Source organism: Cheilinus undulatus, linkage group 4, assembly GCF_018320785.1.
Source record: "Cheilinus undulatus linkage group 4, ASM1832078v1, whole genome shotgun sequence".
Lineage (NCBI taxonomy): Eukaryota > Metazoa > Chordata > Actinopteri > Labriformes > Labridae > Cheilinus > Cheilinus undulatus.
The window spans coordinates 53938303-54055657 of record NC_054868.1 but is presented as its reverse complement, the minus strand read 5'-3'; the positions used below and the strand labels follow the sequence as shown (position 1 = coordinate 54055657).

The following is a 117355-nucleotide window of genomic DNA, read 5'->3' as shown; positions in this document are numbered from 1 at the left end:
CAAAATTACCAAAAAAGTCCCCGTGAAGGACCCCTGGTCACAACATCAATGTCCAAGACCCTCTAAACCCCCCAAAATCTTCATAACAGTCTGATTATCATAGATCCCTAAAGACAGACTGGACAAAGGATTAGGGGTTATAGGGTTCTATTTGACGAGCCCTGGTCTAATCTGGTCTAGTCTGGTCTAATCTGTCCTAGCATGGTCTCTTATGATGTAATCTGGTCTCGTGTGGCCTGGTCTGGTCTAGTTTGTACATTTTAGAGATTTTAATAATAATAATAATAATCAGCTGAGACTGTCCTGAAGTGGTTGATGGTTTTAGATCAGTCTAGATGTTAGTATCTTATTGATGGTGAACTCTAAACAGAAACAGAAATGTTCAGGCTGGTATACAGGCTGAATATTAGAGGAGAAATTCCAGCTGTGATTGTTAGAGTCTGTGTGTTTGGGGGGGGGGTTAATTTAGTGACTAATTAAGGTAGAGGGCGAGCGGCAGGGTGAAACATCACTGCCCCCTCCTCTCTCTCCTTTGTGGTCTTTAAAGTGGCCGTAGAAGTGTTAGTAATTTGACCCCCCCCCCCAAACATCTCTAAGTGATGGGGAGGGGGCTGTCGTTTGAAGCTTGACCCCCCCTCTTGTTTTTACCCCTCCTCTTCTTCTTCTCTTGTCTTCTTCTTCTTCTTCTTCTATCCTCTTTCATGCTCTGCAGCCTCAGCTCCTCCTTTTCAATCTGCTCGCCTCAGCGCCCGCTCTCACACGGCGAGCCGACTGGAACTGTTGCTGCTCCTTTTGATGTGTGTGTGGGTGTGTGTGTGTGGGGGGGTGGGTGGGGGTGTGTGTGTGTGTGTGGGGGGGGGGGGGGGGGTCCTACTTGATTCCTTTTACTTTGCTCCGTTTTTGCATGTTTTTATTGTCCTCCTCCTCTATCATCATCCCATCATCTGTGTGGAGTAGACGTCACGATCACGTCACCACCAGAGGAACTCAGATATGAAACCAGACCCTGGTATAACAGAAGACATGATTATAACTACACAAGTATAAAGTAATGGGAGGAGCTGTTTTTGAAATGTTGAAGGACTGTTAACTCTTTAACAGCAGAGATTTGAAGACCATCTGAACCCAAACAACGGTGATGACCGTGCTCTGCACCAATGTCCAAAACTAACAGTTCCATTTCCTATCAAGACCAAACATAAAAACATTATTGCTTTATTGCTGCTAAAAATCACCTTTTCAGAGAACAGAGCAGGTGTCTCTTATTTCCATCTTCATCCTTTCTTGCCTCCTTTCCTTCCTCCTCAGAGATCTCCGAGTCTTCAGGCACTGCAGCAGTCATCGCCGTCGCTCCCTTGCTGCCAAAACTGGAATTAAATGTGTACTTGGACTCTGTTCCTCTGCTGTTATCCCTCTGGACCAGATCCTTTCCCCCCTCTGTGGGGGGAGGGCCACGGAGGGATGAGATCTCTGCTGCCAGGTCTCACCACCTCTGAGGATCCACATCAGGCCTCACCTGTCTGCAGGTGTCAGGGCTCTGAGTCTGGGACCGGCGTTTACCACGTCATGTAGGATTATTTCTCCCTGCAGGACGGTCGCTCTGCTCCCCGATATCAACACATGCTTTACACTTCCATCACACGTCTCCTAGCAACCACAGCTGGCACCATCATGGATGAGCTCCCTGTGTGGAAATAATAATAAAGCTGTGTGCAGTGCATCCTGGGTAAAAAACATCAAAGATATCTGTAAATACTGTTAGGACAGAGGGAAATGTTAAAGCACACTGTCCCAACTTTTATGTGAATAATGGTTGTTATGTCTGTGGGGCTAAGGTTCACCCACAGTCAGTATTTAACCTTATTTAGTCAAAAATACTGGACCAAGCCTGAATGAAGTCAGCCGACCGGTTAACCGCTTTTGACTTCTGTCTTTGAAGATGTCAACCTCTAAAAGCTTATACAACATTCCATTCTTGCCTTTGAAGATGATGTCATCCTCTAATGCCTATAAAACATTCCATTCTACCCTTTAAAGATGATGTCATCCTCTAAAGCCTGTAAAACATTCCATTCTTCCCTTTGAAGATGTCATTCTCTAAAGCCTGCAAACATTCCATTCTTCCCTTAAAAGATGTCATCTTTTAAAAGCCTATAAAACATTCCATTCTTGCCTTTGAAGATGATGTCATCCTTTAAAGTTTATAAAACATTCCATTCTTGCTTTTGAAGATGATATCATCTTCCAACGCCTATTAAACCATCCATTTTTCTCTTTAAAGATGATGTCATCTTTTCAAAGTCTGTTAAACATTCCATTCTTGCCTTTAAAGATGATGATATCCTCTTGAAGCTTATAAAACATTCTGTTCTTGCCTATGAAGATGATGACATTCTCTTGAGGATTAAAAAACATTCCATCCTTGCATTTGAAGATGATGACATCCTTTAAAGCCTATAAAACATTCCATTCTTGCATTTGAAGAAGATGACATCCTCTTGAAGATTAATAAAACATTCCATTCTTGCCTTTGAAGATGATGTCATCCTCCCAAAGCCTAAAATACACCCAATCCCAAGAGGGTCTGGCTGCTGTCCTCGAGCAAACCTCTAGGCTGGGGCGTTTGGCTGGAGACCTCTATGGTGGGGCGAAACCTCGTTGCTGGGGCGTGACGTACATTGCCCAAGCCTATGCTGGGGTGTGCAGCGTGTTAGCTGTTGTTAGTATGACCTGGCTGTTGTTAGCATGACTACATCGCTCTGCTTATGACACATTAGCATAGCCCGCTATAGCCCCGTCTATATTTGGGCGTGCCAAACCAAAAAAAGGTTCCATCCTGTGCCTGTAAGGATGATGTTGTCTTTTAAGCAGATAAACATTCCATCCTTGCCTTTAATGACAATGCCATCCTGTCAAAGCTTATAAAGCATTCCATTCTCTGCCGTTGAAGATGATGTCATCCTTTTAAGATTATCAGACATTCCATCCTTGCCTTTTGCATGCAGGCCAGTGGGGCACCTTTTTGTCACATTACTGCTACCAGCTGGTCTGGAGTACAGGTTAGGAGCTATAAATGACCAACTTTATAAATACAAAAATCTAAAGAACAAACCAGCCATGCCCTTTGCCACTATGTCTACATCTGTTCTGTTATTAAAAAAAGAGAAGGATTTCTCTGGCTTTAGAAGTTCTGAGGTCATGTAAGGAGTGGACTCAAACATGAAGCATGTATGTTTAGCCATGTTGTCATTAATTTAGCTGTTTAGTGCTAAAATGAGGTAAATTATTGTACCTTTGAGACAGCTGGATGGCTCCTTCATCAGGCTCTGTGAAATAGACCATCTGACCTCAGAAAACATCTCCTCCACTTTTTCATTAGAATTATTTTTCCATTCTCCTCTGAATGATTTGGAATTTAAAGTCCTCTATAATTGGGCCTATATTTTCCCGGCCTGCCGCGGCGCTGCTTATCAGCGAGGGGTAAGAATTAAGACCACATAGGGAACCAAATAACATTTTTTAAAAGCTGGAGACTTAAGTAGAAAATTGGCTTAGCATGCAGATAGCAGAGTCAACAATGGGAACATATATCCCTGCTCGGAGTGATTGAAGTGGCTGTCTCTCTGAATAACTAAGTGTTTGATTTCCACCACGGCTCTTACATAAACTGCTAACTTGATTTCACACCCTGGATCTGAGGGTGACAACAAACACTTTAATTAGAGGGAGATGATGCCACAGAGGGGAGGGGGGAAAGGTGATAGACAGTAACAAATCCCCTGCACACTCCAGACGGCCTAAATATACAGCCAGCAAAGCAGAATATAATCATTTCTGCTCCTACTTTTCATATCTTATTATTTTTCTATTGCAGTTGTGAATATTTTTGCATAGCTTAAAGCGTCGCTGCTATCTCACCCAAACCTCCGTGCCTCATTTGCATGGTGGAGAGTTTGAACAGAAGGTTACGGCAGGCAAGGACTGAACGCTGGGAGCACCAGGACATTTCCCTGTGGCCTGAGGGTCTTTATGGTGTGCTGAGAGCAGTCAGCGAGTACGTTTACATGAGGGTAAAGTTTTCCTCTGTACCAACAATCTTGCCCTCAGTTTCACTGTCTGAGGTGGCAACTTTGGGAAAAGTTGGGGAACTGGCAAGGAGTACATTTCCCAAGCTTCATCAACATTCCAGCCTTGCCTTAAAGACAACGCCATCTATTAAAGCCTATAAAACATTCCAGTCTTGCCTTTGAAGATGGTGCCGTCCTTCAAAGCCTAAGAAGCATTACAGCCTTGCCTTTAAAGATGCCATTTATTAAAGCTTATAAAACAATCCTGCCTTGCCTTTAAGACGTCATTCAATAAAGCCTATACAACATTCCAATCTTGTCTTTGTAAAAAGAATGTGATCCTTCAAGCCTATCACATTTCCACCCTTGCTTTTGAAGATGTCAGCATTCATTAAAGCCTATAAAACATTCCAATCTTACTTTTGAAGAAGTCATTCATTAAAGCTAATAAATAAAAAATACTCCAGTCTTGCTTTTGAAAGATTATTCACCTCCAAAAGATTACAAAACATTCCATCTCTGCCTTTAAAGACAATGCCATTCATTAAAGCCTCAAAAATATTCCAGTCTTGCCTTTGAACATGGTGTCGTCCTTCAAAGCTTTAGAAACATTCCATCCTTTCCTTAAAAGATGCCATTTATTTAAGCCTTTAAAACATTCCATCCTTGTCTTAAAAGATAATGTCATTCATGTAAGCTTATAAAACATTCCATCCTTGCCTTGAAAGATGTAATTCATTGAAGCTATGAACATTTCATCCTTTCCTTTAGATATGTTATTCATCTAAGCTTATAAAACATCCAATTCTTGTCTTAAAAGATGTCATTCATTTAAGCTTATAAAACATTCCATCCTTGCCTTTAAAAATAATGTCATTATTTTAAGCTTATCAAACATTCCATCTTTGCCTTTAAAAAAATGAGGTGATACTTCAAAGCCTATGAAACATTTCAGCCTTGCCTTAGAAGATGTTATCATTCATTACCTAATGCTTATAAAACATTCCACTCTTGCCTTTGAAGATAATGTCATCATTTAAAGCTTTTAAATCATTCTGTCTTTGCCTGTGAAAAATGATGTCATCTTTCAAAGTTTATAAAACATACCAACCTTGCCTTTGAAGGGGATGTCATCCTCTCAAAGCTTTTTAAACATGCCATCTGTTGCCTTTGAAGATAACTTTTCCAAACGTTGCCTACTGTTCCCTGTATTTGGCAAAAGTGGAGGAAAGAAATCCTCCATCACCTCCAGCTCATCAAAAGCTTATAAAACATTCCCTCCATACCTTTGAGGATCTTTAGATGTTATTTTGGGTTCTTCTGGGACCTCCTGGATGAGTCAGCCATGTTCTCTTGGAGTCATGTTGGTAGGCCAGCCACTCCTGGGAAGGTTCACCACTGTTCACAGTTTTCCCTATTTGTGGCTAATGGCTCTCAGCATGGTTGGCTGTTGTCCCAAAGCCTTGGAAATGTTTCTGTAACCCTTTCAGACTGATGTCAGAGACTTTGTTTCTCATATGTACTCCTTTAGATGGAGCCATGAAGTGTTGCTCTTTGACATCTTTAAGTCGACCTCACTTTATCAGACCTTTGATGATAGTCGGCGATAAATCTGGCTAAATTTGCGTTGTCTGACCCCACCTTAAATCTGTCTCTGACCACATTATCTAGGCGTGTTAGTCACACTTTGAAAGATTTGATTAAGTCTGATTTATGTTTTTTAAATTCCGGATTTATTCAGACAATATTCAGACGTAATTCAAATTGCTACCAGAAAGCTGCCTAAATTCCAAAAAAGTTGGGGTGGTGTGTATAACGTAAATGAGAATAGAAGTCAGTGGGGTTGTACTGCGTCATGTTTAGGCCTCAGATGGAGACTAACTACGACCTGGATTATTGTCCCAGTCCTCTTCTGGTCATGGCGTCTGCAGGGGGGCACTTCTATGACATTATGAGGTCTCTGTGGTTCAGATCCAGACTGGACCAGGTACCTGTGGTCCCGGCTTGTCGCTGCAGCCTGAGTGGCACCTTGTTGCCCTTTGACCCACGCCTCTCCACACGGTGAGATTAGCTCCTTTCACGTGCCTCCGGCCTCTAAGTAGTTGTTTTTATGCTGATAAAAGAAAGAAAGAGAGGGAATGAAACAGAGACGAACAAAAACCCTCACACTTGATCCTCCGGACGTTATTAAGCTAGCGGACTGATCACAAACTGATAAACGGCGTCCAATAAATGTGCCAATCAAGGCCTCCACTATTCCTAACAAAACCGAACACCACCTCGGCGCTCACTTTGGGCTTTTTTGGTCAGCTAATAATCAAAGTGCTTTCTCTCCTCAGAGGGGATTAGGACGGCCAAGCTTAGCCCGCTGGACCAGACACTAGCGGCGAGGCCAGGGGGTCTCCTTATCAGGGCTGGGCTGCTGGATGTTGGATTGCTTTCACCGTCGCCCGTCTGCAGAGAGGAACAAAGACGCTCCGCCGCCACCATAATGCCCCCGCTCTGGTGGGACAGCGAGGGTCTGAGATACGCCTTCATGTATTCATTAGGATGAGCAGGGAGATCATTCACTCCCCCTCCTCCCTCCTTTCTTCTTCTCTGCTTTAATTTCATCCATCTGGCCTCCATTAAAGGGGGTTAATTTCTTCTGGTAACCTGCAGAACCAAATGTTACAGAGACACGGTCTGGTGTATGATAGTGTTAAAGTTAATGATCTAACTTCCTGTCTGCATGGCGTACAGACTCATTCTTTGTCCCAGATAGAACTCTAAAGATGAGGTTCAGTCAAAACACTGTCCACAGACACCACATCCTTTTTATACTCCACCCAAAAAATTACGGGACTGTAGGGGACCAATGTTGGGAAATTATATTTGCCTTTACTGACGGAGGGAAAAACAAAACACAACGATAAAGACAAAACATAACTCATAAATTTAACCTCCAGCCAGGAACGGAGGGGGCCGGCCAAACTGGGGGCCATGGAGGTCAGCAAAATCATGGGAGGTCAGCAAAATCATGGCCTATTTTAAAGAGAATCTGTCAACAATTTTATTTTTAACCTGAATAACAGCCACTCTTGTCAAAGCAACAAATACATTTTTGAACACATTAATGCAGGGATATTAGCCTTCTCAAAACGTAAACCCCTTTAAAACACGAGAGCACCATTTGTTGGTGACGTTTCATATCTAAGTCCGTGTGAACAAACATCAGGATATCAAAGAAAGATGTAGAAGTAACTGAGACTATTTAATAACTGTGACCAAAAAACCAGAATGATGGATCAGAGGACAAACTGGGTTAAAGTGGCAAAATTTGGCATGAAAGTGCTGACAAGGGGTTAACAGTGGCAAAAATTGGTTAAAAGTTACAAAACCAGGCAGAAACAGAGGAGAATCCGGATGAAAAACCCCAGAGAACGGGCCGTCCTCAGGTGTGACTCATCAGTGATAAATGCAGGTGTGGTGGATCATTAACATTGGTGCTAGCATCCTGGCTAACAGTCCCCTCCCCTCAGTTTTGTTACACACCAATTAAAACAATGTTATATTAAAACTTTTTTTTTTTTACATTTTGTGCCACTTTAATCCTATTTTGTCACTTTGAGCACAATCTGACCACTTCTTTCTGTCTCTTAAACTTTTTTTTTTTTTTTTTTTTACCAAATTTTACCCAAATTTGCCCTTTTATGTAATTTTAAACCCACCTCTGCTACTTTTTGCCCATTTTGCCATTGTAATTTGCAACTTTAAACCTTTTTACCCATTTTGGCCATCTCTAACCCATTTTTGCTGCTTTTTTTCCATATGTTTTGACACATTAAAATATATTTTTTCCCCCCAGTTTGCCAGTTTTGGCCACTAATTTGCCCCTGATGAGCCTATTCCACCACTTTTAACCCATGTTTGCCACTTTTTTGCCCATTGTTGTCCCTCCTTTGCCTAAAATGACACATTTTTCCACCTTTTTCCTATTTTGTTGCGACTTTCTCACATTTGACCATGTTTTGACCCATTTTGCCACGTTATAGTAATTTCTCCACCTTAAGCCTATCACACCTACTCCTTTTTACCCTATTTTGCCATTTTTTGCAGATTTTTCCCCATTCCTACCACATTTGTACACATCATGGCTTAGCTCTGAGGTCTAACATTACTTTCCCAGTGCTTAAATTATGTGTCCATCCACATCGTTAGCATTGCCATTACAAAGATAATTCTGCTTTAAGAAAAGGGTCTGACATTCATATAAAGGCTAAATCATCTCCTCTGTAAATACAAACTCCATCTAAAGTTAAAGAAAACCAAACTGCCAGATCTGTATGGCAAATCCACCTAAATGCACCCTAATCCAGGTGGATCTACGTGAACGTCCCCTAATCCAGGCGGATCTACCTGCCTGTGTTCGTCTCTTGTTGCATACACCCTCCGTTATGTAACACACGCCGGTGCATAAAGCGCTGACATCAAATTTCTTTTTAAACAGCTGGACAATACATGTTCTCACTGGCGAACACGCCGTCTCTCTCCTGACATCTAACCCCAATTTGCATCACAATTATTCCAAGTTTTAAGTTACTCCTCTTCTTCTTCTGCGTTTCTGCCTGATCCTACCCCCCCCCCCCCCCGGCTTTAACCCCTCCAGGCTTCAGCTCGTTCCTGTGCAGAGAATAAAAGCCACAGAGAGAAGCCCGAGGAGCTGACGTGGCATTTAGCGGCGGACTGAGCGGCGCCAGGCCTCACCATCGACACACAGTCAAACAGACTTCCTGGGTTTCTCTGAGAGTCACTGAGTCATGTGACCTATCGAGTCAGAGTAACCGCAGTTTGACCCCACAGACGTGTCATGGCCGACATCGATATGGTTCCTGCTGATCCAGAGAGTTTCAATCTGACAGCGTGACGCCAGTGAGTGTCGATTCTGTGTCAGTATGTAGAAAACCAGCTCTGCAGGGATGGACTTAGTCTGGGGCTGGTCTACATCAGAGAGCTTCAGCCCATAGTCTGGTTCATCTAATCAGTGTGAAGACAAGTAGACTGTACTCAGACCCTGATTCTGTTTAAAGAGGTCTGAGGTTCCATGTACAGGTGCATCCCAGTAAACTAGTGTATAACCAAAAAGTTGATTTATTTCAGAAATTCATTTCAGAAAGTGAACATCTTAAATTCTATCGTTACATAAGGACTGATATATTTCAGTTTTTGTTTATTTTGATCTTGATGATTATGGCTTACAGCTGATAAAAACCCAAAATTCAGGATCTCAGAAAATTTGAGTACTACTTAAACCAATAACAAAAGTATTTTTAACACAGAAATGTTGGAGTACTATAAAGAATGAACCCATGCAGCACTCAGCACTTGGTCAGGGCTCCTTTTGCATGAATGATTGCATCAATGCGGCGTGGCATGGAGGCGATCAGTCTGTGGCACTGCTGAGGTGTTTTGAAGCCCAGGTTGATCTGATAGTGGCCTTCAGCTCTTCTGCATTGTTGGGTCTCTCATCTTCGTCTCCAGAGTGACCCAGAGATCCTCTTTGGGGTTTAGGTCAGACCAGTTTACAGGGATACAGGGTCCTAAGACCAGGTTTTGGTACTTTTGGCAGGGTGGTCAGGTGCCAAGTCCTGCTGGAAAATGAAACCAGCTGGTCAGAAGAGGGAAACATGAAGTCTCTTAAACTACCTGGTAGATGTCTGCGCTGACCTTTGACCTGATTAAACACAGTGGACCAACACCAGCAGATGCCATGGCTCCACAAACCACCACTGACACTTTGGACCACCGAACAACAGTCCAGTCCCTGTTAACGAGTTTTTAGTTTTCAGTGTTTTGATGTCCCTTTTTTTATTTTCTGTTTCTTTGTTTTGGTTCTAAGAAAAAAAGGAAAATGGTTTGTTTTTCACCTAATCATTTTAAAATTTAAATCAAAAAGGAAGAACTGAGAATGGAACAGTGGTGATGTAAGATTCTTTTCTCATTTGTATGAGCTGGTGCTAGATTTGTAAAAAAAGAATGTTACATCACCACAGTTCCACTCCATCTTCCTTTACTGATCTGAAAGTAAAAACAATAAACAGAAAAAAGTGTTATTTTTTCCAGTAATGCAAGTACAGAAAGAAGAACTCTAAATGAAAAATGAGAAACAACAGTCAGAAACATCCATCCATTTTCTATACTGGTTATCCCTTTGGGGGTTGCAGGGGTGGGGGGTGTTAGCCTATCCCAGGTGCAGGCAAGAGGCAGGGGTACATCCTGGACTGGTCACCAGTCAATCGCAGGGCTGACATATAGAAACAGACAACCAGACACACTCACACCTAGGACCAATCTAGAGTCACCAGTTAACTTAACGAGCATGTTTTTGGTGGTGGGAGGAAGCCAGAATACCCCGAGAGAACCCACGCACGCACAGGGAGAACATACAAACTCCGCACAGAAAGGTCCTGAACAGGAAGCGAACCAGGTACCTTCTGGCTGTGAGGCAACAGCGCTAACCCCTGTGCCATCATGCAGTCCCCAAATTAAAAACAAAAAACAAAATACAAAATAAAGAGGGAAAACAAAAAAAAAAACATAAATTTTAAAAACTGAAAAAAAGTAAAAAGTAAAAACCAGACAGGAAAAAGTCCTATTGACTTGGTCCAGGTGTTGTGAAATAAAAGAATGTTACATCACCAGCGTTCCACTCTTTGACCTTATAATTATTGATCAGAAATTAAAACATATTTATTTATAAAACACAAACAAAAAAAAGGAAAATTCAATCGCATTATTCTTGCTTCTTGATTCTGTTTTCTATAAACGTGCCCATCTCTCAGCAGTAAACATTCCAAATTAAACTCAGTTGGCCGTAAACTAATCACCCATCGCTTGTTTTATGGCGTTTTGTTGACGTTGTCGGCTGCTTGTGTCAGGAATGTGAACTTTCAATCAACAGCAGAACTCTCCTGAAGTCCTCATCCTCTCGTCTGCAGACTCGTCACTGACAGAACCAGAGAACACCTGTCCGTCACCTCGTCATGCCGACTCTCTCCTCATGCCTGGAAATATCCAACATGGCCGCAGGACTCGCAGCCGGGCAAGAGGTGACATGAAGGCGTGGGCGTGTGGGCGCAGACAGACTTAAAAAAAGAGGCAAGGTGAAGCCCTGGAGGACTCGGCCTCGGGTCCCGGAGGACCAGGGCGGAGTTGAAGGGTTGAAAAGTTCATGAACGGGGAGAAGAAAGGTGGGCAAGGCAGTCATGCAAAAATCTGACATGAAGACAGGACGAGGGGCGGGGGAGGATTAGTCCGGGCTAAGGTGACAGGGGACCAATAATAGGAGGTACAAAGTGAGTCTAACCATGTAAGCCGAGAAGGCTGCAGGTTAGAGTGCTTCAGACCGTCAGCATTCTCAAAGAACCACAGAGATATCTGAGGGTCCTTGTTAAATTATACAACCACTCTTTCCTGCTGTATTCTGTGTTTTTATCCACAAAAGTAGTGTCATTTTCTACACAATGTTATCTAATGTGTCATTTTATTTTAGATTTACTTTTTCAGTGAACAGGAAGCCTCATGTACACCTCCAGGTATCCTGGTCCTGTCTGGTTCAAAGAACTTCATAAATGCTCTACAGAATGAATGGACACACATTCCCACAGAAACACTCCAGATTGTTGAGGAAAGCCTTCAGAGAAGAGTGGAGGCTGTTAGAGCTGCAGAGGAGGACCACCTCCATGTTAAAGTATGGATCTGATTACTACAGTCCCTGTTGGCGGAATGGTCAGGCGGCCAAATACTTTTGTCTACTTAGTGAACATGCTCCGAGTGATGGGGGAAGGGTCGCCTGCTTTGAGCATCAAGACAGGAATGTAAAGAGTGAGAGGATATTTAGAAATCTCAAAGACGATGACTCTAACATCCTGATGACGCAGAGATAAAGGCGGGATTAGAGTAAAGGTGCTCGCTGGCGGCGCTCTGACCCAGACTGACACCCTGAGTTGATCCAAGGTGACAGACGGAGAATTCCTCGCATTGTTGTCTTCATGTGAGGCCAAAACCAGCAGACAGAAAGACAGTGGAGGACTCCACCTCCTCTCCTCGCCTTCATCATTACCCGTTAATCAGCGTTCTACAGCCGTCTCTGGCCCTGCACCAGCTCTTCAGGGCGTTTTCTATCAGCGGCGTTCCAGGCAGATGGTGCAGTGTGCGACTGGCAGCAGAGGTGGAGGAGACAGCGATACTGTTGCCAGGGAGCAAGGGGAGGGCGGGGTACGGGGGTACGGACTGGGGCGTGACCAGGTCTTAATTATCCCTAAGGGGTGCCAAGTGTTGGCGCTCTGACAAGTTTCAGGGCTGAGTGATGGATTGAAGAAACAATGAGCTGAAGGGTGGGTTTGATTTATGGGGAGGGTTCTGGACTTTACAGTCTACAGTCTCTAGAGACTGTAGAAGTCCTCATACTCATAGAGACTGTAGATGTCCTCGTAGAGACTGTAGATGTCCTCTTAGAGACTGTAGATTTCCTTGTCTAAGACTGTAGATGTCTTCACAGAGATGTCCTCATAGAGACTGTAGATGTCCTCTTAGAGACTGTAGATTTCCTTGTAGAGACTGTAGATGTCCTCATAGAGATGTCCTCTTAGAGACTGTAGATGTCCTCGTAGAGACTGTAGATGTCCTCTTAGAGACTGTAGATGTCCTCATAGAGACTGTAGATGTCCTCATACAGACTGTAGATGTCCTCCTAGAGACTGTAGATGTCCTCTTAGAGACTGTAGATGTCCTCATAGAGACTGTAGATGTCCTCATAGAGACTGTAGATTTCCTCGTAGAGACTGTAGATGTCCTCTTAGAGACTGTAGATTTCCTCGTAGAGACTGTAGATGTCCTCTTAGAGACTGTAGATTTCCTCGTAGAGACTGTAGATGTACTCATAGAGATGTCCTCTTAGAGACTGTAGATGTCCTCATAGAGACTGTAGATGTCATCGGTCTTACCTTGCCGACTGAGGAGGCTGAAGCGTTGGGAATGCATGTCAACAAAGATTTAGATATTTGGGGACGCTGCTACTGAATCTGAATGTGAGAGCATGGATGGTGTAGACCAGTTTACGTAGCTTGACAGAGTAATTCATTGATCCTCTGACTGTGAGGCTGAGAGAAACTGCAGACTTGGACTAGAATATTGGGCGATGGGTTTGTGGGATATCTGAGCATGCAGACTAAAGTAAGAGTCTTTGGGTCCTAGGTCCTCCTGGTCTTACAATAATCTGGCGAGGCCAGGAGGTTGACTAGTGGCCAGAGGCGCTGTCTGGACTCCGTTGTGACAATTTCTCTTTGCCGCTTTTTTTCGGGATTGTTGGCAAGACTCCATGTCTAATGCTGCTCAGAGGAGTGGGGATGGGAAAGGCAGCAGAGCTTTTATCGGCCTGATCCAGCTCACCGCATACTGGGTGACCAGGAACTGGAAAATCTTAGTTCTGAGATTAAAGTCACAATTCTGAGATTAAAGTTGGAATTTTGAGATTAAAGTCAGGATTGGCACTTTAATAAAGCCTTTTTATAGTTTTGATATCCTCTTCTAGATCATCCTTTCTGCTCTCATTTCCAGAGACTTTTAAATAAAAAGGCATCGCTGAGATGAGGAGGGGAAGAAGAAGCGGCCGGGTCTTGTTATTCTGCTGCTGTCACAACTGAAGCTAAATTTTCCTCTCCATGTATTTTGTCCTGCTGACTTCTTCCTCGTCTTCTTTGGTTGTTTAACTGCTGTTGTCAGCGTTACTGCCACCTAGATTGGTGGGTTTATATTGTCACTCTGTTAAGACGTATATGTTGTGTGACTACCTGCACCAAACCTTGACGGGACAAATATGATCACCGTTACACCCCGAGTATCCCGTGTTCTGCTATGATTGAAACAGTCATGTTGTTGGAGGACTGAATGAAGTAACCAGCGTGTTGCTATCGGAGGATCTGATCCGACTGGGTGGTTATAAAACGCAGTAAAGATGAGTACGGCGTGTTTCTATCAGGGATCTATGAGATTCTGAGTTTAATCCTGAGTTAGATGACTTTCTACGATCCACTCCATAAATCCTCGCTGGAATGTGACGCCGCTCATGTCTCCTTGCTAAGATACGGATCGACTGATGCTGCCTGCAGCGCTTCCTCCAGGAGAAGAACAAAGCCGACCGCCTCCAGGTTCAGATACTGCTGGCAGGGGAGGAGCCAAAATGGCAGCTGAGTGTTTGTTTCATAGGGGCGAAGATGACGGCAACGATGACATCGAGACGCCAGGCAGACATCTTTCCTCTGATATTTGAGTAATGCTCAGACATCGACCATCGTAGGTGAGATCACCATCGACTGGTTCAACCCGAGGTCAGGAGATGCTCCCACAATGCACCTTGTTTTCACCAACATCGACCACGCCACCAAGTAAAACGCTGTTTCGATGCAATCGCGCTCCCTCTCCGCTGTCTGTGTTGTTGTTGTGGCTCTTCGAGGTAAAATGTTCATAATCCCCTCATTGTTGGTCTGCCAGCCATAACAAATGGGTGAGGAGGATCGGCGCCGACGCCAGCCAAGCTCAGGATGGTCACAGTGGCTTCAGATGAGCGAGTGGACGTGTTTGTCCTCGCGGGTTCAGCGGAGGTGCGATGACAGCTGTAGCTCAACGGTCAGAGAGTAACATTCCTCGCATTCCCCCTCTGTCCTGACGGTGTGATGCGCTGACAGACAGCCACACTGAGCACCGCTGGTACTGCACTCTAACAGGAAATATCAGCATCAATAACCTGTGATTATTTTAGTCAAATATGGACGCTGATGTCTGAAAGAGACGAACGATGTCACAAGGTCCAGTCAGAAAGGACACACTAAAACTTCCAGGACCTCTGACTGGTTTCACTTTGACAGTGTGATGACCAGTTTTAAAAGATAAGGTTAGACCAGGACCACATTTAGAGACCCACAGGTCCTGGACAAGGATCGAAACGAGGTCCATCTAAAATATTCCATCCTCTGCCTTTAAAGCTGATGTCACCAAAGCTTAGAAAACATTCCAACCTCTACCTTTGAAGATATCACCAGAGTTTATTAAATATTCCATCCTCTGCCTTTGAAAATGATATCACCAAAGCTTACAAAACATTCCATCCTCTTCCTTCAAAGATATCACCAGAGCTTATCAAACATTCCATCCTCTTCCTTCAAAGATATCACCAGAGCTTATAAAACATTCTATCCTCTTCCTTCGAAGATATCACCAAAGCTTATAAAAAATTCCATCCTCTGCCTTTAAAGATGATATCACCAAAGCAAATAACACATTCCAACCTCTGCCTTTAAAGCTATCACTATACCGAAGATGTCACCAAAGCCTACAAAACATTCCAACCTCTGCCTTCAAAGATAATATCACCAAAGCTTATAAACATTCTATCCTCTGCCTTTAAAAATGATATCACCAAAGCCTACAAAACATTCCATCCTCTGCCTTTGAAGATATCACCAAAGCTTATTAAACATTCCACCCTCTTCCTTCAAAGATATCACCAAAGCTTATAAAAAATTCCATCCTCTGCCTTTAAAGATATCACCATACTGAAAATGTCACCAAAGCCTACAAAACATTCCATCCTCTGCCTTTGAAGATATCACCAAAGCTTATTAAACATTCCATCCTCTGCCTTCAAAGATGATATAACCAAAGCTTATATAACATTCCAACCTTTGCCTTTCAAAATTATTTCATCAAATGTTATATAACATTCCATCCAACATTTTGAAATCCATTGGCTATGATCCATACACACAAAGTGTGAAAAAAGTGAATCAAGGAGTTAGACTGGGATGAAAACTGGGGGCCTAAACTGGCCTGTACCCAAAAGACAGAGGATGAAATGTTCTATAAACTTTGCTGCCATTATTTTTAAAGTCAAGGATGGAATGTTTTATAAACTTCGAATGGTGATATAATCTGCACAGGCAAAGATGGAATGTTTCATAAACTTTAAAGGACATCATCTTCACAGGCAATGGTGGAATGTTTAATATGCTTTAAAGGATGACATAGTTAATGGCAAGGATGGAAAATTTTACAAACTTCAAATGACATCATCTTCACAGGCAAGTATTGAATGTTTTAAAAGCTTTAAATAAAGACCTAACTTTTAAAGGCAAAGGCAAAATATTTTCATAAACTTCAAAGAAAGATACTCTTTAAATGCAAGGATGGAATGTTTCATAAATTTTGCTGCCATTATTTTCAAAGTCAAGGATGGAATATTTTATAAACTTTGCTGGCATAATGTTTAAAGTCAAGGATGGAATGTTTAATAAGCTTCAAAGGATGGCATCATCTTTCCGGAGTCTATTAAAGACTTTAAGGGCTGACATCATCAAAGGCAGGGGATGGAATGTTTGTGAACTGGGGCCTTTTTCCCTCCATTTTTGACAAACTGCAGACCATAGCTGGCATCTTTTGGAGAAATGGGTGGAACTTGAGAGGAGCGAGAGTTCTCCAGAAATGTTAAGATGTTGTTAACACAACCCCAACTGAAGCCACCATTAGTAACAGTGACCAAGGAGGGCGGGGCTTCATGGCGGGTTGTTTGAAAGATCAGGAAGCAGAATGTTACGTTTCATATTTTCCTTTAAACTGTTTCTTATCCTTTCCCAGCTGTATTAGAGCAGGCCTGTCTGAGGAGGAGGTCCTGTCAGACTGTGCTCTCGCTCTCTCTCTGTTTTACATGTATGTGTCAGGTGTGGACAGGTGAGCGCCGCAGCCATCCCTGTCCTGGGGCGTCTGTCAGTGACTGACAGCTAAAGCGGAGGGCAGGGAGGACAGACAAAGCAGAGTAATGAGAGACGTGGTAAACAGGCTCAGCTATGTCTCCATCGTCTCCGCGGTGGCTAACGTGACATGCCAGCTCCACGCCGCAGCGCTTTGTTTACGCGTCAGCTGTCAAACATGGAACAACTGTTGATTTTACTCCGAACTTTGAATTTCTCTCATACGTTTGTTTGGCATCTCGCAGTTTTTCTTAAGTGTGAATTTAAGTTTGACTAAAACACCTTTAAAAGTCTAATACGAAGAATTTTCAGATGTTTCTAACAGTTGTCAAAGCCAGAGTAATGAGTTATAATGGGACGTGTCTTGTCAAGGCAGCCATATTGACCCTAACAGGATATGACATCACAGATAAGAGAGCACTAAGTGCTACAGGAAGCCGCTGCTCTGTTGCTGTATCTCATGCTGCTTACTGTGGCGGACCAGAATGATTCTCTGACATCAGCCCCCACCGTTCAGCTCCTGTCCCACTGTGGTCCCACTAGACATTTCCAGGTGTGGCCACATATTGTTCTCCTGATTTCTTGTTTTTATTGCTGCTGATACACACGCCAGGACATCCAGCCGCCAACACCAGTCATCCTACATGTTGTTCTGAAGTCACATTTGATCCTGAGTTTCTGTGAGATCTGTGGAACCGTCACTACAGACAGCAGCTGCATGGTCTCAATACTTCAGAGCATTTTAAGTTAAAATGAAACTTTTCTGGCGACTGCGGTCTCCCATGTTTTAAAACTCTCTACAGTCGGAGTCGTCAGCTGCTCTCAGCCTCTCAGACACGTTGACCTCAGACACTCTGACAGAAACATGCAGAACCGGTTCCTGGTTTTTAACCTGTTAGAGCGATAATAACGCCGTGTGAGGGGAGCGTGTTCAGAGAGCGTTCACTAATCGACAGGCTGGCTGAGTGGCTGTTATTTGGCGGGTTAGGACCTGCTGTGGGAATCTCTCCAGGCTGATCAGGGACGGCTGAGTGAAGGAATGTCAAAGTTCAGCTCTCAGTCAGAGTCAGGGTAGAGGATCCAAACGGGGACAGGCTCCATGTTACCTAGTCTGTACGGTGGCCCTGAAGGTCAGCCACAAAAACACATTTAAAACACAAGAACCATCTCACTGAAAGCTTGAAACTTCATGTAAAAATATTCAGGACAGAATCATTAAATCTGTTTATGGGTTTACAGCCAGTGTTTCTGCACAACTTAAAAATGTTTCTGTGATTAAAAGATCACAATTTACCCAGAAGAATCTATGAAATATTTTATCTAATCCATGAAAAGTATTTAGTGTTCAATTAAATGATTTGGATTTCATTTTGGTATTGCTTGGTTCTTGAAATGCTTCCCTGTTCTGGGAATAGCGATTTTTGCATTTCATAAAATAAATAAATAAATAAATAATAATTAAAAAAAAAATTGAAAATGTTATGATACTTGAACTTTTGTTCCAGATCCATGAAATGTTTTCAAATTTTATACATTATTTGTGACACAGTTGATGATTTTTAGCATTTTTAAAAAATAATTTGTGTGATCTATAAACTGCTTTTTTCATTGTATTTAATGTTGGAATCATTAAATTTTTACTGTAAGATGTCATTTTTTCTTTTAAAATTCTTCAAATATCTTTTGCATTTCATTATTTTTTTCTTGTGATTCCTGAAACTTAATTTTTGTAATATTTTACATGGTTTTTGTGTTTTAATAAAAGATTTTTTTTGGTATTTATGTCATTTTTTAAATTTCTTGTTGCATTTCATGAAATTATTTTTTGCAATTCATAGAATATTGTATTCAAATGTTTTTGAACAATATTAAAAATAATGAGAATTATTAAAGCACTGGTTCCCAGTTTGAGGTCTGGGACCCCCTAAAGGGGACACCTAAGGTGTCAGGGAGGCGTGAGACTTCATCTGGTCTGAGGTTTTCAAAATCAAATTGGTAAATGTTCACTAGGGTTACGGAAAAATTCAATTTAAATAAAACAAATGTTTGGAATATAAACACGTTTTTATATATTTAATTTCTCTGGGTTTGGTCAATAAAAGCATAAAATCTATCAGGGATTTACTCGTCTGGGTCTTGGGGGGGCTTGGTTTTTTCTTAGATAAAAGTGTGTGTGTGTGTGTGTGTGTGTGGGGGTGTGTGGGTGTGTGTGTGTTTGTGTGTGGATGACTGTGTTCTGTAGATCTATAACCAGCTCTGCTATCGTTCAGAAAAAGGAGCCTTACAACAGCAGCAGGAGATCCTCCGTCTATTCCTCATACTGGTGGCGCCCTCTGCTGGCTATGGAGAGAAATGATGAGGATGATCAGCAGATATGGAGGTGAACTGGCAGAAAAAACACAAGCCTTCATTCAAACTTACAGTCTATATGAAATAAGAGATATGATGTCCCCTATAAAAAATAGGAAACCAGGAACTCCACAGGAACCAGGATCAGGATTACCAGATGGCCAGAAGCTTTAATCTTTCAGTGTCAGTGATTCTGAACTGAAGGAACTGAACATGTCAGACCTCTGGTCAGAGGAGACAGAATCCACAGAAACATTCAGCAACATTGGCGCATGTTTAACAGTATTCAGGGATTTGTGTAATATTTTATCTAGATTATTCTGGATCAGTTGTGTCTTCTACAAAATAGCCTGTTCACTACAGAGTGATTTAGGACATGGCTGTTGTCTGTTAGCCCTGGTGAAGAACAGCATGGTCCATACACGCTGTGTTTACATGATTCAGCTGTTATAATAAAGGCTTTTATGTGATTTAGCTGTTATAATAAAGGCTTCTATGTGATTTAGCTGTTATAATAAAAGCTTTTATGTGATTTAGCTGTTATAATAAAGGCTTTTATGTGATTTAGCTGTTATAATAAAGGCTTTTATGTGATTAAGCTGTTATAATAAAGGCTTTTATGTGATTTAGCTGTTATAATAAAAGCTTTTATGTGATTTAGCTGTTATAATAAAAGCTTTTATGTGATTTAGCTGTTATAAAAAAAAGCTTTTATGTGATTTAGCTGTTATAATAAAGGCTTTTATGTGATTTAGCTGTTATAATAAAGGCTTTTATGTTATTTAGTTGTTATAATAAAGGCTTTTATGTGTTTTAGCTGTTATAATAAAGGCTTTTATTAACAACAAAAGCAACAAAAGTAAGAGGTACTAATGAAAATAGCTGGAGGTGCATTTAGACATTAATCAGGTTATTTATCATCAGGTCAGTCACATGATTGGGTGTAAAAGGAGGATTTTAGAGAGGTAGAGTCTCTCAGAGGTAAAGATGGGTAGAGGTTCACCAATCTGTGAAAAACAGAGTCTAAAAATTGTGGAACAATTTCAGAAAAATGTTCCTCAATGTAAAATAGTGAAGACTTTGAAAACTTCCTCCATAATATCATCAACAGATTCAGAGAATCTGGAGAAATCTCTGTGAGCAAGGGACAAGGCTGAGGGGGCCCTGAGTGGCCACTGCATTAAAAACAGGCATGATTCTGTACTGAAATCACTGCATGGGCTCAGGAACAGTCCAGAAATCATTGTCTGTCAACACAGTTGGCCGTGCCATACACCAATGGATCCAGAAACAGCGCCGTCTTCTCTGGACCAAAGCTCATTTAACATGGACTGAGGAACCATGGAAAACTGTTCTGCGGTCAGAGGAAACCACAGATGCCGTGTCCTGTGGATTAAAGAGGAGAGGGAGCATCCAGCTTGTTCTCCTGGCTCAGTTCTAAAGCCTGCATCTCTGATGGTATGGGGTTGCATTAGTGTCTATGGCGTGGGCAGGAACTATCAATGCTGAAATGTAGTGAGAGGTTTTAGAGCAACATATGCTCCCATCCAGACAACGTCTCTGTCAGGGAAGACCTTTACTATTTCAGCAAGACGATGCTAAACAACAGACCACATCCATCACAACAGCATTTACAACCATCGACTTTTCTTTATGTTTACATTTTACACTTCGTCGCCACATCTCAGAGTAAAAGTGATATGAAGTTAATAAACAAACTAACTCTGAGTATAAACAAGTCCTGGATGAGGTTGAACCAATAACCTGACTTGAACTCTCTCGTCCTTCGTACCAGAGTGACCCTGAAACCTGCATGGACTCCTCATATCAGACATTTGGCACCATGACTCGTTCATCCATGTAGACTTCATAAACTGGCTCTAAAAGGACCGGGTCCCCTCATCCAGCAACCTGCCTGTGTTTTTACATGGTCAAGGACTGAATGGAAATGATGCTGGTTAGTAATGACAAAATAAACAAGGGAGCCAGCAATATGAGGACCCTTCATATCCACATTTACAGTTCAGTTCAGGAGACATCCTGACCCAGAGAATGACCCCTGATAAACCCAGAGAATGACCCCTGATAAACCCAGAGAATGGACTCTGATAAACCCAGAGAATGACCCCTGATAGACCCAGAGAATAGACCCTGATAAACCCAGAGAATGGACCCCGATAAACCCAGAGAATGGACCCCGATAAACCCAGAGAATGGACCCCGATAAACCCAGAGAATGGACCCTGATAAACCCAGAGAATGACCCCTGATAAACCCAGAGAATGGACCCTGATAAACCCAGAGAATGGACCCTGATAAACCCAGAGAATGACCCCTGATAAACCCAGAGAATGGACCCTGATAAACCCAGAGAATGGACCCTGATAAACCCAGAGAATGGACCCTGATAAACCCAGAGAATGGACCCTGATAGACCCAGAGAATGGACCCTGATAAACCCAGAGAATGGACCCTGATAAACCCAGAGAATGGACCCCGATAAACCCAGAGAATGGACCCCGATAAACCCAGAGAATGGACCCCGATAAACCCAGAGAATGGACCCCGATAAACCCAGAGAATGGACCCTGATAAACCCAGAGAATGGACCCCGATAAACCCAGAGAATGGACCCCGATAAACCCAGAGAATGGACCCCGATAAACCCAGAGAATGACCCCTGATAAACCCAGAGAATGGACCCTGATAAACCCAGAGAATGGACCCTGATAAACCCAGAGAATGGACCCTGATAAACCCAGAGAATGACCCCTGATAAACCCAGAGAATGGACCCTGATAAACCCAGAGAATGGACCCTGATAAACCCAGAGAATGACCCCTGATAAACCCAGAGAATGGACCCTGATAAACCCAGAGAATGGACCCTGATAAACCCAGAGAATGGACCCTGATAAACCCAGAGAATGGACCCTGATAAACCCAGAGACTGGACCCTGATAAACCCAGAGACTGGACCCTGATAAACCCAGAGACTGCACCCTGATAAACCCAGAGAATGGACCCTGATAAACCCAGAGAATGGACCCTGATAAACCCAGAGAATGGACCCTGATAAACCCAGAGAATGGACCCCGATAAACCCAGAGAATGGACCCCGATAAACCCAGAGAATGGACCCTGATAAACCCAGAGAATGGACCCTGATAAACCCAGAGAATGGACCCTGATAAACCCAGAGAATGGACCCTGATAAACCCAGAGAATGGACCCTGATAAACCCAGAGAATGACCCCTGATAAACCCAGAGAATGGACCCTGATAAACCCAGAGAATGGACCCTGATAAACCCAGAGAATGGACCCTGATAAACCCAGAGAATGGACCCTGATAAACCCAGAGAATGGACCCTGATAAACCCAGAGAATGGACCCTGATAAACCCAGAGAATGGACCCTGATAGACCCAGAGAATGGACCCTGATAAACCCAGAGAATGGACCCTAATAAACCCAGAGAATGGACCCTGATAAACCCAGAGAATGGACCCTGATAAACCCAGAGAATGACCCCTGATAAACCCAGAGAATGGACCCTGATAAACCCAGAGAATGGACCCTGATAAACCCAGAGAATGGACCCTGATAAACCCAGAGAATGGACCCTGATAAACCCAGAGAATGGACCCTGATAGACCCAGAGAATGGACCCTGATAAACCCAGAGAATGGACCCTAATAAACCCAGAGAATGGACCCTGATAAACCCAGAGAATGGACCCTGATAAACCCAGAGAATGGACCCTGATAAACCCAGAGAATGGACCCTGATAAACCCAGATAATGGACCCTGATAAACCCAGAGAATGGACCCTGATAAACCCAGAGAATGGACCCTAATAAACCCAGAGAATGGACCCTGATAAACCCAGATAATGGACCCTGATAAACCCAGAGAATGGACCCTGATAAACCCAGTTTTACTGCCTCTTTTTTCATGATTTGAAGCTTGGTTTTATAAACTTAGAGATGTTTTATCTGACTGAAATGTGAGCATTTTCTTTGTTTTTTTTCGTTGTATTCTCTTAAGGATAACTAGCAGGCTAACCAGCTAGTGCCGTGAGACGACTGCTACAAATGAACAGAAATATTTACTGAAGTTATCATTTATCTTAAATAATCTATGACAGCATAGTTTATAATATATAAAGTGTAACACACTCACAGATAGAATTATCTGATTTTTAATAATCAATTAATTAAAACTTTTTTATCACATAAAATTCAAGTGTCAATCTATTCCACTTATATTGTTGTTAAGCCTTCAGTTATCATGATTTTTGTCAGATACTCATTGTTCCATTAAGCACTTCTTAGTATTGTTTTAGTGGTTGGTTGCAAACTATGTTTTTCAGTGCTATTTTCCTCGTACCCCCAGGTTTCATAGGACGTGTAGGCGACGCCCAATGTTGAGCAACGCCCACATTGGGCTCCGCCTCTATTGCACACTGCAGTGAGGGGCTTCTCGCATTTTTTGGCTACTTAAAAAAATCTGGTATCCTGACGACTCTGCCACACATTCCCCAATAACTCATTACGGCTAAAAAGACTTGTAAATATCCCATGACTTGGACAAATGTGAGTCCTATCTGACATCAGAGACTAGAGCAATACTGACTGGGACATGTAACTCACTCTTAATGCTCAGGACATTACCTCTGGTGACTTGTATTTAACCTGAGTGACTCGGACTTGACAACAGCGTGACCTAAGTTAATCATGTTAAACCTCAGCGACTCGTCCGTAACTTCTGGGATCTGGAAATTTCCCTTATGACGTACTTAGACGGCAACACTTACCATGTTTACATTTTGCATCAGTCCATACATTATTTATTAATAAAGACACATTTTAGTGACGTCTTTCCAGGGTTTTACATGGGAAGCTGAGTTCAGTCTGACTATCTGTGAGAACAATCTTGATTAGTGAATGGTTTTGAATATTTTCTAACGGACGGGGACGATCCGTGGTTCGTGCTTAGGGCAAAGTCCCTTATACCTGAGTAGCGACAGGACGACCTAACAGGCACTGTCACGATTACTTGGCCTATGTCTCCGTGAAATGGGACTCATGTTGAGCGTGGCAAAGAATGGGGATTCACAGGACATCTGTGGGCTGAGGAGGGGGAGAACCTGTGTCATTTTCACTGATCAAAGATAATGGACGTTTTGTTCTCTAGAAGCTGCTCTCTACACAAAACATTCTAATTTGGCTGTTTGTGAAAAAAGACAGCATTATCAGTGCTGTCTTGTTTCAAAGGGGGATATGCAGATTGTAAATTATATGCAGATCGTAAATGTTTTTACATAATTGAAGTGGGCCATCCTGTTTGTACAATCCCAGACATGACTTCTACTGTGACGTGACGACAGAGTAACACAGGAATAGTGGGAGCCAGTTTTGCAGTAGTGAAGGATATCACAACCAGATTCAACACAAACAGGTGACCTAAAAAACCAATATCTATACAGATTTGGTTAAAATTGTTCAGTAATGTTATTAGTTATGTTTAAAAGTGAGGTGTGGGGCCTAAACAGTGGGAAACATCCTGGGACTTAACTAAAAAAGAAAACTTCATGTCCAGTTTTGTAGAGACCTCAAAGATCCACAGAAACTGTCCAAATTCTGAAAATTATTTGGTGCTTACCAAGATTTAAAAACTCAGATTCAGAGGTTTTAGATGATTCTCATTAAATAAATCTTCTTTTAAGACTCACATATTTTTTGGATGATGATTGCCATTTGCGTTGTGGTGCAAAGGTTACGTTAAAATGTCTTTGTTTGAGCCATAAAAGGTTTTTAAATGTAAACAAAAAATTAGAATTATTGAAAAAGAAAACAAATCTAAATACATTGAATATTGGCAAAATGAAATAAAATCCTAGAATAAATTAGAATACAATTGTCTACTGAGAAGAGAGTATTTTTTAGCTTATGCATATGAGAAACACAAAACGAACTGGGACTGGGACTGAGACTGGGAGACCATCAACTAGAAACTGAAACAGGCCACAGGAAAAAAACTGCTGTTATTGTGCTGTTGTACTTGTTGTGTGAATGAGGAAAACTGAAGATGAAATACATTTTCTTTAAATTGTCTAATGTATGAAGCTGTAAGAAAGAAATTTTTGAGCCAAATTATAGCAGAATTATAGCAATCACGTAGAAGAATTTCAAGAAATACACCTAACTGCACAGTTTGTTTTTTGAATGCCATGACACTAGAGATAACTTTGTGTTTTTAGTATTTTATTATTATCAGTATTATTAATGTGACTGCATTAGTAGTATTTGTTTTTAAAGTATTCTAATTTGGCAACAAATTTGGCAACAACATTAGCCAACTGGAGCCTGAAAACACAAATTATAGCCAGAAACTTAGAATTCTTGAAACTGAAATGCTGAGATTTTTATTTGCATTGAAATTCAAAAGAGCCTAATTGCCATAAAATATAACTTTTGGTAATTCTATCATTAATAAGATTATATACAGGAGTTTTTTAGTAATTTATTGATCATGTTGATAAGATGGAGGTGTCATAAAAGAAAGTATGTATGAAAAATGATTTAACAGACTTTAGGGGTTGAAGCATATTTTATTTTCAAATTGACATTAGAGCCACGTTATATTAGTTACATGAGACGATGGGCAGTGTGATCTAAGGGGGACTATATTCTGTTTGGGGAATAATACAGAGCTCAAAACTTTTTTGACTAGGCCTGGCCCTTAAGAGCCTGAATTATATTGATGTAATTGGTGTACCTAGGGGTGTGTCAGACCACTTTAAATTATCTTATCTTAAATTATTTGGATCGCTGGAAACAAAAAAATTAAAGAGGTTAAATTACATTCTGACCAGAGATGCCATTTCTGGCCTATCAGAACAACTAGCTGCTACATCCCTAATGAGTCTGCAAATTAGAATGGCATTAGATGTGTTATGGGGTAAAAAGGGGGTGTGCTATGTTTAGAGATTAATATCTAAATTGTTAACTGTACAGCCGCAGATGAATCAATCACCAAAGCCTAATATGATCTAAAATCTCTCTTAAACAAAATGGCTGAAGACTCAGGCATGGATAACGTATTTAATGATTGGCTGAACTCCTAATTTGGACAGTGGAAAGGTTTGATCACCTCGATATTCATTTCCCTAATCACTGTAATTGCCTTTTTATGCAGGTGTTGTTGTATCCTGTGTGCTCACACACTTGCTGAGGTGATCACCACTGCCCTGCCTAAGGCTTACCAGATGGCCACAATGGCCGCTGAGACCATTTCACTAACATTTACTTTCATAGAATCATCTTTAAACAATGAAGAAGAAGAAGACTGCGAAGAAGATGATGAAGACTGTTTAGTCATCACCCTGTAGATACATGTTAATCTATGCTAAGGCTAAAATGCTTACATGTAGTTTATGCATTAATGTAAAAGGTGTGATATTTGTATTACTCATTGCGGACATGTTTACCAGTAGAGTAATTGATGGTTTAAAGCTCCTAGGGACAACAGATTTCTAGTACAAATGAATGTACTCCCGGTAGTTAAAGGATAGCTTATGCTTTTATTCAATCATGTATTAAATGTGAATGTTATTATTTCCACTGCTCTGTGCAACGAAGAACTGCTTGCTGCTCTTAATGCAACGAAGAAACTGCTTACACATATTGCATACATATAGATTATTGTAAATATGATAAAATCATATTTAAAGGGGGAATTGTGAGATATTACAAAATGTCATGTTGTACTTTTAGATATAGTTAATCTTTTCCTCTGCTAAGATTAGAGTGAGTGGCTCCTTTTTGTATACAGTGATAATGACAGCTAAGGTTAACGTTAGTGAGACCACTCTTTGTTACAGGGAAGTGTCATAATTCACAGGACTCCTCCTCACTAGGAAGGGTAGGAGAATCCTCCCCTGAAGATAAAAAGATGCACTTATCGAGGCTCAGGAGCTCTCTGCTCTGAGAGCTCACTGGGACACACAGATGGGTGATACTTGTGACATTTTGTAAACTTCATATGTAATCCTTAATAAACTTTGGGTCAATGACCATTTAAGCCGAACTAATGCTCTCTTTGTCCTTCTGCCAATCAAAGAACAGCGCAAAATTCTAACAATCCACACCCAGACCTGATCACTCCCAGACTTGTTGGATCCAGAAATCCCTGAAATAGAGCCTGACTGACAAAGTGAAGTAGGCTCAAAGATCTCCAACACATCATGGAACCATCTAAAGAAATTTACTAAGAAACTGACATCTATCAGTCTGAAAGGGTTACAAAGACATTTCTAAGGCTTTGGGACTCCAGCCAACCATGCTGAGAGCCATTATCTACAAACGGGGAAAACTGTTTACGGTGATGAACCTTCCCAGCAGAGGTGGGACTACCAACATAACTCCAAGAGAACATGGACGACTCATCCAGGAGGTCCCAGAAGAACCCAGAACAACATCTAAAGACCTGCAGGCCTCACTGACTCAGTTAAGGTCAGAGTTCATGATTCAACAATCAGAAAGAGACTGGGCAACAATGGCATCATGGGAGAGTTCCAAGGCCAAAACCACTGCTGACCAACAAGAACACAAAGGCTAGTCTCACATTTGACCAAAAACATCCTGATGATCCCCAAGACTTCTGGAGAAATATTCTGAGGACTGAGCAGACAGAAGAGGAGCTTTCTGGGAGTCAAACTAACTATTTCATCAGAAGAACATCAGAGCAACAGTCAAACATGCTGGTGGTAGTGTGATGGTCTGGACCACTTGCTGTAATTGATGAAACCATGAATTCTCACAATAGCGGAATCAGCCATGCTTCTGACAATGAATCTATATCCCTGCAGTGCTAACACAAGACCTGTCCAGCTAAACTGCCTAAGGGAGCTATAGGTTAATTTAAGTCCAGATGACACAGAAAGAGTCAGGTACTGGTCAGGAAGTGAAGAACATCAGTTAGAAATTAATGGTAATACAGTTAAGTTAGTGTTAAAGCTCTAGGTAGTGCTGCATTTATTGGCTATGATGCCTACCCTTTATAAAGCAATGATTTTACCACAGGTTAACTGGTTTACCTGGAGAGGAGCTGATCCAGATCACTAATGATTTAGTCCTGCAGACCTCCTGCTACTACTGCTGATGAAGGCCGGCCATAAGGGGGGAGAAAGGGGAGAGCTTTAGGGGGCCAATTCAAACTGGGGGCCCCTTGAGGTCAGCAAAATCATGGTCCATAGTAAAGTTCAGCTGTGATAACCAAATTTGTTTATTTTTTTACCTAAAATAAATTTCTTGGAACAGAATTAAAATGGGTTAAAAGTGTCGGGACCGGACAGAAAAGGCAACAGAGGCATAAAATAGGTAGATGTGGCACAAATCGGTTTACAACGGAAATAAAACTGGCAGAAAAAGTGGGAAAAAAATTGATTCAAAGTGGCAAAAATGGGTTAAAAAATGGCTGGTTGCAGTTAAAACTGTAAAAAAAATAAATAAATTGGCATTAACTCTTTGGGCACCTGAGTTTTTTCAAGAAAATACTCAATTTTGATATCAAGATTTCAAAAGGCTGTAGCTTGAAAGTGGTTAGAGATAAAGGCATACTGTAAATGAGAAAAATCTTCAGTATGACCCAAAGTTTGTGATGGGAGTAAATTCACTCACCTAATTTGCATATTCTGACATCACCAGGCGGCTTCCACTGCCATTGGCTGTGCATTTTCTCCCATGGCTTCTAACATGGCTGCCCCTACCTCCGCGGTGTTTTTCATTCCCTACCTCCGTCACTATTCGCTGTGTTTTGACCAAGCGGCAACCTCCGGTCCTAAAAAATGAAGCCAATGCGGAAGTGCAAAAAATTGCTATACCACGAGTGTCCACTTGAGGCTGGCTGCAGGAAAACCGGAAGTTCCGTCTGCACACATGTTAAACAGCCGGTTTTGACACACAAAATAAACTGGTTTACAGCCTGGTTCAAAACACCAAACGTGTCTCATTAGCTAGTGTCTTATTGTGCTCCCACTGTATGGGGGGTGAATTTTTTAGTACCACGATCGTTTGGATTATATTTAGGATAAACCTCACTTCACGGTGATTGGCGCGTCTCATTTGATTGACGGATAGCTCGGCAGGTACAGGCTCCGTTTCTGTCAACTGGAATGCTAGCTAGCAGGCTGACAGGAAGTCGCACTTAGTGGGCGGGCCATTAGGTTGATCTAAAGTTCGGTTGAGACCGCGATTTCAATATGGAAGCATCCACGAATGGGCTTCAAAAGCCGTTTGAGTCCGCCTATTGTAAACAGACAACTGACGTCACATGGGGTTTGTCCAATTCTTTCTACAGTCTATGGTTTTGACCCCTAATACCCCAACCACATTGCATTCGCCGATTAGTCCCTCCCCAACCATGGTGAGGTGAAGCATCGGCCTCAGTATGTGCTGCTTGTGGATTATCATGGCACGTGGACTCCCTGTCGCTGCTCACAGACGCATCGTCAGTCTCACCCATGGTTTCACCAGACAACTGAACGTCATGTCAGAGGGTGAATATTCCTCTATTCCTCCCAGCATTGTGAGTATTCTTGCTACAATTCGCTCTTTCTCTCCATCACGCTCCGACTACAACCACCGCTTCCTCGTCTCCTCGACCGGAGGTGCGGTTTTCAAAACTCTCTCTCTCCAAAAGGGTTAACAGGTGATAAAAAGGGGTTAATACAGGCAACAAAAGGCTGAATGTGTAAAGTGGCACCAAAACTAGCTCCAACACACATCCACTATACCATCAATAAATCACAAAAAAAAAAAAAAAAAAAAAAAAAAAAAAAAAACAGGTCTGCAGGTCTGCAGACAGATGAAGGAATCTAGAGGACCAGAATCTAGGAGAGTCTGACTGAGCTACGAGGCTAGCTGAGCCTCTTTAACAGCTTTTCTCCCTTGTTTTGTCATGTCATGCTGTTGATGGAAATGCTTTTAGGAAAACATACCTGTGGGTACTGCTTGGACTGGAATGACAATGGGAGGTATAGACTGGCCTGCATGCAAAAGGAAAGGATGGAATTTTAATAGGCTTTGATGACATCATCTTCAAAGGTAGAAGACATCTAATGACATCATCTTTAATGGCAAGGATGGTGTGTTTAATAAGCTTTAAATGATTACATAATCTTTAAGCAAGGATGGAGCGTTTTATAAGCGTAAAAGGATTAATTAATCTTTAGAAGCAAGGGTGGAATGTTTTCGGATTAATGACATCATGTGTAGAAAGGCAAGAATGGAATGTTTTATAAGCTTTCAAGGATTATACATTCTTTAAAAGCAAGGATGGAATATTTTATAAACTTGAAATAATAATTAATCTAATAAGCAGAAATGGAATGTTTTATATGCCTCAAAGGATTATATAATCTTTAAAAGCAAGGGTGGAACATTTTAGGATTAATGACATCATGTATAAAAAGGCAAGGATAGAATGTTTTATAAGCTTTAATGGATTGTATAATCTTTAATAGAACGGATGGAATGTTTATAGGCTTTGATCACATCATCTTCAAAGGTAGAAGACATAAGATGACATCTTTAATGGCAAGGATGGAATGTTGTATAAGCTTTAAATGATTATATAATCTAAAGAAGCAAGGATGGAATGTTTTACAAGCATTAATGACATGTGTAGAATGGATGTTGAAAGGTTTTAATGATTATTAACATCATGTACAAAAAGCAAGAACGGAATGTTTTATTGGTTTTAACTGATTATAGAATCTTTAAAAGGCAGGATGGAGTGTTTTATAAGCTTTTAATAATTATATAATCTTAAAAGAAAGGATGGGATGTCTTTTAAGCTCCAATGACATCATGTGTAGAAAGGATGGGATGTTTTTCAAGCTTTGAATGATTATATTATCTTTAGAAGCAAGGATAGAATGTCTTATAAGCATAACAACATCATGTGTAGAAAGGATGGAATGTTTCATAAGTTTAAAAGGATTATATATTCTTTAAAAACAAGGATGGAAAGTTTTAGGATTAATGACATCATGTGTAAAAAGCAAGAATGGAAGGTTTTATAAGCTTTAAAAGATTATAGGTCTTTAAAAGGCAGGATGGAGTGTTTTATAAGCTTTTAATAATTATATAATCTTAATAGCAAGGATGGAATGTATAAACTTTAAATGATTATATTATCTTTAGAAGCAAGGATGCAATGTCTTGAAAGCATAAATAATATGATGGAATGTTTTATAAGCTTTCAACGATCATATAATCTTTAGAAGCAAGGATGGAATGTCTAATAAGCATGAACAACATCATGTGTAGAAAGGATGGGATGTTTATAAACTTTAAATGGTTATATAATCTTTAAAGACAAGAATGCAATGTTTTACAAGCTTTAAAGGATTATATCAACTTAAATGCAAGGATGAAATGTTTTATAATCTTTAAAGGATTATAGAATCTTTAGAAGCAATGATGGAATATTTTATAATCTTTAAAGGATTATAGAATCTTTAGAAGCAAGGATGGAATGTTTTATAAGCTTTCAGGGATGACATCTTCTAGAAAGGGGAGGAAAGAGTCCCTCCTCCAGGCTGGACTGAACCTAACTAATTCAAATTCAAAAAAACTTTATTTGTCCCCGGGGGGCAATTAAAGGCAATTAACTGGTGGAAATGGGCCATGTGTGAGCATTTATGACCTTTGTGACTTTTGGTTGACCTTGGAGACTTAGATATGACTTCAGTGACTGGCTCTGGCTGTCTGTCATGTTCTCAGTAACAATATTTCAGCTGTTTGTGGTGAGTGTTATCGCAGTGATTTGTATTTGACGTCAGTGCCTTCACCATCACCTCAGTGAAAAGGACATCATCCTGAAACAACCTGACTTGTTTGTCTTACATTAACAGGATTATAAGGAGACATTACCCTGGGCTGCTTTATTGTGTAAGAAGAGATGAAGACACTATCAGGTGTATGTTTTAAAATGATAAAAGAGAGCAATTTCATGAAATACAACTCAAATTCCAAAAAAGTTAGGACACTGTATAAAATGTAAATAACAGCGGTCAAGGATTGCCAAATCTCATAAACCCATATTTGATTCACATTTGATATCAGATGATGAAACTGAGACATTCTACCATTTAAGGAAAATTAGCTTATTTCGAATTTGATGCAGTAACACACCTCAAAAAAGTAGGGACAGGGCAACAAATGGCTGGAAAAGTAAGTGATACTAATGAAAAACAGCTGGAGGAGAATTTAGCAGCTTAAAAGGTTACCCGGCAACATGACTGGGTATAAAAGGAGCATTTCAGAGAGGCAGAGTCTCTCAGAAGTAAATATGGGCCGATGTTCACCAATCTGTGAAAACCTGAGTCTAAAATTGTGGAACGATTTCAGAAAATGTAAAACAGTGAAGACTCTGATTATCCCACCAGCTAAAGTTATATCATAAAAAACAAACAAACAAACAAACAAAAAAAACAAGCAACCCAACATTTTTGGAATTGGGGTTGTATGTACACATCAAAATAAGATGTTGAAAACAATACCGACTCAAATTTAATCTTAATGCCTGGCAATAACCCCACCAAATCCTCTCAATATTTAAAAATAACTAACCATTCTTTTTCTGTCCTCATCCATCCGACCAATCATAATCATGCAGCATTAAAATTGTTAAAGTTTGATTGGCTGGCAGGTGTCCAATGTTAAACAGATGCCTGCTGTCAGACATTAGTGTTGTAGGCCGGCTGTAGGACGCTTTGACTGGGGCTGGTCACTTCCTGTCAGACTAACTGAGGCCGTCTAAGGGCCTGATCTATAGGATCCAAAATAAGGATGATTATATTGTGTGTGAAGTCCAACATGCTAGCGCTGTATCTGCTCTGACAATGGCCAACGGCCACAAGGGATTATGGGTACAAGCAGAGGTGAGATCTTTTAATCAAAGCAGGAAGGGCGGAGGGGAGGACTTCCTCTCTTCGATAGCAGCAGTCATCTGTGTGTAACACTGAGCACCTGGATTAGAACCTGGAAGTTAATCCAGCCGCCCTGCCAACCAATCAAACTCAGAGTATTTGATCATGGCATGTGTTTAATAAGTCTGACTGATAAAGACACGATGAAACACTCTTCAGTTCTTCACTTCATCCCTCTATAATAAAAACAACACATACACACCAACAATCTCTCCCTTATGTCGCCCGTCCTTTGATGGCAGCTTTTCCAAAAATTTCCAAATATGGCCTCCTATTTGGCAAAATTGGAAGGTAAAACCCTCAACATCCCCAGCTTCACCAACATTCCATCCTCTGCCTTTGAAGATAGGGTTGTTTGAGGTTTGTAAAAAAAAAATTCCCTTGTGTCCTAAAGATAATGTAATTTGTCAAAGCTTATAAAAACATCCTATCCTTGCCTTTAAAATGATGTCTTTTAAGGTTTATAAAACATTCCATCCCTACCTTTAAAGATGAAGTCAACTTTGAATCTTAAAAAAGACATTCCATTCTTGCCTTTAAAGAATGTCATTGATAAAAGCATATAAAGTATTCCATTCTCAAATGTAAAGATGAAACCTTTTGAAGTTTATAAACATCCACCCTTGCCTTTAAAGAGAATGCCATTATTTAAAACGTATAAAGCATTCCATCCTTGCCTTCAAACAATGTCATTGTTTACAGCATATAACACATTCCACCCACAAATGTAAAGATGAAATCCTCTGAAGTTTATAAATCATCCCCCCTTGCCCTTAAAGATAATGCACTTTTTTTAAATGTAGAAAGCATTCCATCCTTGCCTCTAAAGTTGATGTCATTCTTTGAACCTTATAAAATGTTACATCCTTGCCTTATGAGATAGTATCACTCTTTAGAGCTTGTATGACATTCCATCCTTGAATGTAGAGATGACATCCTTTGAAGTTTATAGAACATTCCCTCCTTGCCTTTGAAGATGTCATCCTTTTAAGGTCATAAAACCTTTCATTCTTGGCTTAAAGATGATGTCATTCTTTGAAGGTTAAACAACAATGTTTCTTTCAAAGAGGACATGATCCTTTAAGTTCTATAAAACAATCCATCCTTGAATTTAAAGATGCTGCATCCTTAGAAGCTAATAAAACATTCCATCCTTGCCTTTATGAAACTGATTAAAGTTTATATTAAGCATATTCTGTGTAAAAAAAAAAAAAGAATTCTGAAAAAGTAGGATTTTCTTAGAATGAAGGCAAACTTCTGATATTAAATTCAGCAATCTCAGATCAAAGTCAGAATTCTGAGATCAAAGGCAGGATTCTGAGATTAAAGTCAGAATTTTGAGATCAAAGTCAGAATTCTGAGATCAAAGTCTGAATTCTGAGATCAAAGTCTGAGTTCTTAGATCAAAGTCTAAATTCTGAGATAAAGGCAGGATTCTGAGATCAAAGACAGGATTCTGAGATTAAACCCAGAATTCTGAGATCAAAGACAGGATTCTGAGATTAAACCCAGAATTCTGAGATTAAAGTTAGTATTCTGAGATTCAAGTCAGGATTCTAAGATCATAGACAGAATTCTGAGATTAAAGTCAGGATTCTGAGATTAAACCCAGAATTCTGAGATCAAAGTCAGAAATTTTAGATCAAAGTCTGAATTCTGAGATCAACGGCAGGATTGAGAAACTTAAGTTGAGATATTTTTAACTAATTAAAATAAAAGTAGAATTCTAACTTTAATATCAGATTCTTATCCCCCTCCCAGAATTCAAAAAGTTACTAATCCTCTTTCATAGCTTCCACATTCAGCAGAAATGAGCAGGGTGCTTCAGTCTGACAACACAGAACTGGAATTAGGGTCAGATGTCCTTGGATGTGGTCCTGGCTCTCCAGTGTGAAACCGTTTCCCCCTCTTTCGTTTTTTAGTTTTGAGACATTTCCTTGCACCAATTCTGCACATTATTTTACTACTAAAATGATATCATCCTTCATTTATTAGGCCACATTCATGTGTTTCTAATTTTGAGGTAAATGTGAAAAGTCTTAGACCTGTCCCTGGTCTCCCCTACCTTACCGGTTCTGTCTGCTGCAGGACCCGGCTGTCCTCATGTGACCCCAAAAACACACATTTAGTGTTGAAGCGGCCATTCCCCTGCAGTGACGTCAGATACTCCTCCATACACCCCAACAATCCCAAACTCCCCCTGATTTCCTCCGGATTTCAGCTTCCATCTTTCTATTAAACCACACCTGTGATCGTCGCACCTGGAAGGCTTTAGCAGCCCAGTCAGCGGCTATTTTCGTCCTTAAAATCTTATTAAGGGACTAGACTGGCTGTGTGTTTGTGTGTTACCGGTCGTGCATCGGGACAGAGGCACAGTTTAAGCCGTGAGAGTCGGACTGGTACCGCGGCTGTTCTCTCTCCGTGAGTGGGTGTCTATCTGTCTCCCGCCATCTGTCTTCCTCTCGGTACCGTTTCGGGTCCAGCCGCCATTTCTGCCTCCGAGGACGACACCGACACACCGAAAAGACCGGTGGGACCATGCTGACTCTGCTGACTACCATGTACCTGGTGGTGCGGGCGGTTTCCTCACGGGTGAGTGAACGCAGTAGAGCCGGTAGAGAGCCGGGGAACCGCGGCAGCAGAACCGTTGCAGAACCGTTACAGAACACCGGACCCCTTTTCCCTCCAAAACTTGTTTGGCTAAAAAATGTCTGCGTTAGCTCTGAATGTCATGTATTCTGGATTTATACCGCAGTGGAGAGCAGGAGGATAACTTAGCCTGAAACCCCCTCCCTTTTATTTCTGTTTTCCCCGGGCCTTTCTTCTCCGTTTGACCTCAGGTAAAAGATGGCCGCCGTAAACTTTTCACCATGTCGTGTAGGTGAGGTATCGGCATTTGCGCCCTGTGCTGACCCCGTCATCATTAATTCAGTAAGAGTCGTTCCTACTTGGCAAAGTGTTCAGAGCCACGGTGAAGCTACATGGGCTAAACAAGGCTACATCCGGTCAGAACCTTCACAATAAAAGCCCCGAATTAAAACACCTAACACGGTTTACTGCGTTAGGTTGGCCCACTTCCAGGGCTAGAGAGAGTTATATACTGAAGTCAAAGTACAGTTAGTATGATAAAAATTTACCTGAATCAAAAAGATGATTTAAATCTTCTCTGGTAAAGTAAAAGATGATATAATAATACTACTAATAATACTACTTCTATATTCTTCTTAATTTAATTGTGCAGTTTGAAATTTCCAGATGCCAAAATTGCAGATTTAGACATTGCAATATTGGCAACTCTCGCTCCTTTCTAGTTCCACCAACTTTCCTAAATGTTGGCAACATATCTGGGCAGTTTCAAATGCTCCGCATCATCAGCACCTGTCCTGGCCATTTCTACAAACTTTTGCAAATGTTGCCAATGTTCTTGTGCAATTTCAAAGGTCAATGTGGGCAACATTGCTCTTCACTAATTCCCCCAACTTTTCCATATATTGCCAATGTATTTGTGCAACTTAGAAAAGGCCAGTGTTGGCATCCTTTGCTTTTGGCCACTTCCATCCAATGTTTCCTTGTGTTTGTGCAATTTCAACTGTCCTACTGTTTTCAACCCATCTGTGTACAAGTTCTCCCAACATTTTCAAATGTTGCCATCTTGGTTGTGCAACTTACTTATTGCTTTCTCTCTTTTGGTGAAGAATCTGGCTGAAGATCATGGGATTTTGGTACATTTTGATCCTATGATCATTTAAAATAATGGAGATTTGATCATTCAAACAAATGGTATTTAAAAGACAGTTTGACGTAATAAGATTAAGCCCATATTTTTGTACAGTTTACACAGTAAGTAGGAGTTTGTCTGCATTTTTTGATAATGAAGACCAAAAATTGCCCAGTTTTGGGCATCTATAGCAGTGGTTCTCAACCTTGGGGTCAGGACCCCCTTGGGGATTGCGAGACTGTCAGAGGGGGTCTCCAGATGCCCTAAAAAAACTAAAAATATTTTTGAAATTATACTGTCGCTACTTTACACCAATTCTGAACCCCTTTTAATATTTCTTCCCACCAATTTTAACACATTTTGCCATTTAACACTTATTTTTGTCAACTTTGAACACTTTCCACCAATTTTTTTCTGACTGTTTTTGCCACTTCAAAACTAATTCTTGCAATTTTAGCCTAATGTTGCCCCTGTTGATCCATTATTGCTACCATTAACCACTTTTTCCACTCAATGTTTCCCATTTGTACCTAATTTCACTGTCTGATATGCCCATTTTTGCTATTTTAACCCCTTTCTGCCATTATCTGCCTATTTTTTCTTTCTCAAGTAACCCTTTTTTGCCAGTTTATATCAATTTTTCATCTAATTTCACCAAATTTCCACCCATTTTTGCCAATTTAAAGCCATTTCAGCCACTTTATAACTCCTTTTTACCACTAGTTATGCTCATTTTTGCCACTTTAACCCATTTTTGCTTTGTTTTCTATTATTTTTTTGCCACTTAGAACAAATTTTTGCCACTTCTAACCCTTTTTTGCTACTTTAAAAATCAATTTCACCACCATTCCACCATTTTTTTGCCATTATCAACCCGTTTTGGCAACATTTAACTTATTTGAAGTACAAACAAAAGGGATTTACATTTTTAAGGACCCCTCCTCTACTGGCTGTGTTCATCCACCTTCAAGTACAGTGGGGATCCCCGGTCTCTGGCCCCTTTATTTTGGGGGTTACGGGAAAGGTTAAGACCCCCTGGTCTATAGGACTTCTGTTTTTGTTGTTGCAGAGTCAAACAGGTGTCAGTATGGTTTGATTCCTCTAGAATCCTATCATAATTAATAATTCCAGTATTGTGATAACCATTTGTGACTTCTCCAGATATCCAGATGTGACTTTTGGTCCATGTCGGCCAGCCTTATCTAAGATGAAACAGAGGAAACAGAGTTTTATCCAAAGCTTTCTGTGCTTTTATTCTGAAGGCTGAATCAGAGAGGCCTCCAGGCTCTGCTTCCTGCTTTGTCTCTGCCTTGATGCAGCCGTCCCAGGTTCTTGGGTGCATGTTATCAGCACCACGGTCAGCTCCTGCCAGCAGCGCAGAACTGCAGCCAGTTTTAGCTCCACAGAATCTGAACCCAGGAAACAGATCCAACATGGCGGCTGGCGTCCTTGATAAGGATGAATGAAGGCCTCACTGAGTGGAAACTGATCGTCTCTCTGTTATCCCCCTTATTATGGCAGCTTCACTCTCAGGAAGAAGTCAGTGGACTAAAAGAGGAGGTAGAGGCGGGCATTAATTAAGTTTCAACTATGATTTTGTCTTCCTGTGATCATGAAACAGGATAATGGAGATTAAACGATTACTGAGCTGCATGCTGCAGAGCTCTGGTTTTCTCCAGAGGTCTGTAAAGTTTTTAGGGATAGTTCTATTACAAATAATTATAAAACACTAACCTCAGAAACACAGTTCATGCTTACTTTGTTAGATACATTATAATTATATATTCACAGTGTTTTCCCTTATTTTCATTTATTGCTTGTTTTCCAAAGTGTTCAGAATGTCAAAGAGTTAGAGGTGTTTCAGCTTGATAAAGTCATGTGATGCAGAAGCTGTAACATCAACGAGTATTCATGTTTAATAACTGATCTGGTATCAATCTAAATATTCATGATGGTGATTTTAGAATAATTGAGAAGCTCTAGTGTGAGAATATTCTGATATTACTGTCATTTATGGATCCAAAAAACAGAAGTCCAGAGTTGTTAATAATGGTGTTAGAAATAGGGAGACTTTAGGGACACTAATGCCAGAACTGAGGCTGCTTTTATCGTTCCAGTTCTCTATCGGTGAATCAACACCTACCTACTTTAACTGCACTGCTGAGATAGAGATGTATTTATCTGACTGACTGGGATAACACACTGCAAGACTCCATTACTGCTGCATTACTGATTTATAGAGTAACAAAAGTCAGAGTTTGATTTATAGAGTAACTAAAGCCAGAGTTTGATTAATAGAGTAACTAAAGCCAGAGTTTGATTTATAGAGTAACTAAAGCCAGAGTTTGATTTCTAGAGTAACTAAAGCCAGAGTTTGATTTATAGGGTAACTAAAGCCAGAGTTTGATTTATAGAGTAACTAAAGCCAGAGTTTGATTTATAGAGTAACTAAAGCCAGAGTTTGATTTATAGGGTAACTAAAGCCAGAGTTTGATTTATAGAGTAACTAATGCCAGAGTTTGATTTATAGAGTAACTAAAGCAAGAGTTTGATTAATAGAGTAACTAAAGCCAGAGTTTGATTTATAGGGTAACTAAAGCCAGAGTTTGATTTATAGAGTAACTAAAGCCAGAGTTTGATTTATAGGGTAACTAAAGCCAGAGTTTGATTTTGCAGAGTAACTAAAGCCAGAGTTTGATTTATAGAGTAACAAAAGCCAGAGTTTGATCTATAGAGTTACTAAAACCAGAGTTTGATTTTGCAGAGTAACTAAAGCCAGAGTTAGATATAAAGAGTAACTAAAGCCAGAGTTTTATTTGCAGAGTAACTAAAGCCAGAGTTTGATTAGTAGAGTAACTAAAGCCAGAGTTTGATATAAAGAGTAACTAAAGCCAGAGTTTTATTTGCAGAGTAACTAAAGCCAGAGTTTGATTTATAGAGAAACTAAAGCCAGAGTTTGATTAATAGAGAAACACAAACCAGAGTTTGATTAGTAGAGTAACTAAAGTCAGAGTTTGATTAATAGAGTAACTAAAACCAGAGTTTGATTTATAGAGTAACTAAAGCCAATGTTTGATTTGCAGAGTAACTAACCAGAGTTTGATTAATAGAGTAACTAAAACCAGTGTTTGATTAATAGAGTAACTAAAGCCAGAGTTTGATTAGTAGAGTAACTAAAGCCAGAGTTTGATTTGCAGAGTAACTAAAACCAGAGTTTGATTAGTAGAGTAACTAAAGCCAGAGTTTGATTAATAGAGTAACTACAGCCAGAGTTTGATATAAAGAGTAACTAAAGCCAGAGTTTTATTTGCAGAGTAACTAACCAGAGTTTGATTAATAGAGTAACTAAAACCAGAGTTTGATTTACAGAGTGACTAAAGCCAGAGTTTGATTTATAGAGTAACTAAAGCCAGAGTTTGATTAATAGAGTAACTAAAGCCAGAGTTTGATTTATAGAGTAACTAAAGCCAGAGTTTGATTTCTAGAGTAACTAAAGCCAGAGTTTGATTTATAGGGTAACTAAAGCCAGAGTTTGATTTATAGAGTAACTAAAGCCAGAGTTTGATTTATAGAGTAACTAAACCCAGAGTTTGATTTTTAGAGGAACTAAAGCCAGAGTTTGATTTATAGAGTAACTAAAGCCAGAGTTTGATTTATAGAGTAACTAAAGCCAGAGTTTGATTAATAGAGTAACTAAAGCCAGAGTTTGATAAATAGAGTAACCAAAGCCAGAGTTTGATTTATAGAGTAACTAAATCCAGAGTTTGATTTATAGAGTAACTAAAGTCAGAGTTTGATTGATACAGTAACTAAAACCAGAGTTTGATTTATAGAGTAACTAAAGCCAGAGTTTGATTTATAGAGTAACTAAAGCCAGAGTTTGATTTATAGAGTAACTAAAGCCAGAGTTTGATAAATAGAGTAACCAAAGCCAGAGTTTGATTTATAGAGTAACTAAAGCCAGAGTTTGATTTATAGAGTAACTAAAGCCAGAGTTTGATTTATAGAGTAACTAAAGTCAGAGTTTGATTTATAGAGTAACTAAAGCCAGAGTTTGATTTATAGAGTAACTAAAGCCAGAGTTTGATTTATAGAGTAACCCAATTTATAGAGTAACAGAGTTTGATTAATAGAGTAACTAAAGCCAGAGTTTGATTTATAGAGTAACTAAAGCCAGAGTTTGATTTAAAGAGTAACAACAACCAGAGTTTGATTTATAGAGTAACTAAAACCAGAGTTTGATTATAGAGTAACTAAAGTCAGAGTTTGATTATAGAGTAATTAAAGCCAGAGTTTGATTTATAGAGTAACTAAAGCCAGAGTTTGATTTATCAGTAACTAAAGTCAGAGTTTGATTAATAGAGTAACTAAAGCCAGAGTTTGATTTATAGAGTAACTAAAGCCAGAGTTTGATTTATAGAGTAACTAAAGCCAGAGTTTGATTTATAGAGTAACTAAAGCCAGAGTTTGATTTATAGAGTAACTAAACCCAGAGTTTGATTTATAGAGTAACTAAAACCAGAGTTTGATTTATAGAGTAACTAAAGCCAGAGTTTGATTTATAGAGTAACTAAAGCCAGAGTTTGATTTATAGAGTAACTAAAGCCAGGGTTTGATTTATAGAGTAACTAAAGCCAGAGTTTGATTTATCAAGTAACTAAAGCCAGAGTTTGATTTATCGAGTAAATAAAACCAGAGTTTGATTTATAGAGTCACTAAAGCCAGAGTTTGATTTATCGAGTAAATAAAACCAGAGTTTGATTTATAGAGTAACTAAAGCCAGAGTTTGATTTATCGAGTAAATAAAACCAGAGTTTGATTTATAGAGTAACTAAAGCCAGAGTTTGATTTATCGAGTAACTAAAGCCAGAGTTTGATTTATAGAGTAACTAAAGCCAGAGTTTGATTTATAGAGTAACTAAAGCCAGAGTTTGATTTATAGAGTAACTAAAACCAGAGTTTGATTTATAGAGTAACTAAAGCCAGAGTTTGATTTATAGAGTAACTAAAGCCAGAGTTTGATTTATAGAGTAACTAAAGCCAGAGTTTGATTTATAGAGTAACTAAAGCCAGAGTTTGATTTATAGAGTAACTAAAGCCAGAGTTTGATTTATAGAGTAACTAAATCCAGAGTTTGATTAATAGAGTAACTAAAGCCAGAGTTTGATTTATAGAGTAACTAAATCCAGAGTTTGATTTATAGAGTAACTAAAGTCAGAGTTTGATTTATAGAGTAACTAAATCCAGAGTTTGATTTATAGAGTAACTAAAGCCAGAGTTTGATTTATAGAGTAACTAAAGCCAGAGTTTGATTTATAGAGTAACTAAAGCCAGAGTTTGATTTATAGAGTAACTAAAGCCAGAGTTTGATTTATAGAGTAACTAAAGCCAGAGTTTGATTTATAGAGTAACTAAAGTCAGAGTTTGATTTATAGAGTAACTAAATCCAGAGTTTGATTTATAGAGTAACTAAAGCCAGAGTTTGATTTATAGAGTAACTAAAGCCAGAGTTTGATTTATAGAGTAACTAAAGCCAGAGTTTGATTTATAGAGTAACTAAAGCCAGAGTTTGATTAATAGAGTAACTAAAGCCAGAGTTTGATTAATAGAGTAACTAAAGCCAGAGTTTGATTAATAGAGTAACTAAAGCCAGAGTTTGATTAATAGAGTAACTAAAGCCAGAGTTTGATTTATAGAGTAACTAAAGCCAGAGTTTGATTAATAGAGTAACTAAAGCCAGAGTTTGATTAATAGAGTAACTAAAGCCAGAGTTTGATTTATAGAGTAACTAAAGCCAGAGTTTTATTTGCAGAGTAACTAAAGCCAGAGTTTGATTTATAGAGAAACTAAAGCCAGAGTTTGATTAATAGAGAAACACAAACCAGAGTTTGATTAGTAGAGTAACTAAAGTCAGAGTTTGATTAATAGAGTAACTAAAACCAGAGTTTGATTTATAGAGTAACTAAAGCCAATGTTTGATTTGCAGAGTAACTAACCAGAGTTTGATTAATAGAGTAACTAAAACCAGTGTTTGATTAATAGAGTAACTAAAGCCAGAGTTTGATTAGTAGAGTAACTAAAGCCAGAGTTTGATTTGCAGAGTAACTAAAACCAGAGTTTGATTAGTAGAGTAACTAAAGCCAGAGTTTGATTAATAGAGTAACTACAGCCAGAGTTTGATATAAAGAGTAACTAAAGCCAGAGTTTTATTTGCAGAGTAACTAACCAGAGTTTGATTAATAGAGTAACTAAAACCAGAGTTTGATTTACAGAGTGACTAAAGCCAGAGTTTGATTTATAGAGTAACTAAAACCAGAGTTTGATTAATAGAGTAACTAAAGCCAGAGTTTGATTAATAGAGTAACTAAAACCAGAGTTTGATTAATAGAGTAACTAAAGCCAGAGTTTGATTTATAGAGAAACTAAAGCCAGAGTTTGATTTATAGAGTAACTAAAACCAGAGTTTGATTTATAGAGTAACTAAAACCAGAGTTTGATTTACAGAGTGACTAAAGCCAGAGTTTGATTAATAGAGTAACTAAAACCAGAGTTTGATTAATAGAGTAACTAAAGCCAGAGTTTGATTTATAGAGTAACTAAAGCCAGAGTTTGATTAATAGAGTAACTAAAGCCAGAGTTTGATTTAAAGAGTAACTAAAGCCAGAGTTTGATTAATAGAGTAACTAAAGCCAGAGTTTGATTTATAGAGTAACTAAAGCCAGAGTTTGATTAATAGAGTAACTAAAACCAGAGTTTGATTTACAGAGTGACTAAAGCCAGAGTTTGATTTATAGAGTAACTAAAGTCAGAGTTTGATTAATAGAGTAACTAAAACCAGAGTTTGATTAATACAGTAACTAAAGCCAGAGTTTGATTAATAGAGTAACTAAAACCAGAGTTTGATTAATAGAGTAACTAAAGCCAGAGTTTGATTAATAGAGTAACTAAAGCCAGAGTTTGATTTATAGAGTAACTAAAGCCAGAGTTTGATATAAAGAGTAACTAAAGCCAGAGTTTGATTTATAGAGTAACTAAAGCCAGAGTTTGATTAATAGAGTAACTAAAACCAGAGTTTGATTTACAGAGTGACTAAAGCCAGAGTTTGATTAATAGAGTAACTAAAACCAGAGTTTGATTAATAGAGTAACTAAAGCCAGAGTTTGATTAATAGAGTAACTAAAGCCAGAGTTTGATTAATAGAGTAACTAAAGCCAGAGTTTGATTTATAGAGAAACTAAAGCCAGAGTTTGATTAATAGAGTAACTAAAACTAGAGTTTGATTAGTAGAGTAACTAAAACCAGAGTTTGATTTACAGAGTGACTAAAGCCAGAGTTTGATTAATAGAGTAACTAAAACCAGAGTTTGATTAATAGAGTAACTTAAACCAGAGTTTGATTAATAGAGTAACTAAAGCCAGAGTTTGATTAATAGAGTAACTAAAGCCAGAGTTTGATTAATAGAGTAACTAAAGCCAGAGTTTGATTAATAGAGTAACTAAAGCCAGAGTTTGATTAATAGAGTAACTAAAGCCAGAGTTTGATTTATAGAGTAACTAAAGCCAGAGTTTGATTTATAGAGTAACTAAAGCCAGAGTTTGATTAATAGAGTAACTAAAGCCAGAGTTTGATTAATAGAGTAACTAAAGCCAGAGTTTGATTTATAGAGTAACAAAAGCCAGAGTTTGATTAGTAGAGTAACTAAAGCCAGAGTTTGTTTTAACACATACTCCCTCATCTCGTGGATTAAACAGTTCCAGTCTTCCATCAAGAGTTCCTCCAGCTCTCTGTAGAAGCACCGCTGGCTTAGCTGTGGCTAATGGCATTAGCTCCATTTAAATTGTGTTTCCTGTAGAGTTCATGAGGTTATATCAGGACTTAATCAGGAACGAGTTGGTCAGGGTCTCTCCTTTTCAGAGTTGGCTTGGCATGGAAGTTTAGGACTGGGTGATATGAACCAGTACTTGGGATCTTTTTTTAGCTTGGTCACTGAAATTCTGTACACTGACAAATGTAATATTCATTAGAAATGTCCTGAAAATTAACTAATGAAACTCAGACATTGCTTTTGAATGGTTCAATAGAATCATTGAAATAAACAAACTAATGAAGCTGGCCTGAACCCTTAACTTTATGGTTTGTTAACAACTTTTGAGACAATCACTGCAACTGTAACTCTCAGTGAGACTTCTGCACCTGTCCCAGGTCTCAGGACTGAGACCAAGCTTTCTGACACTGGGCAGCACATTTGGCTCCAGAATGCCTCGATTGAGATTTCACTGGACCCTGCACAGGCTCCAGACTCCCTGTGCCAGATGCAAAGCAGCCCAGAACATCAGCGAGCCCTCCATGCTCCAGGACAGTTTACTTGGTTTGTTTTTAAATTCTGTTGAACCACGATTCAAAAGCAATGTCTGATTTTCATTAGTTAATTAGTGAAATACTTTTTTAGTTATGCTACGAGGTTATCTTATTGTCATGTCAGCCTCTTGTTTAGCCTTATAGGCCACCGTACACTAATGGTGGTTTTACATGGATTTCAGTTGTTTCAGTAAAAACATAAATTGTTCGTCTGTGCATGTTCCTTTCAGTTACTTGTTCTAAAATCATACAAACATTTACAACACAAACCAGGTCGGGGTGGGATAATGGTTCATCAGTAGTGATCGAGGTTAAGTTGAATTGATCATGATTGTGATTTCTGCCATCATCGCCCAGCCCTAATGCTGATCTCTGAACTTTCTGCCATTCAGCTCTAGAATCCTCCTCAGATCAGACAGCTCGACTCTGATCAGATTTACCTGAAGAGAAGCAGGTAACAGGCTGAACCTCAACTTAACGAGCTGCCACTAAAGCCACGGCCTCCCTGTGTGTCTGCACGGTGAACTTCACCTCAGGTGGTTTTTCACCTTGGACTACAACATTACAGCAGGGACCAGGGATAATCCACAGACCTCTCTGTTGTTTGGATGACAGCTAGATTTCAAAATAAAGCTTTAATCATACAGCTGTAGTCATAGGGATGTACAATGTCAACAGTGCTGATAGTAGTACTGGCATTTATTGGATTAAAAGGTGAAGTGTCAGCACATATGGTCATTTCTTCTACAGAGCTCAGCAGTGGGGCTAGAGAATAAAATTCACATTCATATTCTCCATAGTGAGTTTGATTATCAACCATATTGGTTGCAGATGACATCATGCAGCAGTGGACTACTGTCCTTTGGGTGCATGAAGGATTTCTACATAGAGAAAACAAACAGTCACGTTTGAGCTGTTTATGACTTTAATAAGATTTCAGAGTGAAAAAAAACGTTCTTAATTCTCAAGCCACTCCTGTATGGTTCATTTCCACAAAGCAGTCTGGTTTGGTTCAGCTAGCCTCTTAGCTTATACTATAAAGGAGGAGGCTGGGGTGGAGGAGGGAAAGCTTTATGCTATAAAGGAGGAGGCTGGGGTGGAGGAGGTGAAGCTTTATGCTATAAAGGAGGAGGCTGGGGTGGAGGAGAGGAAGCTTTATGCTATAAAGGAGGAGGCTGGGGTGGAGGAGGGGAAGCTTTATGCTATAAAGGAGGAGGCTGGGGTGGAGGAGGGGAAGCTTTATGCTATAAAGGAGGAGGCTGGGGTGGAGGAGAGGAAGCTTTATGCTATAAAGGAGGAGGCTGGGGTTGAGGAGGGGAAGCTCTATGCTATAAAGGAGGAGGCTGGGGTGGAGGAGGGGAAGCTTTATGCTATAAAGGAGGAGGCTGGGGTGGAGGAGGGGAAGCTTTATGCTATAAAGGAGGAGGCTGGGGTGGAGGAGAGGAAGCTTTATGCTATAAAGGAGGAGGCTGGGGTGGAGGAGAGGAAGCTTTATGCTATAAAGGAGGAGGCTGGGGTGGAGGAGTTGAAGCTTTATGCTATAAAGGAGGAGGCTGGGGTGGAGGAGGGGAAGCTTTATGCTATAAAGGAGGAGGCTGGGGTGGAGGAGAGGAAGCTTTATGCTATAAAGGAGGAGGCTGGGGTGGAGGAGAGGAAGCTTTATGCTATAAAGGAGGAGGCTGGGGTGGAGGAGAGGAAGCTTTATGCTATAATGGAGGAGGCTGGGGTGGAGGAGGGGAAGCTTTGCTAGCAGCAGCAGTGTGGTGCATCAGCATCAATGAAACAGAGATTAGTGAGAAGTACGTCATATTTAAATACACAGCTGTGTTGAGAGAAAGAGCTGGGATTAGCTGTGGGAGCTGGGATGCAACAATTGGGATCAGCTGATCACATCTGGCTCAACAAATAGAATCAGAGTGTACAGCATCTCTGTGAGCCTAAAGTTTTTTCTTCTGAAAACGGAGTTTTTCTGTTAAATATTAAAATAACAATAATACAGGGGGCTGCATCACAGGCTCTCTCTTTCTCCTTTATGCTCTATTCAGGCAGCATCACGTGATTATGGAACAGACTGCTTTTGGCTGACAGACCTTCACGACGGGTAAACAATATGGTGGTTAGCATTCAAGCTAGCAGTAATAAATGATCGTAATTGTATTAAAATGGATACAAAAGACGTTCAGTATCGGGTTTACTGGTGTGGATTTAATCATTAAAGTCCCCAAAGGTCACATGAGTTCCAGGCTGGCTGAAAATGCTGCTGTAAGGGATTCAGAGGCATCAATAGCATCAATGAGAAAGTCCAAGAGCTAGCTTCAAGAGGAACAACAAGTAAGAGGCAACAATTTCTGGTTTTAAAGTTATTTAACTTTTGATAAACTGTGTCACTTCTTGGCGTGTATGACAGCGCCGGTCTGGAAGGTATTTTAACGATCACATTCAGAGAAAAACTGTCACACATCCTCCAGTCTTTACTGCTGCAGTGGCTCTTCTGGTTCTTCTTCTCCGCTCTAAAAATGGTAGCTTGTGCATGCAGTGTTTCCCAGCAGCGAAGAAGAATTGGTTTCTGGTTTACAGCACTAACATTTAGCATGGCTAAACAAAGCTAAATATAAAGTTAAACCAAACCGTATCAGATCGGTGCATAAACTTGTACTCGCTAATACCAGTACCTGCATTTAAGCAGTGTCAGACGGATTTCTGATACTGGTATCAGAATCAAAACAACTCTAATGGGAAACAAAGCAGCTGTAAACACTATAGCTCTGTACACTCCCTACTACTACAGCCCCCCTTTTATGTTTGAATGCTTTTATTATGAAAGAGCCAAACAGGTAGCTGCCCAACACGACTCAGCAGGAGAGAAATAAAACTTACGACCACAGAGTTAAAAGCTAATGTACAGAGGACTGAACACAGAGGCAGACTAAAACATCTTGTTTAATGCTGCACTGTTATACCATTACAAGAGAAAATAAGATGTGGTGGTGTCCACATTAGGTTATGTTGCCCAGCCTTCCAAGGCCCCATTCAGAGGTTCTATCTAGGGCGGGGCAATTAATCGAAATGTAGATTAAATCGCAATGTGACCTACTGCAATTTTCAAATCACAGAGGGAGCAATATTTGTTTGACCTGAATGTGTTTCGAAATCCCAGTTTAATACATTTTTTTTAGGCAGAGGTGTTTTTCTCTACACATCATGCAAACATTTAAGTTCCAACATTTTCTAGAATAATTGACACAAGTTCCTACTTTCCTTGTTTTTGTATATTTTTGTCTTCTTCAAAACAAGAAATCGATAAAATCATCACTCTCTTCATTACAATTCATATCAATTTGCAATATAGGACAAAATAATTGCGATAAGACATTTTTGTTAGATTGGTTTGAATTTTGGCAGAATTTTTGCTTAGAAATGTTTAGATATTTTTGCAGAAATTTGAGAAATTTATTTTGATATTTTTAGGAATTTGATTTGAATTTTGGGAGGAAATTTGCTTTGAAAATTTAAAGTATCTTCTTGAAAATGTGATAAATTTATTTGTAAAATTTTACGTGGGAATTTGATTTGAGTTTTTTGGGTGGTGGGGTAGGTTTTCAATTTTTAGTTATATTCTTTGAATTTTTGAACATTTATTTGTAGATTTTAGGAAATATGATTCAAATTTCTGGGGGAATTAGCTTTGAAACCTTTAGGTAAATTCATAAAAATCTTAGAAATTTATTTGTATATTTTTAAGAAGTTGAGTTGATTTTTCCGGAGGGGGGGTGCTTTGAATTTTTTTAGTATTTTTATGAAAATTTGAGGAATTTATTTAGAATTTTTTGGGAATTTGATTCGATTTTTTTGGGGTGGCGGGGCAGGTTTTTAATTTGTAGTTATTTTCTTAGAATATTTGAACATTTATTTGTAGATTTTAGGAGATTCTATATACATTTCTTGAGGAAATAACTTTGTGTGTTGTAATATAGAATGGTTAATAAGATGAGGAACCTGAAGAATTATCACATGTCAAATTGCAGTCGCAATGTTGGGTGAAAAAAAATCGCAATTAGTTTATTTTCCCAAATCATTCAGTCCTAGTTCTATCATGATTTTGTATGTAAGAGAGTTTTAAAGGAAGGGTGGCTGAAGATCTCTGCAGATCTTAAAGGTTCCTCGGTTTGTTGGAGAGTGGTTCTGGAGTGTGTTTTAGAGGAGTTTAATTATTTTTCAGGGTTTCAGTATCTCTTAATGGGATTTTATCAATCCAATAACCGTCCTTATTGGATAACCAGGTCTCGAGATGAAGGGGTAACAAAGGAGCACCAGTGTTTGGAGTTGTAGAAGCTCTGCTTCCTGGCACGTTCCCTGGATGTTCAATCGGTTTAGGCTGTTGGGTTCACAGGGTTCTAGGTGGGTCTTAAGGCCAGGAACAAGGTTCTGGAAGACTTCCAGGAGCACTCGAAGGGATTCCATGAACACGGGGAGAGTTTCAGGTTTGTGACAGTGAATCTAATCTCAATCCAGTTCTGATGTCAGGCTGTGCAATTACATAATCCCATAAAAGACTGTAATTATTTAATATTCACTACTGTAAAGGTTTACTAAAATACCTGTAGAAAGGCCTGTAAGTTCACAATAGTACTGCTGTTACACTTTAAGTGCCTTTATTTTGAAAAAATGTTTAAAAGTTTTTGAAAGCATGTCTGTGAAATCTTCTGGGGAAAAAAAAAAAAAAATATATATATATATATATTTTTTTTTTTTATTATTATTTTTTTTTTACTCCATCTATAAGTTAGCCCTGCCCCTGAGGATCAGTTGCTATTTGAAATGAGGCTGATTTGCATACGAGTGGAGCAATTTTGCACCAGTTTTTCTAATATTATCTCATTATCATACAGTGCCACTGCATAAATATTCCTTCTTCTAGTCAGTATTTAGTAGAGCCTCTGCAGCCACAGCTCTGAGTCTGTGTAGATAGGTCTCAGTCAGGCTCAAACATCTGGACTCAAATCCTCTCTTGGATTGAGGTCTGGGCTTTGACTCCGTCACTCCAGAACATCCTCCTTGTTGTCTTTAAACCATTTCTGTGTAGTTTTCTCTGGATGCTTCAGCTCATTGTCTGACTGGTAAATAAATCTTCTCTAAGCCGTAGTTCTCTGTTGGACTGAAGATGATTGTCCTCCAGGATTCATTTTACCCTCTGCCTTTACAAGCCTTCCAGGGCCAGCTGCTGGGAAGCATCCCCACAGCCTGATGTTGCTGAGAAGCATCCCCATGGCATGATGCTGCTGAGACGCATACCCACAGCATGATGCTGCCACCAGCGTGCTCCACAGTGGGGATGGTGTGTTTGTGGTGATGGCAGTGTTTGGCGTCTTGTCTGATGGTCAAAAAGCTCCATTCTGGTCTCATCAGACCAAAGAACTTTCTTCCTCTTGACCATGGAGTCTCCCACAGTCCTTCTGGTGAACTCTAGTCCAGATTGAATCTGAGTTTTCTTCAACAGTGTCTTTCTCTTTGCCACTCTCCCATAAAGCTCTGACTGGTGAAGAACCCGGCCAACAGTTGTTGTCTGCAGAGTCTCTCCATCTCAGCTGCTGAAGCTTGGAGCTCCTTCAGAGTAGTCATAGGTGTCTTGATGGCCTCTCTCACTAGTCTCCTTCTTGCACGCCCACTCAGTTTGTGAGGACGGTCTGATCTAGGCAGATTTACACATGTGACATGTTCCTTCATTTCTTCATGATGGATTTAACTGAACTCTGGGGGATGTTCAGAGACTTGGAAATGTTTCTGTCTCCATCCCCTGACTTAGACTTTGCAGTAACCTGTGTTACTGAGTGTTCTTTTGTATCCATGGTGTAATGGTAGGCAGGAATACTGATGAACCAGTGACTGGACCTTCCAGACACAGGTGTCTTTATACTACCATCTCTGACACACATTCACTGACCTCAGCTGATCCCCATTTCACTGACTGTGAGACTGCTAGCACCAGTTGGATTGAGTTTTAATTTATTTGACATTTCTCCATAGAAAACTGTCTTCCCTTTAACATTAAAGAGGATGTTTGTCCTTTTCGTGTCAAAAAAAGCCAAAATAAACTGGCCATGCTTGATTTATAAACTCAATAAAAGAGTAACACATCCAAGGGGGGGTCAATACTTTTTGACGATTAATGCCCCCAAGACATAAACCCCGCCCCCATGTCAGCTGTTTGGGATCAGATCTGGTTTATGTTCTCGGGACATCTTTGTAAATAAAGGGTCTGGTTGAGTACCAGTAAATTATAAACATGGAAAAATATGACAGAAGCTGTGGTTAAAACATCAAAATATTTCTCTTTTAATCTTTTTTGCTGGTGTTTGGTTTTTACAAAAATGTGTAAATATAATTAGCCTTAGTTATTTCAGTTGCACATAAAAGAAAAATCATATTGCTCTAGATCAGTGGTTCTCCCCCAAAATTAAGGTGCCAGAGACGGGGGCTGTACCTGAAGATGGTTGAACACAGCCATGCACAATCCAGAGTAGTCATGTGGTGACAAGGACGTTCATAAGGGGGGTAAAGGGGAGAGCTTTCTAGGGTCCAGCTAAACTGGGGGACCATGGAGGTCAACAAAAATCATGGTCTGTTGTAAAGTCAAGCTGTTAAATCCTTATTTTATATTTAACCAGAAAAAAATAACCACTCTAATATATGAAACAAATCTCTTTTTAAATCATTTGTGTAGTATATAGCCTTCTTAAAAATGTAAGCTTATATCTATTTTGTAAAAAAACAAAACAAAAAAAGAATTAAAATGGGTTAAAATTGGAAAAAATGGTGGAAAAGATGGTGAAATTGGATCTTAAAAGTAGAAGAAATGGATTAGAAGGGGCAAAAATTCTGTTGGAATGGCAAAAAATAGCAAAAAAGGCAAAAATCAACCTTGCAAAGCAGATGGATACGCCCATTTCCTTCTTTTTCACAGGTGAATCCATCTTTCAAAGCTCCCATCTGAACCGTTTGGGCCCGGTTAGAAAGTGACAGGACCAATCAGTGATGAGGGGCAGTACTTTCAGGCACAGCAGAGTCATGATGTAAACAAGCAGCAGCAAGAGCTGGTGCAGGTATGGAGGAAGAGATTAGCGTGGATGCTGCTAAAGCGCCAGTTTTATCAGAACGTGACGACATTTCTTCATTAAAAGAAGAACGAAGAAGAGCAGTGAGTTGTTTTCTTTTCAAAAACAACAAAAGTCGAATACGTACATGTCTGTAGTCGCCATGTTTCGCGTTATTCCTTGGTAGCTGCGCACGCACACCTTGATAGCGGCTTCTTCATGTGTTTTGTTGCTCTGATTGGCCCGTAGAGATGTGACAGACAGAATGTTCATCCAATCACACTCCAAGGTTTTTTCAAAGCCTCTGCCTTTTCTCAAACGTTCCTATTAAGGTGTGTGAAACAAATCCATCTGGTGTGTCAGGTTAGGCAAAAATGGGTTACAGTGGCAAAAATAGCCATAAATAGTGGTAAAGGCGGATTAAAAAGTGGCTGAAAAGGCTTTAAATTGTCAAAATTGGGTGGAAATCTGGTGAGATGGGAAGAAAAATTGATATAAACTGGCAAAACAGTGCTGAGAAAGAAAAAATGGGCAGTTATTGGCAGAAATTGGTCAAAGTGGCAAAATAGGCATATCAGATAGTGAAATGTGGTTAAAATGGGAAAAAATGGGCATAAAAAGTGGTGAAATGGGTTTAATAGTAGGGCTGAATAATTTTCAAAAATAATCTAATTGCAATTTTTTCCTGCAATGTTGCAATTGCAATTTGAAATGCGATTCTTTAGGTTCTTCAGTTTTTTCTGTTCAACAAACATCGGCAAGAAATCATTCTATATTATAACAAGTACAACATTAGAGAAGTTAAACTAGGGCTAAATTTAGAATAAAAATATCTTACTGCCATTTTGGCTCATATAGCAAATTTGATATCAATTGTTTTATTGAAGGGGATGATCATTTCTCATATCCTTCTCATTTTGATAAAGAAAAATAAATGTATGAGCAAGAAAAGTAAGATTTTTGTAAAAAATAAAATAAAATAAAAAACATTCTTGAAGGTTTGAATAACATAAAGCAGTGAAACTCAACGATGATGTCTTCATTTTAAATATTATTCCCCCAGAAAAACCTTCAAAAAAGTCACTTTTTTGCACTTTTTCACCCATTTTTTTCACTTTTCACCCGTTAGAGCTACCTTTTGCCATTGAATACCACTTTTTCCCTACTTTTTTGCCCTTTTTGTCACTTTTATCCCATTTTTGCCCCTTTTCAACCTTTTTCTCTGCATTTTCACCCATTTGAGCTACTTATTGTCATTAAATACTATTTTTTTCTAGCTTTTGTCAATTTTAGTCACTTTCCACTCATTTTATGCCAACTGTAACTCATTTTTTGTCATTTCTCACCCATTTTTGCTATTTTTTGACCCTTTTTCCACTTTTTCTCCCCATTTTCACTTATTTTGGCTGCTTTTTGATCATTTTTGCTGTTTTTGCCACTTTTCACCACTTAGATTGTGGCTCTTGCAAAGGTATTTTTCATCTATTTGGCTCTTTGGTTGAGTATCACTGGTATAAAGCATAAACAAAGATTTTATCAAACTGGTATTGCACTGTCTGCGATTTGAAAATTACAGCATGCCATATTGCGATGTAATCTAATTTGCGATTAATTTCCCAGCCCTAGTTAATAGTGGCAATAATGGGTCAGCAGAGGCAATATTAGGCTTATGTGGCAAGAATTGGTTTAGAAGTGGCAAAAACAGGCAGAAAAAAGTGGTGGAAAGAGTTTAAAATGGCAAAAATAGGTGTTAAATGATAAAAATGTGTAAAAATTTTTGGGAAAAAAATTGATGAAAACTGGTTAAAATTTGGCAAAATTGGTGTAAAGTGGCAACAGTGGAATTCTAAAAAGTTTTTTCAGGGAATCTGAAGACCCCCTCCTAGTGTCTCGTGACCCCCAAAGGGGTCCCGACCCCAAGGTTGAGAACCACTGCTCTAGATAACCCAGTACTTTGAGTAAACTTAAGATTATTTTCTCTTTACTTTTATTCCAGTACAGCAGTCTTACTCCCATCCCTAAACAGAAATCTGGTAAAATCTTACAGTGCATCCCTGTGTGGTTCCTTTAAAACAGCTGTTTTCAAAGTGTGAGGCGGGCCTCCCCTGGGGGGCGCCACAGAGCTTCAGGGAAGGCGCGGAACCATAAACCAGAAAAAAAGGTGATTTTTATTCGCAAACCTCTGCTGTGCATGGAGCAAAATGGATAGACTTATAGTTACTATAGGGACTATGCTATAGAGCAGTGTTACTCAACCAAAGAGCCACATTTTTGAAAAATACCTTTGCAAGAGCCACAATCTAAGAGATGAAAAGTGGCAAAAATGAGTTGAAGTAGCAATAAAAATAGGTTAACGTGGCAAAAATGGTCGAAAAGCAGCTGAAAATGGGTGAAAGGGGCGAAAATGGGGAGAAAAAGCGGAAAAATGGTCAGAAAGTAGCAGAAATGGGTGAGAAGTGACAAAAAGTGAGTGGAAAGTGACTAAAATGGGCAAAAAGCAGTCAAGAGTGGCAAAAATGGTCAAAAAAAGAGGAAACAAGTGGTATATAATGGCAAGGGGTAGTTTAAATGGGCAAAACATGGTAAAAAAAAGGGGCAAAAAATGGGGTAAAAGTGGCAAAAATTGTGAAAAAGTGGCAAATAATTGTGAAAATTGCCAAAAATTGTGAAAAAAGGAAACAAGTGGTATTACATGGCAATGGGCAGATTGAATGGATGAAAAGTGGAGGAAAAAAAAATTAAAAAACAGGGCAAAAAATGAGGCAAAAATTGAGAAAAAGTGGCAAATAATTGTGAAAAAGGAAACAAGTGGTATTACATGGCAATGGGCAGATTGAATGGATGAAAAGTGGAGGAAAAAAAAATTAAAAAACAGGGCAAAAAATGAGGCAAAAATTGAGAAAAAGTGGCAAAAAGACATAGCAAAATGAGCAAAAAAATTGGACAAAAAGGGGATATTTAATGATTAAAGGTAGCCTAAATGGGCAAAAATGGGTTAAAAGGGGAAAAGTTGGGAAAAAGAGGCAAAAAGAAGTTGTAAAATGGCCAAAAATAATATGAAAAAGGGGTATTTAATGGAATTATAACTGAATAAGAGGGAAAAGCAGATTGTTAAGAACATTGGCAAACCAAAATATCCAAAAATAACATGATTATGTTAAAAATGTTTAAAGATTGGACATAAATGTTTGAAATGTTTTTTTTTTTTTTTATTTGAATCCTTTTTGTGGGTGGGGGTCCACTGAATGAATAATTTCTTCGTAGGGGAGGCTCACTCTTCCACACTTTGAAAACCACTGCTTTAAAACCAGAGTCACGCACAGATGTATTTTTAGAACAATAGTTGCAGTTCTGCTCCCGGCCACCAGATGTCGACAAAGAGCACCCTCCTGGAATTCATTGAAAAATCGACCCATTTCAGAAAATCCTCTGCCGTACAGATCACGAAGGGGGCGCGTCGTCCTCGCAGCGTTGCATCGTGGGAGATTGTGTTCCTATTGTCTCGGGGGCTGGGTGGAAGAGCTTGAGTTGGAGTCCTACAATGACTACAAGTCCCGTAGAGAGAGGAAGGAGGCGTTTCACCGCCTGGCTTTACAATACAAGCATAGAGGTGACCCTTCCGTCTAGTCCTTCTGAGATCACCGGGAGAACGGCACCGAGACAGCTCCAGCATCCTAGCTAACATGGTAAGATGGAGCAGAGCTAGCGATGACACAGGTGGACAGGCTGTATGTAGGCTCATTTTAGTACTGTTTAATGTAGATGGACGGTAGGTTATACATTAGTATGTGACATTGAAACAGGCTGGAGGAGTCCTTGTTAGTTAAACATGAAGAAAGCCTGATTTTAGTTGATTTAATGTCGGTTTTCTGTATCCGGGTTCTTATTTACTCTAGGACATCAAGGTTAAAGCGGTCTGGCGCTGTTTGTGACGCAGTTTCAAACCGCTAACTCTGCTCTAAACCCGCAGAAGAAGCCTCTGTGCTCAAGCTTCCGTTGTTTGAGGACTTTCTGTACAGTTTATTCATGTGATTTGCCTCCATTTTAATGCTGTGGCGTGGCATCGGCGTCAGGTTACATCACAGACTGATTCTCTGATCCAGCCACCGCCGACCAATCAGGAGGCGGCATTCACCGGAACGAATAACCGTTGACGAGAGGTTAAACTAGTTAAACGACTTTTAAAGACGGTTTTATCATCTCCCAGAAACCAGCTTTAATTCGGCTTTAATGGTTATCCTCACACTTTTTAAATCCCGCTCTTTTGCTGCCTCTTTGTCTGTTTCTCATTCATTTTCTCCTCCATGTTTAGTTCCCTGTAAAGTCCCATAAACAGCCATAAAACCTCATGTTTTAAGGTAAATCAGCTCTTTGGCTGTGTGCATTATAAACCGAATTAAAGAGAGAAATGTGCTCCTAAAAATAAACCCTAAAGTTCACCTGGATATCTTCCTACCCTTCATAATCCACAAGGTCATGATCCAGCCCGCTGTTTCTGACCGGGGTTTGGTGCAGAGTCCTGGCTGTGCAGAGGGCAGAGTACCACAGGAGGAGGGGCCCCCAATGCTGGATTATTCCAGAGATTAAGTCCCAGTTTTAAACTTTAAAACAACGGACCCTTTGTCAAACCCCTCTGCAGCAGGAAGAGACACTTTGACAGGGAACTGGGTCATTATTGATCAGGCTCTGTTGTTGCTGGGTGCCTTCCCATTAAAAACAATGAAAAATACCCAATGATCTGACTGTTATTGATCTTTGATTGATCAGATTCTTTGATAAAGTTGTCCTCAGTGAAAGCATAAAGACAGAGAGACAGTAGGGTGGATGGGGAGAGCTCCAAAACTATTAAAATGAGTTCATGTTAAAATGATGAACACATTTTAACTTAAATGAACATTACTTCTCTGCTGATTTGAAAATTCCAGTTAGGAATGCATATCAACTTTTCTCTGATTTCTGATATGCAGATTTTTTTTCAGCTTCATTCCAGTCTATATTGATGTGGAAACCAATTTTAAAAAAACACATTTTAGAATTTAAACTGCAGTTCTTAAAACAGAATTTAAAGTTTAAGGAATGAGGTTGAACAAAGAGAAAACTTAAGCTGAAGTAGGTCTGGCTGATGTACATTATTTATTCTTTCATTTGTTGATTTCCCTTCTATCACAGTCTCATTTTATTTCAAATGTCTCTCTTTTAATCATCCACCTTTTACTATTTGTTGAATTAATTTTAGTGTGCATTAGACTCTAAATCCTTTTACCATTTGACTTTTTCTCAATCACCTTTGCACGCTCCAGCAAGTGAATTGAACTGCAATTGAATTTGTGTTAAAGATGCTAAATAAATAAAGTCTTAGAAATAGATCCATGTATATAGCCCAATGTAGGCCGACATTTACAGCTGAGCAGCTATAAGATGAAAATCTACAGTTGTTACAGAATGGCTTATATTTTATTATTCAGCCGTTTGTTGGTTGTGAATAGGGGTGTGTGTCAGCAAGAATCTGGCAATACGATGTGTATCACAATACAGGGGTGCTTACACTGATATATTGCGATATTTTTTGTAATTTTTATGCTAGTATGTGTATGTGTGTATATACATATATAAACAGTAGGGGTGGGCAGAAAAAAATCGATCCAGCGTTGTATTGCGATATTTTGTCTGGTGATATTTCGTAATGTCTCGTCTACTAAACATAGATATTTTGAAATTAATTGCTAACATAAAGTCAAGTCTATGATGATGGAAAAATAAAATAATTTGATGAAAATTGTTTGTCCAGTACAGTCGGCGGAGGTGACGGTCATACAGCTCCAGGGGAAGGACATTAGGAATGCAAGAAGTGCTACATGAAAATAAAAAACTGCAGAGATAGGACAAACATGAGGACAAGACTAATGCTAACTCAGTTAAACATCTGAAAAAAATGGTCTAGATCACAATATATGGTATCGCAATCCTCAGTGTATTGCAAAATGTTAAAAAATAGCAATAATTTCGAATCGTGACCCAAATATCGTGATAATATTGTATCGCGGGGCGACTTGTGATTCCCACCCCTAATAAACAGTATGTATATGTGTATATATATCTACTATGTAATTTTAAGTTCATTTGGAATATAACAAAACAGAATTAAACTATTGCAAAATGTATAGTCCTGCATCATCTCCCATTTTAACTATCTTTGTGCAATCTAAAGATGAGTATTTTCCCCATTTGCTGTAATAAAATAAAATCCTTTCAGACACCCCTACTGTCATCTGCAGCTTATTTTAACACCCCTAGTTGTGAATATTGACAAAAAAATGTATTTTATGCTGCTAAAAATATTTAAATTCTAAAGCTTATATCTCAGGGTAATAATGTTCCTCCCTAACCGCAGTGGCCATTTTGCAATTTCACTCATTTTCTGACCAATTGTTCAGCCTTACCTGTCAGCATTAAACATTTCTCTCTCCCCCTCTCAGTACTCGTAGTGATGGTTGATGGGTTGACTGGTCAGTGTGGTCAGCCAGTGTCAAATCCAGAAATGTAGGCATACACTATATTGGATTTGACAGTATCCAAAGCGCTGATATGTAAACATTGATTTAAGCTGATATCAAGATATAAATGTAGTTCAGGTCTTAAACTTCAGTTTTTCAAGCACTGTTTACAGTTTAGGATGGTTGTGGACAAAGAAGAAGACGTCCACTGACGTAGGTCTGTTGGTCTTGACTTAAACTAAAGTTGTCGTATCTGTCTATAATCTGTAAATACTGTACATCTTTATTTAGGCGTTTTCTTAATCAGCCTTCGGCTTAGGAAGCAGGATGAGAAATACTCCTGGAATATGAAGGTGATGTGCTGAGTCACTCCTGCAGACGCCTCAGGCACACCTTTAACCATGCTGAAGCTATAGCTGTTATAACGGGGCACTCTGATTGGTCGGTCAGCGGACCAATCAGAGAGCCAAAAAAGGATCAGTTAACAGCTTCCCATTAAAGCAAACATTGCTGTTATTTTTATTTCTGCTGCACATCTTCACTGAAGGTCAAATGAACCTAACATGCTTTTCTGTCCCTCCAGGCTGAACCAATCCGTGTTGTGGTGACCGGCGCTGCAGGCCAGATCGCCTACTCCCTTCTTTACAGCATCGCCAAGGGAGATGTATTTGGGAAGGACCAGGTAAGAAGGAGCCCTCTGATTGCATAAGAGCCCCCTTCCCTCACGGCTGCACACACAGCTGGGCCCGGCCTCGTTGGGTCTGTTACATAATGTTCTGGTCATGAATTATACATGCTTTACAGTGGAGATGATGCAGCTTGATTCTAGTCCTCATCACCGCTGGATTAAGGAAGTCTTGTAAAGGAGATTATCTCAAACAGAAGGAAGAAAAGCATCAAATTTTGGAGCTCTGTTGCTCTCAGGTCAACATACATTTGAGTTTAAGAGAGTCACTGATATCCAGACACCTCACCAGTCATGTCTCTCGCCTTGTTTCCTTAAGTCCCACCCCCTGAAGCTTCTAACTTTCAAAATAAAAGCTGGTCTGTTGTCTCATTCATATTTTTGCATTTTTGAGCTGCAGGGTAACAGAAAAACCATCATCTCAATCTGCTGTTGAACAGCATTTTCAAGCTCACCTTTGACTCTTATTTTGAAAAACATGTAGAATTTTTGACTCTTTGTACTTCCTGTTGTGAATTACTCGGCATGTGCCGAGGGCTTTGATTCAAGAGGGCGTGAGATGAGAGGTTTCTGGGTTGCAGCAGCACCCATCTTAATATTTTAGTCTTTGCATCGATATTTATCACAATCATTTGTACCATTTTTAAACTAAAAATTAGGGCTGGACAATAAATCAAAATTTAGATTAAATCACAACATGGCCTACTGCAATTTTAAAATCGCAGAGGGTGCACTCTTCTTTGACCTGAAATGTGTTTGGAAATACCAGTTTAATACATTTTTGAGGCAGAGATGTTCTGCTCTACACATCATGCAAAAATTCATGTGTAGTTTTTTCTAGAATAATTCACAAGTTCCTACTTTCCTTGTTTTTGTATATTTTTGTCTTCTTCCAAATAAGAAATCCATTAAATCATCCCTCCTTAAATACAATGCTTATCGAATTTGCGATATAGAAGAAAATAGTAACAATAATATATTTTTTTTAGATCGATTTGAATTTCGGGGGATATTTGCTGAGAAAGTTTAAGATTTCTTTGCTGAAATTTGAGATATTTATTTTGACATTTTAAAGAATTTGATTTGGATTTTGGGGAGGAAATTTGCTTTGAAAATTTAAAGTATCTTCTTGAAAATGTGATAAATTTATTTTAAAATTTTTGGGAATTTAATTTGAATTTTGTTGGGACTTTTCAGGTATTTTCACAAAAATTTGAGGAATGAATTTGTACATTTTTTAAGAAGTTGATTTGACTTATTTTAAGTGGGGGTTGCCTTGAATTTCTTTTTAGTATTTTCATTAAAATTTGAGGAATTTCTTTGTAAATTTGATTTTTCTTGGTGGGGGGCGGTTTAATTTCAGTTATTTTCATTTAAAAAACGAGAAATGTATTTGTCAATATTTAAGAAGGCTATTTGACTTTTTTTGGAGGGGGGTTGCCCATGAACTTTTTTTTAGTATTTTCTTTAAAAAAAATTTGGAGGGGGGGACAGGTTTAATTTTTTAGCTATTTTCATATAAATTTTTAACAGTTATTTGTAGATTTTGGGAGATTTTATTTTAATTTGTAGGGGAATCAGCTTTGTGTGTTATAATAGAGACTGGTTTATAAGATGAGGAACTTGAAGAATAATGACATGTTAAACTGCAGTCCCAGTGTTGGGGGGGAAAATTGCAATTAAATTGTTTTACCCTAATAAATAATAAGCCCTAATAAAACAGCGGTTTTTGCAGATTTGGGAAACCTGTGTTTAACAAACTGATGACTGGCTCAGATTTTCTTAGTATTACAGGCTGTCATTCAGGAGAAATGCCGTGAACAATTAAGTTTAAGATATTTTTCTGTCTTGGCTTTAATCATAACCAGTGATAATGTCGGTTAATTTACATAGATTAACAAAAACTAACATTGCAGTTCTGAAAATGTGCTCTGATTTCTGATAGAAATAAACATTTCTAGGTGGATTCAAAACAAAAAATGTGGTGAAAAATGAGTGGAATGTGGATTTTATTAATTTGTTTGAGTAAGTTTGTGTGTGGCTTTAAGGACTTGTTAAATGTGTAAACATGGCCTCTGTGTGTGTCTGAAGGTCAGTCCTTGAAAGTTATTGAAACGATTTGAAGCACCATGCTCCCGTGCTCCTCTCCTCTCTGTTTAGTGGAAATGCCACCTGTATTTTTATGGCTTCTCACTCAGCTTGTTGCTTGTGTTTGGGTTTCAGCCAATCGTGTTGATGCTGTTGGACATCCCTCCCATGCTGCCGGTGCTGGAGGGAGTGGTCATGGAGCTGCAGGACTGTGCCCTCCCACTGCTGAGAGGTGAGCCAACGGAGTGTTTGAACCAAAACATCACCTGACCTTTAACCACTGAGCAGAATAAAATAAGCTTTAGATGTTTTAAGGTCATTAGACCGATCTCAATACCAAAAACAGACGTTTCTTCACAGCTCTTCCAGTAAGGCTGAAGCATGAAGCAAGTATGGGATCTAAATAACGTGTGTTTGAAATCCCTGCATTATAGTGCTGTCAGGGTGCATGTATTTTTATCAGGCCATTTCAGTTCAAGGCTTTAGTACAGAACAGACGTGCACTGATAAAAATACTCCAGGATAGTGAGGCAAAATACAGATTTTCTAAATATATCTGTTCAGCCAAATGTTAAGATTCTTTTCAGTTGATAGTAATATATAAATGTTGAGTCATGATCACATCAACTTCTTTGAATATATTCTGGTTTATGTTGACATATGTTACTCTCTATCTCCTTTGTAAATCTACTGATGTGTCTTTGAGTCTCGTCATATTTCCTGGTCTTAGTTTGGTGCCATCCTCTAAATGGATCCAGTGGTTGTTGTTTCTGCTGTTCTCTCCCTGTGAGAACAGAATGTCCTTGTTGGGTTAAAAATAAAGACCCGTGTCTAAATAAACGCTACACTCAGCCTGCTGTGCTGTCGACTGTCATCAGCAGCTTATTTTATCATTTTAACAAAGCAAGCCGTGTCTGTTTGTGGCCGTGAGTGTGTCTTTGACCTCTGTAACCTCTGCTGCTGGTGCAAGGAGGAGGAGGAAGGAGTGTCTGAAAGGAGGCCTCTGATTGGCTGATGGTTAAGCCTCCACAGCAGCCCATCAGAGCGGTGGAGGAAGAACAATGAACCGAGGAGGAGTGAACTCTGACTGAAGTCCAGGCTGATAACGGCGCCGTTTCCTCTGATAATCAGGCGGTTGTTATCGTGATGATCAGAGGAGGCAGCAGGACGCTATCAGAGAGTGAGAGTCCTAATTTTAAGGACATTTGAGTTTTATAAACCAGCAGAAATATGATCTTAGATGAACAAAAGAGGGGAGGAGAGATGGTTTTGGTGATCAGTTCTGATCCATCTCCTCCTCCTTATCAATACGGCGGTGTGGCTGAGCTGTGAGTCTGAAACTGATAAGACTGATCAGTTCAAGGGTTTCAGTGAGAGATGGTTGTGTTTGCAGCTCTATGGTTAGCGTCAGTGTTAAAATAACGTCCCGTATAAAGACATCAGATTAGATTAGGAGTCATTAGAGAGTAACGAAGGCTCAGTGTTCAGCTGAGGTTCATGAAATACCCTTTCACTTTTTCAGGAAGTTCATTTTGAATCAGGAATAAAAAATGGGAAAAAAAACTTTTGTTAGTGTTCAGAATAAAAAGTAAAATATGAACACTGAGCTTTCATCTCATTGTTTTTGTGTTCTCATTTAAAAAGAAAAGATTAAAAACAGAACACTAGAGATCTAACATTCTTTGCCCCCTGAATGTGTAACCTGCAGCAGGTGAAAAAGAATTTTACATTAGAGAATTTTACATCACCAGCATTCTGTTGAGCTTCCTCTTTTGATCAAACACAAAAAGCGTAGTTTGTTTGCAGTCGTGATCGGGGTGGAGTCAGACAGCTCACTAACATTTAAAGCCACAGACACAGAAACAGCTCATTCTGAGCAGAGCTGAAACAGAGGGGTTTTTAGACATGCAAAAATCCAATACTGGAGAGTTTTTCAGCAACAGACTTGCCAGGAATGTTTAGGGGACCTCTGAGACCGATATAAACTTGTCTTAAAGGGGTCGAATATGTTAACTTTAACCCTCTGAGACTGGGGTTGTTGTATATGATAAGAAGGGACACGTGCTATTCAATAACTTTTGAGCCATAAGTCGTAGCCACTGTCTTGTTTTTTCTACCTTTGTGCCATTTTAATGATCTATCCACGCCTTTGTCGCTCATACAGAACATTTTCTGGCGATCCTGGAACTTTGCTGAGTTTCTGGGGTCTTTAAAGATGAAACCACACCAGTAACTCCAATGCTGGGTGTCTTTTTATCCGTTTGTAATACATTTAGATAATTTCTTCTTCTAACTTGGCGTTAGCCACCATGGAGCATTCCTAAAACAGATGTCACATGGGCTGTGACAACCAATGGCAGGCTGTTCCGTCATCACGTCATGGTTGCAGAACAGCACACTTAGAAACTGGAGGAGAGTCTGAATGTCTCTGCAGACAGGAAGTGCTTTAAATGATGACTCATGATCAGCAAAGATTTAAAAGCACAGGGACTTTTTTGTAAACGTGAATATTTTGAAGACTTTGTAACTTTTTGGTCCCAAATAGATCTGAGAACACGTTTGTGCAAAAATAACCTTACCACAGCAAAACAATGAAACACTGGAGTCCTCTCTTTGTCAGTCAGATTTAACTTCTCTAATTGATAAACAATAACCAAATAATCTCACCTCCTCTCTCTGACTGTGTAAAATAAGGGAACAGTTCATTTGCTATCATTAAATCTGTCTCCTTCCCTCTATCTGCAGAGGTGATCCCCACAGACAAGGTGGAGGTGGCCTTTAAGGATGTAGATGCCGCCATCTTGGTTGGCTCCATGCCAAGAAAGGAGGGGATGGAGAGGAAGGACCTGCTGAAGGCCAATGTAGCCATCTTCAAGACTCAGGGGGCTGCTCTGGAACAGCACGCCAAGAAGACCGTCAAGGTGAGGCTTCAGCCTGAGTGTTTAGGATGTTTTCATGGAGTTTAACCCTCGGGGTTGTTCTGGCTCAGAGAGGAGCGTTCGGTTTGTTTGGACAGACGTGGAAAGGACAGTCAAACTCCGAGAACGTGAGCACCGAGCCTCGATCAGTCTGGAGAGGAGGTGGTTATTTTCAATCCAAGCCTGGAGCATTTTGTCCGCAGTGAGAGCCGTGGATACTTGAAAAGTCTTATAGGACTGTTGAAATGAAGGCCATAAGAAGTCTTAAAGTCTGATTTTACTTGTCAGAGTGTGAGATTTTAGACATGGTTAGGACATGTCTTTGCCCAGTCTTGTTTACAGGGTTTGAATCTTTCTTTTCTGCTTAAATGTTTCTATTGGTGTCAACTCCAGATAAATATGAAGAATGTGACCTCCTCTCTGCTCTGACTCAACCCATGACCCGTTTTACCGGCAGGTCAAGGAGCTAACTAACGAAAAGTCCAACCAGCAGGCCAATGAGCCGAGAGAAAAATCCACAGAATCATTTGAACATGAATCAGAGCGAAGCAGCCGTCAGCGTAGAAACAGCCTATTTTTGGATGAATTAGCAGAGTTAAGCATCTTAGACTTCAGGGGCCTTCTCCTGGGGGCTGCTTTTTATGTTTTGGAGTTTTTTAGGCGATCAGTGGAGGAAATGAAAGTGCTTCTTCAGCGTCTCATACCTCTAAAATAACCCAACAGCCAGCTGAGTGTCTGTCAGCTGTGTTTAGCTTCTGCAGACCTCCAATCAGGAGAGAGACCGTATCTCTAGAGCCGAGCGCCCACTGCCCATCTTTGTTTTTAACCACGCGTTGCTCAGTCTGTAATGTCTGTGAAGACTTCAGCGTAACACGTGAACCAGCAGGAGGCCCCTAACCACCCAGAGTCCTCCATGAAGCTGGTGGAGCTTCCACAGTGGTCAAAGGTCAAAACTTCTCATGTAGGCAAATCTGTGGAGAACAGAAACAGGCTGACGTTTAACCACATGAGGGTTTGAAATTCCTTTCTGCCCTTTTTTGCCTCTTTTCTCCCAGTGTTTCCTGCCTTTTGCCCATTTTTGCCACCTTTAACTTATTTTAGTTGCCACTTTTCACCACTTAGATTGTGGCTCTTGCAAATGTATTTTCCAACAGTTTGGCTCTGGTTGAGCAGGGTTGAGTCACACTGGTCCAACACATTTGTTAGGCTGATGTACGGTGAGCGTATCGCATCACTTCCTGTTTGGACAAAAACAGAATCTACATTTGTCTGCATTTAGATGTTGGTTTGTCTCTTTGTTCAGTCATGTTCTCGTTACGTATGTTTGATCCTGTTCTTCTAAATTTGGGTCCTGATTTGTGGTTGAGGAGGATCTGGAGCCTGAGGATGGACTCAGACGGATGAGTTATAAAGAAGAAGACCAAACGTGTTAAGAATGATGGTGGATGGAAGTGTAAAGAGTCATTATGTGAACAGGATTGATGAGATTTAGGACCAAAAACAGACTCATTATGTAAAGGCCAGGAGCTGTATGCAGGACGCCATTTCTGGTCTGATTAAAGCGTTTCTCCTAAATCTGCCTCAGGTTTCAGGGCGATGTGGTTAAAACGGTTCCTGTCTGTGTTATGGATCTGAATCTCTCTTTCAGGTTCTGGTTGTTGGAAACCCAGCAAACACCAACTGTCTGATTGCCTCCAAATCTGCTCCGTCCATCCCCAAAGAGAACTTCTCCTGCCTGACCCGTCTGGACCACAACAGAGCATGCTCTCAGGTACGCATCTACGGACCGTATGAGCTCATGTGAACATAAACCTGATCACAGACCGTTGACCTCAGTGAAGGTTCACCCTGCTGCTGTTCTCTCTCTTGTAGGTAGCGATGCGTTGCGGCGTTTCCTCCGACAACGTGAAGAACGTCATCATCTGGGGTAACCACTCCTCCACTCAGTACCCCGACGTCCACCACGCCAAGGTCAACGTGAACGGCGCTGAGATGAGCGCCTACGACGCCGTGAAGGACGAGGCGTGGCTCAGAGGAGACTTCATCTCTGTGAGTGCTGGTTTTTATTTCTTCTAGCAAAGATCCCGGAGAACGTTTGTTTTAGCTTTATCTCCTTTCCTCCTGCAGACGGTGCAGCAGCGCGGTGCTGCCGTCATCAAGGCCAGGAAGCTGTCCAGCGCCATGTCTGCCGCCAAGGCCATCTGTGACCACATGAGGGACATCTGGTTTGGCACCAAGGAGGTCAGTGAGAGGATGAGAGTTTAATTCTGACATACAGGGGGATGGGAAAATGAAAACGCAACATTTGTCGTGTTTCAGTGAAACATGCTGGGACACGGGAGGGTTCAAGGATGTGGGGAGCTGATAAAGACATGTTTTTGTGTCTGTTCCTGATTAAATGACATTTCTACTGAAACAACCTAAAAAGAAACCTCTCACTGATGAGGATATAAGAACACTGTTTGCTCTGATGCCTTGGCAGAGATTTATCAAATAATTCACATTAAAAATGACGTTTTTAGTGACTGAACTGTTAAAAAAGGAAGACTAGTCAACTCTGCAGATCAGACCACATGAGGCCTTAAATGCCCCGTTTTTTGTTTTTTTTTTGTTTGTTTTTTTTTATTTTTGGCCTTTTTGCCTTTATTTTGATAGGACAGTGGATAGAGTCGGAAACAGGGGAGAGAGAGCGGGGAGAGACATGCAGGAAATAGTGCCACGGGCCGGATTCGAACCCGGGTCGCCTGCGTACATGGCATGCGCCTTAACCACTCGACTACCGGCGTGCCAAATGCCCCGTTTTTAACCTCAGACTGTGATGGTTTACAAAGGAATGGGCTGTTCCATGAATTTACACTTCCTGATCATTTCATACTATAAATTCCACAAATGTGCTTCAAATTAGACAATTACATGGTGCAGAGCTAGAACATCTGCTTATCATCAAGCCTGTTGCCAACAACACAAAAAAAAAAGAAAGAAACACTTCATATCCAGAAGCCCCAAGGAGAACCAGTTTGCTGTTAACAGGAGAGAAGGGGTTCATGATTTAATGAGAAAGTTGCATAGTGTTAAATTGCACAAAGAAGAAGATATAAAGCATGTCCAGTCTGGACTCTCTTTGTAGCTGCTTTTACTGTTTCTATGGTCTCAACAGGTTTAATGTTTAATGTGTAGGGATACACAACACTGGAGCTTCGCCAGTATTCAATATTTAATTGAGTAATTACTACAGACCTAACATTTCTGTCCATTAGACACAATTTAAAGTTTAAGGAGTGAAAAACCTTTTTGGGAAGATAAAAATTCCCAGTTTTCTTCATGTTTTTGTTTCCTCCTCCAGGGCGAGTTCATCTCCATGGGTGTGTACGCTGCAGGAAACTCCTATGGCATCCCAGAGGATCTCATCTACTCCTTCCCCGTTCAGATCAAGGTGAGTCCATCCGATCAACCGCCTAAGAGCAGAACGCGACTGCTGATGTCACAGCGTACATAATAAACCTCACCAGCCCCACACAAAGACTTCCAAAAGATGCCAACTAGAGTTTACTGCTTGGCAAGGAAGAAGCCCCAAACATCCCCAGCTTCACCAACATTCCATACTCTACCTTTGAAGATGTAATTTAAAATCTAAAACATTCCATCCCTGCCTGCAAAGTTGATATCATTTGGAGTTTACCAAAAATTCAATCCCTGCCATTGAAGATGTAATTTTTGGAATCTTGAAACATCCCATCCTTGCCTTTAAAGATGTCCTCTTCAAAGCTTGTAAAACATTTCCATCCCTGCCTGTAAAGATTGACATCTTCAAAGCTTGTAAAACATTCCATCCCTGCCATTGAAGATGCCATCCATAGAGCCATTAAAACATTCTATCCCTGTCTTTAAAAATTGTCATCTTCAAAGCTTGTAAAACATTCCATCCCTGCCATTGAAGATGCCATCCATAGAGCCATTAAAACATTCTATCCCTGTCTTTAAAAATTGTCATCTTCAAAGCTTGTAAAACATTCTATCCTTGGCTTTGAGGATGTCATCTTCAAAGCTTGTAAAACATTCCATCCCTGCCTTTGAAGATGTCATCCTTAGAGCCAATAAAACATTCCATTTTTGGCTTTGAAGATTGTGTCATCCTTTGAGTCCTTTTGAATAATGAAACATTCCATCCTTGGCTTTGAAGATGTAATTCTTGAAGCTTGTAAACATTCCATCCTTAGCTTTGAAGATGTAATTCTTAAAGCTTGTAAAACATTCCATCCCTGCCTTTGAAGATGCCATCCTTAGAGCCTGTAAAACATTCCATCCTGCCTTTAAAGATCGACATCTTCAATGTTCGTAAAACACTTCATTCTTGCCTTTGAGGATGTCATCTTCAAAGCTTGTACAACATTCCATCCCTGCCTTTGAAGATGCCATCCTTAGAGCCATTAAAACATTCTATCCCTGACTTTAAAAATTGTCATCTTCAAAGCTTGTAAAACATTCCATCCCTCCCTTTAAAGATTTCCTTTTTAAAGCTTGTAAATCATTCCATCCCTGCCCTTGAAGATGTCATCCTTTGATGCTTCAAACATTCCATCCTTGGCTCTGAAGATTTTGTTGTCCTTTGAGTCTCATAAAACATTCCATCCCTGCCTTTGCATGTGTCATCCTTAGAGCCATTAAAACATTCCATTTTTTTGCTTTGAAGATTGTGTCATCCTTTGAGTCCTTTTAGGATTATGAAACATTCCATCCATCGCTTTGAAGATGTAATTCTTAAAGCTTGTAAACATTCCATCCTTGGCTTTGAAGATGTAATTTTTAAACCTTGTAAAACATTCTATCCCTGCCTTTGATGATGTTAATTTAATAGGCTTTAGAAAGATGTCATCATTTAAAGCTTTAAATCATTCCATCCTTGCCTTTGATGTTATATTCAATAAGCTTTATAAAGAAGTCATCCTTTAAAGCTTGTAAACATTCCATGCTTGCCTTCGATGTTATATTTAGTAAGCTTTAGAAAGATGTTGTCCTTTAAAGCATATAAATCATTCCATCCTTGCCTTTTGCATGCATGCCATGACTTTTAAACAACAAAAATGACCTATCTTGTTCTTGTGTTCCATTTCCATCCCTTCAGTTTTATACTGAGCTATTTTTACTTCTTTTGTCATTTCCTGCTGTGTTTTTTTTAGGGAGCTGCTTCACTTTGGAATCTTTTTAAATCAATAAGAGTAGAAATTAGATCAGAAATTTGGTGAAAGTTGAGGCAAACATTAAAAATGTAAAAACAAAATTCACCCCTGATTGTCCCTTCTCTCCCCCCGTATAGAACAAGACCTGGAAAATGGTGGACGGACTCCCCATCAACGACTTCTCCCGGGCCAAGATGGATGCCACAGCGGCTGAGCTGGTTGAGGAGCGGGACACGGCCCTGGACTTCCTGTCCCAGTGACTGTCTCCCCCCGCTAGCCGACAGCAACAGCAGCACTTAGACACCACCATAAAGGCTTGCTGCTCGCGGCTATGATGAAGAAGAAACCTTCCATTGTTCTAAACCGTCCGTCTGTGTGTCACCTCTGTGTGTGTGCGTGAGTTTGTGCGTGTGTGTCATAAGGCCACCTCTTCAGGTTTTCAGAAAACCCGTTAAACGACCACAACCTGGCCTCGTCCTCTTCAGTCTGCAAGGCGCTGAGAGAACGTGTCTGTTGGTAGATGAAAACGCACACTAGCTGTCCAGAAACTGTAACAGAACAAGTATTCACCAATAAAACAACGAGAACCTTAATGGCTGGAGTCCCGCCTCTTTACTGCGTCTGTGATTCATACGTTAACCACCAAACTGACGAGTCTCTGTTAACAGAGGGCTGCATGGATGTAGAACTGCTCCATCTGACCAGCTCTGGGTATTTTAGCCTCTGAATTTAGCATATTATTTTTTTTACATTGAATTTTAATGCTTCATTTTTGAACACTGGAAAATAAAGTAGAAAATTTGATTTGAAGAGTTTAATTCAGAGACTCAGCATTCACATCCACACTTTCAATGCACGGATTTCCATTTTCTTTGCAGCCTGGCCCAAAAAAAAGAAAAAAAAAAACAACACCTCTGATTGGTTGGGTCACCAGGATCATGGACTTGTCTACCACGCCTGCAAACGGTAACTGTCTGCTGAAGACGACGACAATCCATTCCATCATAGTATGGAGAAACATACACAAACTGCAATATACAACCCCAATTCCAAAATAGCAGGCTCACTGTGTTAAATGTAGATAAAAACAGAAGTCAATGTTTGTCAAATCTCATAAACCCAGATTTGATTCACGATAGAACAGAAACAACATATCAGATGTTAAACTGAGATGTTCTACTATTTAAGAAAAATTTTAAGTCATGCTGAATTTGAAACCTACACCTCTCAATAAACTAGGGACGGGTCCCTAGTTGTCCCTCCTTCATCCTTGCCTCTTAAAGATGCCATCTTCAAAGCTTGTAAAACATTCCATCCCTGCCTTTAAAGATTGTCATCCTTTGAACTTTTAAAACATTCCATTCCGGCACTTGAAGATTGGCATCCTTTGAACTTCATTAAACATTCCATCCCTGCCTTTGAAGATTGTGTCATCCTTGGAGCTTTATAAAATATTCCATCCCTGCCTTTGAAGATTATGTCATCCCTTGGTCTTCAAACGCATCATCCCTGCCCTTAAAGATGGTCATCCTTTGATGCTTCAAACATTCCATCCTTGGCTTTAAAGATGTATTTCTTAAAGCTTGTGAAACATTCTATCCCTGCCTTTGATGATGTCCTGTTAATAGGCTTTAAAAAGATGCTGTCATCCTTTAAAGCTTGTAAACTTTCCAAAAGGCTGGAAAGTAAGTGTTACTAATGAAGAACAGCTGGAGGAGCAGTTTGACTCTTATAATTAGGAGCATTTTAGAGAGGAAGAACTCCACCAATCTGTGAAAAACTACCAATTAATAACAATTAAATAAACAATTTCAGAAACATTTTCCTCTACGTAAAATAGTGAAGACTTTGAATCTCCCACCATCTACAGTCCATAATATCAAAACTTCCCAGGTGTTTACAGACTGTTGTTAAAAGAAGATACTAAACATGGCTCTGTCTCTATTTTTTGAGATACAAGTGCATCTCATAAAATTAGAATATCATGAAAAAATTCAATATTTTTTCTCTTTTTTGAAAGTGAAACCCATATATTATGTAGACTTGTTACACATAGAGTGAAATATTTCAAGCCTTTATTTCTTGAAATGTTGATGATTATGGCTTACAGCTTACAGATTAGAAAACCCAAAATTCAGTGTCTCAGAAAATTAGAATATTGTGAAAAGTTAAATATTGGAAAGTCATGGTGTCACATCCTGATCAGCTAATGAACTCCAAACACCTGCAAAGGTTTCCTGAGCCTTTAAATGGTGTCTCGGTCTGGGTCAGTAGGCTACACAATCATGGGGAAGACTGCAGACTTGACAGATGTCCAGAAGACATTCACTGACACCCTCCACAAGGAGGGTAAGCAACAAAAGGTCATTGCTAAAGAAGCTGGTCATTCACAGAGTGCTGTATCCAAGCATATTCATAGAAAGTTGAGTGGAAGGAATAAGTGTGGTAGGAAAAGGTGCACCAGCATAAGGGAGAACCGCAGCCTTGAGAGGATTGTCAAGCAAAATCCATTCAAGAATTTGGGGGAGCTTCACAAGGAGTGGACTGAGGCTGGAGTCAGTGCATCAAGAGTCAGTACACAGACCAATCCTAGACATGGACTACAAATGTGGCATTACTCGCGTCAAGCCACTCCTGAATCAGAGACAACATCAGAAGCGTCTTACCTGGGCTGTGGAGAAAAAAGAACTGGACTGTTGTGGTCTCAGTGGTCCAAAGTCCTCTTTTCAGATGAAAGTACATTTTGCATGTCATTTGGAAATCGAGGTCCAAAGTCTGGAGGAAGAGTGGAGAGGCTCAGAATCCACGTTGTCCAGTGTGAAGTCTCCACAGTCAGTGATGATTTGGGCTGCCATGGCATCTGCTGGTGTTGGTCCACTGTGTTTTCTGAAGTCCACAGTCAACGCAGCCATCTACCAGGACATTTTAGAGACCTTCATGCTTCCTTCTGCTGACAAGCTTTATGGAGATGCTGATTTCATTTTCCAGCAGGACTTGGCACCTGCCCACACTGCCAAAGGTACCAAAAGCTGCTTCAATGACCATGGTGTTACTGTGCTTGATTCTGACCTGAACCCCATAGAGAATCTATGGAAGATGAGAGACACCAGACCCAACAATGCAGATGACCTGAAGGCCGCTATCAAAGCAACCTGGGCTTCCATTACACCTGAGCAGTGCCACAGGCTGATCGCCTCCATGCCACGCCGCATTGATGCAGTAATTCATGCAAAAGGAGGCCCAACCAAGTATTGAAGGCATAGAAATGAACATACTTTTCAGAAGCCTGACATTTCTGTTAAAAATATCCTTTTTTTATTGATCTTATGTAATATTCTAATTTTCTGAGATACAGAATTTTGGGTTTTCTGATCTGCAAGCCATAATCATCAACATTTTAAGAAATAAAGGCTTAAAATATTTCACTCTATGTGTAAAAAGTCTACATAATTTATGGGTTTCACTTTCAGAAAAGAGAGACAAAAAATATTGAACTTTTTCATGATACTCTAATTTTTTGAGATGCACTAGTATGCTGCTGCCATCAAATTCTAAATGAGCTAATATTTTTCCTAAAATGTTAAAATGTCTCAGCTAATCGTCTGAAATGTTTCTGTTCTATTGTGAATCAAATATGAATATATGAGATTTAACAATCATTGACTTGTTTTAATTTACATTTCACACAGCGTCCCAACTTTTTGGAATGTGGGTTATAATCTAACATTTAGAACCTAAACTCTACAACACAGATGAATGTTAAAACGGGGTATACAGTATATGAGGTTTAGAAGCTTGTAAAAACTGTCCATTCATGAATAAAGTATTTTAAATCCCTGAAGATAACAGCGAGGTCTTTTACTTCGTAGGAAGTTTGTCTGTTTTCGCCGAAGAACTTCAGCAGTGAGACCACCTCGAGTCCTCTGAGCAGATCAGCCAATCACAGATGGGAGATGGCACAGTATAGCCAATCATAGCAGGGAGGTGATACAGTAGTCTTAGCATACAGAGTCTATAAAATCAGGAGTTCCTGCCGTTTGATGAGCGTTGAATAAACCTCCACAAAAAATGGCGGACCCTCCGAAGCCCGCCCCGAAGAAGGGCTCTAAGAAGGCGGTGACAGAGAGCGCCGCTAAAGGCGGGAAGAAGAGGAAGAGCAGTAAGGAAAGCTACGCCATCTACGTGTATGTAAAAAAAAGTTATTATTAATTAAATATATATTTCATTGAAAAAATAAGTTTGAAACTGAAAGTGTATGGTTTGATCCTGAATTAAAAAAATAAAAACACTATACTGAAACAAAAAATAAGCATAAGCAAAGCTTTTGTCAATTTAAATATAATTATGATTCAGCTCTGTAAATATTTTAATAAAATCATTTATTTTCATTTTCCACTCTTAAATATATTTTCACATTTGAGGTGTTACTTTTTTCTGTTACAGGTTTAATATTTTCAGATTCAAATCTGTTTCTTTCACGCTCAAATCCTCTTTTGGTTCAGATTTTTCTTTTCTTTTCCAGATGATTTTTTTAGGTTTAAACTTCTGGTCCTGTTCTGGCGTGGGGGCGTGGCCTCAGCTGAGAAGGGTGAGGAATTGTGACAGAGAGGCCTAGCAAAGAAAGCTCAGAGCCTTCCACAATTATGTTGCCTTCAGGAAAAATGGGTATTTTGAGATTTTTGACTCAACACTTTCTGTACACTGTATTCATCTAATTAGCTGTAAGTAAAGGGATGCTGAGGACAAAGTTAGCTTTTAACAGCTGTTTTAGACAACTCTTGGCAATTATTTATGTATTAAAACATTTAAAATGTCAGATTATTCTGTTTATCACCCATACTTAAAGAAACTTTGTGTCCCACTTATTTTTAGTTTCAGTTCAGTCTTTTTTAGATTAGGATCAAACCATTAACTCTTAACTTCAAATGTATTTTTTCAATTAAATATAAATATTTTTAATTAACAAACCTTAAGCATGGATTTAGCTCCATATAACCCCGAGCTAACCAGCCCCAAATGTGATAGATTTAGTAGACTGAATCATTCTAAGTTTTTTCTGTCATCATACTTAAATTATTTGACAATCGTCCCTTAGGGCGGCCACACATGACAATTTTTAAATCTGAAATGATTTTGAAACCGTGGGAGACCCCAGACTTCAGGACAATTTCCAAAGATTTTTCATGTCTAATCCTCTGAACGCACACACGACAACTCAGCCAGACTGTCAGATCACTGGAGACCACACACCTGCCGACCTGCCTACGACCTCGCGTGATCACGTGACTTCAGAAAAAACAAAACACGGATGTCTGTCGATACCGTCTTGCTGTCTCTCCACAACAGATTGCCCTGGCATGAGTTACAGGTGGAGCAAACATCATAAAACAAGAGAAAGACCCAGGCTAAAATTGATACAATAAAACTGATATTTATGATTTTAGGTCGTAGTGCCTCTGACGAAGTACCCACAACAACCAATGAGAACGAGCAGACAGGGTAGCATCACCAGACGGATCAGACGTACTTTGACCGCTCGCAACCATGAACACGGCTTTAACTTAATTCCAGCCAGGATTTCCTGAGTCTTTCCCTTGTTTTATGATTTTTGCTTCACACGCCAGGACAGCCTGTTGTGGAGAGACAGCAAGACAGTATCGACAGACATCCATGTTTGTTTGTTTGTTTCTGAAGTCATGTGATCACGCAAGGTCGTAGGCGGGTCGGCAGGTGTGTGATAGCCCACATTTTCTGCTCTCCTGATGGGAGAATGTGAACAGAGTCAGTGTTTATTATATTTATTATTAACTGATATTTATAGTCCTGTTTACTACTCCTTATCAGCAAAAACATACCATCAATAAGAATGATTTCCTCCTGTTTATTGAAGTAAGAAAGGTGAAACAAAGGCGTTTTAATTTTCTGAAACTGTTTTTATTGCAGGAGAAAGTTTGAAGGAAGCAGAGTTTGTTCTGCACCTACTGCAATAAATCTGCAAACATGAAGGACTAGAGACAAAATAAACCCAACATTACAGTTAGGAATACAAAAGACAGAAAAAGTACACAAAGCAATGAAATTTTGTTCACAATAATTTCAACCCTTAAGCTCCTCCACCTTTTTGATTTTATGTTCTGCTGTGATCATCCCCTCAGTGTTTTATATATATTATCTCTGTTCATCTTTTGTTTTGCAGACTAAAAAGACAAAAACGTCAAACATCAGTGCTCACTGAAGAGGATCCTAACCTAAAAATCCCTAATGTATGTGTGGATCCCTCATTTCTGTGTTTGTTGCACCCTGCACATCCCTGTAGGTCCCTGTAGGTCCCTGCAGATCCCTGTAGGTCCCTGCAGATCCCTCTAGATCCCTGTAGATTCCTGTAGATCCCTGCAGATCCCTGTAGATTCCTGTAGATCCCTGCAGATCCCTCTAGATTCCTGTAGATTCCTGTAGATCCCTGCAGATCCCTGCAGATCCCTCTAGATCCCTGCAGATCCCTGTAGATTCCTGTAGATCCCTGCAGATCCCTGTAGATTCCTGTAGATCCCTGCAGATCCCTCTAGATTCCTGTAGATCCCTGCAGATCCCTGCAGATCCCTCTAGATCCCTGCAGATCCCTGTAGATTCCTGTAGATCCCTGCAGATCCCTCTAGATTCCTGTAGATCCCTGTAGATTCCTGTAGATCCCTGCAGATCCCTCTAGATTCCTGTAGATTCCTGTAGATCCCTGCAGATCCCTGCAGATCCCTCTAGATCCCTGCAGATCCCTGTAGATTCCTGTAGATCCCTGCAGATCCCTGTAGATTCCTGTAGATCCCTGCAGATCCCTGCCCTCCTGCACTGTTGTGTCTGATCATCTACCCATGTCTACATAACTAACCTCTGGTACCAGAGAAAATCCTCCCCTCCAGATTCAGGAGGGAGATGGTACAAAGCTGGCTCAGGTCTGAGGACTCCTTCTCCTTAGGAATCAGGATTTCCACTGCTCCACAGAAACAATGCTCTCCAAAAATGATCATGCAAACAAAAAAACAAACAAACAAACAAAATCAGCAGCTTGTTTCTCCAAAACCAAAAGTAGGTTTTTTAAACGATCGTAGAAGCAACTTGTTCTTACTTTCACCAAATTATTGACTGTCAGGCCCTCCTGGAGCCTGTTAGGGCTTTTTGATGGTATTTTTGCTCTTACTTTGGCAGTTGTCATGCTAAGATGATGATATTTGACAAAGTTGTTCATTTTTTAATGAATTTTCGAAATTTCATTATTCATTGTGTTGACAGAATTTTCCACTGTGTGGACATTAATGCTCACACTCTCCCTCCTAAAGCCCTTTTAGGCCTCATTGACTACCATTAGCCTGCTGATCCTACTATATCCATTTTGAGGACATTCATCATTTTTATCATAATTTTTTTTTTGAGTTGATAGTCACATTTTTATAGATTGAGGCATCAAATTTGGCCAAAGTTATCATTTTTCTTTAAATAAAAAAAACAAAACAAACAAACAAACAAACAAAAAAAAAAACAAAACAGAAGAAACGTGTTGCCCATAGAAATCAATTGACATGAAATAGCTCCATCCATCCTTGTTTGTCTGAAATTGGACACAGACTTCCAATAAAAACTCGTTTTTTGACTGTGTGCCTGTGGCACCAAAACAGCTCATAGCAACTGTTTCTTTGCTGTGGCATAAAAATTTAGTAGTCAGGGTTGAAGTTGTTGAAGAGATCTTGAGCAGTGAAAGTAAAAAAAAAAATTGAAAAGTGATTATTTTATTAACACCTTTCTGCATGTCTGTTTTCTGGACAAACAGGGACAGATGGAGCTAAAAATTACAGGGACGCTAGGGTTAAAGCCACTTATTTTCATTCTACTGCCACTACAATACAGAAATGCTTTTAGATCTCTCTGCGGCTTTTGACACTGTGGATCATAGCATTTTAATTTCACGTGTTGAGCACTGGGTGGGGATCAAAGATATTGCCCTAGAGTGGTTTAGGTCCTACCTGGCTGACAGGAGCTTCTCTGTCAGCCTTGGTGATGCCTATGTGGTGTGCCCCAAGGCTCCATACTTGGCCCAGTTCTATTTTCTTTATATATGCTCTCCCTGGGGTTTATTTTTAAAAAATATGACATTTCATTTCATCTCTACGCTGACGATACGCAGCTTTATTTACCCTTGAAAACCAGAGCTTCCAACGCCTTGGGCCCACTGCTGGACTGTCTCAGAGACATTAAAGCCTGGATGGCTCTCAATTTTCTTAAGCTAAATGAGGACAAGACTGAAGTCATTGTCTTTGGACCCCATGGCGGCTGTACCAGCCCCAGTGTGGATCTGTCCTCTCTGGAGCCTTATCTCAAAGGCTCTGCTAAAAATTTGGGGGTGATAATGGACAAAGATTTTAAAATTTATCTACAGATAAATGCAGATGTAAAATCCAGTTTTTATCATCTTTGTCTTTTATCCAAGGTCAAGTCCTTTTTATCTTTTAATGATTTTGAGGTTATGCATGCTTTTATCACAACTCGTCTAGATTATTGTAATGCACTTTATTTTGGTGCCAGCCAAACCTCTCTTAATCGTTTACAGCTTGTTCGAAACGCTGCAGCTCGTGTTTTAACTGGTCAACGTAAACTTGACCACATTTCCCCCATTTTAGCATCTCTTCACTGGCTTCCTGTGCGTTTTAGGATTGATTTTAAAATTTTGTTGTTAACTTTTAAGTCTCTAAACGGGCAGCTCCTCCCTATTGTTCTGACCTTTTAAAACCCCATGTTTTATCTCGGACTCTCAGATCCTCTGATCAGTGTCTTCTGACCGTCCCAAGGTCAAGGTTGAAGCTCAGGGGTGACTGAGCCTTCTCAGTAGCTGCACCTCTTCATGTTCGACTGTCCCCCTCTCTGCCTGTCTTTAAATCAAACTTAAAAACGCACTTTTACTCCCTGGCTTTAGGCTCTGCTTGAGATTGTGGCTTTTAATCCCCTCTGTTTTAACTGATCCATTTATGTCCTCCCATTTTTACTTCTGTCCTGTGTCTGTGCTTTATTGTTTGTTTTATTGTTTTTAATTTTTACTGTACAGCACTTTGGTCAGCATTTTGTTGTTTTTAAATGTGCTTAATAAATAAATCTGGATTGGATTGGAATTAAGAAATCCTGTTAATTCCTCTGTAATTCATTCAGAGGTAAAAATATTTGCTCATAATTTTTTTTTTTTGCCAAAGTTCACCATTTTTCAATGTTTGCAGAGAGGCATTGTGGGAGATAATGACCTTGTTTGAACTGATAGGATATATCAGTGACTGTAGGCCAGGGGATTTAACTATTTCAGCTAAAACTACTTTGGGTGTTTTCTATGGATGTCAGAGTCTGGTGAAAAATTAAAATTATGAAAACTGATTCACATTTACTATACATGATGAGGACTGGAGGTAAGGACCAAAAATGATGAGTTAATTTGCAAAAACAGTTAAGTGCCATTCTGGTAAACAATGAAAATAAATAAATAAATAAAATTAACACTCTCAATTGAATTGTCTTCTGATCTAAAATCTTAATAAAATGATTAATTAATTACAATTATTATAATCATACTTAATCAACTGATAAGGGCAGTTTGGTCCCTGTATGACTGGTACGTGTACGTGTCAGAGATTGGTCCGCATTGCCGGAAGTAAGTCGGACTCGTTTCCGGTGCGTGTTGGACTCTGCCAGGGCTGCCCTTTATCACCGGTTCTGTTCATAACTTTCATGGACAGAATTTCTAGGCGTAGCTAGGGCGTTGAGGGGGTCCGGTTTGGTGGCCTCGGAATTGGGTCTCTGCTTTTTGCGGATGATGTGGTTCTGTTGGCTTCATCAGGCCGTGACCTTCAGCTCTCACTCGAACGGTTCGCAACCAAGTGTGAAGCAGCTGGGATGAGAATCAGCACCTCCAAATCTGAGGTCATGGTCCTCAGTCGGAAAAGGGTGGAATGCCCTCTCTGGGTTGGGGCTGGGTTGAGCTGAGTCGAAAGGCGAAGCTCTCGATTTACCGGTCGATCTACGTTCCCATCCTCACCTATGGTCATGAGCTGTGGGTCGTGACCGAAAGAACAAGATCACGGATACAGGCAGCTGAAATGAGTTTCCTTCGCAGGGTGTCTTGGCTCTCCCTTAGAGATAGGGTGAGAAGCTCGGCCATTCGGGAGAGACTCAGAGTAGAGCCGCTGCTCCTCCGTGTTGAGAGGAGCCAGATGAGGTGGCTCGGGCATCTGGTCCGGATGCCTCCCGGACGCCTCCCAGGTGAGGTGTTCTGGGCAAGTCCCACTGGGAGGAGACCCCGGGGAAGACCTAGGACACGCTGGAGAGACTATGTCACTCGGCTGGCCTGGGAACACCTTGGGATCCCCCAGGAAGAGCTGGACGAAGTGGCTGGGGAGAGGGAAGTCTGGGTCTCCCTGCTTAGGCTGCTGCCCCTGCGACCCGATCTCGGATAAGCGGAAGAAGATGGATGGATGGATGGATGGATGGATGGATGGATGGATAATGGATGGATGGCAAACAAATTGTACAACTGAATTCTGTCCTTGTGCCTCAGTAGTCATTTTTGCAGAGAGACACATTATTTTAAACTTCTAGATTGCGAACAACTTTCAAAAAGGGAATGTTGGGGTACTGGTAGTCTAGTGTTCATGTCTGTGCTGCAGACCCCCCTCCATTTACAGAAGCTGTTCTCAAAGTGGACTGCCCAGGTTCAAATCTGTACCCAGCATGCCATCCCCCACTCTCTCTCGCCCCAGTCTCCAACTCAGTCCATTGTCCTGTGTTTTCAATAAAGGCATGAAAAGTCCAAAATAAGGCATCAGAGAAAAAAGATCCAAGTGCTTGTGTTTATCTGGGTTTGACTGTACTGTAGAGGGCAAAGGAATCATCTCCAGCCTCTTGATTTGTCCTGTTAAAGGAAAAACAAAGCATTAAGAACAGTGATTATGATTCAAAATTCTGATTCTGTAGGAGATGCTCACCTTGGAAGTCTGCTGGCAGTTTGAATTCTGACACTTGCATATTCAACTTCATCCTCTGTGCTCCTGTTCTGTGCTCGTCTGTGAGCTGGTCTGACACTTGCATAGACAACATCCACCTGGTCCTGAAAGAAAATGATGCTTGCATTGTGAAGGGGGTCCTGCTGTTCTGGTGGTTGTCTCTGAGCTACAGCTGACAGGTTGTTATACACTGGACCTGTTCTTGACTGATAAAACACACAGAACTTAAGTGTACTGCATTTTGATGCAGTGAACATGATCTTAAAATTAAAATACCTATTAAGTATCGATTGTCTCAGTTCTATTTACATACATCCCCATGTATTTATACTTCCGGGGGGGGGGGGGGGGGGTGAATGAAACTTACATTTCTGAGACAACTGCATGTGATCCTGAGTCTTGAAATGAGTTCTGCTGTTTTAATACCTTCTGATCACAGGCAGAGGTCCCAAAATTCAAGGAATGAGCTATCCCCCCTGTTTAACCTATTCACAGTATTTGCAGATGTAAAACATCTCCAGACTCTCCTGGTATTGGCAGCCAGGTTAGTGAGGCTCAGACTGGTGTGGAGAGGGTACCAGGTAAATATAAACAGGAAGAGAGTGCAGGAGTTCAGTTTGGTTGTGTGGAAGAGAAACTTAAGGAGGAAAGTATTTAGGAAGTCCTCATTCAGGCCAGTTAAAGGGGGCTTTACCTGGATGGGGGGGTGGGTGGTGGACTTGTATTTGCACAGGTGATAGTTTGCACCAATGGGCTCTATGCACGAACTGCTTCCGCATTTGGCATTAGACTGCTCCCACACTTCCAGTCGGGAGAAGAGAATGGGGTATGATGGCAAAATCGTTGCGGTTTACTCGCCGTTTGCATGAGTTACCTGAGCTGACTGTCAATGACGAGTTACATTTAGCTGAAGATCTGCATTGCAGCACGCAGCAACGATGTCCAGAAGTGCTTTAAACCTGTTTTTGAAACATCATTTTAGCATGTTTGGATGCCAAGAGATGATGGTGGAGTAAACACAAACATCAATCGAAACAAAAAAACCCAACGAAACGGACAAATTAAGGCAGTATAGGAGGGTTTAGATTCTGTTTTGGCCTAGCACATATCGTTAGGTGGAAGTTGAGAACCGGTCTTATTTTCCACCAGAAATACGCCACCCCCTGCCGTGCATAGAGCCCATCTGAGGCCTGACATATTGCTATGGTCTGCAAGTTGGCAGTTGTTAATTTAATAGAACTAGAGATTACCTGGAAGGATTCAGTGGAGGAAGTGTATGACACACTTAGATATGCAGAATTAGGAGCAAAAGCTGAACAGTAAAGATGGAAAATATTTTTCATCCAGTAGTAGTGGGATGTAGAGGGTTTAGAGCAGCATTTTATGACCTAGAGAGCTGTCAGTTTGTTCAATATTGCTAGAGGTTTAAACAAGTGCATCTGGAGGAGGAATATTGTCAGTTGGGGGCCAAATTAGGTTTGATAAAACCCACTAAACTCATCTGTTCTTTTCTTTCTGATTTCCTCAAAAGTATAGGAGTGGGGGGGCAAGGACGAGTGCTAGCCCCAATCGAGGAACCTCACCTGTGCTCCGTTGTCACGTCTCTCTCTGGTGGTTGATTGTTGTTTGAGTTGTTTTCTCCTACATGGGAAGATTAGTGCGTGAAATCATAAACTTTAACATTTGGGGATTTTATTACAAACTTAAGGATGCATTAAAGGAAACATTAATACCTTACCTGATGCAAAGGAAGACAAAAAGGAGAACGATAACCAGGAGAAATGCAGTTACTGTTCCTACAGCTGCTGCTGTCCTTTTATCTGATAATGACATGGGAAATTCAGACGCTCAGTGGGAGAATTAGGGGTAAGCCACATAACACTGGTCAGCTATCCAGTTCACAGTCACATACAACTTCACAAGTTCAGCTGTAAAACTCACCTGCAGGTGAAAGTGAACAACATACCTGCCACAACAGTCAGAGTGAAGGTGGAGTTATGGCGCCCTCTTGTGTTCAGGGCTTCACAGTAGTAATTCCCACTGTGATTAGCACTGAAGTCAGTGATGGTGAAGATCTGTCCTGAAGCTAGAGGTGAGTCTTCATTCTCCTTGTACCAGGTGTAATTAGCTGCTGGGTTAGCATCACTGCTACACATGAGGGTCACGGCTCTGCCCTCCACTATCTCAGCAGAGGGACTCGCTGACACAGAGGGAGGCTTTGGAGCATCTGGATGAGGACATACAAATTAGTTCTCTTTGGTTACGTTCATATTTACAGGTCTTGGTGTTGAATTTAGATTTGTTGCTTGGATCATTAAACTATCTTTAGATATGGCCAAAGTCTGTGTTTATCTCAGCGTGCTAAGTGTTCATGATCTAGAATTAACTTGTTGAGTAAAAACAGAGATGCCACAGGAAGCATGTGAATATTCTGATGTTTTGTACTCACACTGAACATCTAAAAATAGAGGAGCAGAGCTGACATGTCCACATTGATTCTCAGACTTGCAGGAGTAGATCCCTTTGTCTTCAGAGCTGAGTGAGGTGAAATCATAAATGTTTACCAGCCCTTGTCCCAGTATTTGGTTTGCCTTGTACCACGTGTATGTAGCTGCAGGGTTAGCATCACTGCTACAGGTAAGAGTCAAAGGAAGGCCCTCTGCGACCTCTGCTGAAGGATTCAAGGTCAAAATAGCAGTCTGTGGACCATCTGGAAGACAAGATTGGTAGACAGTCATAACTCAAGGTGGGCTGCTGTGCTGAATCTGACATTTTTAAGGAGGTGTGATACCACTGATGCAGCAGTGGAAGCAATTTAGGAGAAAACCATTTCAACTTCTACTGGAACTCTGAATGCAAGGAGAGCAGACGTAATCCACAGACCACCCATTTCAGGCACAGGCAACATACAGGCAGACTGAAACGTAGGTTTACTTACATTTCACATCAACAAAAACATGTTCAGATGTCCTCCTTCCCAGATTATTGTCAACTACACAGTAATATTCTGCAGAGTCAGAGGACTGGACGGAGTCGAGGTAAAGCTGTAATCCTCTGAGCAGTGATTGGTTCCTCTTGTACCAGGTGTATTTAGGTGGAGGGTTAGCATCACTGCTACAGTTCAGAGTCACTGAGCTGTTCTTCATAATGTCACCAGTGGGAATCATCAACACTGTAGGAGCTGTTGGAGCATCTGGAGAAGATAATGGAGAAGACTGAGTGATACTAAAATGTCACTTAGACTATCCTAACAAAATTATATAACATGGGATAAAGTGTTACTGCATCCTTGTACTTTATCGAATATATTTTTTGCAAGCACAGCACTGAAACTGCCCTGGTCAAAATCACCAACGACCTTCTCTGTGCAGCTGACTCCAGACTACTTACCATTCACATCCTCCTCGACCTCAGCGCAGCATTCGACAACATTTCTCACCCACTGCTCCTGGACCGCCTGGCTGGCACTGGCATCACTGGTGCTGCCCTCTCCTGGTTCACATCATACCCCACCGACCGCCAACAATTCGTACAACTAGGGAACCAGAAGTCTGGGTGTTCGGGTGTTTCACTGGATGTCCCCCAGGGGTCAGTCTTGGGTCCACTTCTTTTCATCATTTACCTCCTTCCCCTAGGCACACACCTCCATCACCATGGGATCCATTTTCACTGCTACGCCGATGACACACAGGTCTACATCTCCTCCAAACCCACCGTTGCCATCCCTCCCACCTCCCTCATCATCTGCCTTGAAGACATCCGGAGCTGGATGAGCAGGAACTTCCTGAATCTCAACAGCAATAAAACCGAGGCCCTGCTCATCGGCTCCAAATCCACCCTCACCAAATCACAGCACACCTCAGCTCCACCCATCATCATTGACGGATTCCCTGTACCCTTCTCCCCCCAAGTCAAGAGCCTCGGCATCATCTTGGACGGCACCCTCTCATTTGCACCTCATATTCAAAACATCACCCGGACTGCTTTCTTCCACCTCCGCAACATCTCCAGACTCCGCCCATCGCTATCTCAACCCAGCACCGAAATACTGGTTCACTCACTTGTCACATCCCGCCTCGACTGCTGCAACGCCCTCCTCACCGGACTCCCTGCCAAACTCATCAACAGACTGCAAATCATTCAGAACTCGGCCGCCCGGATCATTGCCCGCACCAAATCCTCTGACCACATCACCGCTGTTCTCCCTGTACAATACCGCATCCACTATAAAAACCTTCTCCTCACCTATAAAGCTCTCCACCACCTAGCCCCCACTTACCTCTGTGACCTCTTTCATGAATACACTTCCTCCTGCACCCTCCGCTCAACCTCTGCTGGACTACTAACCATCCCCACGTCACGCCTCACTACCACGGGTGCCCGAGCCTTCAGCTGCTCAGCACCCAGACTCTGGAACTCCCTCCCCCCACACATAAGACAGTCAGACTCCATCACTTCATTCAAATCCTGTTCAAACTGGCATATGCCCTCTAACTGGACACTGTGCACTTCACTTGTCTTTTATGTTGATGTTGTAATGATGTTTTATTATGCTTTATGTAAGGTGACCTTGGGTGACTTGAGGGCACCTCCAAATAAAATGTCTTATTATTATTATTATTATTAATAATAATTACCAATGCTGTTAATTTAGGGCAGCTGTGGCATAAACCTTACTTTGGTTAGGGTTAGGGTGGTCTAATACATTTTTTAAGCAATGTACATTTTACCATTTTACTGTAAAATGAATCTACAGTTTTACTTGCCAGAGAAGGATCTACTCCAAAGATGCTCCCTGGGTTTGTCAAGCAGCGGCTCTGACTCTCCAGGGAGTGCATGGCTAGAAACCCCCATATAGATAGATACATTAATGACAATGTGTACGGAAAACAATCAAATTAGTTCAAAAGCCATTAATCCTGGCGCGCCGGCAGTCGAGTGGTTAAGGCGCACGCCATATACACAGGCGACCCGGGTTCGAATGCGGCCCATGGCACTATTTCCTGCATGTCTCTCCCCGCTCTCTCCCCCCTTTCTGACTCTATCCACTGTCCTATCAAATAAAGGCAAAGAGGCCAAAAATAAATCTTAAAAAAAAAAAAAAAAGCCATTAATCCATAGTAGCATGAATCTGAATATGAGGGTGTAACAAGCTTTATGCTGTAAAGGAGGAGGCTGGGGTGGAGGCATCAGCATTAATGCAAGCAGGGATTAGTGAGAAGTACGTCACATTTAAATGGACCGCTGTGTTGAAAAAGGAGATAAATGGGATCAGCTGGCTGTCAGCTGATCATGGCTGGGTGAATGACTACCTACCCTGCATGAACTAACACTGAGCTTCATTATGTAAATTAGTAATACACTGTATTAGTAAAAGTATTGATTACATCAAAGTTTCCATCCTATCAGTTTTGTTCTGAACAAAGTAGCACTGACTCACACACTGAAGGAGAGCGATAATCCTCATAAGAGCAGGAGTAAACGCCTGCAGGGTCGACAGAGCCTCTATAAGATGAAGATGTTTGCTCCATTATTTTGGTTCCATTCTTAAACCAAGTGAAGGGAGAGCGACCACCTTGAATACAGCTGCTGTGACAAATCAGCTTTGGACCGCTAGAAGACTTGATCACCTGCACCTGTAAATCTGGATCTGTTCAAAGAGAAAAGTTTGATTTAATAAGCTGTCAGTGGCATAAAGAGTTGCTTGTATAACATCACCACCTGTTAGCCAGAGGAGCAAGGTGCAATCTAAAACGAGCCGTGGACATAGTGGATTTCACAGCCCATAATAAACTGTTATGAAACTGTTTAAATATTTACAAAAGAAACTGATTCTTTTTGATTTGAGCACTACAGGTTTAAATCATAAAACCTCTAATTAGTTTCTTAGATTAATTCGCAGATAAATGCATGTGACGTCACAGACAGTGTAAGTCACTGTGGGTCCAGCTGCTGAGTGGCTGAAAGCTCGTACTGGTGACAGCTGGGAGTGACAATGACTTCAACATTTTCATTTGTTATGTCAGATACCAGTGTTGATGCTTGTCTTTAAACTCAGTCGGTAAAAAGTGTCTATAAAAGTGGTATATTAGTGTTCATCAGTACCTCTGACAGTCAGAGTCGTTCCAGGAAATCTGCTTTGCCATTCAATATGTGTTGTTGTGAATTTGAAGCGATATTCTGCAGAATCGGCCTCTCTCAGGTCAGAGATCCTCAAAGTGGAGCGTCCTTTCTGTGTTTCAAAGACTTGAATACGACCTGAATCCTCAGGCCGTTCACCAAAATGCTGGAAGCTTCTGTCAGTCCTGAACCAGAATTTTGATGTGGTATTCTCATAACTGTTAAAAGTAGAAGAAATCTCCACTGATGAGCCTCTGAAGGCACAGATTCTTCTGTCAGCATAAGTCACTCTGTGACATGAATGACCATGGCCACCTGAAAATAAACACATTTATCTGAATGAGGTTGGCATTGTAAGGAAAACAGTCTAAATCCAGAGTATCAAATATATTCATGTCATCTAGTCAAAGCCTGGGGAATAAACTCACACACTGAAGGTGATGGGGAGTCCTCGAGTCCCTGAACAGCACACGAATAACTTTCTGCAGAATAAAAGTATTCTTTCCATGACTGACTCTTTTCTTTCAGAACTTTCTTTTCATTTTCATACCAAATGAAGGATGTTTGACCAGATAGATGACATCTGCTGACACACTTAAGCTGTGACCATGAGCAGGGGTCTGACCAACATGGTTTAGTTTTGTCCATCTTGACCTGGATAGCTGAATTTGTCAAGAAACATTTTTACGTTACTGTCAGTGTATGCATGCCAATAATCAACAACAAACAAGCCTTCAGAAAAGTCAGTAAAATCTTACCTGATACAGTCAAAGAGACTCCACGTTCAGCGGTATAACTCACACCTATGTGGTTTGTTATTAACCTAAACTTGTACGTAGCCGAGTCGCTCTCTCTCAGGTCTGTTATTCTCATGGTGCACCTGTTTCCACCACAGTGATACTGAACTCGACCTGCATAATCAGAGGAAGCCCTCAGATCTGAAGGTTCCTTTCCCTGCAGACGGGTAAACCAGAATGTGTTCTCAGCTGTAGTTTTCAGTCCGTTAATCATCAGTGGATATCTGAAGGTGCAGCTCATTTCCACTGTCGATCCTTTCAAGACACAAATCTGAGGAGGAGAGCAAGTCACTGCCCAGCCATCCTCAGCCTGCACCACTGCAACACAAAGCACAAAAAACTAATCCCAGACAAATGACAACACTGGAGACTTCATTATCTTTAAGGTACGGAAGCCCTACAGGGACATATATTCACATATATTATTTACCCTGATAAGGAATCATTTCTGTCCATTTTCTCACGAGACAACATCAACCAAAGCAAGTCTAAACAGATTAGATTTAAGAGTTTGGGTTTGGGTGTTTTGTCCAAGGACTCATCAACATGACTGCAGGAGCTGGGGCTCAAACCCTCAATCCACTAAACCACAGTCAACCCTGTTGTTCAGTGAACTCTGGGAAGTGATGTCAAAACGTCACATCCTCATTACCATAGAACAAAAAACTGTCATTTAGGGTGTGAAGAGTGTGTCATGTGAAGAACTGTTAGCTTGGTTGGGTCTGTCTGTAGTCAAAAGTGTGAGAAAAGTGCAGAACAAGAATGTGAAACTCTTCACTGTCAGTTTGAGACACAAAGATGTTTTATAAAAATCAATATAGTGTCAATGTGAAAACTTAGCCTCCAAGGTTTTTAATGAGATGTTGATAAAGGTTAATGTTGGTCAGGGTAAAGCATTTATGAAATGTTCACAGTGACTATTTTCAGGAAGGAGTTGAATATATTTAAAGGTAATAGATGTCTAAACATACGATGTTTAGCACCATTTATTAGCCGGTTCAGAGACTGGTTGTCGGTGTGAGCAGTCGACTAAACATAAGAGACTTGTTTCCTGCTTTGTTTGCATTTTGGTCTCTCCTGCGTTATTATTTGGCATTATATTACTAACAACCATGCTTTCTGATTGTTTTCTGTTAGCTGGGTTGTCTTAAATACAGAAGACAGAGATGAAGGAAACTGGTGATTTCAGACATTCAGTAAACGACAGACCTAACAACCAGCATGCAAACATTTGGTGCTGCAGGACACTAAGGTTTACATCATACGGCATCTCAACATTCAATCAATACATCAGTGTTAGCTGTCTTATAAAATACCCCTGAAACTAGAAAAGCTGAAATTCAAGCATACGTACCAGACATGAAGAGAAGGAAGACGACAAATCCACTCACTGCTGCAGCTGACCTCATATCTACTGCTGCTCCCTGTCTGTTTAAATTACATCAATTGTAAAAATGAGTAAAGTTAACTCAAAGTGCCGTTGGTTGGTTTTATCATGAAAGAAAACTCGTCTGAAGCTGAGACAGACTAGTGACACCTGGCCTGCTACACTTCCCCTTTCCATTATTAGCATGTATAGACAGCTGATGATCCTAAAGATCAAATATAGAAATGACTACTTCTCTTTTATTTTACATTAATATTCTGATGCACCGTAAAGTCATGTGGATGGCAGAACTATCCTTAAAACAGCACTTAACCTGAGAAACACTAAAAGTGTCCACTTACCTCTGCTGTGACTGCTGCGTTTGATGAGATTAAAAGGAGACAAATAATCACTGATCTAACTGAGCTGAAACCTCCAGGGCTGAAAACCTGAGCCAGCGAGAGGCCGGCTCCAAAACCACATTTAAGTTTCCAGTTTTACAGCTATAGCCAGTTTTTGCTTCTTCTCAATTATTAATTCATCTACCACCCCAAATATTGTTATTCCAGTGGAAAGACATTTATCCACACGTTCATCCACCGGTAAATTTAAATAACCTTGAGCATTTACTTGTGACTCATTTGCTTTGATAAGTTGGTGTTTGCCTCACCTGGCTCCTCTCTAGCATCGTCCTCTCATCAGAGTGTGGACACAAAAGTTATCTGCAGCAATGAGGAACAACTCAAAGATAAAAAAAGGTGCTACTGCTGTTAATTCTATAACTTCCTGATACGTTTGACACCTCTTAGAGGTGACTGCAACTACTGACACTGCAGCATATTAGAAACAGGCTTTAGAAGCTACTTTGACTGTAATTGTTAATAAGATATTAATCTCACCTGAGTGATATCAGAAAATTATATATTTGCAGTTTTTTTCAATATATTGCAATCAGGTTTCTCTCCTATTTTTCAGAAAAACAAAAAAATAAAATCAAAAACAAAAACAACAACAACAACAAAAAAATCCTACCTTAAAATCAACACATTTATAGATAAACTAGGGCTGAGCAGTTCTTTAAAAAGATCTAACTGTAATTGCTTTGACTCAAATTTTATATTAATAGTTCCATTAAAAGGAAGTTGATTTTTAGGTCATTCAATTTTTGAAATTAGAAAAACATACAAGAAAGCAGTGGCTGAATGTTTGCATGATGTGAAGAGCATAACATGCCTGCAGCAAAAAAAAAAAAAAAAAAAAAATCATTTCAGGTTGAAGAAGTATTGCATTTTCTGTAATTTGAAAACTGTAGTAGGCCATATTTCAGTTTAATCCAAATTTTAATGAATTTCCCTGCCTTATTAGAAATAAATTATATTATTGGTGCAAAGATAAACTGATCTTGATTGGCTAACCAATCTTAACGTCAAAGATCTGAGTGCATCGGTCCATTGAGTTCTAGATCAGTAAAAATGTTGCATGAATTGGTCTATGCACCGGTTTTAAAAAGAACCCTGCAGGATCAGACAAGTTCATCTTGTTGGATAGATAATTGTGTCTCTCATATGTAAACTGAAGTAAATAGATATCCTAGATATCTGCAATAAGAGTAAATTTGAGCATATAAACTCACCAGCAGGCCGCCATGTTTTGGTCCACACTGGTACTATTACATCACTAGAACGCTCTTTGTCGTTGCTATAGTAACCGCTGTTTCACATTGGCGGTATGTTTTGCTGCTTGCAGCTGTTGCTGCCATAAAAGCTTTCACACCAGACACCAGTTTGCTGTGTGTTGGTTTTGTCTCCCTGCTGTCAGAGCTCTTTCATTCCTTCTAAGTTCAACCTCAATAAACCTCCCTACAAGTGACTGGATTCAGTGTATACACTGCGTTCCACATTATTATGCAAATGATATTTTTCTCTGATTTTCCTAAATATTAGTGCAAATGACAGTCAGAATATTTTTCAAGTCATCAGCCATTAGAGCATAATTCAGATGTTTTTGAACAAACTTCATAATGACAAAAATTGTTTTTAAAAAATAAAAACCTCAGAATGCACTGTTCCACATTATTAAGCACAACAGCTTTTTAAAACATTTTATAGGTTGTAAAGAACTGAAAATGGTCATTTGTTGAATCTACAGCATTAGGAAGTCATATTTACTGAAATCAAAGCTATTTCAATCAAAAACATCTGAACAGGACAAGTTCCATGTTAACATAGGAGCCCTTCTTTGATATCACCTTCACTATTCTTGCATCCATTGAACTTGTGAGTTTTTGGAGAGTTTCTGCTTGAATTTCTTTGCAGGATGTCAGAATATCCTCCCAGAGCTGCTGTTCTGACCCTCATAGATCTTTAGCTTGAGGATGCTCCAAAGGTTCTCAATAGGGTTAAAGGTCAGGGGAGGATGGGGGCCACACCATGAGTTTCTCTCCTTTTATGCCCATAGCAGCCAATGACACAGAGGGATTCTTTGCAGCATGAGATGGTGCATTGTCATGCATGAAGAAAATTTTGCTACAGAAGGCACGGTTCTTCTTTTTGTACCATGGAAGAAAGTGGTCAGTCAGAAACTCTGTATACTCTGTCAAGGTCATTTTCACACCTTCAGGGACCCTAAAGGGGCCTACCAGCTCTCTCCTCATGAATCCAGCCCAAACATGACTCCGCCCCCTCCTTGTTGACGTCCCGGCCTCGTTGGGACATGGTGGCCATCCACCAACCATCCACTACTCCTCCATCTGGACCATCCAGGGTTGCACGGCACTCATCAGTCAACAAGACTGTTTGAAAATGAGTCTTCATGTATTTCTGGGCCCACTGCAACCGTTTCTGCTTGTGAGCATTGGTTAGGGGGGGCTGAATAGTAGGTTTATACACGACTGCAAGCCTCTGGAGGATCCTACACCTTGAGGTTGGTGGGACTCCAGAGGCACCAGCAGCTTCAAATACCTGTTTGCTGCTTTGTAATGGTATTTTAGCATCTGCTCCCTTAATCTGATGAATTTGTCTGTCAGAAACCTTCCTCATTATGTCTTTATCTGCACAAACCCGTCTGTGCTCTGAATCAGCAACAAATTTCTTCACAGTATGATGATCATGCTTAATTTCTCCTGAAATATCGAATGTTTTCATTCCTTGTCCAAGGCATTACACTATTTGACACTTTTCGGTAGCAGAGATCCTTTTTCTTTCCCATATTGCTGAAACCTGTGGCCTGCTTAATAATGTGGAACATGTGGAAAAGTGCATTTTGAGGTTTTTATTTTTTTAAAAAATAATAGTTATCATTATGAAGTTTGTTCAAAAACATTTGAATTATACTCTAACTGTTGATGACTTGAAAAATTTTCTGTCATTTGCATTGGTATGTAGAAAATCAGAGAAAAACGTTGTTTGCATAATAATGTGGAACGCGGTGTAGAGGAAGTGTGCCGGTAGCTTTTCAAAATAAAAGCAGTATGTTCATATGAAAGGAGTTTCTCCAAAGAAATGCTAAAGTGGGCTTTTACATTGAAAAGTGCGAACTGGAAGTGTTTTCATACTGTGTTTATCTTTATCTGCAACATTTTGAAACGTGTGGAAACAGAAAGCTTCATAAATAGTAGAAGTTGAACTACTTATTAAACAGACGCATTTCAGCTTGTGGCCTTCATCAGGTTCATCAAGAAACAGATTTCAAACATATTCTACCAATGTGGATGTACATATTTCCCACAACAAGGTAAATATAGCTCTGTATTTATCATTTTCCTGTCTAGATGAGAAAACCCTCAATGCAGTGTGCAATAGGGGGCAGAGCCCAATGTGGGAGATGCTCAATGTTGGGCATCGCCTCCTCAGCGCTCTCTTAACCCCTCCTCAGTGCCACACAGCCCTGCCCTTCCTATCAAACGTTAATGACCCGCTACGTTTTATAACATTCTTCATTAATTTAATAATAAAATCTGATTAATCTGTGTGTGTAATATTTTATGTAGTATAAACTATGGTGAAATAGATTTATGGAAGATAAATGATGAAAACTTCAGTAAATGTTTGTGTTCATTTGTAGCAGTCGTTTTATGTCACTAGCTGGTTAGCCTGCTAGTAATCCTGGAGTGAATACACGGTATAAATCAAAGAACATGCATTTTCCAGCGTGAAACACGTGAATGCCATATGGGAATATGATAACAACCAATAACAACAATATATATAGAACATATCCAAATGTTTTCTTTAAATGAGTAATTTTCCTTCAACATCTTAGCGTACTGTTTACTTCCTGTTTCTTGAAAGCGGGCGTGATGTAATGACGTTGGTCAATGGATGACGATGACACAATGAAGTATAGCAAAAGTCTGATTGGACCACAGTGAGCGGGCGGTGTCCAACGCTCAAAAGTTTAAAGAGAGGCAGTTTCTTTACACAGTCAACCCTGTTGTTCAGTGAACTCTGGAAAGCAATGTCAAAAGGTCACATCCTCATTACATAGAACAAAAAACTGTCATTTAGGGTGTGAAGAGTGTGTCATGTGAAGAACTGTTAGCTTGGTTGGGTCTGTCTGTGGTCAAAAGTGTGAGAAAAGTGCAGAACAAGAATGTGAAACTCTTCACTGTCAGTTTGAGACACAAAGATGTTTTATAAAACTCAATATAGTGTCAATGTGAAAACTTAGCTACAAGGTTTTTAATGAGATGTTGATAAAGGTTAATGTTGGTCAGGGTAAAGCATTTATGAAATGTTCACAGCGACTATTTTCAGGAAGGAGTTGAATATTTTTAAAACCACCGCTGGTGGTGCAAGGAAAAAAACAGAAGAGACCTCAAATCATAAAATTCTCCGTGTGTGAGACGTGCAGCGTCTCTGAGATCAGCCCTAACACTGGCTGTCAGTCTGAAACAGTGGTTACTGCGTAGAAACGGCGAGGAGCGCTGCGGCTAAGTGATGCCACAGTGCCAGTGCAGACCAAAACATGGCGGCCTCCTGGTGAGTTTATAAACTCAAATTACTCAAAATGCAGATATCTACTGAGTTTTTTAGTTCAATAGACATATGAGGGATACAAATATCTGTCCAACAAGATGAACTTGTCTCATCATGCAGGGTTTCTTTTAACGTTGAAGATCGGTTCACTGAGGCTCTGCAGCTTATCGTCTCTGGTTCCATCATGCTGTGGTTCAGCTTTTTTAATCTTGTGTGAGCCACGGTGACCTTTGACATTAAACTGAACTGGAGATTCCTTATCATTTATGAATGAAAACAAACAATAACAGTCAAATACAAGAGAGATAACAATATCTGAGAGACATTTAGACTAAATATTCACATTCAGAGGAATTATGAAAGAAGACAATCTAATGCATAGAAAGCTGTTTTATCTTACTGTTTAAAATACTATTTTAACCCATTATTCTCCTGTACTTTCAGACACAGAGCTCTGTCACTGTTTATTCAAATCTCAATAATCTAATCAGCTTTAATTTGAGTTTCCTGTTACTATTATCACAATATCACAATAAAACAATATCAAATATCAGTGCACCTTTATCAGCATTTTTCCTATAAAATATCAAACCAATACATCTTTGTAAACCAAGAAGCCCACATGCTCAACTCAAATCAATTCAACTTTATACAGAAACGTCTCATATATAAAAGCTTGAAGCACAAAGTGTTTCACAACTTATAGAAACAGGAAATAAAACAGAAATGAACAACAATGCATGGACTAAACCAAAACAGAATAATTTAATGCTAAAACAATAAAACAAAAAAATTAATCAACAGCACAATAAATTAAACATGAAAAACAGCTTAAAACAAAATGTTAAAAAGAGATACAACTCAAAATATTCAGGATATAATCTAAAATATATGAAAGTTAAAAACAAAGATTCTAAAATCCCTCCAAATCAAGAGCCAGATTAAAATTCTGCATCTTCAGTTTAAAAAATCGATTACTGACCCCAGGAAGAATAGTCCAGAGTGAATGCTGATGCTAATGGGGATCCAAATAAACAAATAATTTTCACTGTAAGAAGGTTCCTGATTCTAACTGCTGTCATACACGGCCTTTCCTGTGTTTCATGTTCTCTTTCTTTCCAGGTACTCTGGCTTCCTCCCACAGTCCACATGCTTGTTAATTGGTCACCCTTAATTAGCCCTTAGGTGTGAATGTGAGCACGCCTGGTCATCTCTACATGTCAGCCCTGTGACTGACTGTCGCCCAGTCCAGGGTGTACTCTCGCCTTATGACCACTGGGATTGGCTCCAGCCCCCTTTGACCCCAAATAGAATAAATGGGCTAAATAATGGACAGAATGACTTTGGATAGTAACAAAGAGAGTTCTGCACTTAAATATTGCTTTGTCAGCATTATCAAAAACTGGCACCAAAGCTGCCAAAATACATAAAAGCATGAACAAACAAATTCAGTCTGAACTGTTTTTCTAAAGTTTTGGTTTGGGAAAGGTGTGACTAAAAAAGATCAGATCAGAGTACGACTCATAGACCTTTCATATTTCTGATATTAACACCAAAAAGCAGACAAACAGTAACAAAGACTGTTGTTTAGCCTGATAGCTACCTCAGACTGAATAAAACAAGGAAAATAAAATACTGAACTTGAACAACCTCACAGCTTTAGAGAGATTTCATTAAATTAATATTGTTCTATAAAAGATATCAGATATTTTTAACATTCATCAGTGCAATTATCTACATTAAACACCAATAACCACAGAGTGTAAAGACTCTATAAGACAAAAAAACAGCTGTGATGGCAAAATATCAGAAAGGTCACCAGAGATTTTTTCGTGCAAATAATTCGCACAAAATCTGTATTTTTTTAACCTGTAGTGAGTCAATGCAAGCCTCCACACCAGCAATGTAATTTCACCAGCTTAACTAACCTTTTTCAAAAATAAAGGACTAATTTGATGCTTTATAACTGAACACAACAATCCATCCAGGTGCTCTGCAAGCAACGCTGGCCCCGCCCCTTCCTGGTTGAAGATGTTCCATCTAAATGAATGGCAGTAAATGGTAAAGACAGGTTTTAATAATAAATTAACTAATTTGTTTTTATTTGTAATTTACATTCATGCTCTTGGTTTCTTGTTGACCGTGCTGTACAGTTCAGATGGATCCTCAACAACCTCCTGACATCTTGATCTAAAAAAAAATAAAATTTAGAAAAAAAAAAAATGAAAAAGATTGTCACAATAATAAGAACGAGCTGAAACATAACAGAGATGAAATGGTGACAGTAAAACACTCCTTTAAAGCACAATTTAAAAAAACACAAACTCACTCTGGGAGGGAACGAGCACTTGTAATTTTGACCACAGAGTATTCCACCTCATCCTCCTCTTCATCATTTTTGGTCCTCAGTCTGTCGAGTTTAGTTTGCAAAGCGTTGGAGTAGAGAGGATCTTCACTGTTTCTTGAGAAGCTTATGGTGGCGTAACACAGTTCTCCCTGTTCCTCAGCTGGCTGTCTTCGTGCTGAAGCTGGTGGGTCATCATTAGCTGAGGCCATATTGAGCTGAGAAGTAAACAGAACATTACATAGGTAAATGAGTTTTCAGTGCATGCTGTTGAGTTGGTTTGATCCTCATCAGCTGGTTATTCTATGTACAGATATGATTCAAGAACTAAGTCATGTGTTACAACTAAACACTTCATGCATGTCTAGAAAAAGCCCAAAGCCACATCACTACAGCTTAGAGTGTTCAGAATACCAGAACTATGAGTTTTGACACAATACTTGTTAAAACCAAACTATACTGATACCAGTTTTTAAAACCAAGACAACAAAAATGATCTCCTATACACCCAAAACTTCTCAATTTAGTTTAGTTATTTTTTCATATATGTGAGCTTCACTGAACACTGAACACACACCAAAAGTCGATGAACTTTTTATAGCAATGACAGGAAAAAAACACATAATAAAACACACTAGGACCGATCTAAAATCAAATACTTCCTCTATAAAAATAATAAACCAGAAGAAATGTAAGTGTCTGTAAGTGTCTTTTCTGTATCTTTGGTTGTGGCCTCCTTGACAATGAGATGAATAATCTCTAGGGACTATCCCTTTAATAAATGTAAATTTCATGAGTGCAGGGCTGTGAGGCTGTCATCAGTCTGCAGGTTAAGATAGAAAAGAAAACTTGTAAGGACCGGGAGACATGGCTGTCTCTCTCCTCTGCTCTCTGTAATGAGAAGCCCCTCAATGCAGTGTGCAATAGGGGGCGGCAGTGGTGTGCACGGGGGGGGGGGGGTTGCCCCCCTCATGGCCCAATTGTTGAAAAACACGTGTTAAAGTGCCCTCCTGGGAGGCAAAATGCGCTCTAAGTAGCCCTCTTGGCTGGTTAAAACACACTAAACTGCCCTCTTGGGTGAAGAAAACACTAAACTCCAGAAGACCATTAGGACCAAGAAATACTATGAAACATTACTGTTGCAATGACTTCTATGTTGGGCCCTTTTGTGATCTATGTTGAGCCAGAACTATATCTCACAGAACCAGTTTGGATTATCTGGTGCTAATATGGTGTTAAAATGCACTAGCATACAGGAAATGGCATCTACTTCATTGAAAATGTTCCGGGGGAAGACCCCCACACATATAAACATGTCTAAAGCGCCCTCAAAAACACGCCAGACTTAGTGCCCTCTTCAGTGGCGAGAACGCGCTGTATGTGCCCTTTTTTTTTCTTTTTGCCCCTGCCCTTGAAAAACTCTGTGCACGCCACTGGGGGGCGGAGCCCAATTTGGGCGATGCTCAAGGTTGGGCATCGCCCACTCAGCGCTGCCTTACACTTCCTATGAAACCTGTGGGGTACGAGGAGAATAGCACCGAAAAAGATAGTTTGCAACCCACCTTTAAAACAATACTTAGAAGTGCTAAATGGAACAATGAGTATCTGACAAATGTCATCATAATTAAAGGCTTAACAAAAATATAGGTGGAATAGACTGACAGTTGAATTTTATGTGATTAAAAATACGTTTTGATTCATTGAATATTAAAAATCAGATTTACACTTTATATAATATAAACTACAGTGTAATATTTTTCTGAAGATCAATGATAACAACTTCAGTAAATGTTTTTGTTCATTAGTAGCAGACGTCTCACGGCGCTAGCTGGTTAGCCTGCTAGTTATCCTGAAGTGAATACAATGATTAAAGACATAGAAAATGCAAATTTGAACATGAAACATTATGCCTTATGTGGAGATGATAGAAAGTAAAACATAATTTATATCCACATATCTGAAAAAAAAAACAAAAAAAACCAAAAACAACAACAACGTATATCCAAATGTTTCATTTAAATGAGTAATTTCCATTCAGAATCATTTTCGTAGCGTACTGTTTACTTCGGGTTTCTTGAAAGAGGACGTGATGACGATCAATGTGATGATGACATCATGACGTAGACCAAACGTCTGATTAGACGACAGCTTGACAGTGGGCGATGTCAAACGCGCGTTGGTCACTGCCCACTATTGCACATTGCATTGAGGGTTACTAGTCTGTAACAGACACTAATATTAAAAAGTTCATCTTCATGAGATGCCAGAGAGACTTAAGAAAAAGTATTTATTAGCTGGCAGGTGAATTAAACAGTGAGGATAGAGGTTGTGATGAAGAGCATATAATCATAATACACACAATCCATAGAGGGTCAACAAGCATTATTGTGTGAGTTTCAGTTTAAATAACTAAAAATATGGGTCAAAATGAGTGATATGATACCAGAACTCCTGGTTATTACCTCTCTGTTATTGCCCAGCCTTCCTCCAGGCTTGTTGGTTTCTCCTGAGGATCTCTTTTTTCTGGAAACAAACATTATGACATAAGCAAATCATCACATTATTTTTTTTAAATAGCTGACTAAATTTAAGCACAGTTTCTGGATAAAATACCATATAAATTGGTCTGCTCACCTTATCAACAGGAAGATGGAGAGGAGAATGATAACCAGGAAAATAACAGTGACCAATCCAGCAGTTACTGATTTCATTGACCCTAAGAAGCAGAGATCAAATTCAAATAATGCAATCAGAGAATACATTAGAATCATATTAGCAACTTATTTCCAGTTTAAGAGTTTGTGGCATTGATGAGCACAGGTGAGAACAATCCAGCAGTTTAAGAACATGTCATGAATCCCACATGGTTTCCTTAGAAACTTTCTTAAGAACAAATTTCAGAGAAATCTTAGGAAGACATTGGTGAATGTGGCCCATTGATCTTTGGCCGTTTTAATCCATTCAGCATCGTAGAAATTAACATTTGTGATTCTGGCATGAATCTATTATTCTCTGCACCTCTGCTAACAGGTGTGTACTGTCACTGGCCTATTTAACTGAAGAGAATCAGTGTGTATTCAGGTTTGCTTACCAGAAACAACAACCAGATGTAAGGTAGAGTTATGGCGCCCTCTTGTGTTGTGAGCTTCACAGAAATAGTGAAAGCTGGTACACAAAATGTTCTTCCACAAAGACAGAAAAGATACTCACATTTGACATCAATAATGATGTGTGCAGATGTTCTCCGCCCCAGACTGTTCTCTGCTCTACACCTATACTCTCCTGCATCAGAGGACTGGATGGAGCTGAAGATGAGCTGTTGTTCACTGCTGAAAGGTTCAAAGTCTTGGCGTCCGTTCTTCTTCAACCAGGTGATATTAGCGGCTGGGTTAGCATCAGTGCTGCAGGTCAGTGTCACAGAGGAGCTCTCCACTATCTCACCAGTGGAGTTCAAAACTACAGAGGAAACTTTGGGAGCATCTGAGGAAGAAACTGACGTGTGTCACTCAGCAGTCATGTTTGTTGTTTTGTGGTCAGTATTTTTGTCACAGCTTTATGATGCTTACTATGGAGGTAGAAATGTCTATTTCATATTAAGTCATAACAGCAAAGTCTCTTCTGAGTAAATTCAAGATATTTGAGCCCTACAAAAGGAATAGTGCTCAGTGAAGGAATCCCTCATCTATTACTATTTGCCTCCTCAACTCAACTGTGTAAATCGATGGGTCGCAAGAAACCAGCACTTCACCAGGGCTCTCAAGTGCGAACCCTCTTTTGTCAGTGTTTGTCCAGTTAGTCCCACAACACCTCCAGAGGGCTGAACAGTGATCTCCAGAGCCACCACCCTCCATGCTAGCTCTCACCACCCACCATGCCAACATGGAGACATTATCTTTCCTACCTTTCTACCTGGCCCACACAGCCTAAACAGCAATCCCACCCTCAACAGACCCAGACTCTGTACATGCAAGCTCCAGGTAGTGACAATGCTGATACCACCTTACCTAACAACACTCATAACTGCAACTACAGAAAGACTACTACTCATGGTACAAACAGATGAGTGTAATAAAACAAAAAAGTACAACAGAGAAAATGACAAAGATTGGAATAGAGAGAGAGAGAGAGAGAGAGAAAGAGAGAGAGAGAGAGCAATAGGGCGAGGGAGGCAGAGCTCAGGGTGAGGTGACCTGCCATGCCTGGCGTGGCTTGATACACTACTTCCCCCTACTCTCTCATTTTCATGAGGGAAGACAGAAAAGAGCAGATTATGAGGAGTTAAGGGGTTTCATCAACCTTCATTCTTTTCCCCAGCTAGCATCAGTCATCCAAATCCACTGTTTGGTTGAACTGTGCCATCTGACATCTCTTTAACTACCTTTCACAAACTCTGTCCCTGCACTCCCAGCTCTCTAAGTAATGAAACACCTGACTTTGCAACAAACCCTCTACACCCCACTTCTGATCAACATTTCAGCTTTTATTTTCAGGTACTTACATCTGGATCTGATACACCACTTTAAAGATAGCACTGTATTGGGGCATGTGGCTGACAGGTGTGTTTTGTTGCCCAGGAGTGTGTTATTACATTGATTATTCACACAATAAATAGCACCCAATGTCTACATTCTGTAATTATATTTAGAGGTGTAACCAACATGAAAAACAGAGAGCTGTCTATGGGTGAAAAACAAGCCACTGTGAAGCTGAGAGAACATGGAAAATCAATCACAGACACTGCAAAAAAATTGACCATAACCAGTACAACCATCAGGAATGTCATGAAGAAAAAAAAAACACACCAGTGTACTCAGTAACAGTTGTGAATTGTTAGACCAAGGAAAACTTCAGCCTGGATGACAGAAACATTGTGAGAGATGTAAAGAAAGACCCTAAAACTACTGTTAGTGACATCAGTAACAACCTCCAGAGGACAGGAGTGAAGGTATCACCATCTACTGTTAGTGACATCATCAACAACCTCCAGAGGACAGGAGTGAAGGTATCACCATCTACTGTTAGTGACATCATCAACAACCTCCAGAGGACAGGAGTGAAGGTATCACCATCTACTGTTAGTGACATCAGCAACAACCTCCAGAGGACAGGAGTGAAGGTATCACCATCTACTGTTAGTGACATCATCAACAACCTCCAGAGGACAGGAGTGAAGGTATCACCATCTACTGTTAGTGACATCATCAACAACCTCCAGAGGACAGGAGCGATGACCCAAAACAACAAAGGAGTTCATCAGGGGCATGAAGTGGAAGGTTTAAGACTGGTCAACCTCCAGACACACCATAGAGCATTTTACCTGCTGAAGAGGAGACTCAAGGGAGAAACCCCTCAAAACAAACAACACCTGAAAGAGGCTGCAGTGAAAGCCTGGAAAAGCATCACAAAGAAGAATATAAGAGTTTGGTGATGTCAGTTGGTCACAGGCTTGATACAGTTACTGAAAGAAAAGGATCTGCAACTACATATTAAGTCTTTTTCACTTGAATCTTTTTAAAGTCTGTTTCTACACTTTTGCTCACCTAAAAGTGTGGCGTTTCATTACAAATAAAGTTATCTCCTAAGTTGTGTATCAGATCCAGACGTGAACACCAGGAAATAAAAGCTAAAATGTTGATTTCTTGTCCATTCATCCATTTTCTATACCACTTAACCCCTTTGTGGAGGGGTCGTGGAGGGCCTGGAGCCTATCCCAGCTGTCATTGGGTGAGAGGCGGGGTACACCCTGGACTGGTCGCCAGTCAATTATGGGGCTGACATAAAGAGACAGACAACCAGGCACACTCACACTCACACCTACGGGCAATTTAGAGTCACCAATCAAACTGATGCACATGTTTTTGGTGGTGGGAGGAAGCCGGGGTACCCACAGAGAACCCACCCATGCACGGAGGAGAACGTGAAAAATCCTCACAGAAAGGTCCTGGCCTGGAAGCGAACCAGGACCCTTTTTGCTGTGAGGCAACAGCTCTAACCCTGGCACCGCTGTACAGGGGTCTCACATTCATCTTTTTACAACAAAAATAAAGGAACTGGCCTCACCGTTCCAATACTTTTGGAGGGGACTGTACAAACCTGCCCCACTACCAGCCTCCCTCTGTCTTAAAATCATCTGATATTTCTTATTCAACTCTTTTGCATTACTATTGCTATCTTTACAACACTTATGTTCTTGGTTTCTTGTTTTCTGATCAAGTTCATGTTAAGACTAAATGTGAGTTCTATTTTATCTTATTTTGTCCATGGCCACTTATTGAGATATATCAGATTTCAGTTTTCAGTGACCATCTCTCACAGCTTTCATGGCTGGTGACTACGGACAGGTGAACATGGCGTTTTAGTGTGGGTTGCTTACCAGACCGGAGAATTTTAACTCAAAAACAGCTCAAATCGGGCAGCAATTTGTCAGGAACGGACTGGAAAGTATTTGTCAAAACGGATGTCTTTAGATCGGGCAACAAGACAGAGAGGCAAAGCAACTAAAACAAAGAATACAGACATGAGTGCAACGAGGACGCACCTGTCTGATACAGACACTGACGAGGAGGCTCCTGCGTGGGCGAAATGTTTGACAAACGCTTTTCAAAGCCATCAAGCCTCCATGAATACTAAACTTGAAGAGATCAACTCTGCAATCAAAACCCTCTCCAAAGATTTTAATGCAGTGAAGCACAGAGTCACCAATGCGGAGCAACGTATAAGTGCTTTGGAGGATGATTTTGGAAAAGAGAACACGTTGGTTAAAGAACTATCCAAAAAAGTTTCATCACTGTGCCAGTGTGTTGACGACCTAGAATCACGCAGTAGGAGGAACAACATCAGAATAATAGGCCTGAAAGAAGGAACTGAGGCGGATGATCTGAGTGGGCTGCTGGGCCGTGTGTTTCAACATGTACTGGGTGAGAATGAGCCGGCACCTGAAGTGGACCGGGCCCACCGTGCTCTCCGGCCTCGTCCGGATCCGGGGGATCCACCTCGCAACATAATTGTGCGCCTGTTGAGATGGGGTGACAAGCAGAAGATCCTGGCTGCAGTGAGGAAGGTGAAATCCCTTTCCTGGCAAGGTCAACCTTTTTTTATTCGACAAGATCTATCGGCAGAGGTGCGGAGGCAACGCGCTGAATATAATGACTTGATCGAAGACTTAAAAAGGAGGAGAATAAGGGTTGGAGTATTGCATCCTGCCCGGCTGGTAGTTACTATTGATGGAGAAAAGATTATTTACAACAACCCTGAGCTGGCACGGAAGGAGCTGCAGAAGCGGCTGCAGGGAGAGACCCCTCCCGGTACCAGCGCACCCGAGGCTGGCCCGGGGTGACTTTGTACAGTGAGTTCATGATGAGAACGGAGATCCTTTTGGCCCTCCTTTTTCCGTTTCTTAGTTTCAAAATGAGTTTATAATATGGACTACTGTGACCTTGTTCAATTACAGATATTTTAGGTTGATCTATGGTCAGCATATACGCTGCAAATAATTTATTAGGGGACGTTTTTTTTTTCTTTCGTTTTGTTTGTTTGTTTATTAGTCAAGAAAACTTATACGAAACTAAGAAGCAACTAAATGTGCATAGATCCTCTTTCAGTATTTAGCTGTTTGGAATTTAAGTTTGTAGTAGTGATTTCCCCTTTACGCATAGGCTGTTTACTTTTTTTGTGGGTCCCCCCGCGATTTAAATCCTACTAATCGAAATGGTTATAATCTGGTTATCAATCATACTGCGCCTACACCCGACTATCACGGACTGAAGATGATATGGACTTTCATCTTATTGTTAATTATGTTCAATCTGCCTACTGTGGGTTATTTTTGTTGTCTGTGTGTTATTTGGTATGTTCTGTGTGTCTTTGCATGTCTTCCCTTTCCCTCCTGTAGTGCATGCGCCTTTGCTACTTCCAAAGGGGGAAAAAGAGCCTATGTAGGTTTTATTTCTCTTATCCAATATTCTTAATGGCCATGAATAAAATTAAAGTAATCTCTTGGAATATAAATGGAATCCAAAATCCAGTGAAAAGATTTAAAGTCCTATCTCACTTAAAATCTCTTGATTGTGACATAGCACTGTTACAAGAAACACATCTTTCCAAACAAGAGTCTTTAAAGTTAAAACAACGCTGGGTGGGACAAATTTTCTTCTCTCCAGGTACAAGTGCCTCGAAAGGGGTTTGCATTCTCATTTCTAAGAAAGTACTGTTCACTGTCTTGGATGTGATCACAGATAAAGAAGGAAGATGGGTAATAGTCTCAGGAGAACTGGAGAAGAGTAAAATTATTTTGATGAATTTATATGCTCCAAATCTGGCACAGGCCAGTTTCTTGTCCTCAATAAATATCTTGCTAACTCAGTTTAAAAATGTACCACTATTAGTGGGAGGGGATTTTAACTTGGTAAGCAATGCATCAATGGACCGCTCAAGTCCACCCCTACCAGCTGATAAATCTCTCTCTCAAGCCTTTAAAGAGCTACTAGAGACACAGTCAATTATTGATGTGTGGCGCTTATTTAATACAAAATCAAGAGAATATACATTCTATTCAAAGACTCATAATTCCTATTCTCGAATAGACTATCTCCTTTTATCAAATTCCTTAATTGCAAATGTTTCAGACTCTACAATTCATAGTCTCCTCATCTCAGATCATGCCCCAATCTCAATAACTTTTTGTCCCACCAATGAAAGGAAATCAAAGCCTAAACACTGGAGTTTTAACAACTCATTGTTAAAAGATGATACTTTCGTCACATTAATTACAAAGAATATCAAAGAATTTATTGAAATAAATATGAACCCAGTAACTCCCATTTCAACAGTCTGGGAGGCATTTAAAGCAACCTGTCGGGGCTGGATTATCAGTTATGCATCATATAAAAACAAGGACAAGATGAGGAGGAAAACTGAAATGCTATCAGAGCTTAAAGATCTTGAGTTGAAACATATGAGAGAACCACTGAACAATTCTTTTAAACGGGAATTACTTTTGACAAGGGCAGAGGCACAAGCAATGTTACATGAGGAGTCTGCTTTTTCTTTATATAAATTGAGAAGGTCACATTATGAAGATGGAGAAAAGGCAGGGAAGATGCTTGCTTATCAATTAAAAAAACTTGAACAAAAACACTCCATTATTTCTTTAAGGGACAGTACTGGTATGATTACTAGAGATCAGGGAGTTATTAATGATACCTTTAGAAGTTATTTTTCATCCTTGTATAAATCTGAATATAAGGCCAAACAACAAGATTTAAACAATTTCTTTTATAAATTAATTTTACCAAAGTTGAAGGAAGAAAATAAAGGAAAACTGGAGGCACCTATCTCTGAGGAAGAAATTCACAACACAATTAAATCTCTATCAAACAGTAAAGCACCTGGTAATGATGGTTACACTGCAGAATTCTATAAGTGTTTTTCAAAAGAACTCATGCCTATGCTTTTTTGCTTGTTTAATCATGCTGTGGAGGAACAGATTATGCCACCAACAATGCGGACAGCCATCATATCATTGCTACCAAAACCAGGGAAAGACCACTTAGATGTGGAAAACTATAGGCCAATAAGTTTGCTTAATAATGATTATAAAATTTTTGCAAAAATGTTAGCAAAGCGGCTGGAAGAAGTTGTTACAAATTTAATTCATATTGATCAAGTTGGCTTTATCCGTGGGCGGCTTCTATCCGACAATATGCGAAGGCTCCTGCAAACCATGCAGATGGCTAGCTCTCTTCAGCATCCAGTGGTAGCAATTTCACTGGATGCTGAGAAAGCTTTTGATCGAATTGAGTGGTCGTACCTGTTCGAGACTCTTTCCAGATATGGTTTCGGTCCAAGGTGTTTACAGTGGATCAGAGCACTATATCAGGAACCTGTCTCAGCAATAAAGAGCAATGGCATGATTTCAGCTCCCTTTCAACTTTGGCGTTCTACTAGACAAGGTTGTCCCCTATCTCCTTTTCTTTTTATTTTAGCCTTAGAACCGTTGGCATGTGCTATCCGACAAGATAAAGAAATTACAGGCATTTTGATTGGTGGCCATGATTTCAAATTACATATGTATGCGGATGACATTTTGTTGACTTTGTCAAAACCTTCATACTCTATACCAAGAGTTTTAGAAATAATTAACTCATTTGGTAGCCTATCAGGTTACAAAATAAATTGGACTAAAAGTGAAGCCATACCTTTGAACATGCTTACACATTTTACAGATCTTGGATCTGCTCCCTTTGTCTGGAGAGCAGAAGGCATGAAATATTTGGGAATAAAAATTAGATCACCTATCAATGAAATATGGGACTTAAATGCCAAACCTCTATTGATTAACATAAAGGAAGACCTTAAAAGATGGTCTGCTCTGCCCCTGTCCTTATGGGGTAGGGCTGAAGTGTTAAAGATGCATGTACTTCCAAGATTGAATTTTTTTGTGTCCTCTATTCCTATGTTTATTCAGAAATCTTGGTTTGATAATGTCAACAGAATGTTCTCCTCTTTTCTATGGAATAACAAGAAGCCTAGAATTAATCAGAAAAAATTATCCCTACCAAGAGACAAAGGGGGTCTTGGAATCCCTGATGTTTATTTGTATTATCTTGCATTTAATGCCAGGTATTCACTTACTTGGGGCTATAAAAAGAGTAGAGACAAAGGAAGTTGGGACTGGCTGGAAGAACATCTTGTAAAGGTGAAGAACAAATTTGTGTCATTATCTTCACTTTGGTACACCCCTGCTCCACCTAAAAAACTGGACAATTGTGTTATTAAGTTCTCATGTGACATAAGCAGAGAAATTCATAAAAGAATGAACATTACAAGTTCAGCTCTTCCATCCTCCCCAATATGGTATAACAATGCATTTAAAGCTGCAGGGAGTCCTCTGGCTAATATGGTATGGTGCAATCACAATATCACAGAAATTTATCAAATCATAGAGAACAGAGAGATTCTGCCCTTTGAGGAACTTAGAAGAAGATATAACTTGAATACAAATAGTTTTTTACAGTACTCCCAGTTAAAGTCAATTGTTTCCAAATTTCCCAAAGAGTATTTTGATTTTAATTATGACATTGATAAAAAATTCAGATTTTTATCATTAAACAGAGGAGCAGTCTCAGGTTTATATAAGCTGCTGCTTCATTCTTCCCCAAACCCGAACTCAAAGACAGAGTCACAATGGGAACTTGATTTAGGGGTCAAATTTACTTCTGCAGAGTGGGAAAACATTTGGCGTGACATTAAAACAATCTCAAAGTCAGTCCGAGGTAGAGTAATACAGCTGAAAATTCTTCATAGAGCTTATATTACTCCCTCTAGACTTAAAAGAATAGATCCAAGTGTTTCAAGTCTTTGTTGGCATAATTGTGGACAAGTGGGAAATTTGATGCATTTGTTATGGCTCTGCCCTGCAGTCAAGTTATTTTGGACAGAAGTCTGTAAGTTAATTTCAGTGATCATTAATGTAAATATTGCTCCATGTCCATCTGTGTGCCTGTTGGGTCATAGAGCTGTACAATTAAAAACAAGACAAGAAAGGAAGACAGTTGGTTTAGCCTTCTTGGCTGCAAAAAGAATGATTTTGTCAAACTGGAAAATTCATAAACCAAAATGCTTCTCTATAGAAACATGGATATTTGAGTTTTTTAATCTTCTAGGCATGGAGCGAATAACAGATACACTAACTGACACTAAGTTTAGCTCTGAAACCATTTGGAAGCAGGTGTGGGGGCACATATCATCATCGCAAATATTGATTTGATTTCATCTAATCTGATCTGATTGACTCTTAAATCTGGTTAATATGAGAAATGCTGTGCTTGTATTTGTCTTGTTTTTTAAAAGGCTCTACCCCTGTATAGGACATTTTGAACCTTTTGACAATGAACTAAACATTTATTTAAGTATGAGCATGCACTGATCTCCCTTATATGTTGTGTTGTTGTGAATATGTTAGTGTTGTTTGTTTGTATATGTCAGGGCTTGTACCTGTGTGTATTGTCATAAATAAATATTAAAAATATTTAAAAAAAAAATCATCTGATATTTCTTATTCAACACTTTTGCATTACTATTGCTATCTTTACAACACTTATGTTCTTGGTTTCTTGTTTTCTGATCAAGTTCATGTTAAGACTAAATGTGAGTTCTATTTTATCTTATTTTGTCCATGGCCACTTATTGAGATATATCAGATTTCAGTTTTCAGTGACCATCTCTCACAGCTCTCATGGCTGTCAAACACATTCAGAAACTGGAAACTACTTTCCATCCTCCTTTCATCAATAGTTAAATCAATTTTCCTTTATTTAAATTTTAACCTTATATGTTTCAGATTACTTTGAGTGCAATTCTGCTGAAGTGTGTGTGAAGGTGTGTTTTTGTCAAGAAACAGTCGACTTAACTCACACACTGATGGAGAGGGAAATCTCTCATGTCCTTTTAAAGCACAGTAGATCTCATCTTCAGGATCATATCTGATTTTAGTAGTAGATTTACTCTCCTGGGCAACTTTCTGTCCGTTCCTGAACCAGACGTATGAAAGACGATCGGCTTCACTGCAGCTGCTGTAACATCTCAGCTCTGCCTCTGTGTGAGACTGGTGGGTTGTTATCTTCATCACCTGCACCTGTAGAGCTAGATACAAGGAAAACAAACTCTGCTGTTATTAGTGCTAAAAATAATAAAATAATGTAGAAACACATCACTGCAACAGCTCTAATGTTTATTAGTAAAATCAAGCACACCAAGGACCTGTGTCCTTGTAACCTTGAAAAGAAGAAATAGTGTTTTAACATGAATAATAATACAAGAAAAAACACCTGAGTCTTTATTTCTGACAACTGCCTTAGTCTAATTATGAGTGTTGCTTCTATATATTAGATTTTCCAGCCTTATTTTTTTTACATTTATTTGTATGAGATTTGTTTTAAACAAGATCATGGTCCTGAGTCCACTGCCCTCATTCTTTATTGGGATATATTTAAAGTGGAGTGGTCTCCTCTCAGTCCACCAGCTGTATGATGGGATGTCAGTGTCTGCACAACACAGTCTGAGGGAAATGTGAATTTAATCCCCTTATCCTGGCACACAGAGCCACATCAGTTACATCATGCTTTGTTTTTAGTCCTGTTTCATTAATATCCTGTTTTATTTTGTAGAGACCTTTCCTTGGAGCTGCTCCACAAATTAAGCTCAACATAGCCATGCTTCCTACAGTATTAGAGATATCAGGTACCATACGCTGAATATGAACCTTCTCTGTTAATGAAGGCTTTCAGATTGAATTGTGGGCTTTCTCACATAAAAGCAGACATTAAATGTGATGCTTCTTCTGCAAAGGACAAACAATCACAGCCTGCCTGATTCTGTCTGATTAAAGTGATGAAAAGGTAATTAATTAGAAAATAAGGCTGTTAAATGATTTCATATTTTATTCACAAATCATCTCAAAATTTCTAATGTTGATCAAGAATAATCTACTTAGAGGCACAATTTAAAATTGCAACATGTTCTTCAGAGTCATGTGATTTTGATGACTCGCCAGGAGGACAGGAAGTGGGGGACAACGAATAATAAAAAAAAAATGGATGAAATGTTACACTAAACAGCTCTACATACATTGAGTACGATCCCTACACTTTACGAATAAAGTGTTTTTTTCTACAGTTTAACAGCTTAACCTGGCATGGAGGAAATGTAAATATAAATTATTCTGCAGACAGCCACTTGTATGAAAACTTTGGCCCATCTTTGAGAAAAACTGAGTGTGGACACAAACCCAACATGTACTAACTTAAACAGTTGATATATAAACTAATAGTGACTGCCCAAAATCAATATTTCCAGTATTTTTAATGAACTGTGGTTGTGTTTCTGCGTTGGTCATCTGTACCTGTTACAGTCAGAGTTGTACCAGGTAAACTGGTCCCCCATCCAGAGCTTCCTGCTGTAAATGTGAAACGATAGACGGCTGAATCGCTCTCTCTCAGCTCAGAGATTCTCAGGGTGGTGTCTCTCCAAGACTCAGTGACCTGAACACGATTTACATACTGGGAATCTTCTCTGAGGTCTTTAGGTCGTAGGTCATGTTGCCCCTGCTGACTTTGATCAGATCTGAACCAGAATTTTGACCTGATGCTTTCATAACTTCTGTAAGAACAAGAGATGTCCACTGATGAGCCTCTGGAGGCGCAGATGGTTCTGTGAGTGTATTTCACTTTGTTACAGGAAGAATCATAGTAACCTGAAAGATACAAAAAGAGCATTTTAGATCAGAGTTGGCTAAAATTAAAAATTCTGAATCAATATATTAAAAATACAGAACAATACTTCATCTGTCAGATGCTGTTATGTTTGTGGCAGATGGTGAAGTAAACTCACAGTACAGAGGAGAGGGGAAATCCTCATAGCCTTTCAAAGCACAGGAGTAGCTGTCTTCATAAACATACTCGGCTGAATAAGAAGATTCTACTGCAGAGATTTTGTGTCCATTCTTGTACCAGACATAGGAGACATGATGAGGTGAAAGACAACTGCTGAGACATTTCAGTTCTAGCTTGGACCATGAAGAAGTTCCCTGCACCTGAAGATCTGGATCTGTGGAGGAGAAATAAGATTATTTTACACAACACTGTCAACAATCAAAAATATACAAAGCTGATATTTTTGTTTATTGTTGTTCTTAAATAATAAACATAGAAATCACATTACCTTTGACAGACAAAATGACTCCAGGGTTTCCTGTAAATCTGCCACCAGCTTGGTTTGTTATGAAGCTGAACTTGTACGTAGCTGAGTCTCTCTTCTCTACGTTAGTGATTCTCAGAGTGCAGCGTTTCCCTCCACAACTGTACGTCACATGTCCTGTGTACTGTGAGTCTGTTCTCACATCAACAGGTTCATTATTCTGTGTTTTAGTAAACCAGAATGATTTAGTAACTCTATAATTGCCAGAACGTGGATATGTGTAGGTGCAGCTTAGTTCCACTGTTGATCCTTCCAAGGCACAGACTTCAGTTTGTGAATAAGTCACTCCCCAGCCATTCTGACTCTGGACCACTAAAACACAGAGAACAGATGGAACTACAGTTAGAAACATGAAAAGATCTGGAGTTCCATTCATAGTGGAGATGCTAACAGTACTGGTACTCTTAAAAATATTTGCAAATGTATCAAAAATAAAAAACTGAATTAGGCTGCACGGTGGTGCAGTGGTTAGCGCTGTTGCCTCACAGTTCTCTTCACATCAGGGAAGCTTGCATGTTCTCTCCGTGCATGCGTGGGTTCTCTCTGGGTACTCCCACCACCAAACACATGCTTGTTGGGTTAACTGATCACTCTGAATTGGCCATAGGTGTGAGAGTGAGCGTGCCTGCTCTTCTGTTTCTATATGTCAGCGACCAGTCCAGGGTGTACCCCGCCTCTCCCCCAATGATGTCCCCGGTCTAAGGGAACCTAGACATAGCATGATTTTACTCAGACTCCACCCACTCCTAAGAAAGCCTGAGTTAACATAAATTAACAACAATTTAAAAGTTTGAAATCTTAAAGGTCACACAAGATGTTAAGTTTAACAAATTGAGGGAGTAACCACACACTTCTATGACTTTCCTAAATACTCACTTGACTCTCAGAATACTACACACAGAGCAAACAACACACAGGCTGCAGCAGCAGGTATTTGTAGACTTGCTGGAGTCTCTTAGGTGGCTGCAAACTCTGCAGCAGCCAATCAGCCTCAGCACCAGGACCTAATGCCACACACACACACACACACACACACACACCCACCCACACACACAATTTCACACCAGCTGACACAGACACACTCACACTCGGAGAGGAGGCAAAGCTGCATTTACAAACAAACACTACAAAAATATGAGCCTGGATCATCACACTCCCCACAGGATCTCTGGAGATCAGGTTCTTGCTCTCCTCTCTTACTGAGGACCTTCTCCCCCCTATTCCTCAGTCTGGTCAGATGACCAGATCTTGGAAGAGTCCTGTTTGTGCCAAACTTCCTCCATTTCAGAATCATGGAGGCCACTGTGCTCTTGGGAACCTTCAGTTCAACAGAATTCATTTGCAGCCTTCTCCAGATCTGTGCCTGTCAACAATCCTGTCTCTGAGCTCTGCAGCTCCTCTGACCTCATGGCTTGGTTTCTGCTCTGATATCATTGTCAGCTGTGAGGCCTTCTATAGAGAGGTGTGAGCCTTTAGAATCTCGTCCAATCAGGTTAATTTAGCACAGGTGGACTCCAGTCAAGGTGTAGAAACATCTCAGCAAAGATCAGAGAACTACAGTGTTGTTGAAAAGGGTCTGAATACTAATGTCAGTGTGATATTTCAGTTTTTTTAATACATTTGCAAAATAAATAAATAAACTCTGAACTTTGTCATGATGAGGTATTAAGTGTAGATTTATGAGTTTTTGACTGTAGCATCAGGCTGAAACATAAGAAAACTGAAAAAAGAGAAGAGGGTCTGAATGTTGCCCCTGACTAAAACTAAGACTACGTCTAAAAAAGCTGCTAAAGTTAACACTGCATTGAATGTGAACGAGAAAACAGCTTAATGAGAGTCTAGGCGTTTCCTCACCATTCAGTCTGGTGTCTAAATGTGCTGAGGCTTCATAAAAAACTGTGAAACTGTTTTGTTGAGATGATAAGGGCACTGATCTGTTAAAAGTTTGGTTCCTTTTTTTGTGGTTCTTTTTACTGTTATAAAGGAAATGCAGCAACTTTAAATTACTGAATCTTTTAAATGCATCACTTACAGCACAAGTCATAAAAACCCACTCTTACTGTACAATGATAAAAACACTTTTGATATTTATAAAAAAAGATGTTTGACAACTTTAAACTCAGTAAGATGTGGAAACATGATGATACAAAAACACACTTGAGAAAAAATAAATCACTGCACACATGAAGAACACACACAGATCTACTAAAGCTCTCATTCTGAGCCTTCACTTCTAAAATACACACAAACACTTCAATTCTGCTCTGAATGAATGATTGAATACAGTACCTGGCACAGAGAGAAGAAAGATAACCAGTCCAGTCACTGCTGCTCTCACAGTCATGGCTGCTCCTCTTCTCCCTGTTTGACTGCAGAAATACAGAATAAGACACTGGCAGAAGGACTGAACATGACCTGAGTCAATAAATAATCACATCAATAACTAAGTCTGCTTACAACAGGGAGGAGATGTTCACTCTGCAGCAAATGATCCTCTGTGGTCATCAGAAGGCAGAAGTCAAGCTGTTAAAGTGAACCACTCCCTTCCTCTTTCACACTGTTGACTGATAATGAGATGCTGCAGGACCTACAAGGCTTGATCTTCATGGTCGCCCTCTTGAGATTCTTACTGAGCCCCTCTAGTAGCTTTGTTGTACATGGGACTGTTGTGGTCATTCCTGTCCTGGTTGGTGAAAGGTGCATCCCATCCTGCCATCATTTTCCTCCTAAAGCCAATCTGGAAGCTCTAATAATAACGTCATCACCACTGTGAATGCTAGCAGGGCAGATAGTGCATCCTGCCATTAGATCAGTCACCACTGTTTGCTGGTAGGGCTTTTTGGTGGGACATATGGAGAGGAGAGAGTAGGGTAGACAGAAGAGAGATATTTGGTTGGAGCACTGAGGACTGGAGATGCCACATGGCTCTTGCTCTTCTGACTGAGCTAAAATATAAAAGTCCAGCCCTTCCCAAACGTTTTCTATGGGAGCTTTCCCTCATGAATGTCAAATATACTCATGCATATGAGTCGATCTGACGTGTCAGGTTTGCTGTTTCCTGCTGACAGGGCTTTAAGTTTCAACTTTAGTGTCCTTCAGTTCTCAAACTGTAATCAGCTGAGTCTGAGCAACTCAATTTTCTATTTGGCTTTTAGAGAGTTTGGATACATTTTTGGCTGAGATTTGAAAAATAAAGTTTTTTTAGAACCATCCCCTAGCTTCTGCTTGGACTTTGTCTCTAAAACTGCTGGAGTAACCGCACACACTTTCTGGGATTTAAATTGTTTTTCCTTTTATGAGTGGAATATAGAGGGTGCCGATTCTGGAGAGGAGGGTATTTCTCCTGACCTTGTAAGGCCCCCCTAGGTGAGTTTCTAGAATCAGCACGACTCAATCTCTCACTTCAACTACTGAAATACATCCATAACAATGCACACATAAAAGGGAGGATGGTTAGAGCGGTAGAGATAACTTGATGCTCTGAGGCAGGAAACCACAAACCCAGACACTTCTGCATGTATGAGTGAGTGAGGAAAATAGCTGCAGATATGAGTCAGACAAGTTTCAATGTTCTTTGTAACTTTTTAAATCTCAGTATCTATCCTGGAGCTTGCATACCCCCCCCCCCCCCCCACCCACTTCCAGGACTTCCTCTGCAACCAAGCCTTGGTGGAATCTGAGGTATGCTTGGGATCATGGTCCTGTTGGAAGGTGGAATGATGCCCAAGCTTCCTCACAGACGGCATGATATTTCTTCCTAGATTTCAAAGTACTTTGATGATTCTATTATGAGATTCAGGATAAAATACTGAGTATTGAAAAGTTACAAGGACTGTTTTAATCCTGTCTGACTTCAGTCTGCAGCTCCTCACTCATTTGTATCTGCTGTAGTGTTAGGGCTTGTGGTTTCCTGCACCTAGCAGGCAGCAAGAACTCTGAGCTTCAACATAACTCTACATCTCTAAGCCCCTCCCTTTAGTGTGTAAGAATGAACCTGCTGGATGTTAGAAAGAACAGAGAGAGAAGCCGTGTCAACCCTTGAGACTCACATAGGGGAGAGTGGGGTGAGATGTGCCAGTTTTTACTTAAAGTGACTTTAAAGTGAGGCCATGACAGTAATGCCTCCAACTTACAGTCATGGACGAAAATGTTGGCACCCCTAGAAGTTTTCCAGAAAATACATCATTTCTCCCAGAAATTGTTGTAATCAACAAATGTTTTGGTATACATGTGTTTATTGCCTTTATGTGCAGTGGAACAACACAAAAAATCCAAAGGAAAAAGACAACATTGACATAATTTTACACAAAACTCAAAAAATGGGCGGGACAAAATTGTTGGCACCCTCAACTTAATATTTGGTTGCACACCCTTGGGAAAAAATAACTGAAACCAATCACTTCCTATAACCATCAACAAGCTTCTTACACCTCTCTACTGGAATTTTGGACCACTCTTCTTTTGCAAACTGCTCCAGGTCTCTCAGATTTGAAGGGTCTCTTCTTGCAACAGCAGTTTTGAGATCTCTTCATAGGTGTTCAATGGGATTTAGATCTGGACTCATTGCTGCCACTTCAGAACTCTCCAGCTTTGTCTCCAACCATTTCTTGGTGCTTTCTGAGGTATGTTTGGGGTCATTGTCCTGCTGGAACACCCATGACCTCTGACGCAGACCCAACTTTCTGACACTAGGCCCTACATTGCGGCCCAAAATTTTTTGATAGTCTCCAGATTTCATGATTCCTTGCACACAGTCAAGGCACCCAGTGCCAGAGGCAGCAAAACAACCCCAAAACATCCTTGAAGCTCCACCATGTTTGACTGTAGGTACTGTGTTCTTTTCTTTGTAGGCCTCATTCTGTTTTCTGTAAACAGTAGAATGACGTGTTTTTCCAAAAAGCTCTACCTTAGTCTCATCTGTCCACAAAATGTTCTCCCAGAAGGATTGAGGCTTACTCAGGTACATTTTTGCAAACTCCAGTCTGGCTTTTTTATGTCTCTTTGTCAGCAGTGGGGTTCTCCTCGGTCTCCTGCCATAGCGCTTCATCTCATTCAGATGACCACGTATGGTCCCAGCTGACACTTTTGCACCCTGAGTCTGCAGGACAGCCTGAATTTGTGTGGAAGTTGACTGAGGATGTTTATCCACCATTCCAGCTATCCTGCGTTCATTCTTTTGTCTGTTTTTCTCTTCTATCCACGTCCAGGGAGATTAGCCACAGCTCCATGGTTATAAACTTCTTGATTATATTACACACAGTGGACAAAGGAATTTCTAGATCTCTGGAGATGGTCTTGTAACCTCGAGATTGTTCATATTTTTCCACAATTTTGCTTCTTAAGTCCTCAGACAATTCTGGGCTCTTCTTTCTCTCCTCCATGCTTGGTGTGACACACACAGGCACACAACACAAAGGTTGAGTCAACTTTTAGACATTCTAACTGGCTTCAGGTGTGATTTCTAGATTGCCAGCACCTGTTACTGCCACAGGTGAGTTTAAATGAGCATCACATGCTGGAAATAAAATGATTTACCCACAGTTTTAAAAGGGTGCCAACAATTTTGTCCGGCCCATTTTTTGAGTTTTGTGTAAAATTATGTCAGTTTTGGCTTTTTTCTTCAAATTTTTTCTATTGCTCTAATGCACAAAAAGGCAATAAACATGTATATGCCAAAAACATTTGTAACTGCAAAAATTTCTGGGAGAAATGGTGTATTTTCTGGAAAAATTCCAGGGGTGCCAACATTTTCGTCCATGACTCTAAGTACGTACATATATTTCAGGATGTGGTGCATCCCTGGGAACAATAACTCTGGATCTGAAATAAACTGTTTAAGAAATATAGCTTTCAGAAAAAAAAAGTGGTCTCATGGCACAACTTGTCCCCGGAGCGGGGTAAGTTGTGCCTTTGGTTAGAATATGTTGGGGTAAATTGTGCCAGTGATTATTCCTGTATCCAGATGGTGATCTGGATCAGTCCAAAAATCTGTTCTTCCTTTTGCCATTTCTGACATTTCCTGAAAATGTCATCAAAATCTATCCAGAACCTTTTGAGTTATGTTGCTAACAAACAAACTAAAAAACTAACAAATGGACCTGATCACATAACCTCCTTGGCAGAGGTAATAATTATCACAGCCAGCCACAAGGGGGCAACTGAGTATTTTAGTTGAATATTTCTGAAGCCAGAAGTTGACATAGACAGTGGCAGTTTTATCAGGAATGGACTGATAAATTTGTGTT

At 40.1% G+C, this 117355-nt stretch overlaps 3 protein-coding genes across 3 annotated transcripts; 1 reads left to right on the top strand and 2 right to left on the bottom strand.

Annotated features, from left to right (window-relative positions):
* Window positions 1–55896: 55896 nt before the first annotated feature.
* Window positions 55897–70319, top strand: LOC121508515 (malate dehydrogenase, cytoplasmic-like). Its single transcript, XM_041785433.1, has 9 exons — window positions 55897–56050; window positions 59442–59540; window positions 61767–61863; window positions 64377–64552; window positions 66198–66320; window positions 66422–66598; window positions 66677–66790; window positions 67893–67982; window positions 69864–70319. Exons 1-9 carry the CDS (start codon window positions 56048–56050, stop codon window positions 69984–69986), a joined length of 1002 nt encoding a protein of 333 aa, XP_041641367.1. The 5' UTR covers window positions 55897–56047; the 3' UTR covers window positions 69987–70319.
* A 12371-nt stretch (window positions 70320–82690) lies between these two features.
* On the bottom strand, window positions 82691–86326 carry LOC121507819 (B-cell receptor CD22-like). Its single transcript, XM_041784159.1, has 4 exons — window positions 86194–86326; window positions 83692–83946; window positions 83245–83463; window positions 82691–82980 (listed from the first exon to the last, which is right to left on the bottom strand). Exons 1-4 carry the CDS (start codon window positions 86282–86284, stop codon window positions 82691–82693), a joined length of 855 nt encoding a protein of 284 aa, XP_041640093.1. The 5' UTR covers window positions 86285–86326.
* A 7248-nt stretch (window positions 86327–93574) lies between these two features.
* On the bottom strand, window positions 93575–113592 carry LOC121509039 (sialic acid-binding Ig-like lectin 12). The gene is made up of 11 exons (XM_041786232.1): window positions 113568–113592; window positions 113400–113479; window positions 111075–111422; window positions 110745–110960; window positions 110257–110607; window positions 108771–108998; window positions 99567–99836; window positions 98991–99072; window positions 98819–98879; window positions 96342–96574; window positions 93575–96202 (listed from the first exon to the last, which is right to left on the bottom strand). Exons 2-11 carry the CDS (start codon window positions 113452–113454, stop codon window positions 96130–96132), a joined length of 1917 nt encoding a protein of 638 aa, XP_041642166.1. The 5' UTR covers window positions 113455–113479; window positions 113568–113592; the 3' UTR covers window positions 93575–96129.
* Window positions 113593–117355: the final 3763 nt, after the last annotated feature.

Bases quoted from the DNA above. Each gene is read 5' to 3' on its own strand.
- LOC121509039 (XM_041786232.1), bottom strand. From the start codon at position 113,454: ATGACTGTGAGAGCAGCAGTGACTGGACTGGTTATCTTTCTTCTCTCT. The intron at 99,073-99,566 runs GTGAGTATCTTT...TCTGCTTCTTAG, and splicing joins CATCATTATTGATGTCAAAT to GGTCAATGAAATCAGTAACT. The intron at 96,575-98,818 runs GTAATAACCAGG...TTTACTTCTCAG, and splicing joins GGCTGGGCAATAACAGAGAG to CTCAATATGGCCTCAGCTAA.
- LOC121507819 (XM_041784159.1), bottom strand. From the start codon at position 86,284: ATGGAGCAAACATCTTCATCTTATAGAGGCTCTGTCGACCCTGCAGGC. The intron at 83,947-86,193 runs GTGAGTCAGTGC...TATCTTCTCCAG, and splicing joins TTATCGCTCTCCTTCAGTGT to ATGCTCCAACAGCTCCTACA. The intron at 83,464-83,691 runs GTAAGTAAACCT...CTTGTCTTCCAG, and splicing joins TGTTTTTGTTGATGTGAAAT to ATGGTCCACAGACTGCTATT.
- LOC121508515 (XM_041785433.1), top strand. The intron at 64,553-66,197 runs GTGAGGCTTCAG...TCTCTCTTTCAG, and splicing joins ACGCCAAGAAGACCGTCAAG to GTTCTGGTTGTTGGAAACCC. The intron at 66,321-66,421 runs GTACGCATCTAC...TCTCTCTTGTAG, and splicing joins ACAACAGAGCATGCTCTCAG to GTAGCGATGCGTTGCGGCGT.